Below are 144,179 nucleotides of genomic sequence, written 5' to 3'. Positions count from 1 at the left end.
TGAGTAAGCTTTCATATTCATTATCCAAAAGCACAGATAGAAAAGCTGTGAATGTTTGTGCATATTTAGAGTAATTCAATCCAACATTGCCTACATAAGCAAAACATATTTTTGAAATAAAAGAAAATATGAAATCATATTTTAATGTTTCTTTAATGAACAGATATTTTTAATAAGCAGTAGAATCCTTTTATTTTTTATCCTTACTTAGTTTCCTAAAACTGCTGATATTGGCTGTATGTATTATATCATAGAATCTCTTCGTAAAGACAAGTATATGGTTTCAGACACAGGGCAAACATATCCACCTAAAATATCTTACTGCTACTAAAACTACTTTTGATATACCTGCTTCAAACTTTGGACGATTAAACATAAATGAATCACTACAGATACACTAATTTTTAAGGAGTTATGAATTTTGATATCTATAAAAAAGTGAAGTGAACATAAATAAGTTAGGAAAAGTACAAGAATAGGTTCAATGCAAATCAAAGTGAATTATAAAAAAAAAAATTCGAATCGATTAACACTGTGCGAACTGAATAATTAGATGAAAGACAAGCTCTGTTGAAAGATTCTAAACCACGTGTGATGGTAGATGCAACAAGAGACTTTCAAAGAGAATTTCACTCTTGTTGATCCTAAAGAAGTATTTAGTATTTTATTAATGAGTTGGCATTTCTGGAAAAAGGCATTTTTCTGGATCCAAAACTATAACATCTATAGGTACAATCAACTGTAATATTTCATTTATGAAAATTTAGTGACACAATTGGAAAGAACTCAATATCACATGTCAAATACTATGGTAAACACTATTACTTTTTAATAATTTGGTAAAAAATATTGTAGTACTTTATTTAAAATAAAATATAATAGCATATGACATATATAACATTAAAATTATATTTATGATATAATATAATGTAATTATATATACATTTGTATATTGCAATTAAAGGCAATGTGCTATCTTTGATTTCATTTTTTTTTAACTCCTACTTCCAATCTATCAGCAAGTACTCTTAAGCCTGGTCTTTACCAAGCCATTACGTGCAATCCAATTTTGCTATTTTGTTATTCCTACTCATAAGCAATTCCTACTCTACAGTTTTCCTTTGCACTCTCCAACAGTTTTACAATTGTTTACTTCAATCACACTTCTTTTGCATTATAAATCAGATCCTTTCTCTTTCATAAATAATAATTTGCATTTGTTCTCCCATTGTACTTAATATTTATCCCTTATTCTAACTTACAAAACCGCATATAATTTTTAATATAAATAATCTTTTAATGTCTCCTCTAATATATTTTTAAGTTTTTTTCCAACATATTTTGAATATATGATTATCAGAAGTGAAATAATATTTTCTGCATTCAGTAAAGAAACCAATACGGAGTCAGAATAATCTAAATGGTTCCAAAGGGAATGATGGGAGACATAAAATGTAGCAGCATAGAATTTCAGATTAGACATCAAACACGTTTCCAATAAACTCTGACACTTGGTTGCTGTTTTTTATATTATTATTTATCCTATTTTAATCTAAATTTCTTTATCCTTCAAAATATCAATAGCAATCGATCTCACCTGAAAGTTTAGCTATGATAATAAATTAAACATACAGGTAAGTCTAAAAAGACTATACCTCAAATATTTAGTGATCTATAAATGTTAGCCATTATTATGTGGGATCTAATTTTCTTCTACTTTCAGTTAAAAGTTTTAAAACTTTTTCTATCATAGATGGAAATATAGGTGCAATAAATCCCAAAGATCCATGTAATTTATAACAATATTTATTTCCTCATTTGATCATTTGTCTCTTTAAGATGAATACTCATTCACAACTAAATGCATCCCTTCTTTTTGCATCCTTTGGAAAAGTTATCAGTTTGGTGATGGTACATAATGCATGAAGTCGTGCTGCTGTCTCTCTCATCTACACATGCCATTCCATGCCCATTGGCAAGCCGTTAGTTTTGTACCTCATCCCCAGTCCCAATTTTGTAGCTCTTTACTCTATCCAGACTAGACCATAACATATCATATCAAGGCTGCTGTTTTCTTACTCTTAGCACACTAACACAATTGGATCATTCTTGCTTAAAACTTTGTATTACTTGTCATTACAAACTGATTATATTGGGTAAAAGAGCTTATTTTATTATCAAAGACTCACAAATATAATTGTATCTATCTTTCTAGTATTATCTTACTTTTTCCCTGTTTGGAATCTATGTTTTGATTAGATTAATAATGTATTAGTCCATCTGGAACCTACATAATTTTCTGGGGCTCCACGTCTTCTTCTATCTCATTTTCTACACAGAATTTTTTACTCCATAATAATTGATAAGTTTTTTATGGATCCCATTTTATCTACTTATGAAATTGCACGCTTTTTTATGGCTCAAATTATTCCATAATGTCCCTGCTTGTATGACCTGAAAACTGATTTATCTATATTTTTATGATGACAAAACCTATGCTTTTGTATTCTCATAATACTATGTTTGTATCGTGCTTGATGACATTTTTCACATTGAAAATTACCTTAAGTTGTACACATGTATTTGTATATACCTAATTGTTACCATATTACTTCAAATGTTTTAAGACACAAACTAATATCTTGAATTATTTTATATTTTATATATTTTTATTTTATAAATAAAATTTATAACTAATATTTTATAACTATTTTATATAGTTTTATAATTTATTTTATAATTTATAATTTATATAAATATGTTATAACTAATGCTCAGCTTGTAACACATAGCTTATAATAACCAAACATTTGATATAAAATCGAGAACATATTTGGTATATCAAATGTACTTCAAATAAAATATTTCCAATGGTTGAAGGCTGGAAAAATACAATTCTTTGGGCTATCTCTTAGGAATAATTAGGTAACTCTCTAGAACATTGCTGTCTAATAGAAGTGCACAATGATAGTGGCAATTTTCTGTGTCTGTGCTGTCCAATATGTTAGGCTGTAATGTACTTTGCCTATTAAAAACTTGAAAATAGCTAGTGTAACATTTCATTAAAATTTTGATTTATTTAAGTTTAATGAATTTTTTAATGTTTACTTTTGAGAGAGAGAGAGAGAGGGGGACAGAGTGTGAGCAGGGGAAGGGCAGGGAGAGAGGGACACACAGAATTGGAAGCAGGCTCCAGGCTCTTAGCTGTCAGGACAGAGCCAGATGTGGGGCTCAAACTCACCAATCGCCAGATCATGACCTGAGTCGAAGTCTGCCACTTAATCCACTGAGCCACCCAGGCGTCCCTTAATTTTAATGAATTTAAATTTACACAGCCACATGTTGATTGAACAGTGATACAAGGCAAAGCAGATTCAGAAAGTCAAGACAATTGTCTTAGGGGACATCCAATGAGTCAGCCAGGACAACATACGTCTTTCAACACATATTCCTTAAAAAATAAATAAATACAGGGGCGCCTGGGTGGCTCAGTCGGTTAAGCATCTGACTTCAGCTCAGGTCATGATCTCATGGTTCATGAGTTCAAGCCCCTTGTCGGGCTCTGTGCTGTCAGCTCAGAGCCTGGAGCCTGTTTCAGATTCAGTGTCTCCCTCTCTCTTTCCCTCCCCTGCTTGTGCTCTGTCTACCCCTCTCAAAAATAAATAAAAACTTCAATAAATAAATAAATACAATATGAAAAAGAAAAAAAAAAGAATAAAACATATTCCTTGACCTTTGCTATGAGTTAACTGTGAGGACAGCTCATAGCATGGGTTCTAATCAATGCTTATATTTTCTCAAGAAGAGCATTCCATAGGCTTCTTTTTTCCCTCCAAATTATATTTTGATTCACTTTTTAAAATTTATATACAATAAAATTCAGCTTTTTGTTGTAAAGTTTTATGAGTTTTGACAAACACACAGTTGTGTGAACATCAACAAAGATGTTGAGTAAGTTTTATTACTGTAAAACTTCCTCAGGCCCCTTGATACTCAGTCCCATTTAGGCTTCTTTATTGAATGCAGAAAATGTTATTTCACTTCTGAGAATCACATGTTCAAAAATCTGTTGGAAAAAAATTCAAGGGTTCCCAAAAGAACAAGAAAGACATCTTTGTTAATTGATCATGAGGAAATATAAGGCCATTGGCTGATGATATCTAAGAGAGGCAGATAACTGTTTCAAAAGTGTTACTGGCATAGTATAAACCTCAAAGGAAGGGATGAATGATTTATTTTGCACAAGGGACTGTGTTGAGACAGTGTAATAGAAAAGAAAAGTTTTCCTTTCAGAGCAGATAGTAGATAATTGATACATGCACTCATTTAAGATGAATCTCCAGTGCTTAGAGCAATTAAATAATGAAATAATAGTGTATCTATATATTTCACTTTCATTAATGGTAGGCTAATTACTTGCCCAGAAACTCTTACTTACAACAGCAAAAAATCAGGTAAAATATTTTAAAACCTCTGTCTAAAATTATTTTTTTTTAATTTTTTTTTCAACGTTTATTTATTTTTGGGACAGAGAGAGACAGAGCATGAACAGGGGAGGGGCAGAGAGAGAGGGAGACACAGAATCGGAAACAGGCTCCAGGCTCTGAGCCATCAGCCCAGAGCCCGACGCGGGGCTCGAACTCACGGACCGCGAGATCGTGACCTGGCTGAAGTCGGACGCTTAACCGACTGCGCCACCCAGGCGCCCTAAAATTATTTTTTAATTAATAAGAAAGTGAAAATTTACTTGGCCGGGATCTGGGGGAGGTTGGAAACCTAGTGGATTATCCAGGTCATAGGAGCTATTGTTTTCCTGGGGGCTTTTGCCAGTTCAGTAGGAATCAGCTGAAATGACAACTGTCTAATAGAATCTAAGAAGCTGATTAACACTTTGGGCAGCTTTGTAAGGCCATATCATCAGAAATTGAAATCTAGAGACTTATTATAGTTGAGCTCTATTAAAAACCTCTATCTTGGATTAGGATCTGTCAAAGGTGTACCTAAGGAGTAAATATGAATTTTCCTATACCACAGACCCTCACAGATGTTGTCTCAGTTTGGTGGTTCCTCAACAAGCTAAATATATAACTTCCATATAACCCAGAAATTCCACTCTTGGATATAGGCTCACAAGAATTAAGAACAGGTATTCAAACAAATACTTGTGTACAAATATTAAGAGTAGCACTAATCACAAGAGCCAAAAGACGCATCATCTTGTTTATACATTGTATAAACAATGTATAGTATATATCCATAAAATGAAATTATTCAGTCCTAAAAGGATGAAGTACTGATATATATTATGGTATGGATGGTCAAAAATTTTATGCTGGGGTATCTGGGGGGCTCAGTTGTTTAAGCATCCAACTCTTGATTTTGGCTCAGGTCATGATCTCACTGTTTGTGAGTTTGAGCCCTGCATCAGGCTCTCTACGCTGATGGTAAAGAGCCTGCTTGATATCTTTCTCTCTCTCCCTCTGTCTCTGCCCCTTCCCTATGCACACCCATATGTTCTCTCTCTCAAAATAAATAAACTTATTATATATATACGTGTGTGTGTGTGTGTAAAATAAATATATATATTATGCTAAGTGAAACAAGCCCAACACATAAAGTCACATATTATATGTTTACATTTATATAAAACACCCAAAATAGTTAAATCCCTGGAGACAGAAAGTAGATTAGTGGTTGTCAGTGTTTGTAGTAAAGAGGGGTAAAGAGTGATTGTTTAATAGGTATGTGGTCTCCTTTGGGGGTGATGAAATGTTTTGGACCTAGATAGAGTAATGTTTGCATAATATTGTGGATGCACTAATATCATTGAACTGTACATTTAAAAATTTTTTTAATGCTTATTTATTTTTGAGACAAAGAGAGACAGAGCATGAGCAGAGGAGGGTAGAGAGAGAAGGAGACACAGAATCTGAAGCAAGCTCCAGGCTCTGACCTGTCAGCACAGAGCCCGATGCGGGGCTCAAACTCACTCGCTGTGAGATCATGACCTGAGCTGAAGTCGGACACCCAGCCAACTGAGCCACCCAGGCGCCCCTGAACTGTAGATTTTAACATGGTTAATTTTATGTTATGTAAATTCCATCTCAATAAAAACAAAAACAAGAGTAGGCAAAATTAAACATGTGACTACCGTATGACACAGAAATTGTCCTCCTAGACATTGAACCCCAGAGAAAGGAAAATACTGTGTTCACACAAAATCCTATACACAAATCTTCACATTGGCTTTATTCATAACAGCTCCAAACTAAAAACTATCCAATGTCCTTCAGAGGGTGATTGGTTAATCAAACTGCAGTATATGTACACCACAGGGTATTACCTAGTAATAAAAAGAAATAACTAATGACAGACGTAATTCTGTGGTTGAATCTGCACAGAATTATGCTGACTGAAAAAGCCAATTACATATTTCGTGATACCAGTTATATAACATTTTTAAAAGAAATTTATAGAAATAAAGAACCAATTAGTAGTATCTAGAAGTCAAGAATGGAGGTAGGGGTTAGGAAGGATATGGTGTGGGTTAAAAAGAACTATCGTTTTTTTGATGGATATCACTTATTGATGGAATTGTTCTGTATCTTTATTATATCAATACCAATATCCTGATTGTGATATTACATCATAGTTTTACAAGATGTATCATGGTGGAAAATTCACAAAGGATACATGGGATCTCTGTGTATTATCTCTTATAACTCCCTGTAATTTTACAATTCTCTCAAAACAAGTTTAATTTTAAAAAAACTTACACAAATTCTTGCCATAAATATGAAAAGGAGCACTTCTCAATCTGTTTTTATGAGCCAAAATAACTTGAAAAATAAATTTTGACAAGGATATCATAAGATAGGATAGTTGTAGGTCATCACTCATAATCATACTTGAAAAATACTTGGGGCACCTGGGTGGCTCAGTCAGTTGAGCCAGGTCATGATCTCATGGTTCATGGGTTTGGGCCCCATGTCTGGCTCTATGCTGACAGCTCAGAGCCTGGATCCTGTTTCAGATTCTGTGTCTCCCTCTCTCTCTGCCCTTCTTCCCCCTCATGTTCCCTCTCTCTCTCTCTCTCAAAAAAAAAAAAAAAAAAAAAAAAAAACCATAAAAATATAAAAAAAAGAAAAATACATAACAAAGTAAACTCAAAAATATATTTAAAATAGTAATATGTTATGACTAAATTGGGTTAATTCCAGAAAAGCAAATTGGTTTAATATTTTAAAAAAATCAGTTACACAATCCACCACAGTGGAATGAATAAAAGAATAAAGGAGATAATCTACATAATCATTTAAATTTGTGGGAAAATTATTTAATAAAGTTCAACATTTATTCATAGTTAAAAAAGGTCTTACATTACATATATGGGTTCCTTAATATAATAAGAGTTCTTTAATTAAAAAATTCAGCAAACTTCATACTGTGAGTGAAATGTAAAAGCTGCTGTTTGGGAGATCTAGAATAAAAACAAGAATAACTGCATTTATCTCTTATCAATACTATATCATATTTTCTAGCCGATGAAATAATATGTAAATAAAGTATAAGCAGCTGAAAGGAAGAAATAATATTATAGTCATTATGTTTATTTCATAAATTTCTGTATAAAAAATTTCTAGGTACATAATTAGAATTAATAGCTTCTTGTTTGTGAGAGGCTCAGCTTTATTCCAAGGCTGGTTTAAGGTGGCTGTCAATGGCAATGTGGGTTCTCTGCTTTCACAGTCATTTCCCTTAAGAGAGGGAGACTCATGATAATAAGAAAGTCTCCCCCAAAAGACTCTGAAAGACTTTCATTCATTCTTCCTTTTATTGTGTAATATGGCTTACAGATACTAGAGGGGATAAAGCAAAATATGTATAGTTCATTTATTAATCTCAAACTTCTGTGTAATACTTAGGTTAAGAGATAAAAAAAACCTGTTTCTCTCAATAAATATTTGCCTTCTCACAAAAATTATTGAACTTCTCAAGAGATTTTTCTTATTATTTATTGTGTTTTACTATTAAAATGATAATAGTATGATAATCTCTACATACTAGTATGTATGTATGTACTAGTATGTATGTATAGATAATAATCTATAAATACTAGTACGATAATAGTATGATAATAATACTATACATAATATAAGTATCATAGTATTTATGATAATAAATATGTAATTATTAATTCATTTAATAATGATATTAAACCCTTTACATTTTTATAAAAAATATTTTTTTTTAAATATTTTTTTCAACGTTTATTTATTTTTTGGGACAGAGAGAGACAGAGCATGAACGGGGGAGGGTCAGAGAGAGAGGGAGACACAGAATCGGAAACAGGCTCCAGGCTCTGAGCCATCAGCCCAGAGCCCGACGCGGGGCTCGAACTCACGGACTGCGAGATCGTGACCTGGCTGAAGTCGGACGCTTAACCGACTGCGCCACCCAGGCGCCCCTTTATAAAAAATATTTTATAAAAATGAAAAATAAATGTATTTCCAAGACAATAAAATGTTAGACATAAGTAGCACAGATTTACATTTATGTAAATAATCTTTAACTGCTGGCTTAGTAGAAGAGAACAATTTTCAAGATTCTTTTGGTTGAAATAATAAGGAAAAGCAGGTTTCCCACAAATGCGTACTTAGAAAAAAGAAAGTATTTTAATAGTTTTTTTAGATAATAGTGGATATTCTTTTGTGATACTATGCCAAACAACATGTAATTTCTTAAAAATAGGTTGCAATGTGGATCCAATCTGAAAGCTCATCATTAAACTTTAGTACTCTCATATTAAAATCCATTGGTATAGTTTGCATCTTGAAGGAATATTTTAGCCATAACTGATTTGGAACATCATGGACTTATCATTTAGAAAATACTGGTTTACTGAATCACATAGTTCCAAATGTTGTCACTTTTCATTTAAAAATATGTCATATATATATATATATATATATACACACACACACACATATATATACATTTACATATATATGTTTACATATATATACATATGTAAACATATGTATGTTTAAAAATTACATCTGTTAATGTCACTAATAACATCTGTTAATGTCACTACTAACCTAACTGGAAAACTCTCTAAGAATTGGGAAGCTGCCAAGCTCCTAGTGCCAGATACAAATTTCCAAAATTTTATTTTTCTGTTAAAAGCTTAAATTGTATCAATTAATATAAATACTGTAATTTCTTTTCCTTGAAGTGGCATGCTCACTTTGTTTGTTTGTTTATTTGAGAGAGCACATGAGTGGGGAGGAGGCAGAAGGATAGAGAATCACAAGCAGGGTCCACGCTCAGCACAGAGCCCCAGGTGGGCTCATGACCTGAGCTGAAATCAAGAGTGGGATGCTTAACAGACCGAGCCACCCAGTGCCCCTCATTTTGTTTATGTTTAAGAAGATGTCTGCCAAATGCTGAAATCTGAATAACCACAGTTTGCCTCTCATTTTGCTGCAAAAAATCTTTTCTTAAAAATCTGTACTTTTTTAAAAAAAAAAGTATATTTGATTTTATGTATCAAATGAATAAATATTACTGGATTGTCTTAAGTGAAGTTAGCATTTTATTTTTCTATAAGTGGCCGTTATTAGAGTTTAGTGCCATTGCTCTGATTTATTACATCATTTTTACCTACTATTGCTTTTGCACATCAGTGCAAGTGTCAAAGAAGTGAAAAAAGACAAGTAACACCTAAGCGCTATTATGAAAATAGTTTTGATATTCAGGACCCGTGGACCAGATGTTGTGAGATACATTTCATGGCACAGATGGAAATAAAGAAAGAAAGAGTTTTGTAGTGAGAAACTCCTTATTAGCCTCCTGTACACTTCAACTAGGATATATAACATGTCTCTTAGTGTTCATTCCATTGATACTGTGTAGTTGGAAAGAAAAAGGTATATAAATCCTATAATTTCTTTTAGGCAAATTGAATCTAATTTTTATTATTTGGAGAATTGGTGTCTAGGAGCTTCAATCGTTTTATGGGTAAATATTTAACATTTCCAGAGTATAAGAGAACAGCAGTGAAGAAATAAAACAAGGGAGAAATAAATGCTAAAAGTGATATTCAACAATTATGCAGTTTACACTACTTATAAAAAACCATTAATGCTAAATAACACATTTTTACAGCTTTGAATGCTTATTTTTCATGCGTAAGTATATAGTTCTACAGGAAATAAAAGTAATGTAATTCATTATGAGAAGTGACTATTATACACATGTTTAGAACCTTTATTTCCCTATCCTCGATCAAGAAGTTCTCCCCCTTTGAACACATATCTTTGTCACTCAAGTATTTACTCTGGAACCAGTATTAAACATAGGTAACTCTGTTAAATGGAAGGCATAAAAAATTAACGTTTACATGCCAGTGTCCATTATAACAGCTTGTTTTTATTCACAGAGATATAATGGAATAACTGACTCTACAGATAGGAATTTCTCAGTTATTAAAAGACCTTGAGGATTAGTGATATGAAATAGTCATTTGTTAATGCAACCGAGTCTTAAAATGCCCTTGGGTCTATCTGAATTAATTAAACTAATAAAAGTCTAGTACCTCTTAAAGCAATTTCCATTCAAAATACCAGAGAAGAAAGACAACAAAAACTCAAAAGAGTTACTTTTAGTTCATGAAACATTTGCTACTAATAAAGGAAAAACCATAGTGGACTGAGGATGGATCCATGATTGGTTAAGCTATAAGATTTAATGTTTATAGAATTTTATATTGTTACATATAGTCATTAGGTAGATTATGTTTAAGTGATTAAATTATGTACCTGGTTACCTAAGTTTATCATTAAAGTAAAATAATTATGAATAGATTTTATTATTTCCAATCTAAAAAAATACTCTTTAAGCCATCATTATTTTATATTTTATCGTTAAGCCTTTTATTTATTTATTTATTTTTTTTTAATTTTTTTTTTCAACGTTTATTTATTTTTGGGACAGAGAGAGACAGAGCATGAACGGGGGAGGGGCAGAGAGAGAGGGAGACCCAGAATCGGAAACAGGCTCCAGGCTCTGAGCCATCAGCCCAGAGCCCGACGCGGGGCTCGAACTCCCGGACCGCGAGATCGTGACCTGGCTGAAGTCGGACGCTTAACCGACTGCGCCACCCAGGCGCCCCGTTAAGCCTTTTAAAAATAAAATTGAAATACATATATATACTTTTTAGAAGACATTTGTTATGCTATGGTGGACATAATATGTATATATCTGAAATTCTACTTATTTCAATAAAATATTTTTATCTACACATTACATCTTCATGTTATATGTTTTTTTATCTACACATTACATCTTCATGTTATATGTTAATCTAATTCATGATCAATTAAGGTATTAATATCTAAGAACTTTTTGGTAATTTCTGATAACTCTAATGAAAATGGTAATTGATGGGAATGCAAGCTGGTGCAGCCACTCTGGAAAACAGTATGGAGGTTCCTCAAAAAATTAAAATAGAACTACCCTATGACCCAGCAATTGTACTACTACTAGGTATTTATCCAAGGGTTCAGGTGTGCTGTTTTGAAGTGACATATGCACCCCAATGTTTATAGCAGCATTATCAACAATAGCCAAGGTATGGAAAGAGCCAAAATGTCCATTGATGGGTGAATGGATAAAGATGTGGTATATATATATACAATGGAGTATTACTTGGCAATCAAAAAGAATGAAATCTTGCCATTTGCAACTATGTGAATGGAACTGGAGGGTATTACGCTAAGTGAATTTAGTCAGTCAGAGAAAGACAAATATCATATGACCTCACTCATATGAGGACTTTAAGAGACAAAACAGATGAACATAAGGGAAGGGAAACAAAAAGAATATAAAAACAGGGAGGGGGACAAAACATAAGAAACTGTTAAATATGGAGAACAAACAGAGGGTTACTGTAGGGGTGTGGGAGGGGAGATGGGCTAAATGGGTAAGGGGCATTAAGGAATCTACTCCTGAAATCATTGTTGCACTATATGCTAATTTTGATGTAAATTAAAAAAAATAAAATTAAAAAAATAATAATGAAAAAATAAAAATAAAAATGCACTACAGTAAAAAAAATAAAATGGTAATTGAAAAACAATTGAAGTAACATTATCTTATGTATTGTCATTTTCTCTAATTTGCAAAAATAATATATTCATCATTGACATGTCACTTTCATTTATTTTGTCCCCAGTGTTTTTTTTTTCACCTGAAAATGTATATTTTTCTCCTTATATCCTATTGAAGTCCATTTCCACACCATTAACAAAATATGTCTTGCTTTATTTGAGTATTGATTCTTACATTTGTGATGGTAACTAGCCAAGCTTTCAAGCTTTCAGGTAATTTGTCTAGAACAAGTCAACAGAAACATAATGGTATAAAGCAATACAAATTTATTATCTTACATGACTGTAGGTTAGAAGAATGACACAGATCTTAATCAGCCAAACCAAAGGTCCCATCAGAGCTTCATTACTTTCTTGGAGTTCTAGGAGCTCTCAGGGATTAATCTCCTTCCTTACCATCTCCAGCTTCTAGAGGCTGCCAGTGTCCCTTCACTGTTGGCCTCACCTCCATTTTCAAAGCCAGCAAATGAAGTTGAGTCCTTCTCACATCCCACCACTCTGATCTCCCTTCTGCAGTTACATCTTCATCTTGGATTCTCTGACTCTTGGCTTCCTTTGTTGACTTTTTGGGACCTTTGTTATTACACTAGGCTCTCCTACATAATCCAAGATAATTTCTCTATTTTAAGGTCAAATAATTAGCATTCCTTAATTTCATCTACAATCTTATTTCTCCTTTGCCATACAACCTAATATACTCACACGTTCTAGGGATTTAGGACATGGACGTTTTGGGGGAACACTATCCTACTCACACAGAGCTATTCCATTTCATACAGTTCAGAACTTCTTTTTGCTCCCTCCTGCCCTCCTCTTTACACACTCTACTTTGTGCTTTTATTCATGTTCTTTTCAATTAAGTAAAAATGACCCATTCTCTCCTCCTTCTCTAATTGTACTAGGACTTCTGCCTAAAATCAAACCATTCCCCCTCTTACAAAGCCTCACCCTACTACTCAAGCTAGTCATCTCTTCCTTTGCTAAAAGTTTAGAATATTTATTAGCTCTATGAAATGGTAAAGTTTACATATGTTGTTCTCCAGTTTTGTTTTGTTTTCCCTTCCAGTTGTTTCATCTCCTTAAAAGTACTAGTCTCCATGGAGTAGAAACTAAATTATATTACTTTTTGTGTATTTGCTGTCCTTAGGTATGTGTTGTTCACAGACTTAACTCCTTTTCCATAACAGGATTCCATTTTGTGATTGAATAGAATAAACTAATGTAAGAGGAACCCAGCCATGTCACTTTATTATGTAAATATTTTAGGTTACATAGAAACTTCTAAAAGTAAAGAATAAAATGATAGAATTTTAATCCAATAAAAGTGAAGCTAACGCCAACATTAATTTTCACACTTTTGATTCTGAAAAAAAAATGCTTCTTGGTTGGAATTCATATATAAAACTAAAACTGAGGCTACACTAAGTTTGAATATCAATTAAATATTTAATACTTTTATTTCACTTGTATTTATATGGTCTTTTCATGGTGACTACCCTCTGAGGCATATCCTTTCTGATCTTTACAAGTAAAAAGAAAATACAATTTTTTTCAAGTAAAAACTCAATATATATAGTATTCATAACACATCTCATTAGTTTGGAGTTCCTTTAATGAGAGTGATCCTAGATATTATTTTGCCTCTTCAAAATAAGGCTGGCTAGAGTAGCTTAGGGAAACACTCCTAATTGCTTCTGTGCAATGCAAATGCTGTTTCATTTGCTGCATTGGTAAACAGTACAGGCTTATCATAACTATTTGGCAGGCTGCCATACCATAGCTACCTTACGTGTTCTTTGTCTTTCTTCCTAATGTAATTTTCTACCTTCTATGTAACAGAAAGTTTGGGAGCTGTATGAACTAAGTCAAATATATTTTTTATGCTTGATGTCTGGGAGTTTCAAAAATACTGAGTTTCTTCTGTTGTTCTTTACTCATTAAGTATGAATAAGCCTAAAAAGCTTACAAACACAAGTAACTGCCTTGGTATGTTTCAAGATAATGATGTATCAGTGATATAAGCTCTCCATAATGGACATCAGATATTTGTTATGAACAGAAGCATTAAATAACAATAAAACATATTTTATATATACATATCTACAGTACTGGTATGTTAGAGTACTATATGCAAAAATGTACTGCTGGCTAATTTTAAACTATGTGGAAGGCTCTGCAGGTGTCTCTCCCAAATATTAAATGTGACAGAAAATCTTGACTCTATGCCAATAGAAAGATTAATTCTGATTGATGATTCGATATGCTTTTTTGGGGGAATAAACAATCCAACTAGTCCTAAGATATAACACCAAGCAATACTGAAATAGGGTCTCTGCTTTCTAAGTGTAAACAATACCCTGATCTTCAAGTTTCTTACAGCAAATATTCAGCGACTAAAATTTAAAGTTTTATTTGACAAAAAAAACCTAATTATTAAAATTTTTTATTTACATAATGGATTTGTGTGTGTTCAAGCAGGGAGTGTTCATGGGAGAATAACTGCATTAATTTAGAGAAAAGGATAAATGAGGGTTTCTTCACATATTTGTTTTCTTTATGACTCATGAGAGCACCTACCAACACAGCAACAGCAATGATGTAACAGCAAAGTAGAAACTCAAGCTATTGGTCAGGCAGGCAGACAATAGTTTAGAAAAGAAAAGTAAGTTTGGAAAAAGAGAAAGAGAGACAGAGATACAGAGGGAGGGAGGGAGATTGGATTGCTATTGAAAGAATGGGTTGGGGCACCTGGGGGGTGGATTGGTTAAGCGTTGGGCTCTTCACTTTGGCTTGATCATGATCTTAGGATCATGAGATTGAGTCCCTCCTCAGGCTGCATGCTCAGCACAGAACCTGCTTAGTATTCTCTCTCTCCTTCTGCCCCTCCCTGCCCCCTCAAATTAAAAAAAAAAAAAAGAAGAAAAGAAAAGAAAAGAAAAGAAAAGAAAAGAATGGGTAGGGGTGCCTGTGTGGCTCAGTCAGAAAGCTTCGGATTCTTGATTTGGGCTAGAGTCATGATCTCATGGTCTGTTGGATCTAGCCCTGCACTGGGCTCTGCCTGAACCCCCTCTGTCTCTGAATATAAATAAATAAATAAATATTAGCAACAACAACAATAAGAATGGATAAATTAAAAATAAGAGGAAGAAAAATACTCTAGAAACTGGAGCTCCAGATCAGGAATACTAAAGGAAGTGCAAAGAAGAAACAAAACAAAACAAAACAAAACAAAACAAAACAAAACCAGTCATAGCATTCCTGTGGGTCTAGCTACAAGAGTGGACTTGAAGCTGAAATAAGAAAAAAAGAAGCAAAAAGAGTAAATCCTATTTAATATTTCTTAATTTTTAGGTGTCATGCAAGAAATTTTATTGTTTATTTATTTATATTTTAATCTGAAGAAATACGCTATGTGGTGTGTGTTATTATCATTTTAATGATAATTAAATTGTGGCTTAGAGACTTCAAACAATTGCAATAAATTTTTTTTTAAAAATCAGGAGAGTTTATATTCAAAAGCTTATACTTTCAAAATCCAAGAAGTGAAGGTGGAAACCCTGGAGTAAAGCTACAATAAAGTAACATAGATGCTAAACATTGTTGCACAGAGTGAAATGAACAGTCGTATCCTTTCCACATGCAAGTAATGCAGCCTACTGCATTATAATAGTGAGGCTATGATAATAGTGAGGCTACAGAGGTTATTTTCCTAAATACTTCAGCTAAAGAAGGTTGTGATTTATAAAAGACAGTGACTAACAATTTGTTCTGAGTTTCATCCTTTAGCAGGCTTTTAGAGAAGACACATGGACTTAAACTGACTTTAAAATAGGTTTCTTTTGTTTGCTCTGGAAGTTGTTTTAAGGAAAAAAATGATATTTATCACAAATAGAAAAGAACTTGGTTAACGAATAATAATGAAAACAAACATCTATAGAAGACTTAAAAATATTATCACTGTACTTCCCACCTACCTCCCTATTCCCAGGTTAAAATTTTCCCATTCTTCTCCAGATGTAACTGCTATTCTGAATTCTTGCTTACCATTTCCTTCCTTTTCTTGTTATTTTTAACATATTTATGCATTCCTGAACAACATATTGTTTAGTTTTTTCATGTTTCTGAAGCTTGTATACATTGGGTTATAGTGTATGTATTCTGCAGTTGGTTTATGCCCTTTAATATTATGTGGCAACAATAACATAATACATGTATGTGTGTGTGTGTGTGTGTGTGTGTGTGTGTGTGTGTGTATGCATGTTGTGGTAGAGATCTATCCATATTGACGTGTATGGTTGTATTTCATGTTTGTTTTTTCCTTTGCTCTCTGGTATTCAATGGTATGTAAATACCAAATTTAACCATTCTCTTTTTGATGGAAATTTTGGCTGTGTCCATTCTTATTGTAGTTATTATTTGCCTTAGAGTGAGCTTTTACTAGCAAAATGAGTTTATTTGAGAATAGCAGAGAATTGCACTTCAGGACAAGCAAACTATGAACCATTGGCAAGTCGAGAGAACACAAAGGGCCTGATTTTAAAGGGGAAAGAAAAAAGCTGTGAGGGGCTGTCATAGCTTCTCATTGGCTGGATGTGAAAATTTCTCATTGGCTGGGCTGTTGTTGGGCAAGGAAAAATTCTTCCTTCCTCCTTTGAGGTATGTAAAGTAAGATTTTTCCTGTTGGGGAATGCTAGGTTTGCTTCTAAGGGTAGGTGCATAAGAGCTCCCCCCTTCAGGGCTTCCTGACTCCATTTTTAATGAGGTTCCTTTTGTTTGTTTTCACAGTACTACACTTAGACAAAAAATGTTCTGCAGGTAATAGGGTTCAAACATCAGAGAACGGAGGTCTAGTGTTTCAGTCAGTTTTCTCATTTATTTGTGAACTACAAGTAATATATCTTTACGAGAAATTAAATATATAAGTTCACCAGATTGAAATCTCTTTTTTTAAGATAGAAACTAACATACCTGAAGGCATTTAAAATGTATTATAATTATTTTTAATTAGATGGATTTCTTTTCATTTGAATCATTTCTGTGGTTTCCTTTATCCATTGTTGGATTTCTATGATTCACATACTTGTGATTATGAAATAAAATGGCTTCAAATTTTTAAAAATACATATACAATTTACTATTAGATTTAGTTAATAGATTATACTGTCTCACATTTCCAGATCAAAGCCTAGGAAATGTAGAAACTGAATATATTCCAGTAACATTTTCCAATACAAAACTCAATTTTCTTCTGAGACAAATGAACGACTCATCGTGGAGGCTTAGAAAAAAATGCTTCCAAAGTTATGTATTGGATTTTCTTCTCTTCACAACAGTAAAAAGGCTTTCTGGTGAGAAAATGTGAAGTTAATAAACCCTGTTTCAATACATCCTGTGCATCTGCAATTCTCTGTTCCTTTAGCCAACCTGCTTTCTAAATGAGAAGTAAATTGATTTTCCAGGCAAAAAAAGCAAGCACACAGTAGACAGATACTAAGCTCAGCCATAGACTGAGCTAACTAGTTTATTTTTTTTAATATGTAAATATACTACATGTGATATCCTTTCAAAATGCATTTAGGAATCTTGGGTTTCTGCTGCATCTAGTCTTCCCCATTAATATCCTACCTTCTCACATATGGGCAAAGCCTACCAACTGCCCACTCATCACAACTTATCTTAGGGACTTCCAGGTATGTTTTAATTCTTATGTTTAGGCATCTATAGATTCACATGTCAATTATTCGTTAATGCCCTGAAGACTTGATTACAAGTTTACTCATTACTACATGTTTCCAAAAGGAAAAAAAAAAAATAGCAGACACTGTACTTTTCTACTTTGTTTTCCAAGTAAAATTATTTGCTCCCAAAATAGCAGTCTTTGTGGGGCATACACCTTCTCCCCTCCAGGTTTGCACAATTTTTGATCTACCAATAGTTTACTGCAAAAATATGAGGGGGCATCCTTTTATAGTCTGTGAGTACAGTGATTTTGACTCTACTCTTAAGCTCTGCTCTACTGTTCATTCCTGCTTATTGAAACAGTAGATCTATCTGGGACTATGCGTGATAATCCATGTAACTGCCAATGGCATAGTTTACTAAATATCCACAGTGAGTCAGTTACTGCTGCAGTTAAAAAGAAAATGAAGTATCATTTTTTACTTTAAAAATCTTAGCATTGATAGGAAAAGTGAGTTAAAATATATTCTGGAGTATATAAGATATATACTACATAAGATACAAGTACACAAGAAAGAAAATAAAAAGTGCCATATAGAACATCTCCCAATAGAGAAGATGAGAACATTTACTCTTACCTCATGAAATTAGGAGAAATGTTATTATTTACTCTCTCTCTTCTTCTGTCACTATATATCTCTCTCTGTTTCCCTCTCTGCTGTGAATTTCTTGTAGCATGCAGAAATATGTGAAAATAACATCCAGTATTTCAAAATTTCTCTAAGACTTGGAACCTTTTTTTTTTCTACTCCTAACTTCAGTGGCAAATCACTCAGATTTCCATAAAGGATTCACCAGAGAAAGCTGAAGCACTTATGTTATTTTAAATGTGAAGCAGAAATTTCATAGGTTAGGCAATTATTGGAATGGAATTTCACATGTTTCCACTCAAAAAACACAATATCTGTAATGTATTCATTATATAGTGACCTCCAACTCATCACATGTTATCTTAAAAAAAGAATTAGTTAGGCATTCAAAACCAGCAATGCTTTCAGACACAGCTATAAAGAAATTTGCTTGTCTGACGTTAAGGAACTCCTGCTAAATGATTATTTAGCCATTTTTCTATAGCGTGGATTAGTAAGCACTTTAGTCTCATCCTGAACCCATGCCGTACACAAGGGGCAGCAGAGCCTCATGAGTATGTGGCTTTGTGTGAGCATAATGTTTGCACTTCTCTTCTTGGAGGTACACATATTGTTTCCCATAGCACTCACATAAGGAACTCTGATATCTATAGCTATTTTACTATTTCAATTGCACTTGTACCAATGGACATAAATGCATTTAGGAAAGGTCGACAAATGTTCATTGCAATTGCTATTTAAGGACATTAAATCCACCATTGTCCTGGATTTCTTATATGAGTGCGTACCTTTGCATAGAGTTTAATTCAAAAGGAGAAAAAAAATTGAATAGGCTATTCAGGAGTTACAGATTTCAGTTACATACAACACCCATGAGGCTTGTGATTGCTTTTAGATTAATCCTAGTTGTATGCTGGGATGAGTACTACACTATGACTCACAAAACTATAGTCTAAGTCCAAATTGAAGTATTTAATAACCGAGATCATGGAAATAATCATGTGAGGTCATAGTCTATCCAGTCCTGAGGTTTGGGATCTCCACCCTTGAGACTACTGGGGCAGCTCTGTATCCTTATTATGCATTCCCTGCAGTTCCTGCTAGTTCAAGTACATTTCTCTTATTTGCAGTTTTCATAGTTGAATTGTTCCAATTAGATAAATTATTTAAAGCCAATAGTCATCATATAGTTATAGACATACGCACTACTGATAATATACGTAACAAATAAATGCAATTCTTTTACTAATGACCAGATGAGAAGATACAGGGGCACGTTTCCAACACTACAATTCAAGACAAAACTATACAAATATGAAGAAAAATGCATGGATTTTTAGTAATGAATAAAAAGAAAGTGACATTGTACATAGATAAATTATTTAATAATCAGTTCCTCAACTATTGTCAATCAATATAGAGAATTTCCTAATGAATAATCATAATAAATGGCTAAAAAGAGTCCATTTCAAAGTGTAGGAGGAAAATATAATGGCAAACTCTTGACCTTTTTGAGTCATGCTATCAAAGAAGAAATAATCTGAAACAGAGCCATACTACATAGCTACATAATAGCCCCATTATGAGAATGAACTATCCTTGTCTTATAACTGGTTATGAGTCTCTGAATAGTGTCAGGACCTTTTAAATGTCAGAATTTTCTGGCTCTGGTTCTCTTCTGTCTGTTCTGCATGGAACATTGTGACTGGTTTGCAGTAAATGGATAGTTTCTACTTAAAAATTTCCTGAATTCTCCCTTATAATCATAGATGGTAATAGCTGTATGAAGAAAGATGAAGGGAAGTTAGAAAGTACCGAAGAAAAGTTTGGTTGAAATTTTAAACTTGCATTAACCTCACAGTGGGAATGTAATAAGCCAAAACTCTATACCAAACTTCAAAGTAAACACGTGAATTTTACTAAATGCCTTATAGAACATAGGTACTTTGAAAGACACACTTCCTATTTAAAATATTTATTTGATCAATATATTGATTTCCATTGTTTAAACATGGTAATATCTCAAACTTAACAAATTTGATTCCTTAAAAAAAGTCTTTGAATTCGTAACTGGATCTGTTCTTCACCCTCCTTCATCTTCTTCTAAACAAATATAATTAATATATATCGATGTAGCCCTTATGGGATGCTGACCTTGTGATTCAGGTAATGTGTTTATATATATATATATTATATCTAAGATTTGTAAGTAAGAGAGAGACTCTCCAAGTACTCTTGAAACATGCATTTGTTTTTAAGGTAGAAATACGCCTGTTTTCCTTTCAAAACTGTTTTGATCTACTTAAAAATTTCTTCAAGAATCAGTAACTTCTGTATCAGAATCTCTCCTTTAGAAGTTATCTCAGAGTTTTGTTAGAGCTTAGTGTCCAGAACCAAACACAAATAAGCCTATTTTTCAAATCATTTTAAGTCTTTATTTTTAAGAGAGAGAGAGAGAGAGAGAGAGACAGAGTATGTGCAGGGGAGGAACAGAGAGAGAGGGAGACACAGAATCTGAAGCAGGTCCCAGGCTCTGAGCTGTCAGCACAGAGCCTGATGTAGGGCTTGAACTCGCGAACCACAAGATCATGATGTAAGCCAAAGTCAGATGTTCAACTGACTGAGCCACCCAGGTGCCCCTAAATAAAGCTATTTTGAGAAATTGATGAAAATATTTATTTTACAATGGATACAATTTTAAAAGATACTTTTAAGTAGAAGACTCAGTATAAGAATTCTGATTAATAACTGAGTTTAAATCATATGGTGATTCACTGGCATTCAGCATTATTTTATTATCCATTACCAGATTCTCTCACTTAACAAGTGAATGTAAACATAAATTTCATTTAAATAAATATACCCAGAGTGGAATAAGATTTTTAAAAATTAAAAAAAAGTGAAAAGAAAAACAACCCCAATGCAATATTTATGTGAATGTATTTCTAACAAATTCTATGCCCTAAAAATATTTTAGAATAGTAATGGATTTACTCTAATCCTATTATTATTTTTACTTTGTCTAAAAAATTTTTTAACTGTGAGGGATTTTTTTTTTTACATATAAGAAAATACCGAGAGGGAAATAAGTTTAAAGATTTATTTATTTATTTTTTTTATTTTTTTTTTAACGTTTATTTATTTTTGAGACAGAGAGAGACACAGCATGAACAGGGGAGGGGCAGAGAGAGAGGGAGACACAGAATCGGAAGCAAGCTCCAAGCTCTGACCCATCAGCCCAGAGCCCGATGCGGGGCTCCAACCCACGGACCACGAGACTGTGACCCGAGCCGAAGTCGGACACTTAACCGACTCAGCCACCCAGGCGCCCCAAAGATTTATTTTAAAAATATTCTAAATAAGGGGTGCCTGGGTGGCCTAGTCAGTTAAGCTTCCGACTTCAGCTGAGGTCATGATCTAATGGTTTGTGGGTTTGAGCCTTGCATTGGGCACTCTGCTGACAGCTCAGAGACTGGAGGCTGCTAAGGATTCTGTGTCTCCCTCTCTCTCTGCTCCTCCCTCACTCATGCTCTGTCTCTGTCTCTCTTAAAAATAAATATTTTTTTTATTTATTTATTTATTTTTTTTTTTTTTCCAACGTTTATTTATTTTTGGGACAGAGAGAGACAGAGCATGAACGGGGGAGGGGCAGAGAGAGAGGGAGACACAGAATCGGAAACAGGCTCCAGGCTCTGAGCCATCAGCCCAGAGCCTGACGCGGGGCTCGAACTCACGGACCGCGAGATCGTGACCTGGCTGAAGTCGGACGCTTAACCGACTGCGCCACCCAGGCGCCCCAAAAATAAATATTTAAAAAATTGAAAAAAATTGAAAAAATATTCAAAATAATTTAAGACAAAAAATCAATATTTTTCCAAATTTTATCTAAAAACAGAAAATATCTCTTGGTTAGTGTTAATATTAAATATGACTTCACTTGGGGCTTAGGTAGAATATATTAGAGAAAAAGGAAGGATTAAAAATTTGTTTCATGAAGTTTTGGTTAAGGATCTGAAACAATTTCTCTGAATTGAATACTCTCTTTTTTTTTGTACATTTGCAGAAAAAAAAAACTTTATATTAGCCAAGAAAATAAGAACAAATTGAGGAAAATCTAAGCTAGAACTATTACTAATTTATTTCAAAATATATAATTTAGTTTCAAATTACTTATCCTTAAATATATGGTAATATCTCTGTTTCTTTTCTTCTGAAAACTAAAATTAAATATGAAATAGCATATAACATGCATATAAACATTGAGTTTTAAAGTGACTAGGCTTCCAAAAAACAAACAAATAAATAAATAATATAACTAGGTTACAAAATGGTATTATGCTAAACTTTCTGAATTTAAAGCAAAAAAAAAAGTTTATTTCTTGTTTGATAGGAGAATATTAGTAGGAATTATTGAGACTAAAACAGATTTTTAGATTACTATGTGAGAATCTTTTTCATGGTTATCATAGTTTTATGCATAACCGATAACAATGACAATCAAATTGAGACACCTAGATTGTTGTTATAAGGACTTACAGTCTCTAAATATGCTTCTAAAAATTATCGTAAGACTGGAATAAGTAAGGTTTATATATCCTTTCAGTGTTTGCAAAGCACCAAATACATAATACCTTTCACAGTTTTTGTTACTATGGTATTTGTTTTTTCCTATATTTTGTACTATCAGAAAAGTTGAGTTAATCATACATTTCCATTCATAACACAAAAATACAAAAATAAGCTTACTTCACTCATGAGACCAATTACATATACAGTAAAATGTAGAAATCCAGCTTCATTTTTTTTTCGCATACTATGAAATTCCCCAATAACATCTACTAAAGTTAACCATGTATTTCCAATTTTTATCATAGTCACTTATATAGATTTTTTCCTGTCTTTTCTATTCTATATCATCGGTCAATTTGCTATCCTTATTCCTCTTTGCTATTTGCTATCTAGTATTTTTGATACTAGAAATTCATTGCATGTAACACAGTATATGCTGTTATCTTATTATCTGTTCAGGCAAGCTGTCATTTTCCTTTCCATTTGCTTTTATAAAACCTAATGTACATATTTTTGCACATTTTGAGAAGTTTAGTTCTGTAATTTAAAATATGTCATTTTTATTTTGTACTGGATATCTTGGAAAATAAACCATATATTTATTTGCTGTTACTACTCATATGTTGATGCTTTCTCTTGGATTTATTTCTCTTCTAATTAAAATATTTTCTCCAAGAATATTTCAAAAATAATTCTTTGCAAAATTAAATTTTAGTAATTACATAAATCTCAGAATATTTTTACTGTGCCCTCATATTTAATGCTTATTTATATCAAAATCAAAATTGTTTTAAATTCTTTGTCTTTACTATTTTGAAAATATTAGTCCATTGTTTTATTTACTGCAATTTTGATTTTTCAATATGATGGCAATATATTTCCTGTTCTTTTGTAGACAATTCTTAGCTTTTTGGAATATTTTACATTAATTTTTAATTATCCCTTGGTTTTACTGATTTTTATTTATTTATTTTTTTTTATTTTTATTTATTTTTTTTTTTTTAATTTTTTTTTTTTTTTCAACGTTTATTCATTTTTGGGACAGAGAGAGACAGAGCATGAACAGGGGAGGGGCAGAGAGAGAGGGAGACACAGAATCGGAAACAGGCTCCAGGCTCCGAGCCATCAGCCCAGAGCCTGACGCGGGGCTCGAACTCCCGGACTGCGAGATCGTGACCTGGCTGAAGTCGGACGCTCAACCGACTGCGCCACCCAGGCGCCCCCTGATTTTTATTTTAAAGTGTCTAGGCATAAGCTTTCCTCATATGTCTGGTTAGTTTCCTATATAGCTTTTCAATCTAAGATCCATCATTAATAATTTTTGGAAATTTGCAGTTATTTTCTTCAACTATTCTTCCTCCTACATTTACTTTTTCCTTATATATGTTAACATATCGATTTCTATGTTTATTGTCTCTTATTTATTGGTTATTTTTTATCATACTTTACCTTTCTGGTGTATTTTATATTTTATTTATTTTTGTATTTGCATTGGAAAATTTCTCAACTTGATATTATAGTTCACTCAATTATTCCTTATCTGTATCTATCCTTTATTCATCTCATGGCTATTTATTAATGCTTGATGTTACCTATATTTTCTATCTTTCTCAGATATCTATTATATTTATGTTAAATACTTTACCTTTTTCTCTATGTTTTTTTTCCCTTATTTCTAGTTGACCAGCTATTTATTTGATTATTTCATAACCATTGTGGTACTTTTCTGTCAGTCAACTCCTATTTCCCTGGGCAAGTACTTTAGCTGGGAATTTATATACTGAAGGGAGATTTCAAAATTTGTGCCTAATTTTTGCTCCTCTAGTTGAGTTGAAATGTATGTGTGTGTGTACATGTGTTTATTAGGAGTATGTGTTGGGGATATTTGTATGGGGTTTACATTGATCAGAGTTGCCTCTAGGGGTTGTTCCACACTCCCTGACAGCAATCTTCTCACTTCCCCGAGGTAACTCTTTGAACTTTTACTCTAGATATTTCTCTTTTCCAAGAGCTTTGTCTTTTCTTATGATCCTTTAGCCTTAGTGTGTAAGTTTGGGTGTGTGGGGAATGGGGTGGTGGCTAGCATCATTCATTATTATCTACTCATCTCTCCTGGGAGTGACTGGTTTCCTGGTGTTGTCCTTCTAAGCATGGCTTAGCATGGTAGCCAACTATGGCCATTAGTAAACCACTTCCCTAATTGTGCTTTCCGTACCCTGTCATGGTCTGCGGTTTTCTTCCCTCAAGTCACAAATAAATTTTCTCTCCTTGGGAGTTTTTCATAATTTTTAATATGGGTTTTCATTTCCCTCAATCCATTATCTCTAATTTTACTGACTTCTTCAGGATTGCAATGTGAGAAGGAAACAGTAGCCCATTCTAGCAAGTAATCTTTTCTTTAATGTTTCTCTAATTCCTTTTAATATATGTGTCTTTACATTAAATGTAATCTCTGAAAGGGCAGCACCCATATTTGACTGCATCATTCAGTATCACTTCCACTTAGTATATTGCATGTCCTTGGTCACACTTTTCTGGAATTAATTAATATATAAATACCCAGTGTAATGAACAAATACAAATGTATAAACAAACAGAAAAAGTGCCATATCTGAAGATTGAGTCCAAATTCCATGTTTCACCAATGAAATACTGTACATATATATTTACTTTGTGATTAGATGCTATATGTATAAATGAGAATTACATGGGGCTTCTTAATTTCTGTGGAAGAACCTGGTCTTTATATGACCAGGATCAGTTTGTCTGATTCCTAGTCAGTCCCATGTTTCTGGATAAATTCTCTCCTTCTCCCTGTTCCTCATCTTCTTTTTGTCTCTCTGTCTCTTCTTTTTTCTTATAGTAAAATGAACACTGCTCGTGATCATAGCTGGCTTTTGTCCCAAACACATACATAGCTCTTTCTGTTGGTGAAATTGGCTGGCTATTTATTTGTGAAGAGCAATGCCTTCTTTAATCTATGCTAGAGTGCAATTTAAGCCACTTCTTTTCTTTTGCCTTCCATTATTCTTCATCTATTGTCTACTTGACGTTTGAGTACATCTTCTTCAGGCCTGGGATTGGGTGGTGACTATGTGAGAATGAGAATGGCAGCCTATGATAACCAGGAGCTGGCCTGATAGTATCAGCTAGTATTAGTATTGCAGTGAGCTAGCCTGGCCTTCACAACTTGGCCTTAGTGTTCTTCTGTTGGACATCAACAGTTTCAAAAACATCACCAGGAGATAAGTCTGCACTGTGACAATGGTACATCAAGACAAACAGAAAAAAAACCCTTAATAATAATGCACGTTCTCAGGAAAAACATCAACATTACATAAATCAGAAATAACTAACTATTCACCTAATCTGGCTAATATGAGCTGTCTGTCACTTCTCTACCAATCACAGTGTTACACTTGCTCTCATCTATCCTTCCAGATAAAATTTATGAAGAGACCCAGTCATAGAATTGTCCCTACTTCATGAAAGCACCCATTCAAAATAAGCCCATTTCCTTGAATTCTCCCTAGTGCCACTTAAACAAAACTCAAATAGGCCCTTTTATAATACTACGTGAGCCAGCTCCACATTTCCCCATGGTGTGCATTCTCCTTTGCTAAAATGAGAAATATACTCAACTTGTTGAAATGCAGGTATGTTCCAGTGATCTTTGATTAAAGGACTTGGAAAAAACAGAGAGAGAAAAGAAGCACAAAACAACTTAGAACCAGTCAAAATGAGTCACAAGAGGGATACTCAAAATATTTTAAATTTTTGTTGTGCTGCATCAAAAGCTCTAAGTAAGTCTCTGCAATTCAAATCTATCATGTCAGAATTTCTTGGAGTACATGCATGGTCAATGCAGCTTTGGTAGAAAGAAGGTTCTTTTTAAGCACACAACCAGCTCTATGTCCCATTAAAAAAAGAAATAAACATCAACTGATGAATGGATACAAAAATTGTGGTTTATATACACAAAGGAATACTATGTGGCAATGAGAAAGAATGAAATATGGCCTTTTGTAGCAACGTGAATGGAACTGGAGAGTGTTATGCTAAGTGAAATAAGCCATACAGAGAAAGACAGATACCATATGTTTTCACTCTTATGTGGATCCTGAGAAACTTAACAGAAAACCATGAGGGAGGGGAAGGAAAAAAAAAGTTAGAGAGGGAGGGAGCCAAAATATAAGAGACTCTTAAAAACTGAGAACAGAGGGTTGATGGGGGGTGGGAGGGAGGAGTGTGTGGTAATGGGTACTGAGGAGGGCACCTGTTGGGATGAGCACTAGGTGTTGTATGGAAACCAATTTGACAATAAATTTCATATTTAAAAAAAATTTTTAAATAAATAAATAAATAATAAAAGGGAGATTGAGAAAAAAAGAAATAAACACAAATCAATTCAGAAAATACTGACCCCTGAAAAAATTTCTTGTGCCTCTTACAGATATTTACGTCTAAGCATTAGAGTTAGTATTATACAATCTTCCTGACTTTTTGTTACTTATGCATATATCTGTTAAAAAGTAAGCTCTCTACTTAGCTGAGATAGTCTACCTAGAAAAAAAAAATCATACAGGCAGCTACCAATATAAAACTATGGTTTATTGTTGAGAAACTGAGTTCTGTTTTCATTTTGGTTCTTAATAAGTTTGACAATCCTTGGCATATCATTTTGCCTCCTAGTCAAATTTCCTTGCTGTGAAATAGAGAGAGCTGATCTGATGGGGGAAGTGTGAAAATGATTAAGTTCAAGAAAGGTTGTGAGGAAAAAAGTCCCACCCAAGTTCAATGTATAATTATTTCACTAAATCGCAATTTTCTTGACGTTCAGATCAGTAGCCTACTCTTTTATGCAGCAGTAACTGATTTAGACTTCATTTATACAGAGGAAAAAAAAGTAAGAACAAAAAGGAAGAGAATTCACAACACAAAACAAAGAGAAATTACAGCAATATGAACTCTAACACTGTAGAATTCTTTCACGGTCTGGTACTTTTTAATCTTGAGTCATAGATGGAAAAATAAAGGGGGAAGAAAAGCACAACCCATTGTACAGTAGGCGAAGCAAGTGAGATTGCTTGGATTGATTACACTGAACTCCAGAAAACAGCTACAGAATGTCTAGAATTCCCCAGACACGACTACTGTGGTCCTGAGTAGTGGCTCAATAGCTTTCATTTTCAGATAGATTACCTGGGTGCGCCAATTTTCTGTCTCAAACCCTTTATTCCAGTGTTGATTTGGAAATAACCCATGGCCATAGTATTTCTTTTGCTGCCTAAGACCCCATAGATAATTTTGTTTCTGATAGCATAACAGCTTTTACTTGGCAAATAAGAATATGAGAAAAACATGGAGTTATAGTAGCTGTTTCATATCACAATAATTCTACTGAGCTCATAAAGTTCAGTCTGATATTATTATTATTATTGTTGTTGTTGTTTAGTGTCTCTGAAGTCAGGTAGGCCTAGTCAATTTGGAAGAGTCTTAGGAAAAATAGATAAAAAATAATAAAAATTAGGTAAGTATTAAATTGAGTTTCATATTTCTTAAACCATAATTAATTAATATGATCTTTCTATGAAAGAAATGCCTCTTTTTAGAGTATGTGATTTGTAAATACACACACATACTTACACACTAACACACATTAAATTATACCTTGAGGAAATGTTTCTGTGTATATTCAGAAAGTTAATATAAATTCTAATAGTCTCTTATGGGTGCATGCAATTTTTATAAATATTTTGGAGGACAGAAATTCTGGCATTGTTTTACAACAACAAGAAAAAGAAGCAGTTTAAAATCATCTGTGTAGAGAAGGATTTCAGGCCAACATTCATGGTATAGTTTAATTAACCACTCCATTTTGTGATATATATATATATATATATAGATATATATATAGATATATATATATATAGTTATTAAACATTGTTTCCATTACAAATATTTAAATATGTTGAAAAATGATCATTTATGAAGTGATTTCTTTGAAAGGAAGCAAAAGCGAATGCTGCATATGCAGTATGACCTTAACTATAAATTGGTTGAAAGGTAAAAAGCTAGATTGATGATAGATTGGTTGGGACATGAAAAAGACTGAAGATGAAAGAGACAAAAAGAGACAGAGAAAAGAATAAGGAAGGAAGGAAGGAAGGAAGGAAGGAAGGAAGGAAGGAAGGAAGGAAAGGCAGGAGGGAGGGAGAGGTTAGCTAGAAGCAAAGTAAAGAAATATTAAGTGTTATACTTCTATGAGGAATTTGATCCCAAGTGAGTCTTACTATACTGTTAGATATCTCAAATTTTCTATATTGGGTATGTATTTCCCATAACCAGAATTTTTTAAAATTAATTTTAAAAATAAAAACTTTATTATTCTTACCTTCTAAATCCATGCCCCAATAATCATACTCTAATACTAATATTACTCAAACACAAAACTTTTTGAAATCAAGAACTATTATATATATACACACACACACACACACACATATATATATATATATATATATACATATATATATATGATCAGAAACATTATATTTATATTAGCACCTCACATCAGAATTTGTATGGTTTTCCATAAACTTGTTTAAATTCCATATTGCTCACTAAATGAAAATCTTTTATGACCCAATTCTATGTAATTTTTTTCTTCTTATAAATCTTATGTTTTAATTTATTATTTTAAATTTTTATTTAAATTCCAGTTAGTTAACATACAATGTAATATTAGTTTCAGGTGTACAATATACTTCCATACAACACCCAGGGCTCATCACAATAAGTGCACCCCTTAATCCCCATCACCTATTAACAAATCTCATTTTTAATAAAGTTTATTTATCACTGAAACTTATGAGGTCCTATATCTGTAAAAGAAGGTATTGTGATTACTGCTGCCTACTGTTGAATATTAACCTCTAACCTGAAGAATGCCCACACATCATGGAGAAGTTAATTCTAGTCAGAAGGGTAATACTCACTGCACAGAGGGAGGGGATTGCATTATTGTTATGCTAACTTCTAACTTTCACATTGATGATAGCAGTGGTCATGTCATTTCCATGAGTGTCAATCCATTATTTGCCTTCACTTTAGAACCTAAGCAAGCCCACATCAACAACTATTTTAGTTGGGGCACAGGGTGGATCATAAAGACAATTGTGAAATCAGCACCTGTGTTTTCAAAAGTGTTTAATTACACCTTTCAATATTCTTCTTTGACATAGTTTTCCTCTTCCAGAAATCAAGTTCACAGCTACTGAATTCACAGAGATAGTCTCTTCCCCAGTCTCAGGCTGCCGTCATCCCTTCTGAGGCAGAAATCCACATTCTTGGTCTTGGCAACATCTATCTATCTATCTATCTATCTACCCACCCATCCACCCATCCATCCACATATATTATGGAAAGAATATAAGGCTAAGACAGAATAAGTGGATTTAAGTCCCAGCTATTTGATGTAGCATTATAATATAAAGTATCTGTAAAGGTTATTTTTCACAAGTCACACAAGACTCTGTGCAGGCATTGTACTTCAATAGTTGTACTCCTTAGCCAGCATGCTTGCATGAAAAAAAAAAATTCACTTAAAAATATAAAATTAGGGGCACCTGGGTGGCCCAGTCAGTGAAGCGTCTGACTTTGGCTCAGGTCATGATCTTATGGTTCATGAATCTGAGCCTTGCCCCAGGCTCTGTGCTGACAGCTCAGAGCCTGGAGCCTACTTCAGATTCTGTGTCTCCCTCTCTCTGCTCCTCCCCGATTTGCGTGAGCGCTCTCTCTTTCAAAAATAAATAAACATTTAAAAAATTTTAAATATATATAAAATTAATCTTACTTTAAACAACATAGAAAATACATAATAAAAATAAGAATATAGATCTCCATCACGCCAGAGATAACTGTTACTCTACCAGCCAGTAACTACTATTATATTTTCAAATTTGTTTGTATATATATATTTGTACACTTTTACAAAGTCTTCTATAACTAACTTGTATATAAATTTATGTTACAAAAGTTTAGATTTTTAATATTTTCTGCACATGTATCATGTTATAAATTTTCATCGTAAAATACATGCTATTTCAGTTAAATTTGTAATGTTAACCTTAGATGTAAAAAAACTGTATTTAAGCCTATCCCTTCTATTTTAAATTCAGCTTACTCTTAGATTTCCTTTGTCATTAAAAAATATATTCAATTTTAATATTGAAATAGTGAGATATGTTTCCATAAATATATTAGTTTTTATAATTTAACTTGTTATAATATATACTTAGTGGATTATAAAATTGTGGAACTTATTTTTTCTTGCTTTTTGCAGCAGTATTTTTATATATTTATGATATTAATCCCATGTTTATTTTATTTGTTGCAAACTGTTTTCCTAATATCTGTCTCTCTTTCAATAATTATGGTCTTTCATCGTATGAATGCTTTTGCTTTTTTATAGCCAAATGATTTCTTTATTTTACATGCTATTTTGCATCCAACGACCATTGAGTTATTTACCTATATGGACTTCTTATGAACACATATATATCATTTTACATATTAAATATTTAACATAACTGAGCTCTTTTCTGGCATTAAGTTTGAGATAAATATCTGTCCTCTACATACTGAAAAGAAATGACATCTTTATATTTTATGCTTGAATATATTCCTGATTTTAAATTTAATATATTTATTATATACTACAGAACTTCATAATTATTGCACTCATTGATTCAATTGTTATAAAATTATAGCCTAATTTATTATATGAAATATCAAGGCTTCTCATAATTCTTTTTTTCCATGAATCTTTATATTATATTTCTAGATGAACTTAAGAATCATTATTTTCTAGTTATAAAACCTAATGGAAATGTTCATTGAAAATCTACTAAATAGAGTAATAGGCTAATTTGAGAAGTAACGTATCTTTTTTTTTCAAGAGAAGTAATGTATCTTTGACAATATTGAACATTTTCATCAAGGAACTTGTTATCCTGTTACATTTATTTAAATTATTCTGTTCATCACTTAAATTCTTATTCTCTAGTGCCCTTACAGTTGTCATTAGGTTTATTATTTATTTTGGACAACTTTTGCTAATGATATAATTTATTATCATCTTATATAGCTGATTATTTCTTTTATTTAGAAAAGTTGCATTTAAAATATTTTAAAACAGACCAATATATTTTAATTCCCTTTTTTTGAGCTGTTCAGATAGGCAATCGAACACACAACATTAAAATGTTTCCTCTTGTTTTTCAATATTTATTTTATTAGTTTACTTTCTTATGTTATTGATTTAGGGTAAGAGTGAGCATCATAAGTTTTGTTCTTTATTTTTTAGGGATGCCTTTTTGTCAGTGGAATATTTAAACATATTTAAACATTAACCATGACTACTGCCTTTGGTTTGATATACTTCTTATTTTATTATGCTGGAGAAATAGCCTGTTCTGGTTTTGTTGTTTTACTAGGAATGGATGCTGAATTTGATCAAATCTATGTTTAGCTTATTTTAATCTAATTTGCAGCTAATGACTTTCCTAATTAGATCATCCTTGAATTTTAGGGATAAACACAAGTTGATCCTGGTATATTTTACTTTGAACATGGTACTTAATTTAATTCACTAGTATATTACACAGAGTTTTGTCTGTGCTTTTAAATATGCTTCCTTCTAAAAGCTTATAAGGTATATGAAGAGTTCATAAATACAGTGAGAAATCTTTTTAACTGTATTGTATGCTCAAGCAATTTCAATAATGTTGGCTTAATCTATTGCCTAAAAATGTTATGAAAATCTCACATAAAATAGTTTGGAATCAGTATGAGAGTACTGAAAGATAACTTGCTGTTGTGATGCTTGTTATTTCATCTAGATAGTAATATATTCAAATTTTATCTCTTTAATTGATTCAACTGTGATAAATTCTATTTCCTTAGAATATTCTACAGTTTATTATGATTTTTAAATTATAGTCAACTGATTGACCTAATCCTCTTTTGTTTTTTGAAGTATATTTAATCTATATAGTTACATTACATTACCCATTGATAACTGCATGTCTTTGTGATTTCCTTTATCCATTATTTTGTTCCCAAGAATATGTCTAAAATTTTCAGTTTTTAAACTTTTTTTTTTTAACGTTTATTTATTTTTTTGAGATAGAGCATGAACGGGGGAGGGTCAGAGAGAGGGAGACACAGAATCTGAAGCAGGCTCCAGGCTCTGAGCTGTCAGCACAGAGCCTGAGGCGGGGCTCGAACTCACGGACCATGAGATCATGACCTGAGCTGAAGTCGGCCGCTTAACCGACTGAGCCACCCAGGCGCCCCTAAAATTTTCAGTTTTTAGAAGACCTATTTTCTAGGTTTGTTTTCTGTACTATTTTTTTGTAAATCACCCATGTCTTCTTTGTAACTCTTCTACTTTTTTTGTTATTTTTTCTTTAATATTCATTGTCTTGGTTATTTAGTTGGTTGTAGGACTTGAAAATTTTATCCTTTCCATTTTATATTTAAAATATTAGGGGGCACTGGGTGGCTCAGTCACTTAAGTAACCAACTCTTGATTGTGGCTCAGGTCAGGATCTCACCATTCATGAGATGAAGCCCTGTGCCGGAGGGCTTAAATGAACTTAAAAAAATTTTTTTTAATATTTATAATTGTAAATTTTATTTAATTATATATATAAATGTTTATATATATGTATATATATGTTTACATAAACATAGCATAATATGTTTATGTAAACATATATATATATATGCCACATCTCATTTTGTTTGTTATAATCTTTTTTTGAGTTTCATTCATAACTCACGATTTATTTTCTTTATCCTTCATCATTTTTTTAAGTTAAACCATTTTCATTGCTTTCCTTTTTTGTGCTTAATTGTTCTTTTTTATTTCTTAATATTTTGTTGTCTTTTAAACTCTTTTTTAAATGTTTATTATTTATTATGAGAAATACAGAATGTGAGCAGAGGAGGGGCAGAGAGAGAGAGAGGGTCTCAAGCTGGCCTGGCACTGTCAGTGTAGAGCCTGATGCAGGGCTTGAATTCACCAACTGTGAGATCATGACTTGAGCTGAAATCTAGAGTCAGACACCTAACCAACTGAGCCACCCAGGTGCCCCAATATTTTGTTGTCTTAATATTATGAAAATTATGAACTTTTTGTTTTCTTCTTTGCATTTTACAATACTCACACATATAAAATATAGTTATTAATTTTGTTATCATTTATATGATTTATCCTTATATTTTGTGAAGCAAATTCTATTGTTGATTCTTATTTTTAGGGCATTTTTTTCATGATATTTTTATGAAGTATTGCTTTCTAAATTGCAGTTTATTTATTTGCCCAAAATGTTCACAGATGCAATAAATTCATAACACTTTATTCTCTTCTTCAAAATGAAGTGATTCTTTGGGGGGTTTAATGAAACTCAATCAATTTTAATATCTTTAACATCTTAAACGGGTTTAACAACTTTCCTTTATTAATTAATTAATCAATCAATTAATTAATTAATTTTAGAGAGAGAGAGAGGGAGGGGCAGAAGGAGGGGGAAAGACAGAATCTCAAGCAGGCACAATGCCCAGTACAGAGCCTGATGTGAGGCTCAACCCCATGACTGTGAGATCATGACCTGAGCTGAAATCATGAGTTGAACATTTAACCAAGGGAGCCACCAGGCACCATAATATCCTTCCTTTAAATTCTATCTTTCTAATATCAATTTTTTATCTTCTCTCATTTTTATTTATAAGTGTCTGACATATCTTTCACATAATCCTGGTATTTTACTTTCCAAATCATATTTTTATGTCTGTTTCTTATATACTTTATGTATTCTAATATTTTTATACAATTCACAGTTCTTTATCTTTTAATAAGAGAATTTAACCCATTTATAATTATCATTGTCAGTGAGATTTATATTTGATTTCTGCAATAATTCATTTTTGAGAATAAGTTTATATATACCATGAATGTTCTTTTAAAACACATATTATCTGAATAAAAGGGAAAAGGCAAACAAAATGTACTAGAAGCATAAATCTTCAAAATAAAGGAAATCATGATATTTTGGTCACTATTCTTTGAAATCACTTCCTCACAAAAGATAGATAAATAGAAATAGATGTAGTTATTGATATATAGATACAGATGTATGTGTATGTCTAGACTCTGGGGATAAAGCAGTAAAACAAAACAAGGTGCTCCTTTCATGAATTTCATGTAAGGCAGTAATGAAATTAATTAACAAATAATTAAATCATACCAAGTAGTGGTAAGTGCTCAATAAGAATAATAAAATTTGTTCCTATCATTTATTTATTACTGCATAATAAATTTTTTCCAAACTTACTTTAAGTAAGCATTTATTAAAACTCATTAAGTCTGTGATTCATTTGGACTGCTCTGATGATGTGAGCCAGGCTCATTGATCTCATTTGGGCTTGCCAGTATGACTGGGTAAGGTGATTAGAGCTGATTGATCTAGCATAGCTACAGTGAATATTTGATATCTGGCCTACTATCAGTTTTCATGACAGGTGTGATAAAGCCATGTTTCTCTTATAATCTAGTAGGCTATCCTGGGCTTATTCACACGGTTTTAAAAGAGCAAGGTTTCATGGTGACTGTGCTCAAAACTAACACCCTGTCATTTCTTTCCCATTCTACTGGTCAAAGCAAGGTGAATTCAGACTACAAGTCTTTTTTATTTTTTTAATGTTTTTTTTTTTTATTTTTGAGAGAGACAGGGCGAGTGGGGGAGGGGGCAGAGAGAGAGGGGGAGACACAGAATCCCAAGCAGGCTCCAGGCTCTGAGCTGTCAGCACAGAGCCTAATGCAGGGCTTTAACCCACGAGCTGTGAGATCATGACCTGAGCCGAAGTCAGACGCCTAACCTACTGAGCCACCCAGGTGCCCCCAGACTACAACTCTTAATGGAAGAAAGATCAAGTGATATTGCAAAGTGTGTGGTTACAAACAGGCTTGGAGTGTTAGGGCAATTTGCAGGGAAATGATCCATCACAATGAGAAAATGGAGACCTACTCTAAAATATTTGGCGTTAATGTCTCTCTAATTAGGTGGTATTTCACAAGAAACCTGGATGACAAAAGGAGAAGCCTATTCCAATATCTTAGGCAATAGTGCTTTAAATAGAATAGATACCTTGTTCAGAAAATTTAAAGAAGGAAAGAGTTTAACAGCTTTGAGGAAGAGAGAGAAGACCATTATGAAGGCTAGTACAAGCTGGGTAAAAGCAGATGTGGGAGTGGATTTGGTCACAGAGGGGCAGGATCCAATCAAGGAGAGTCTTACAGGCCTTGGATTTCAACCTAAGTACCATCAGTTCTCCTATAACATAATAAATGGTTCCTGAAAATCACTGCACTCGGCAATTTGTGAAACAAAAATCACCTGGGTGGTACAGTTGGTTAAGCAGCTAGCTCTTGATCTCAGCTCTGGTCATGATCTCACAGTTTGTGAGTTTGAGTCTCACATCCAGCTCTGCGCTGATGGTGTGGAGTCTGTTTGGGATTCTGTCTCTCCTTCTCTCTGCCCCTCCCCAGCTTGTGCTCTCTCTCTCTCTCTCTCAAAATAAATAAATAAACATAATAAAAACAATCAGTAGGAGGTCTGGGAGATGCATTCTGCTGGTCTCTACAATTACATAGAAAACATCTCTGTAATTTCAACAATTTCTTTGGAATGCAATACCTGATCTATCTCTTGGTAGCAATCTCACAGTCTGGGAAATTAACCTATTGTTTACATTAATCCATATCACTTTACTTGTTCTTCTGATGAGCATGGTGACTACGGAGGCTAATGATTGGCAAAAAGTAAAGCCCATTTTTCTGGTATATTTTACAAATTGGTTTAGGATATTACACCTTTAGCCACTTTTTGCCTTAATTAATTTTATCTTTCTTCAACTGTTACAATGAAGGACAGAGTCCATTATAGGACTAAGGATAGATACAGGGGATCAACAAACACACTGAAATCTCCCTGTCTGTTATCTGGCATCCAGTAAGCAACAAGACTTATCAATCCTAGTTCTAACATGCCCACCACAATTACCCTTAATTATTCTCCTCACGTACATTCCTTTGTTTTAAATAATGTTACTGTGATATGAAGAAAAAAGTCAATTTTAAGTATAGCTTGTATGAGTTTCTACCTTAGAAACCTTAGATACCTGAGAAAACACCACACTAATCAATACAAAGAATATTAGTGATGCCCCAAGAAGACTTTTAAGCCTTCTTCCAGTCATCAACTCCATCAAAGATAACATTATCCTGACTTCTACCTTATTAATTGTAGCTTGTTTTTTTACCTTTATACAAAGACAACCATAAATAATGCATTCTTTTGAACTGGTTTCTTTCACTCTGAAATTTTTAGACATCCATCTTTATTGTTGCATGTAGTAGTAGTTTATTCTCTTTTACTACTTCACATTTCATTAGGAAAGTCTCATAATTTACTTATCTATGTCACTGATGGTAGAGATTTAATACATTTTAAGTTTTGGACTCTTATGGTTTAATGCCTATATGACCATGCTTGTACATTTCTACCAGTGAACATAAGCATGAATTTCTTTTGGGTGCATACTTAGAAGAATAATTGCTAATCATGGGATATGCACATATTCATCCTTAATAGACACTTACATAGAGTTGAAAATAGCTGTACCAGCTTACATTCCAAATAACATTATGTGAGGGTTCTAGTTACCCCACATCTTTTCCCATACTTGTCACTTTGGTTCTTTGCTTTAACAAATCTGTTAAGTGTAGAGTTATTACAAAGTAGTTTCAATTCTCATATCTCTAATAATTAATGATTCTTTGCAATTTTCATATGTTTATTTGCCATTTAAATATCATTTTTGCAAAGAAACTGTTCAACTCTTTTGCCATTTTTATATTGAGTTGTCTTTTTCTTAGTGATTTATAACAGTTCTTATATATTCTGGTTCAGAGCTATTTGTCAGATGAATGATCTGTCATTTGTATGTATCTGTATATGTACAAATACATAATTTCAAATACTATATTTCACTCTTTAGGTTACTTTTGTCTTGTTTTAAAGCTATATGTGATGGATAGATGTTCAAGTCACAGACCTACTGGTTGTTATACAATCTCATCAAACAGTTCTTTCCTTTTCTTTGTTTTAATTTCAGGTTTTATAGTTGTTTTCCATGACAATGTTAGTTGATAGTAGTTACTTTACTTTTGCCAGAAGCAGAATATCTAATTCATTCCCTGTATCTCTCTCATTTCTCTTTCTCTCTCTCGTTATAGATAGGTAGATAGATAGAGATATAGTCACTTCCTATCCTCTTCCATCATGTTTGTATTTATAATGGCTTTATTCATATTAGCCAAAACTTGAAAGCAATCAGCATGTCCTTAGTAGATGAATGGGTAAATAAACTATGGTACATCCAGACACTGGAATATTATTTAGCACTAAAAAGAAATGATGTATCAAACCATAAAAAGATACAGCATCACCTTAAATGTTTATTACTAAGTGAAAGAAATCCATCTAAAAAGTCTATATACCATATAATCCCAACTAGATGACATTCTCGAAAAGGCAAAACTATGGAGACAGCAAAAAAGATCAGCGGTTGCCAGAGGCTTGAGGGGAGGGAGGGATGAATAAGTGAAGCACAGAGATTTTTAAGGTCAGTGAAACTATTCTGTATGTTACTATAATGGTGCGTACAGGTCATTATACATTTGTCAAAACTCCTAGATTGTACATCAGAAAGAGTGAAGCCTAATGCAAATATGGACTTTGGTTGATAATGATGTGGCAATGTTGGTTTATCAATTATAGCAAATGTACCACACTGGCATATTGATAGCAATAGGGGCTGTGTGTATAGGAAGAGAGGAAATATGCAGGGATTATTTATTTTTGACTCAATTTTGCTCTGACCTTAAATTGTGATATAAAAAAGAAAACTGAAAAAAAAATTTTATAAAATAAAATTTTCATTTTTATTTTCATTTTCATTTTCATTTTTTCATTTTTCTTTGATTTTCTTGTCCTATTGTATTATTTTCAGAACATCTTTGTGAAGAATGGGTTGACTCCCTGGCCCACCTTCTATGAAACAAGTATGCATAAATCTGTAATATATACATGAAGTTTGCAAGAAACTCTTAATGATTTGACTCATAAACAATTTGACGTCATCGTCTGATAGCCCAACTATAGATTGTCTGACTGTTATTCTCTAGTAGATATGATAGATTTCAATATTGTTGAAAATATCCACTGCCTTTCCTTATCCAACAATTATAATTTCCTGCTCTACTGATGTCAAATTTGTCCACATGACTTGCTTTGGCCTATAAAATAAGAACAAATTGTGACTCACTATATTGTATACCTGAAACTAATATGAAACTGTATGTTAACTATACCAGAATTTAAATTTTTTTAAGTAAATAAAATAAGAACAAAAGTAACTTGTTCCACTTCCTGGACAAAGTTTTAAGAGTAATGTTTTATTTTCTCTACTATATTAACAGGACATCCCAGATATGAGCTCAACCTTTATCCTGGGTACTAGTTAGAGAATATTTATAGTAGAACTGTATGTGACTTAAAAGGGGCATATAATATGAGCAAGAAATATAACATTTTATTGTAAGTCACTAAAATTTGGAAGCTGTTTGTTACTGCAGCAAATCCTAAGTTGACTGACATCATAGGCTTCTCTGTATACAAAATTATTTTGATATTTATTAATCCTGAATTTGGAACCATCAGAATTATTTCAACACCCTTTTATTTTCAAGACATAAAAGTATTGCAAAAATCAATTATCAGAGTTAAATTGATTCTAACAGACTAGTAGTTCTAAAAAATTAGACTAATAATTCATGAGGTCAAGTGTTACTCTTGCTAGAGGAGGGTTTAGAATGTTACAGCCCCTTATTAAAAAAAACTAATAAACTTATTGCCTCAGTTTGTCTCCTTACAATCTTGGTAAATGGCTTGTCCCGTTAATTTCTTTTTTTTTCTTTTTCTGACTTGACTCGTCACTATTATATATAGAGAGAACATATATATATATGAGAGAGAACAAATAAATGTATCTATACACTGAAATTAATGTAGTCTACCTACTCAAATGTTTTAACCCAAGATACATCTGATGTTCCTAAAACCCTGTTTATAATGTTATACATAACTCTTAATATCTTTTTTATGTGTAAATATGTTCCAAAGACTGGCTAAGAACCTCAAATGCACTGTCTCATTTTATCCTCACAACAACTCCATAAGATCATTTGCTTTCTTTGTTTTTTTTTTTTTTTTTTTTTTTTTTACTGCCTGTTGATTCTTCAACCTTTCTCTCCTGTGTGATCTTGAGTCTTGAGGCAAGAACTTTGCAAACTGCATACCCAGGTTGCTTTGCTAGCAGGTTCCTAGTAGGGTCTGAAATAGGAGATACTAAAGAAATATTGGAAGGCAGTAAGAAAGGACAAGAGAATTCCTTCAGTCTGTTGGTTTACTCTTTCTTTTCATGTTGCCTCAGTATTGCCAGTTGATTGCACCCTCCAAAATCCTTCAATACCCACAGAACAGTCTCTTGCATCAACTAAGTCATTTTATCAGAATCTGGGGAATGTCTCCTACTGAGCAGTATGTATCCTGTTCACCCATCCTGTGAACTCTCACAATCCCAAACTCTTTTTTTCCCCATTTTTTTACTGAAGTCTAACAAACAGAAAAGTGGCATAGTGTACATAGTCACTAAATTTGGATCTCATTGCATTTTAACAAGGTGAATACCCATCTAACCAGCATTGAGTTCAAGAGACAGGAAATTATTGTCTACCTGAAGGTAACTTTTTTCCCTTCCTGTTTACTACATTCCACTAAGGGTAAACATTATCCTGATTTTTAACAGCATATATTAGTTTTTCCTTTTTTTGTACTTTATATAAATAAAATATTTGCATCAGTCAAGGTTCAAGAAGAGAAACAAAACCAGTAGGATGTACATAAAGAGATTTATTGCAATGAATTGTCTCACATGACTGAGGAGTCTGGCTAGGGAAGTCTAAAATCTGTAAGCAAGGACTTTAGGAAAAGCAAAAGCTGGAGCACTCAAGCAAAGGCTAAAGCTTTAGACCATAGGCAAAATTTCTTTTTCTTTTCTTTTTCTTTTCTTTTCTTTCTTTCTTTCTTCTTTTTTTTTTTTTTTTTTGTTTTTTTGTTTTTTTGTTTGTTTGTTTTTTAGGGAAACCTCAGTTTTGTTCTGAAGGACTTGTACTGAGTGACTCCAGACTATTCAAGTCAATTTCTTACTTACAGTCAAGTCAACTGATTATGAGCTTTAATCACATCTAAAAAATACCTTTGCAGCAATACCCAGATTAGATTTTGACTGAATACTGGGGACTAAAGCCTAGCTAAATTCTAACATAAAATTGGCTACCAAACTTTTGTTTCTGGCTTCTTTTGCTTAACATTACATTTGTGAAATTCATATCCCTTATTGTGTTTACTTGTACTATATTCATTCTCATGACTGTAAAATATTTTATTGTATAAATGTAGCACAATTTATTTTTCTACCTTCTTGACAATAGACATTTGAGTAGATTTCAGGTTAGAAATATAACAGATTCTACTGCTAGGAACAATTTATTGAATGCCTTTTGTTGAACAAATGTATGCCTTTTTGATGGAATGCACCTAGGAGTATACTTGTTGAGACGTAGATTCTGTGTATATTCAACTGCTTCGCAAAATACCTGTACCAATTTATATTCACACTAACAGTCTACTAATGTTCTGATTGTTTCAAATTCTCACTAACATTTTGCATTTTACATATATTAATAAATATCTGGAATGTGTATGTATGTGTTTGTATATCTCACATTGGTTAAAATTTGCATTGAATTTCCCTGATGACTAATGAAGCTAGTGATATTTTTGGCAATGTACATACCATATTTTTTGAGTCTTTGTGAAAGTTCTTTACCTATTTTTCTATTGGGCTTTCTGGTATATTTTTTTTCCTTCTTACTCAACAGTAGTAGTTTTTTATTCATCTGAGATATGAATTTTTTGCCAAATATATATCTATAGATATGCAAGTATATACATCTGAAATGCCTTCTTTCTATGGGTTACATTTTTACTTTCCACTGAAGAAGCAGAAGTCCCAATTTCAACATAAATCAACTAATCATTTTCTCTTTTACGGTTAGCGTTTTTTTTTCCATGTTTAATTTGGTTTTTTTTTAATTTTGTTTTGTTTTGTTTTTTGCTTACTTCAATGTCATAAAAATGATCTTTTCTAAAATACTTCATTGTTTACATTTCAGATTTAGGTGCATATTTCAGAGATTGATTTTCATAAATGGCATAGGTCTATTTCTGATAAGACCAGAAATATTGCTTTCTATATGGATATTTCATTGTCCAAACATAATTATTTAAAAAAAACAAGCAAACATTTGTTCCCTGATGCACTGTGCATCCCCAAAAATGCTTCTGAACTTCTCTACTTGCAATCTTCCCATCAGATGCAAATACTACAATTTTTAATTATAATGGTTTCTTATTGGTCGCATTACTACCATAGAATATTACAGGTCTATTCTTTCTCATGTTTGCCTCATTAATTTTTTATTTATTGCCTTTACATAGAATCACCTTTGTACTTTTAAAAATATCCATATGGGATATAATTATTATAATGAATGTACATATTTTGTGGTTATAATATAATTTCATTGTTAAATACTGTTAGATTTATTTTGCTAATTTCTTGTAAAATATTTTTGGCACTATGTCTATGACACAGATTACTCTAATTTTTTTAGTATTAATATCCCCAAATAAAAGTGATTCTGACCACATAAACTGGTGGGAATATGAATTGTTACAACCACAACGCAAAAGAGTGTGGAGATTGCTCACAAATAAAAATTTAAAAAAAATTAAAAATAAAAAAAGTAAAATAGAATTACTGTATGATCCAGAAATTCCATTTTGGGCATATATGCAAAGAAAATGGAATTACTTTCTCTAGGAGATATATGCACTCCCACATTCATTATAGCATGATTTACATAAACAAGACAAGGAGACAACCTAAGTGTCCATCAGAGGATAAATGGATTTTTAAAAAGTGCTATAGAGAGAGAATGGAATATTATTCATTCATAAAAAGGAAGAAAATCCTACCATTTGTGCCAACATAAATGAATCCTGAAGGCATTATGCTAAGTAAAATAAGTCAGACAGAGAAAGCAAATACTATATGATCTCAGCTATATATGGAATAGAAAAACTGAGATATCAAAACATGCAGTAGATTCATGGTTTCCAGAAGTGGAAATTGGAGTTAATAGGTGAAGGTGTTCAAAGGTACAAACTTCCAATTAGAAGGTAAGTTCTGAGGATTTAATGTACAAGGCAACTATAATTAATGATGCTGTATTGCATAGTTGAAACTTACTAAAAGAGTAAATCTTAATAGTTCTCACCACACATACACAGAGATAACTATGTGAGGTAATACTGTTTTAATATAACCTAATTATGTTAATCATTTTGCATTATAAATGTATTTCAAATCACCACAGTGTACATCTTAAACTTATGCAATGTTATGGTCAATTATATCTCAATAGAGTTGGAAAAAAAGCATTAAATATTTACTTTTGGTGCATATTCCATGTGCATTTTAAAGATTATGAATTCCATTAAATGTGTGTTATATATATGTGTATTATATATATGCCATCAATATCACGATTAGATCTGTTATTTGAAATTCTTTATATTATTATTGACTTATGGTCTGATTGTTTTACCAGTTTACAGACTTGGAATTTGGGCATTTTCCTCTTATTTTTAATCTTTTGTCATTTAAACATATTCTGTTTTACCATAATTAAAAATAAAATTAAAAATAATGTATAAAAATTACTGTACTTCCATTTTCAATTGGTCTCTCAAATAGGAAACTCTAGAAAAATTGCATCATATATTTCAAGCAAAAAAAATGACCAATGTAAAACTTTTGTAGAATCATTTAAAAGTCTTGTTTTAGATCTAGCAATGCTTCTTGCTTAATTTCTATTTTGTCTGGTATTAGTATAACTTTACCTTAGTTAATTTTGCATGATATATTTCTTATGTCCTTTTTTTCCATTTTTATTATGCATATTTAAAATGCATATTGTATAGACAGTCTAGAAATAAACCCATACCTTCCTGGTCAATTAATCTATAAAAAGGCAAAACATATAATAGGAAAAGGAAAGTTTTTCAATAAATGGTGTTAAGAAAACTGGATAGCTACCTACAAAAGAATGAAACTGGACCAATTTCTAACATCATACACAAAAATAAACTCAAAATGGATTAAAGACCTAAATGTGACACCTGAAACTATAAAACTCCTAAAAGAAAACATAGGCAGTAATCTCTTGGACATTGGCCTGGGAAACATATTTATGGATATGTTTCCTCAGACAGGGAAACAGAAACAAAAATGAACTATTGGGATTAAACCAAAAATAAAAGTTTTTTTCACAACAAAGGAAACCATCAACAATAACAAAAAAGGCAATCTATTGAATGGGAGAAAATATTTGCAAGTAATATACTCAATAAAGGGTTAATATCCAAAATGTATAAAGAATTTATACAATTTAACACCAAAAAAATAAGCAATCAATTAAAAATAAAACAAAAACAAAAACAAAAACAAAAAAAAAGGGCAGAAGACATAAACAGACATTTTTCTAAAGAAGACATACAGATGGCCAACAGACACGTGAAAAGATTCAACATCATTAATCATCAGGGAGATGCAAGTCAAAACCACAATGAGATATCACCTCTCATCAGTCAGAATGGATCAAAAAGACAAAAAATAACAAGTGCTGATAAAGAAGTGGAGAAAAGGGAACCTCATGCACTGTTGGTGGGAATATAAATTGGTAAAACAAATTTAGTAAACAGTATGGAGATGCCTCAAAACATTAAAATAGAAATACCATATGATCCAGTGATTGCTATACTGGTATTTACCCAAAGAAAACAAACCAAAACAAAACAAAATTCAAAAAGACATATGTGCCCCTACATTTATTGCAGCACTATTTACAGTAGCCAAGATATGAAAACAACTTATGTGTCCTTATGTGTCCATCATTAGACGAATGGATAAAGAAGATGTGGTTATATATATATATATATATATATATATATATATATATATATATATACACATGTGCATGCAGTGGAATACTACACAGTCATAAAAAAGAATTAAATCTTGCCATTTATTCTACGGATGGATTTAGAAGGTATTATGTTACCTGAAGTAAGTCAGACAAAGACAAATACTATATGATTTTACTTACATGTGGAATTAAAACAAATAAAAACAGACTTATAAATACAGAGAACAAAATGGTGGTTGCCAGAGCAGAGGTGGGTGGGAAAATGAGTGAGATAGATAACAGGGATTAAGAGGTCCAAATTTCCAGTTATAAGTACAGCATAGGGAATATAGTAAATAATATTGTAATAATGTAGGGTGATAGATGGCAACTACACTTGTTGTGGTGAGCACTGAAGAAGATATAGAATTCTAATCACTAGGCTGTACAGCTGAAACTAACATGACATTTTTTTTTTTTTTAATTTTTTTTTCAACGTTTATTTTATTTTTGGGACAGAGAGAGACAGAGCATGAACGGGGGAGGGGCAGAGAGAGAGGGAGACACAGAATCGGAAACAGGCTCCAGGCTCTGAGCCATCAGCCCAGAGCCCGACGCGGGGCTCGAACTCACGGACCGCGAGATCGCGACCTGGCTGAAGTCGGATGCTTAACCGACTGCGCCACCCAGGCGCCCCCTAACATGACATTTTAAGTTAATTACACTTCAAATTTTCTAAAAACAAATGTCTTTACTATCACACATAAAAATAATTTACAATAAAATTCATATTTTAGATCTTATAATTAAAATAAGGTAAGTTTATTATTTAACCATTCAACTCATATATTTTCCTTGACTTCATGTGGCCATTTATATTAATTATAATTATTTATAAAGTTGGTTTTCTATGTATTATATTACCACTTATTTTCTCATTGGGCCATCCATTTTTGTTTCTTTGTTCTTCATTTTAAGATTTGTCAATTTTTTATTTGCAATAATTTTCATATTTAATGAGTTTTTAAATTTTTAATAGTTTATTTTTTTACTTATAAAATGCTTATTTGATACCTTTTCATAGATTGCAATTCTCTGTTTTCATCTTTTCATCTATTTTGCTCTTCTTTTCTTTCTTTTTCCCAACCCCAGAGATAAGTATTTTTCTGATTTCTATCCTCACAGGCTTGTTTTTCCTTTTATTTAACCTCATCTAAATGGTATCTCATAATAATGTACTCTTAGAGTCTGAATTTTTTATTTTACAAAACAAAATCTTGCTAATATATACCCATATTACAACTTATTTCAGTATCTTGTCACTTTTTAATTCCTGAATAGTATGCAACATTTTATTGCATGAATATATCATAGTTTATTTTTCTGTCCTCTTTTTGATGTATATTTAGAATGTTTTAATTTTTTTGAATAAAACTAGCACTCTTTTTTTATTTTTAAAAATAAAATTAGCACTCTTCAATTAATATTCCTTTATTCTCAAATGTGCAATATTTTATAGAAACATTCCCATTTTTCTTTAGTTAACTCCAAGGAACAATTGTTGGAAAAATTAATTGTGTGCCTAATATTTTATTACAAAATTGTCACTGTTTTACCATCTTATAAGCACATATCAATGTATGAGAGTTCTGAGTGCTTTGTACCCCTCCTACTTTTTGTACTGTTTTTTGATTTTAGTATTTCCAGTGGCTGTGTGATATGCCATTGAACTTTTACTTAATTTTTCTGGATGATTAAACATGTTGAGTATCTTTTCTTTATTGCTTATTATGGAGTAACTTAAATATGCATATGAAAAAATGTGCAAAAATTAGTTGGTAAGCATAGTGTTGAACAAATATCAATTAGGTCGAGTTAATTTCTTTTTTTTTTTTTTTTTAGTTTTTTTTTTAAAGTTTATTTATTTATTTTTGAGAGATAGAGACAGCAAGCGGGGAAGGAACAGAGAGAGAAGGAGAGAGAGAATCCCAAGCAGTCTCTGCACTGTGCACTGTTGGTGTAGAGCCCGATTCAGGGCTCCAACCCAAGAACCATGAGATCAAGACCTGAGCTGAAACCAAGAGTCGGATGCTTAGCTGACTGAGCCACCCAGGTGCCCCAGGTCAAGTTAAGTTCTATCTTATATCTTTACACTTTCATATGTTTATTTCATCTACCTAGAGATATATATCAAAATCTCCAAATTGAATTGAGAATTTTTCTATTTCTTCTTCTCTAAATGTTTGTCAATTCTTAACTTATACATATTGAAATTATCTTATTTATTACATGCATATTAATCATGATTACATATGCCTTAATTGAACGTACTTGTTTTCCTTTAGAAAACATCTCTATTTCTATTAACATCTGATGCCTTAATGTCCTATTTTGCCTCATCATAATATATCAATAACATTTTTCTTTTTGTTAGTATTTGTGGGAAGGAAAGGATTAAACTGTAGCTCTGTAATACATGTTGTATTGATAAAGGGGAGTAATAAAGAAGTCAGATGACCCTAGCTAATCCTACAAACATTCTAATGTTTAGACCTCCTGGCAAACAAAGAAATATATTTGTTAGTGACAGTATCTTCATCTAGATAATACTTTTAGGAGGATAGCTAGTTGCCTAGAATTGATTACAGTAAACCACCGCTGGAATCCATGCATTTCTATGCATCACTCACTGTAAACTTAATGAAATTTGCCTAACTATTTCAGTTTAAAAATGAAGATGTTTTATTACTAGGATTGTTTTCTTTTGTATAAGTGCTATGAACCACACACATCTGTTAGAGACCTATGTATTAAATTGAGCCAGAGTCATCTGATGTGGTAAGAAAGAACCAAGAGAATTGTGTTTTGGGTTCTGCTTCACCTGGTTCTGCTTCACCTCACCTTGATCATTTGCATTCTTTTTTCTTTTAATGTTTATTTATTTATTTTGAGAGAGAAAGGGAGAGAGAGAGAAACAGTGCAGGGGGGAGGGGCAAAGAGAGGTGAGAGATCCAAGCAGGCTCAGCACTGTTGTCCCAGCCAACATGGGACTTGATCCCATAAATATCATTACTTGAGCTGAAATCAAGAGTTGGATGCTTATCTGACTGAGCCACCCAGGCGCCCCTCGGTCATTTGCATTCTTAAAATATATTATTAAAGGTTGACATTGACTAGTAAGGTAATTCTGTTTCATGTGTATCTGTTCAACAATAAAATCCTTTATGTTATTTCAGTATGTATGGTATATCTTTTTCAATCCTGGCATTTTTTCCATACTTTTAATACAAATCTGTTTGTTTTTATTTAAAATAGTTTCTAATAAACAAACCTTCATCTTGCTATATATATTCTTTCTCCTATATATTGTCTCTTTATTATTTTTTCTTTGACTTCTCTGCAGGAATTACTTTTTGTTATTCTCTTTTACTCCTCTATTAACTTTTGTTATACCTTTAGTGGTTATAGAGATTTACAGTGTACCATTCTGGACTTATTATAACCTCCTTTATATTTTTGTCACATTATAGAAAACACAATAACCTATAGTACTTTTAACTCACTTCTGCTTTTTGAGCTATTGTTTTCACAGTTTACCTCTACAGATTTTATAAACCTCATATGACATATTATTATTGCTCTGCACAGTATTCTTTTATATTTGTACATGTATTACTTTGCCCCACCACGAGTATTTTTAATGGTTTTCTATACTTCAATTCTTTTATCTGTTATAAAATCTCTTCATCCTTGGAAAAATCCAATTCATTCTTAAACCACTCATGTTTTCTGTGGTTTTTCCTAAGTATTCATCATTTAAGTGGTGATGATAAATGGGGAATCAAAATACTCTTTAGTTTTATTCAGATTTGCACAATCTCAAAACAGCGCTTTCAATCCCACTGGGTTGAGGAATGTAACTAGGAACATGGCCCAAGTTAAGTTGTTCCCTCTTTCCTAAACTCTTTCACTAGATAATCACCAGAAGGCAAATATCTTGTGTATTCAAGGCAAGAAAATTGAGTAAAAGCAAAACAGAACTCAATATGAAGAAACAGACATGATTCAAATAAGTTGACTCTCATTCTTTCTGTTCATAGAAATTTGAATTTTAAATGAAGTCACTCAAGAATGCAAGAAGATAAATCATTCTGATGGCAATGCCCTAAGTCTAGTGATATATTAATGAGTTCCTGCTGCTAAGATCACCATTGTTGCCTTGTTTCTTATCCTTTCTGTATCTGCCTGTTGGGCTCTTCCTTTTATTATTTCAGCCACCTTCATCCTTTCAAAAAATTGATTCTTTTGTTCTAAATTAAATGGTGTCCGTTTATTTTAGTTATAAGAACAATCCTATTTGATAAAGTAGGGCAGGATCCAAGCATTCTTAATTTATTGGGCTAACTGCAATGTTGAACAATTCTATATCACACTTAATTCCATAAATATTGATGTAGCTACTCAAATTATTCCTGATTCCTAACATTTTGAAGATAGAGCCTTCAATTCTTTTTCCCTGGAGAAACTAGGAATGCTTCAGATCTGCCTTTCCTCATATCACAATGAAGGAATTTTGTTCTCAGGTAGAAATTCCTGCAATACATTATACCCTGAAAGGTATGTTAGGTCTGTAAATTATCTGTTCCTTGAAATTTTAATATAAATTGTTAATGTACTGACTAAGCATGGAGCTTCTTGAGAAGCTAGTGTGTGTGTGTGTGTGTGTGTGTGTGTGTGTGTGTGTGTGTAGGAGACAGAGAGAATGAGAGAATTATCTCATCTGAGAGAGTGATTAAATTATTAAGATGTTTTATCTTCTATAATTTCCACTTTTGTTATAGATAAATTTTCAGAAAATCATCCTAATATCTGAGAAAAAATATCATCCATTTAAATGAGAGACAGAGTTAATTTTTTGCAAATTTTCTATACACAGGCTTTCTTATACCAGCTGGTACAAAAATGAACAAGCCAGAAAGATACACTATAAGTTATACCATTTGAGTTAAAATATAAAAATTTCCAGAAAGTAACTAAAATTTTTGAAAATATAGCATGTAAACAACCTCAGTAGAAATATACCCACTTGAAAGTATTCCTAATCCAATTTCTCATATATAATGTCATTTCATGAATACCTGCACCTGCCTATTAAGAATTAAAATATCAGCAGAAATTTTGGACATTTTTTTAAAGAAAATGATAAAAATCTTATGAAATCATCATGAGATTTTTCTGAGTTTCTGAATGAATGCTATATATTTAAAATATTAACTTAAAATAAATTTTAAGTTTATATTATATTTAATATTTACAATAGCATGTATAATATTTACATTATATTTATAATTTATTCCTGCTCTCAAAACTTACTGCGTGCTTACTATATTTAAGGCACATTGCCAAACAATCCAGGGGCTTTAATAGGGGGACAAAAAGATGGTAAAAAATAGGTGGATGTCAGCTATACATCATTTCCTACATGTCCTTGTATTTCAATGCAGTGTATAGTACCTCTCTTTTATAGATGAAGAAACTACTATTCAAAAGATAAAGTACCTTTAAGTTTTTAAACTTGAATGTAATAGGGAAGATATTTGGATTTAGATCTATTTGATTTCAAAGCCTGTGTTGTCTCTATTACACTATATTGATTCAAAACATAATTAACATCATATCCTCAAGTAACTTGGGCTCTAGTTAAGAAGTAAGCACACAAAAAGTTAATGATAACTGTCTTCAAATAGCTGGGAGAAAGGGGGGAATGTTGTTTTATATATGGAAACAATCACATCTTTGTGCTTATTACATAGAGAGGTATTCTGAAGATTGACGGGAGGACAGAAATCTAAAGTGACTGCAGCAACAATGTCAGAAAAAAACAAGTCAAGTTTTTAGGGCTATGGGGAAAAGGAAAAGGTATTTGATAATGCTGGAAGAATAAATTTATGGTTTGTGTTTGTTTGCTTGTTTGTTTGGTAATATCAGGAGTAATTTGACCCTTTACAATTTTGAATCATCTGAAATCAGACTAGTAATCTGAAAGCACTGTATGGGATAAAGAGGAACACAGATCATTGGGAAGATTTTGTAGAAAATATAACATAAAACAAAATATTATAAAAATCAAAATCTTGCATACTATTACTATAAGGTATTTAGGAGATTAACATGGCCTAAAAAAGTATAACAGCAGAGAAACTCTGGATGTTAGAATCTCTATAGAGGTTCTAGATTGATGGTCTAGATTATGGAATCATCTGCCAAGTATTAGATTCTGATGTCATCAGTGGTAAAATCACATGAAGAATATTAGAGAATTATTTGTGGTCTTCACATGGAGTCTTAAAGAAAAGTTTAACATCACAGTTAAAGGGCTAGAAGGGTGGGGCACCTGGCTGGTTCAGTCAGTGGAGCACACAACTCTTGATCTAGAGGTCCTAAATTCAAGCCTCATGTTAGTCATGGAGTCTAGTTAAAAGAAAAAAAAATGAAGCAGGGAAGAAATGTCCTTGATTTCCTTAGTAAATCAAGGTCTATGCTATAGAAGGAAAGATACCAAAATTTTAAGGATAATATAAAGAGCTATTCAAATTTTGGAATGATGCCATAGTTGGTAAAGATTTCAAAGAAGACTCACTGAAGCCTTTGTTTGGTTTTATGGGGAAATTTCAGCTAGAAAGAAAATTGTTTACTGAGCACCTAATATGTATCGGTTACTGTCCCAGGTATGTTTTCTCACTTGATCCAAATGAAATGCATCTTATAGATGTGGATACAGACACTAATAGTAGTTAAGCAATTCCACAGGACCACAGTGTTGCTAACTTCCAAAGCTGAATTTGAAACTTCAGCCGGTCTGATTTCAAAGTGCTTTCTCTTCCTATTACACTATACTACCTTTTAAACTCTTGCAGTAAAACTGGAACAGAGAGTCAGTATGCTAGTGGTAGTGACAGGCAGCTTTCACAGAATGAGTAGGCATTAACAGAGTCAGCAGTCTTAAAAATTGGAAGGCAAAGGGAAAGAAAGGGAGGATCTTGGGCCAGTATCAGGACTTAATGTAATGACATTTGTTGCGTTGATTTTAGGATTACAGAAAATTGAGACATATAATCTTCTAATTTGGTTGGCTTCAAGGTGCAAACAATTCAAAACAAATGAGACTAGGTTTTTGTTTCTGTTTTGCTGGAAATAATAATAGTTAACATGTATTGAATATATACTTGGTACCAGGCACTGATCAAAGTACTTTATATGTATTATTTGTTAGTCTTCCAAATATTTCTATAAAATGGGTTCTATTATTTCCTCAATTTAACAGTTGAGGAAATCCGCACAGAAAAATGAAGTGATATTCTGTAAATCATAGAGGGCTAGACAGCATTCAAATACAAGCAGCCTGACTCCAGAACCAATCAAACCACTACCCCCACTACCTGACATTCTGTGTCACAGAGACCCGGAACTCAGATTATATGACAAAGGCATATTTTGGTAGAGGTAATCTCTAAATTAAAAGTGTCCCTAGAAAACTCTGATCTTTGTCCTTACAGGAAATGTTAATCAATTTGCCCCAAGCTTCTGAGGCCTTGAACTACAGTGAGAGGACAGTGGACAGTTCCATTATGTTGCTTTGTGCCCTCACATTTTCCCCTGGCTGCCAGGGCCCTTTTCAATTAAGTGCTTTATTGAGTAACCCAACAAATTGGAAATTTAGAATTTGGCATCCTACATACATATAGTTCATCAACACCTTCTATAAATCATATTCTGAGTGGTAATAAATGCCAAGGTTTCTACTGTGCTATCAGGAAGTAATAAATAATACAAAGCTGGATGAATTGTGATTCTGTCAACTACACCATATGAAATAAACATTTTCAGATTTGCTCTGTCCTCTTGTAATTATACCTCTGGGTAGATAAACTTGCTCTTCACTGTATCCAGCTTCCTTACATGTGTAGGACTTACAAGCAGGTAGTTTTCTATCAGAAAACAAATGGCCTTTTAGAAACATGGAAATATACTTACAACTACGGTGGAAAAGCAGGTAGGATAATTAATTAAATGACAATCAGAAGTGTCACAGTTTCAAGGACGCAGAAGTGATCATGAGAATTGTCAGAACAACAATCTGCACTATTACTCAGATTTTTCTTCTTTTGTGTAATAACAGGACTTCATTTTTCTTTAGAGTAATGAAACATGTAAATGCATATCTAAGCACTAATCACAATTCCTTTTAAGATTTAAAATTTGCCCCCAAGTAGGTTAAGAGTTTGAAACTGTTCTTTGAAAATTGTATCCTCAAGAAAGCAAACTTCCATTGTGTGGATGTTGCTATCATTCAATGTTCCCTAAGTTCATGTCTACGGTTAGTCTTATACTACATCGTAAGAACTTTGTTGATACCATTTGAACTTTCAATGGTACATCTCTTAATATATCTATCTATTTTTTGTGTGTGTGTGAGATATTGTCATGGACTTTATGACAAAAAAATGCCATGATTTAATATGAAAGATATTGAACCTACATGTAGGTGTCTTTAGTATTGACATAAGAAAAGTTTGGACTATGCAATAGCAATATAATCATACAGGACTGGAAAAATAGCAAGACCGAAATCATTAATGTGTCTAATAACTTAAAGAAAATCAATAATAATCTATGTATGTAACTATGTGCAACTGGAAGCAAATAATGAGTAGATAACATACTGAGAAATTTTTTTAACGTTTTTTCATTTTTGAGAGACAGAGAGTGAGTGGGGGAGGGGCAGAGAGAATAGGAGACGCAGAAACTGAAGCAGGCTCCAGGCTCTGAGCTGTCAGCACAAGCCCAACGCAAGGCTCAAACTCTCATAAGAGATCATGACCTGAGCTGAAGTCAGATGCTTAACTGACTGAGCCACCCAGGTGCCCTGAGTAGAAAATGTATTGAATGTGAGAATAAAACACTCCTATCTTCAAGCAAATAATGTTATGTAAGAATGTGTTAAGGGAAAGTTAGATGAAGTTATGTGTGAATGAATGTATATATAGAACAATCCTCAAAATCATGAATTATCTCTACATAGGATAAGTATGTAGTCCCTGGCCTGTGAAGGACATAAACCCCAATGAAAAATCTCCTCCCTCCCAGAGTCTGTTCTAATAAAACAAAGGATTATTGTCTGAAAGGTAGAGAAGGCTTTAAGTCATGCTCAGAGGTTGACTAGAGAAGGTCACTTCTGTAGTTATTTATCTTTCTAGCTAATGTATCCCTAGACTTCAACAATAAGGAAGGTGGGAAGAGGAACACAACAGATTCATAATAACAATATTTTCTCTTAGGCTGAGTTTCGTATAAATACAGGACCAGCAACCTGACTGTCCCAGTTTTCTCCCAGTGTTTCTTAAAAGTCATTAGATATGGAATTCCCTTGATCAGCCTTTTCTCCAGCTTCAGAAGTTGGTTCTATAACTTGCAATACCTCCATTTTCTCTAATTTGGCTGCTCTGACCCTTGACTTCTCTCTAAATACTATTCCTTTTCTTGTGTGATCCTTTGTGACTCAGCTATTTCCATTGTTTAATTCTCCTTTTGAAAATCATTTCACTACTTAGTGGGTGATAAAGAAAATTGCATTGACCACAAAATGATGCTGTCCCCCGTTCTTTGTGTCTTACAGAGATTTTAATAACACTGATTCTTCTTGTTCATTCAAATGATACCTATTTTCTCTGAACCAGTAGTGGATAAGAGGAAGTGGGAAGGAGGCAGATCTAATAAAACTATGGGTGATGTGCTCTTGTGCAAGTCCTCCAATGTTAAATTCTTTTAACAAGCAAGCCTTGCTTTGGTCCTAAGTTTATAGCCACGACTTTTTTCTCTTAGGGTAAGCTTATTCAACAACCTCCTCAATTATTTATCGATCCAATAACTTTCTATTGAGTACTTACTATATCTGAGGCACTGTTCAGGTACAACACACCAGGACCCATCTACCATACTTATGTGTATAGGCAGTGAAAAGCTGGGATCCACATCCAGCAACACAATTTTGAATTTTTATGTACACATTTTATCTGAGTGGACTCAAAAATGAAGTGAGTATATGCCAGGGTATAGATGTCATAGTCCATTGTATAGGAGAACAAAATATTAGAGCTTCTGTTTTATTGTTTTTATTTAAATAATAAGAAAAATTAAGTTTCACCTGTAACTCACAAGGACTGATGCTAGCATCTTTACTCAGTCACAGGTCACATATCGTTCCTGAGATTTCTTAAGGGAAGAATACAGTTCCAGTACCATGAGGAGGCAACTGTGCTGACCATCTTTTAGTTATCTTTTGGCATCTTGGTAGGCAGAAGTCTAAAACTGACTCCTAGATTGCTGTCTTCTACTATATATGCCTTGCATCATTCCTTCCTATGGAATATGAAGGGGAGCAGGAATTCATTGTGAACGGGTGAGACTAGAGATAAACAGAGATTTATATTTTGTATTGAACTGGAGATATCAAGTAGACATCTGTGTATATACACAAATATAGTTGTACTTATATACATATTATAATTGTACATATACAATATATTATACTATATATTTATATTATCTATTATTTAATTTATATCATATATTGTTTAATTTGATTACTTATGATATATTATATATAATATATATTATTTATACATATATTTATTTATGTATGAATACATAAACGTATATTTTGATTTCATGAGGAAGTTCTGAGCTGAAGTTATACACAGAACAGTCATAAACTTAAGTGGTATTTAAATCTATGATCCTGGGGGTGCCTGGATGGGACCTGGATTCTGTCTCTCCTTCTCTCTGCTCCTTTCCTGCTTGTGCTTGCTCACTTGGTCTCTCTCTCTCTCTCTCTCTCCCTCTCTCAAAGTAAATAAATAAACTTAAAAAAAAAATCCATGGTCCTGGAGAGGCTCACCAAGACAGGGAATGTAAACAGAAGAAAGGAGAGGTATGTGGCCATAGCACCAGGCCATTCAAATATTTAGAGATTTGAGAAATAAAAAAAAGTACCAGTAAAAGAAACTGAGAAGGTGTGGAATGTGTGGTCTCCTAGAAACAAAATGAAAAACATATTTCAAGGAGGAAAGTTTAACCAACTGTGTATAATGCTGTGGACAGGTCAAGTAAAATGGGTACTAAGAAATTACCATAGGGTTTAACCATTTCAAGGTTATTGGTTATCTTGAAAAAAGCAGTGTCAGTGGTTTGATGGGATCAAAAACCTATATGGACTTAAGAAAATTCAAAGGAAGGGGCACCTGTGTGGCTCAGTCAGTCAAACGTCCAACTCTTGGTTTTGGCTCAGTTCATGATCTCATGGTTCATGAGTTCGAACCCTGCATCAGGCTCTGTACTAACAGCATGGAGCCTGCCTGGGATTCTCTCTCTCCCTCTCTCTGCCCCTTGTCCACTCTCTCTGTCTCTTAAAATAAATAAACTTAAAAATAAATGAAAAAAATTTTCAAAGGAAGAAAGCTTAGAAACAACAAATGTATACAATTCTTTCAAGAAGCTTTTCTATGAAAAGAAGGAAAAAATAAATAGGGAGGTACTTGGAAGAAAGAGTAGTATCAAGACTCATACATTCCAAAAGTGGTATATGAGTTCAATGCATGGTTAATTTTATAATATAAGACCTAAAAACATAATATGCTCATCATAACATTTTGGAAGAAAAGAAAGGCTCTACTGGTGAACAATGTTTGTACAACACAGTGGTTGATGATCTTGTGACAAAGTTTTTTAAAGAATTACTGAATATGTAATGAATTATGCATTTCCAAATATGCCAACATTTTCTGTGGTGACGATAACTGTCAATGATTTGCTATATGGCAGTACTTAAATAAATGAAACCTCTTCCAGGGTAAAGATAACATTTTAACCATAAATGAGAAAGTAACTAATTTTTGAATTTGCTCCCACTAAATAATTTCCCTCCAAGGGTAAGTACAGGCATTCTCTAATTCTCATGACACACATGAGTAGCAGTTGTTCACAATTAACAGGGCTTTACTAAAGATGTGTGGATAACAAAAGGGAAGTAGAAAACAGTAAACAGGTGTAACTGTTACATGTGTCACATATTCACCTGCTATAGATGACTTATATTCAATCTAAAGGCCTACTCATTTATATACTGCCTCCCAGAAACCCTAAAACTCATCTTACCCCATCCTATACACTCTCACTGAAAATGTTTCAGGACTTTTCACCTCCTGGAGTCCCAGTGAAATGAACATCACAAGCTCAAGTATGGAAAAAAGTTTCTCTCTTATCTGAGTTTGAGGATCTCTTCTCTAAAACTACCTAAAGAAGAATGAACCAAAACCAAAATAAAAGAACATTTGGTTCATTCCCAGAATAAAACAAGGGAAATGTCTTTTTCCTTCATCACAAAGCTATGGTCTGATTTTGTAACATAGACATAAACATCACAAAAGTTCAACACTTATATACTTTTTCAAAGTACAAAGTTCATTCAATCTCTAGATCTATAAAATAAATATTAACTTGTTGAATGACTACACCTTATCCAAGAGAAAAATAAAGTATTATTTAAAACAAAATTTAGGGTGCCTGGGTGTCTCAGTCAATTAAGCATCTGACTTCAACTATGTCACGATCTCACAGTTCATGAGTTCAAGTCTCCCATTGGGTGAGCTTGAGCCCCGCTTCAGGTGAGCTCAAGCCCCACATGGGTAAGCTTAAGCCCCACTTCTGGTAAGCCCCACTTCTCTCTCTCTCTCTCTCTCTCTCTGCCCCTCGTGGGATTCTCTCTACCTCTCCCTCTCTCTCTCCACCCTCCCTCACTTGCACCCTCCCTTTCTCAATAAAAACAAATTAATTAATTAATTAATGATAAATAAACAAACAAAATAGAACAAAATTTTACTGGCAGTAAATTTCAATTATCTGGCATATCTGCTGACATTTGGCACATCATCTTCTAAATCAATGTGAAACTAGAATATTAAGTTATAAAATGAAGTTCACAAGTATCTTTGTAATATAATATACCGATTAAGAGAAGAACCTTGAAGTCAGTCTTATTTTGGGGATCCAATCCTTGTTCCTTCATAGAGAGCCTTTACTCCTGTAATCATCAACTTCCTCACCTTTTACATCAATCATAATAATACTTATTTCATGAGCTCTTGGTAAAAATAAATTAGAAATATTACCCAAGTACTCAGAATAGGATCCACCACATAGTAAGTGATCAAAAATTAGTATCTATAATTGTTTATGTTGTCAGTATCATCGATTGCCTTCTGATCTGCCCATGCCCCTTAATGTTTTTTCCTAAAGAGTTTCTGCTAATGGGAGAGGAGAGTGAATTTTTTCTATGTGGATTTGGAGCCTAACTCCAATCTTGTCTCCTTAGTTCTATTAAATCACAATCATGCCACTTATGATGTCTAATGTTTTGTCTTTTGCAAATTATGTTAACTACATCTTCTACATCATTATATATCTTTTTGTAATGATAAATGTCTTCCAACACACTTACCAAATACATTATTTCATTTCCTCCAAATGCTTAAGCAAACACGATATTCCAGGACAAACTATGCTTATCATGTGTCCTATAGTTTTATTCCCAAGAGTTTCCACATGTCTTGTCTCAGAAGCAGGAACCTCCATCATAGAGTGCATTCATTTCCACACAGCATTAAGGTCCCACATTTGTCACATGGCTACCTTACTGTCCTCACTTCCTGATACTTCTCATCTCCCATTTTACTTTTCAGTAGTGTCAAATTGCCAGCACATACCCAATTCTTCTTTTTCTTGTCTCCATATTTGCTCCATCTGTTCCTGATGAAAGCATCTCTCAGTCTGAATTTGATCCTGTTCCCTAAGATGAGGTAACTGTTCTTTAATTCAAGAAGCCTCCTCCCCATTCCCATATGACTTTATTAATATACAACTATTGAATTGGCTGTATTGAATTATCAAGACATGCAAGTGTATAATAGTTTCCTAGGGCTGCCATAACAAATTACCATAAACTTGATACTTAAAACCACAGAAATGCATTCTCTCACAGAACTAGGGGCCAGAAGTCTGAATTCTAGGTTTCAGCAGGACCATGCTTCTGCTGGAGCCCTCGGGGAGAATCCTTCCTCACCTTTTCTAGTCACTAGTGGCTTCCAGTGTTCTTTGGCTGTGGCTACATAACTCTAATCTCTGCCTCCATCTTTATAAGTCTTTGTCCTTCCCATAAGTCTCTTCTCTGTATGCCTCATAAGAACACTTATCATTGGATTTAGGGGCTCACTTGTATAATCCAGAGCAATCTCACCTTGATATTCTTAACTATATCTGCAGAGACCCTCTTTCCAAATAAGGTGACATTCACAGATTCTGAGGGTTAGGATATGGCCACCATTCAAACTACTATAAAGGAGATAATGAATAGGCCTGTTCTAGTTAAACTGGTTCTTGAAAGATTATAGGATATTTTTAATACATTGCAGACAATAATCATGAAAAGACATAGATATTACTAAGAGTACTTTGGCTTGGCTGATGACCAATTATAATAAAAATAAATTTTAATGTAAAATATTAAAACATTTAAATGTCAGAATAATGGAAATTCACACTGCAAAGAAGGTCTAGAAATAAATACTTTATGTGAATTTTAAAGTCCCTGAAAAATGTTAACAAGAAATAATAAAATTTGACTTCAGAGGAAGGGATGGTTCCCAAATATGTATTATCTCTTCCAGAACTGACCCTTAGGATTCATACATTGTACCATAATTTATCTTCTTCTCATTCTAAGATGGTATAAAGAAGTCACAAATCTTAATCAGAGGTTGCTCCATTCCATCTATAGCCACTTTTAGGATCCATAAAAGAATTAGCATTCGAAGAACCTGGTAAAGTAAAGCAGGGGACTGACTCCTATGTTCTAAAACTGTCTTAGAACAGTCCTCAGCATTCCCTCGATTAGATTTTCAAATGGAATATGCAGAGTAGGGAGTAGAAGGGAAGGCCTTAAATGAGTGGTTTTGTGTTTTGTTTTTCAGTTAAGAAAAAAGAGAACTCTCCAAAGAGATCCAATGATTAGCCTTTGTCCCTGTAATTGGAAGTACTTGGGAGGCTTTCTACGTTGAGCAAGAAAGCCATGTCTGTTTTTACTTGACTTACAGTGAGGCAATAGCTTTCTTTCAGAAGTCTAAGGGGTGCCTGGATGGCTCAGTCGGTTAAGTATCCAACTTCAGCTCAGGTCTCAATCTCATGGTTCATGAGTTCAAGCCCCATGTCAGGCTCAGTACGGACAGCTCAAAGCCTGGAGCCTGCTTTGGATTCTGTGTCTCACTCTCTCTCTGCCCTCCCCTGCTAATTCTCTCTCTCTCTCAAAACCAAACATTAAAAAGAAAAGAGATCTTTTTAAAAAAAAAGTCTTGGAAAGCATAACAGATAGAACTGGGCTGGGAGGTGGGAAGGGGATGAAGTAGGAGGAATGAACACAATTAGAAAAACAAGTTGTATAGAGCATATATGATGACCAAAGGGCAGTATCAGAAGGGAAACTGGAAATGAAATTATATGTCAATATAGTTTATTTAAAAGTCAGAGCTTTAACTTTCAGAGTCTATATGTATCAGATAAAATTAATTGGCTATACATAAAATAGGGACATAGAGAACCAATGAAGACAGACTGATAGTGAGAATTAAAAAAAAAAAAAAAAAGTGATTCTGTTAGGAATAACTGCTCTAATTCCCTCCCAGTCACTGCAGTGGTAAAGAGAAAACTGACTTTCTTACCAGCATCTGAATCTGCTAATTAGCAACATAATTTGGGCCTGATGTTCACTGTCCCAGTAATGACTTTCCTACATTAAGTCTCAGTTAGGCAAGCAAGCATGAGGTATGGAGACATCTTAAGCAATTTCTACGGTTTTAGGATATTTGAACTGAACGAGTGCAGCTATTGATGAATTAAAAAGAAAATCAAGCATAAGAAAAGATCTCTAGTCAACAGACAGAATTATACACAAAGGTAAAAGAGGTAATAAGAGAGTGAGTGATTTTGTGTATAGACTTGACTGGTTGACCAGCATGCAATTATGGAACCTACTTCCAGTTTGTCGTTTGTAAAAATAATTGGTATGTGCCACATAAGAATCTGTTTTAATAAATGGATCTCCTCGAGATGCAGAAGAATGATAGTGTGGAATGGCAGCATAATTTAGCATGGTGAGTGCTAGATGTGGACACCATTAGATGCAGCATTTCTCAAGACACATTATACATAGAATGACTGCTCAGCCTGGAAAGGCAGTGCAAAAGGTAAATGGGGTGGCAACTTGCAGGGATGTGGGTACAAATGAGCTAATTAATTAGTCTGCACTTCTGCATTAGCAATGTCTCACAGAGTGCTATGGAGATGGGAAGACAGAAAGAGCTAGCTCTTGAAGGAAGCATACATCCAGACAATGGGAAATTTACTGAGTGCAGCTCAATGGGCAAAAAGATAATTGGAGTTTTCTTAAGAAAAGAGCATGTATAAAGGTATCTGTCTATATCATACTTAAAACTATTTTGCTAAAATGTCTATTTATTATATATCAAATGATATAATTTATTATGAAATTCTCAAATAGTGTTAAATAATTAAAGCAAAGAGGACAATCTCTATTGCATTGTTTCTCAAACTTAGAAGTACATTGGATTCACTGGAAACATTAAAATGACAGATGCATAGGTGAAACCCCAAGGATTTTTTAAAAAAAATGTTTATTTATTTATTTTGAGGGGGGAGGAGCAGAGAGAGAGGGAGGGAGAGAATTCCAAGCAGTATCTGCACCGTCAGCAACAGAGCCCCATGTGGGGCTCGAACTCACAAACTGTTAGATCACGACCTAAGCCAAAATCAAGAGTAGGATGCTTAACTGAGTGAGCCACCCAGGCAGCCCCAAAACCCAAAGGATTTTTATCCAATTGTTCTGGGTTAGAGTCTGTCCATGAGGATTTCTAACACCTGTTTTTAAGTTCCTAAAGTAATTTTAATGTGTAACCAAGGTTCTCTACTGTATTCTGTCCTCTCTACCAAATATACAACCCTACTACATGTTAAAATCATTTGGGAGATTTTAAAAACAAATCTCATTTTGGTCAAATTAATGGCTGAGTTTTGGAAGTATTCAAAATTATTAAGTTATTAAAAAGACATATATCAGTTAGCAATATGCTTCAAATACCACACTTAGCACTGTGGTAGAGGTAGAGCCCCTTCCTAAGGAATGTGATAGAGGCCTTCTCAGGACAAAGGAAGGTAACTTGGCCCAATCAACTCCTATCCACATATGCATAGCTCTGACATGATTCAGGAACTTGGACTGTGTCTAATCAGACTGCATGTCTGTATGTGACATTTCTCATGACTCTGTAACATAGACTGCCAAATCAGACTATATTTCTGTATGGTACCATGTATGAGAGACAAAGAAGTAGAAATTGTATAAAAGGTTATACCTTCCTGTGCTCAGGGATCAGCTTTTTGGTTCTTGGCCCACTGAGCCCATGCTAGCACGAATAAAGCTCCTTTGTGGAAAGAAAGACCTCGGTGTCTTGTCCCTCTATGTGAGAATACTGCTACAGCACTAGGGAAACAAATGCAATGTTTCTTATTGTTATAGAGAAATGTATATTGAAAGGAGTTTATGACTTAAATGTGATTTAAAATTACCTAATGAATTGAATATTATTGTAGGCTGAAATTTTCCCAAGGACTATTCCCATGGAAGTATTTAAAAAATGAGGAAAACTTATTGAGAAACTATATTAAGATCAAATGCTATTTTGCCAAATTAGAAATCAGAGAAAGGCAGAATGATAAAGTACAGAGAGCACAGAGTGGGAGATAAACAGATCTGATTTCGCCCACTAGTCTGTTCTGCAACTTTGGGAAAGTTATTTGATTTTAGATTTATATACTGGGAAAATAATGTTTGCACAAACTGTCACACAATCTTGTGGGTATCAAACCAACTCAATCAAATAAGATAATGGATATCCACATGCTTTAAACTAGATCAAGATTTACAAAAATATTTTCATGATTAATGTGGAAATGGTGATAAATCAGACCAAAGTAGTGTGCTTACTATAGAGAAAAATCTGTCAAACTGATAAAATATCTGTTGTTTAATCATGACACCCTGTCATTTCAAAATACTCTCTTTACTTATTACATGTACTAAGATGAACATATATTTAACATTAACTACATAATATCTCTAAATGATTTCCTGATATGATGGTACCTAAATATCAGCATAATCAAATTTCTTTTAATTTAATTAAATTTGACAATTATTTTTTTTTTTTTTATTTATTTTTGAGACAGAGAGAGACAGAGCATGAATGGGGGAGGGTCAGAGAGAGAGGGAGACACAGAATCTGAGGCAGGCTCCAGGTTCTGAGCTGTCAGCACAGAGCCTGACACGGGGCTCGAACTCACAGACCGTGAGATCATGACCTGAGCCGAAGTCGGACGCTTAACTGACTGAGCCACCCGGGCACCCCAATTTGACAATTATTAAACTTGATATGTGAATTTTTTTGTGCCAAGAACTAGGAATATGTAAATGAATAAGGCGTAATTTCTGCCTTTCAGGCAGCATAGTCTAGTTGATGAGGTTTTGGGGAGTGATAGTGGGGTTCATGGGGTCCAGAGCCAGTGGCCAAGAAAGAACTCTTGAAGACATCTTTGCTGCAAAAAATGTGATTTTATTAAAGCACGGGGACAATACCTGTGTGCACGAAGAGCTTCCCGGGTACCACAAGGAGAGACTGGTTATATACTATGGAGTTGGCAGTGGTAAAGTCCAGGGGAAGTTTCCAATGAGATTTACATATGCTAAAGAAGACTCACAGGATATTGGAGGCCTAGCTATTGTCAAGCTAAGGTTGTATTTCCCTCTAGGAAAGCATTAACATTAAGGCAGTAAGGAGTTCCTGGAGAAACGTTTTGCTCTGCCTGACTCAAGTATTTGTCAATGGGCTGCAGGTTATAAGAAAATTTAATTTTATCTGCCATTTCCTTCTGTCTTTGTTTCCCACATCATAGTTAAGTTGATACACATATACACACATGTCGATTTCTATGTACTTATCATCAATCTACCCTATACTAGAATGTGAAAATTCAGAAGGTGATATGAATCAAAGGGCTAAAGAACCAGAGGACATAAAACTCATTCTGTCAGAGGTAGGCTTCACATATAAAATGACATTCAAACTGTTTTGAAGAAATGAGTGAGAGCTTGCCAGAGAGGAAGAAGAGTCTCCTACAGAGAGGAAACAGCAAGAGAAAATATAGAAAACAGTGAAAATACATCTGATTATTCATCTGTGATACTACAATCCCTATAATATAATCTGTACTGTGTAGATTTGTCCAAATGGACTGCTCCTTCTAAGTCATGAATGTTCTATCTTCTTCAAGAAATTCATTTTACAAATGTCAAAGATGATATAGGAAACAAAGGCAGAAGGAAATGGCAGATAAAATTAAATTTCCGTATGACTACAGCTCATTGACAAATACTTTAGGCAGGCAGAGTAAAAGGTTTCTCCAGGAACTCACTACTGTCTAAATGTTAATGCTTTGCTAAAGGGAAAAATAACCTTAGCTTGACCATAGCTGGGCCTCCAGTATCCTGTGAGTGTTCTTTAGCATATGAAAATCCCATTGGAAACTTCTCCTTGACTTTACCTCCCCCAACTCCCAAATATATAACCAGTCTCTCCACAGGGTCCAGGGCAGCTCTTCCTGCCCACGGGTCCCGTCCCTGTGCTTTAATAAAATCACTTTTTGGTACCAAAGACATCTTCAAGATGTCTTGGCCATCAGTTTTGGACCCCACGAACCCCCATCACACCAAAAACCTCATCAAAGTCAATTTTATATTTTAGCCAAATGTCTTTTTGACTGCTGACTAAATATATAAGTATACTTTGTAAGTCAACTGTTTTGGTAACAACTATCTATCTAATTTGACCTTAAACTCAACTCTGCCCATCTGGAAAACATATTTTTAGCACTCATATGGGATGATGGGAGTCTGAATGACAGAACCTGAATGTAATGCCTTCTCAAATGATAATTTATTAACATAAACATAGAGGGAAGTATGTGAGTTTATTGATTTTGTAAAGATATAACTACACTTTTATTACAGATGTGAATATATGATTTACTGACTTTTAAAGAGTTTTCCAGAATTTAGTCAAGAGGCTGTGATACATACACAAATCATATGATCACTCCAATCCAATGGCAAAAGGTGTTTTTCCCTTGAGTGGAATTTCTGTTTGAGGATGAGATACAACAAGTTGCCCCTTGGACTCCTATGAGACTGCAGTTTCATACCATGTGGGTTGTGTATGTAAAACAAATCTTTAGAAAGCCATAAGACAGTGTGTAAGTGATGTATACACAATTTATTGACAAGAAAACTGAAATACTGTTGGGAATTGCCTTCTCTTATATTATCAGGGAATAAGGAGATCAATAAGGTGCCATTTTCAGTTCTAAGCAAAAGTACAAATAGCAACTAGAGAAAGTAGGTGTGTTTAGTAGAAAAAGAAAAAGAAAGAAAAGTTAACAATGGAGACAGTTATAGGTGTTAAAAAGAAACAACAGGCCCTATATGGAGTCACTTTTGTTAAGTCTCACCAAGACTTACTAGCTAACCTAACTGCAGTTAGAGCATCTCAGAGCAGTGGAATTTTAAACCAATCAGTCTGGAATTTCCTGATCAGCATCAGTGAGGCAATCTGCATAAGACCTCTTACCCTTTCCTTTAAGGGAAGGTAACCTTGCCTGAAACAATCCTTTCTTTTGTTTTGCTAATAACTTCCTTGTCCTACCACATTTCTGACTATAAAAGTCTTCCATTTTGTAGAACTCTTCTGAGCACCCTTTTGTTTGTTAGATGGGATACTGTCTAATTTTTGAATAAATAAATAAAGCCATTAAGATCTTTAAATTTACTTGGTTGAATTTTTGTTCCCTAACATGGGTTACAGTTTATTTGTTTGAATTTGCTTGTTTTAATTTAGGAAATTCTTGTATTTATCTAAAAAGTTGTATAATAAAAATTAACATTTCCTCGCTGTAACCTCCTCGTGCCCATTTTCAATTTCCAGTTATAACCTTTTAAAAAATGTTTTTCACTTTTTCTAGAATTCCTTCAATTTCCTAGATACTTTGCTTATGCTGTTATTTTATGATTTATCCAGCATAGAAATAATATAATTTTTATATGAGAATGAAATCATTTCATAGCTCTTTTACACTACCCCTCATTTCCATTTGCCACTCTCCAGGATTATATTTTTAAAGATTTTTATTTCCCTTGTTCTTTGATCACCATTACATGATTATGATATACCGATGATATCCTACTGCCAGAGCAGTGGTGGATGACAGATCCCTTACTGCCCTGCTTCTCTGATTAACTAGGCTGTTTTTCTGGATACCTAGCATCCCCTTGTGCCCACATTCCAAGTCAGGTTCCTTATTTCAATAATTCTCTAAGCTACTTAATACTCTTTCAAAAAATCATGTTTTTCTTTGCTAAATTATCCATTTACTAAATGATTTGCATTTGGAATATATGTCACCATTGATGTGGGACACAAAGGTAAAAGAAAAAATTAAATTTCCTTACTACCTACAACCCTTTGACAAGTCCTTGAAATAGGCAGAGTGACCTTCCTTTGGGAGCTCAGCTGCCTCAGTGTTGACACTTTGCTAAGGGCAAAAGGTGATGTTAGCTTAATATTATCCCAACCTCCAGGATCCTATAAGTCTTCTTTAACATATAAAAATTCCTTTTGAAACTTCCTTTATCCTACCCCCTCAAGATATGTTGACAATCACCTCCCAAGCATGTGGCCCACTGATAAACATCTGAATGGTCTCAAGACTAAGGTCTTGTTAGACAGTAAAGAATGACCTTTTCCTAACAGTGGTTAGCCCCCTCAAGGTCCTAGAAACCTTGTTTCCAAAATTCCTTACAGACTTCTGCTATTCTTTACCCCCCTCCCAACTTGAAAGTATATAATTGCCAGTCTCAACCCCGGTGCATCTCTTTCTGCCAAAGAGCCCCGTCCCTGTGCTTTAATTAAAAAACAACAACAACAACAACAACAACAACAACTACCTTTTTGCACTGAAGACATCTCAAGAATTCTTTCTAGACCATTTGTTTTAAAACTCAACATGTCCACATCAACCTTGTGTGAGTTTTTAATTTGTTTTTTCTGTTTTGTTGTTTTTTTTTAAGATCTAAATAATAGTAGTCATAGCTCCAAAAAATGTTTTCCTAAACTAGGTTTCTTTCATCTTCAGTCTCTCATTTCTAGCTGAATACATAGACCATATTCTACAGAGAGGCTCAGTCTTGGCTTTTCAAAAAATGAAAAGAGAGAAAATTATCAGTAGTTCAGTCCTTATAATAGCTCAGTTGGGATATCATAATATGAGGCCAGGTGAGAGATTATAGAATAGAGAAGCAAATGACAGAACTTTGAAGAATGGGGGTGGGGGGAGGAGGTATGTAGAAAGGAAGGCAAAGGAAGAGGAAAAGGTCAGTCATAAAGAGTGAAATAAACTAGGAGAATATAGTTCGTGAATGCTAAGAATACAGATAATTTTAAGAATGAGGAAGAGGTCATAAGTAATAATTTCCAGAATTTTTAAAGACTATAAGATGCTGAAAGAAATTCTAGCATTTAGTTACAAACATATCCTTTGTCACCTTCAAGAAAGAAATTTGATAAGAAATGTAGGAGCAGAAGTCAGAATGCAAAAACCGTGAGGCATATATATACATATATATATATATATATATATATATATATATATATATATATATACACATACACACACACACATACATACATATATATGTGTGTGTGTGTATAAAGGTAGTATAGGGAACATTCTTGCTATTACAATAATAATAAAAGTAACAGTGCAGTATGGAGTCAGGAAGAATCATATCTAATTCCAATTCTACCATTTACATTTGACATTGGGCAAATCTGTTAACCTTAACCCTCTAGACCTTAATTAACTCATCAATAAATCTTGAAGAATTATATCTGCTACAAACTATAGTTGTTATGCTTTCAATAAATATTAATCTCTCCCTCCTTAAATGGAATTTCTGATAGGACTTGTGACCAGGACCAATTTTTTTATAAGAGCATTTTATGGTCAGATTTGGGGGTAGCTGTGGGAGGACAGATTCAGTGAAGAGGAAATTAATACAACAGAAGAGAAAAAGGAATGCAGTAATTGATGAAGCAAGGTGGGTGTTGATGTGGAAAATGTTGGGGTTCGGAGCCAATGGCCAAGAAAGAATTCTTGAAATGTTTTCAGTGCAAAAAGATGGTTTTATTAAAGCATGGGAACAGGACCCTTGGGCAGGAAGAGCTGCCCCGAGATTGTAAGGAGTGACTGATTATATACTTGGAAATTTGGGGGAGGTAAGGGCAAGGGGAAGTTTCCAAAAAGATTTTCATATGCTAAAGAAGTCTCATAAGATTCTGGAGGCCTAGCTATTGCCAAGCTCAGTCTGTTCTTTCCTCTAGCAAAGCATTAACATTAAAACAGTTAGGAGTTCCCAGAGGAATGTCTTACTCTGCCTGTCTCAAGTATTTGTCAATGGGCTACAGGTTATAAGGAAATTTAACTTTGTCTATCATTTTCTTCTGCCTTTGTTTCCCACATTAAGTGTGTAAGAAATTATTGAATCAAAGCTAAACTATCTGCTCTGTAAAGAACTGAGCTATTTCCTTATGATGCAAGGAAGAAGAAAGACAAATTGGTAAAGACACAGAATATATTTCCAAAGAAAATAATATAATGTAGTAGTGCAATCAATTATATTTTAAATAATTTTAAGTATCTTTTAGTAGTATAGACTCATCTATATCATGGTACAATATTGTAGAAATAGAAAACTGGAAGCTGTAATAAATGTTTATTGGTTCCAAAACACACTTTGGACATTGATTTTTTAGCTAAGTTCTTAGCTGCAACTTTTTCCCTGAAATTTAACTGTTTTGCTAAAAGTTAAATATGCAAGATTGAAGAGGCTCTGAAAGTGGAGGGTTGTTCTTAAAGTTTCTTAGATGATAATAAACAAATATATTTTTTGAGGTAGACTAACTTTATCAAAAAATATGTGTAAAAGGGATGCCTGGGTAGCTCAGTCAGTTAAGCATCCAACTTCAGGTCAGGTTATGATCTCGCAATTCGTGAGTTCGAGCCCCATGTTGGACTCTGTGCTGACAGCTCAGAGTCTGAAGCTTGCTTTGGATTCTGTGTCTCCCTCTCTCTCTGTCCCACCCCTGCTTGTACTCTCTGTCTTTCAAAAATGAATAAGTGTGAAAAAAATTTTTTAATATATGTAAGAAAGAATATTAGGAAGTATAAAATTCAAATGTTATATTTCATTGCCTTACTTCCAGTTACAATATGCATTTTCAATTGGTATATCTCTGGAGAAGATGAATATGGAAAGAGAAATTCCAATTTCTCTGTAATTAACACATTAAAAACAGCATTATCACAATAAATAACACAATACATTGATTTGCTGACAGATTGTCTCTCAGATATTGTTGATAATCAGTGTGCTTACAAATGGAAAGAACAAGGGAGTCTTTGGAGCTCAGTGTCATATGCATTGAATGAAAAAACATAGAATGGATTAAATAGCCTTCAAAATCATCCCTTTATCTCTTTCTCTGCTTGTCTTTTCTTTGTTTTCTTCCCTTAACTTTTACCTTTTCAGATAAATATATTCATACTATTCATATTTTGTTATTATTGAAGAGAGCTGCTCCTGACTGGAAAAGTACCAGTGATTAATGGAAATAAAGACCAGTAGAATTTTTGATATGAATGATGCTTGCCTTTACTGTAATTTTTTAATTATTGTGTATGTTTTCAAATTTTCTGGATTTTTTTGTTCCTTAGTGATGACCTTGTAATAAGAGTTAAAAAAAAGTTTTTTTTCAGTTATTGTCATTAAATCACTTAAATGTGAAAGCATATTTTCAGCTACTTAGCTTTGTAATGTTCATTTTACCACATGTTCTCAACCAGGCATATAAATAAAGGAAACAGGTGGTGGAATACTTGGTTCCATTTTACATCCTAGCTTCTGATTCTTGAACCCTGAATCATGGAGTAATTTGGCTTGATTAGGGGGGAAGATAAAAGGCAGGTGAATATACCCCTTATTACATTGGTATCTTTTAAATTAGTAGTCTTGAAGAAGGCATTCATTATCTGTTGTTCTGGCATGTTTCTGCTCTGTAGATGTTCAGATTTGACTGCCAATGCAGTCAGATTCTGCAATACTCTAGAAGCCTTTGAATTCACACCTCTTTAGTTATTTAGAATATGTGATTTAATGAAATAACAAGGCTCTGGGATCTCGTTGGTAAAGAAAATCTTTGGAAAAGAGGATGCTAAATAAATTTGGAGCTCAAGGTAAAGTTGTGTTGGTTTTGTCTCTGCTCATTTTCAACGGAAGGGTTAGAGTTAGTGATAATTGCAGGTGTTTTGTATCACTTTATGCCTCTTTCATTGTGTTTGTGTCAACAGCAATTATTCTCATTAAACAAATGGCAATTTGATGGACTAAATCCTACATCGATTTTGTTTTAATTCTCATTTATTTGCCTATAAATGGCAATGATTGTTAAACCATATTTCTTACTAGACCAATATATTTCTTCTTTTGTTAATTAACTGCTTACTTACTTTGTCTGATTATTGTTTTATACTTTAGCAATTTTCTTATCAAAGTGTATAAACTTTTTTTGGTTTTAGGGTGGTGGTGGGGTCCGGTGCCAAGAAAGAATTCTTGACACATCTTTGGTGCAAAAATGGTGACTTTAATTAAGCATGGGGACAGAACCCATGGGCAGGAAGAGCTGCCCTAGGGCCATGAGGAGAGACTAGTTATATGCCATGGAGCTGGGAGAGGTAAAGTCAAGGGGAAGTTTCCCAAAGGATTTTCATATGCTAAAGAAGACTCACAGGATACTGGAGGCCCAGCTATGGTCAAGCTAAAGTTATTATTCCCTCTAGCAAAGCATTAGCATTAAGACAGTAGGTGTTTCTTGAGTATTCTGCCTGCCTCCAGTATTTGTCAATGGGCTGCAGGTTATAAGGAAGTTTAATTTTATCTGACATTTCCTTCTGCCTTTGTCTCCCACATCACTTTTTATACACACTGAAGTTGTCAATCCTGTCTACTTTTTTCCTTGTATGATTTCTCAAATGGGTACCTTCCAATGATATAAATTTCAAAGTTATGTTCTAGAAATTATCAAAACTTTTGTTGTGAATTTTTCTATTGTTTTATTGGAATATTTCCCTACAGTACAGAAATCTCAAAAACATTATTTAGACATTTAGACTTTACTCTTTTAACCCTTTAAAATTCAGTTTTGTTTTCATGACTCTCTTTAAATTGCTCTAGCTTAATTTACTAAATAGTTCTGATGCTTCAATGCCTTCTCACAAGTCACATGCTTATATATAGCAAAATCCTCTATCTGTTGAGTCTCCTAACTTTTCTTCTGAATATGGTAGCAAATAATTTTTACATAGTAGCAAAGTTATTTATAGTGACACAACACATTTATATATAGTAAGGGAACTTTTACATTCCCAATTAACATCAGCTTTTGAAATATCATTTTGTTCTCTGATTACTTGTATTTCTCAGTTTTCAAGACACGCTTCTGTCTTCCTGTTAATGTGCATTGTGAACAGAGCTATTTGTTCTCTTCCTTACTCCCACCTAACCCCAGGAAGAACTAAATCCTGGGGGTTTCATAAGTCGCTGAGAGTGCTGAAATTTCCTCTAAGTCTGCAGTTCTTTACATTACATCTTGTAGGCTTACTGCAGGAGCTGAAGGAAACAGACATATTTCTTACTGGGCCCAAGTCCTTTCACCACACAGGAGAAGCAGAGTGGCATGGTGGCAAGTACATGGGGCCAAAAGGATACCTGGAATCTACTATCTAAAATGAGTGTGTTAATTTGCCACTAAATAAGTTTTCATAATTCTTTTTCCAAATTCTACATGAAACACAATGATTGGATAATAATATATTATACTTTTTCCATTTTTCTTTTCCTTTCCTTGTAACTGATTCATTTATTTTTTTCCTAGCTTAATTTTATTCTTATGGGAAGATGATTGTACAGTATCAGATAGAATTTGTCATTGAAGCTACTTCCCCAACCAATGCAAGAGTTTAAACAATAACCTCCCTCATAGCTTGTCGTCCATCTGCTGGTGGCTGTTTCTTTCCATGAAAGGCTCATATCCTCACAACTTTGAATAATGTAACTGTGAAGAAAGCCCTTCTCCATAAATGCCCTGTTAAATTAAATAGCCTGAAGATGGGACAGGTCAAATCTGGTGTAGCTGACTTTAATCATTTTAATATGCATTAGTGAATTTAAAAGAAGCTAGGAAAATATGCTGGATCTACATGGTTCTTGGATAAGAAAGTTGTTCAAATTATATTTTAGTGCCAGAGAGCAAAAGAAAGGTGATTACTGTAAAAAAAAAAAAAATCAATTAAAATATGTACATCTGCAGGTGAAACTGTATTGAATGATTTATGTAATACATTAAAATATATAAATGCATGAAGTTAATTTATTTTCTAATTAAACATCTACTTTTGTTTTAAATTCCAGGGCCTCAAGAGTCACTTTTACCTCCAGGCTGTCAGATCATGCAGAAATGAATACAAATCATTACTGTAACTTTAATCTTATATCTTAGGTCTCTGAGACATTTGTTGCATTTAAATATGTCTAAAATAATTTAAAGTACATGTCACAGGATAGCAGATAAAACACGATGTAAAGTTCTATATAATGCCTTTCAATCTGTTAAATAAAATCTGTTTCATTTTCTGGTTGAGGCCATTAATTCTGAGGAAGAAGGGGATGGTTTTAAAAACCAGACTGTGGGTAAGGAAATGTGCACAAGTTGGGGCATGTGCGTGTTTATTTATGGTAACTGAAAATAGCTAAGTCATCTGGAATGTTTTGCAGCTGTACAAGAAGCTGTGACCCTCAGGACAGTTTTTTGCTCTGAAATCGGGAGTAAATTTCTAACCAGTAACGTGTACTCATACACATTCCAAGAGGTAGAGTTGTTTGTATCTCATCCTGTCAGGTTAGATTTCTTGGTCAACACAAAGGCACCTAAATGTGCCCTGAGGCAATAAGACAGTTGAAACTTCTAACCTGTGATTGAACTTCACAGGGCAAAGAGAAAAAGATACTGTAGTGTCAGAAGGAGAAAGCAGGGCAAATGAGCTACAGAGATTCAGGCTTCAGCTGTGGAGTACAGCACACGGGAAAACTGTCACCACACTTTAAAGGCCAAGTAGTATCACTGTTCAGCACAAACTGCTTATGCTAAGAAGGAAACAAACATATTTCTTACTGGGCCCAAGTCATTTCACCTTCCTGCATAGTTGTAACTGTTTTTATCTGAATGAATGAAATTGGAAGGAAGCAGAGCTACGTATTTTAGCAAATCTCTGCTCAATGTCCCCTTTATACCTTGTGCAATGCAAGGTTTCCCAAGGCCCTAATCTGAGCTGAGAAAATGTAATCCTCACAAAACCTTATAATGGGGAGCACATTAGTTTTCTATTGCTGCTGTAACAAATCACCATAAATCTTGTGGTTTATAAATTTATTGTCTTGGTGTTCTGGAGGACACAAGTATAAAATAGGTTTTACTGACTAAAATCAAGATGTTGGCAGAGCAGTATTCCTTCTCCAGAAGTCTCTAAGGAAGAATCAGTTTCTTCCTTTTTTTGGCTTTTCAAGGCCACACACATTCTTTGGCACATGGTCTTTTCCCATTTTTAAAGCCTGCAAAGGAGGATCAAATCACCCTAACCTTTGCTTCTGTTGTCAAATCTCTTTCTCTGCCTCTGCCTTTCCTGCCTCCCTCTAAGGACTCTTGTGATTACATTGTGCCCATCAAATAATCCAGGATAGTCCCTCCAATTCAAAAATTTTAGCAATCATATCTTAAAAGTTCCTTTTGTCATGTAAGGTATTTTGCCTTTCACATGGTGGTCTTTATTCTTTGTGTAGGCAACTGAGCCCCGGAGAATTGAAGTGGCTTGTCACTCAGTATTTTATTTTATTTTATTTACGTTTATTTATTTATTTTGAGAGAGAGCACATGAGAGCAGGGGAGGGGCAGAGGGAGGGAGAGAGAGAATCCCAAGCTGGCTCTGTGCTGTCAGCCTAGAGCCCCATGTGGGGCTTGAACCCATGAACCATGAGATTATAAGCTGAGGCAAAATCAAGAGTCAGACACTTAACTGACTGAGCCACCCAGGCACCCCTCAGTCTTTCATTCTTGAAGCCAGAAGTCTGTGTGATTACCTTACCCATGTTCTTTCTATTATGAAATGCTTGACTCATGGGGTACTCTGGTCCAATCGTCTGTCAACTCTCTGTCTCTAGATTTTCTACATAATCCTTGGACAAGTATTAGAAACTCTAGTGTACCTGAAAGTTTACAGTATAAGGAACAGCCAGGAAATTTGGAGTCTAGGCATAAAGCTACCTATGATGAGCCATATTTTCTTTTAATTTTGCTGACCACAGCTATATAAAAGAGTGTTCATAAAGTCTGATAGAATTATGTTAACTTTCAACTATACTCACCCTTTTCCTATGGAATACAATTCTCATGGGCAAGAGAAAGATGATATAAATACAAAGATAATATGCGTTGAGGTTTGGCTTTAATCTATTGGGACAGTAATGATTAATTTTTATCCCTATAGATAAATAATAAAAATCAAATGTGAAAGACATTAGATTAGATAAACACAAAATAATAATTATATCTCTCATTTCTTTGTTTTCCACATGAGGTTAACATTAACACTGAATTTATAATGAAGAAGCTGTTCTGACTCGGCCAAATTAGGGAATCATAAAATTCCTCTGTTTATGTCAAGAACATAAAATACAATTATGGTGCTACATAATACTTATCTTGAACTATAAGAATTACCAAGAGTAAAATATGATCAAGAAAAGAAAAGATGTATTTCTCATAGCTAAACTGCGGGTTTCCATGATACTTAATAAATTTTCAAAAATATCACAATAAATCCTAAACTTGACCTGCCATTTGTTGAGACTGTTAAAATAAAGCACAGTTACAAAATGTAAGGGCTCTTTATTTTTCATGGAAGTACATGCTTTATATATGTCCTTTGCTCAAGCTATTACCAGGGATGAATGAATCTGAAGAAATAAAAGAAGTACTTAGAAAAATATTTTGCTCTAACTGAAATATATATATATATATATTTTTTAATTTTTAAGGCATTAAAACGGTGTTTAAAGAATGCATTATAGTTTTTATACATCATTTTGCACATCTTTGTGACTAGAAGCAACATTTTCAAATTCAAGAGGAATAAGACACCAATAATGGTTAAAATGAATAATGTGCCCACATTAAGTAATATGATGGTTAGAGTTTTAAAAGGTGATGATGTTTTAGACTATATTCAGAGAAGCTAATTAAATTAAGGTCTACTTGTACCTAATCAATATGAACTGCTTTGGTTTCATTCATCCTTAGTTTTAACTTACGGTGATGAATCATTTCAGGAGAAAAAAATGGCATGGTACAAGAATCCTCATCTTACATTAGGATGTATGATAGTTCCTCAGAGGATTAATAAGTAGATATTTTCCTCCTGTCAACTGATTCTAAGCTCCAAACTCCTACTTTGTCCAGGATGTAGTCTTGAGAATGAACTATTCAGGGAAGTAGGCAGTCCACACAAAAGATTTAGAAATTGATGACCAATAGTAAGTAAGAAAAGGAAGAAAATAGAACAATATGTGATTATTTATTTCTGTTACTAAAGTCTGAAATTTCTCCTTTCCCAACAGTACTGTCAAACTTCCAATAAATATGTTGATTATGTTTACCTGAAAATAATATCTATAATAATAGTAAAACCCTTTTCTCATGATAGTATCATCAAACATAAAGCCCAAATTATTACTGTGTTTCTCTTCCTCCTTGATTATTCTAGTGAATACCTATTGCACACATAAAAAAATAACCTCCTTTTTATACCAAATTATCATACATATGCTAGACATACCAGCTTGCTTTCTCATACTCAACAATAGCAAACTCACAGCACACTCAGTGCCTTTGTATTTCTTGTTTTCTGTCTGAAATGCTCTGCTCATATGGGTATATTTTCCTTGTTGAGGCATGAATTCAAATATCATCCTTTCAAAGAGATTTTACCCAACTTTGCTATCTAAAATGGCCCCTTTGTACCCCAGAATATCACTCTTTGCTACTCTAGTTTTCTTCATAGCACCATGTCTGTTTACCTAATTTGCAGTAACCAGTAAAATAGTCCAGTAAAAAAAAAATAAAAACATGAAACCCCTTCTTCAAAAACTATTAAGAATCTTAAGACAGTGACAGCAGAGCATTAAACCAAGTGCATGGCCCTTCTAAGGGCAGGTTCCTGTATGACTGCACAGGTTGCAAGGCCATCATGCTGGCCCTCTATAACAGTTACTACCATGTAAAATCAACCTCTTAATCATTGTGCTTGCTTAATCTAGCACCCCTTTTAGAACATACACTCTGTACAGTTCAGATCAGAGCCTTCACATTGATAGTTACATTTCACATGTTTAGAATAGCACCTGAGACATAAAAAACAAAAATTAAATATTTCTTGAACAAAAAAACAAAAACAAAAACAAAAACAAAAAAAACAAAAACAAAAATAAAAAAAGAAGAGTCAGGCAGAGAAAGAGAATTCTATATCATTCAGTTTTTGTTCTATTCACGCCTTCAACAGCTTGGATGAGTCTTGCCCACATTTGGGAAAGCGATCGGCTTTACTCAGTCTACTGATTCAAATGTTAATATCATTCAGAAACACCCTCACAGACATATCCAGAATAGTGTTTAACTAAATACCTGGGCCCCCTGTTATCCACTAAGTGGACACATAACATTTACCATCACAAATCCACTCTTGTCAATTTGGCACCCATACACATCTCCTTAAGGTACACTTAATCTTCAAATAAAGAGAATAACAAGGTCAGAGAGTGGCTACAGCAAGGCCAACCATGGTAAGCAGAAAAGTCAGTGCTGCTAAATTCATGCATAACCTCTATCCCTGCCTCCACAGCCACTTTGTTCATGAGCCCATTGAGCAATAACAGAGGGGACTGGGAAAAAATATTGGCTTATATCCATAGAACTGGTGATACTATCTTCTTGATTATTAAAATACTCCTTCGCTGAGTTCATCTTCTGGTTAGCATTCACATGTGACACATATATCCTCATATTACTTGACTATTCAGAAAGGTCTACCCACACACCTCTTCCCAAAATTTCCTTGCCATCAATTTTCCAATCTCTGAAGAGGGCTTTTATCAGAATTCAATCATGCAGACATGGTCTTGGATTTCCAGCTAAAAGAACTGGAGAACTAAATTTTGGTTGTTTATAAGCTACCCAGTCTATGGTATTTTGTTATAGCTACCCAAATGAATTAAGACATCTAGTTTCATGGTGTCAATGCTGGAGGAGAATTCTGCCTCAAGATGAATCATACCTAAAGACTTCGTCATATTTTATTTAAATGATGCTTAGATAAGATTTTGGACTTTAGAGTTGATGCTGTATTTTACATGTGTGTGAGAGATAAATTTTCAAGAACCATGAACAGAATGCTATGGATTGAATTGTGTCCCCTCAAAGTTTACATATTGAAGTCCAAACACTCAATGTGATAGTATTTGGAAAAGGGGTCTTTGGGAAAATAATTAGGTTTAGAGAGGGTGGGGCTCTCATGAGGATTAGTGCCCTCACAAAAAAGAAAAATTAGAGCTTTCTCTCTGAGTCATGTGAAAACACAGGTAGAAGTTAGCGGTCTGCAAGTCAGGAAAAGATCTCTCACCAGAATCCTACTATGCTGGTGTCCTGATCTCTACCAACCTCCAGAACTGTGAGAAAATACATTTCTATTGTTTAAGCCACAAAGCCAACTAAAGTAGTCATCAGTATGCTACTAAATGACTATGGCAAAATTGTAAGTATAAGCTGTTTCTTATCAAATGAAATAGATTATAGTTAGTAAAGAACTGTGATTATTATTTAAATCAGTCAGAGTGTTCATTTATAGAATGATTAGGAATGTTATATTTTGTAATCCAATCTTAAGATAAGTGACTCAAGGAAAACAAAGCATCATTTTTGTATATTAAATAAATCATAGACGTGAAGTGCCTGGGTGGCTCAGTCTGTTAGGCATCTGACTCTTGATTTGGGCTCAGGTCATGATCCCTGGGTCATGAGATCAAGCCCCGAGTCAGGCTCCATAAATGAATATGAATTAAGATTTCCTCTCTCTCTGTCTCTGTCTCTCTCTGTCTCTGTCTCTCTCTCTATGCCCCTCTCCCCCGTGTGTGTGTGTGTGTGTGTGTGTGTGTATAATATATATATTATATATATAAAATTTCTAAATAAATCATAGACCTAATTACAGGAGAGATTCTTGGAAGGCATAGAAACAAGTATCAGGAAGCCCTAGAAATTCACTTCAAACTAACTTACCCTCCCTGCTCATGTCAAGGCATGGTCATTGTAAGGCTTTCATTTCAATGGGCATCTGGTTTAGTCCTACATTTTTTTTTTTTTTTTGGTTTAATCCTCAATTTTAATTACCCATCCTTCACAAAGGGATTTCAACCAAATCTTTACAACTGAATAAATGTTATTAGAGTTGGGAAAATCAAAATTTCTTAGGGAAGTTCTTATTTTCAGATATTGCAAATTACTAAAAAAAATTTTATCTCTTCCCTTTTCCCAAACTATAGTCCTCATGTGTAATAGCAGTACTCTATTCTCATTATGACAAAGGAAGCATTCTGTGTGAAACACATTGAAAGTAATCTGATAATAAGACACTTGCTCTGAAAGTTGACATCAATTACATAAATAAACAGTTCAAATTTACTAAAAGGATGTTGATAATGTGCAATGTAACTTAATGAGCTGAAAACAGGATGACTTGAAGGAAAAAAAGAGCTAAGGTTTAAACATTATAAGAGAAAAGTTAACCTGAATGTTTTTAACTGGTATTACCTTTTTATTTGTTTTAGGAGGTGTCAGGTTAAGAATGAAAAAAAAAAGTCATCAAAATTTGATTTATTAGACATATATGATAAATCTGTGCTTTGGACTTTTAGTGCTTTGAAACCAAAACCTCTAAAAAAAGAATTAGAAATCTAACAACCTCTATCAAATGGACAAATGTGTTTATTCACTCATTGAGATTTTTGGAAACACTTCGATTTTAGTCTTGACTCTCCTCATTTCTAGTATCTGCAGAATCTCTTTAGTCAGTCTCTTGGACCAAATCTGCTTCTTTTCCTTGTTGCTCCCTCCTTTATACATAGGTCAGAACAGTCTGCAGAAATGCAACCAGTATCACAGCACTAACCTTAGTAACATACAGTAACATCCTATTACTTCCTGAGGCAGGTTCTTAAATTTAAAAATATGAAAATCAGAAAATCTTTTTTTAATTAAAAAAATGTTTTTTAATGTTTTTATTTATTTTTGAGACAGAGAGAGACAGAGCGTGAGCAGGGGAGGGGCAGAGAGACAGGAAGACACAGAATCCAAATCAGGCTCCAGGCTCTGAGCTGCCAGCACAGAGCCTGTCGCGGGGCTGGAACTCACAGACTGCGAGATCATGACCGGAGCGGAAGTCAGACGCTCAACCGACTGAGGCACCCGGGCACCCCATTTTTTAATTTTAATCTTTCTTTCTTTCTTTATTTGAGAGAGGGAAAAAGTCTGAGTGGGGGAGGGGCAGAGGGAGAGGAGAAGAGAATCTTAAGCGGGCTCTGTGCTCAGCGCATTGCCTGATGCAGGGCTTGATCTCATGACCCTGATATCATGACCTGAGCTGAGATCAAGAGGCTTAATGGACTGAACCACCCAGGAGCCCCAAAACTAACCTTTCTTTACCTATTCAGACCCTACCTTCTCTTTTTATGGCAATTACATCTCTAAATACACTACACATATTCTCCTCATGACTTACTCTGTGTTCTTCTGTCATACAGAACTTTGATTTTTTTATTCTTTTTACAAAATGTTTATTTTTGAGACAGAGAGAGAGAGAGAGAGAGAGAGAGAGAGAGAGAAAGTTGAAAGTGTGTGTGAGCAGGGGAGGGGCAAAGAGAGAGAATCTTGAATAGGCTCCAAGCTCAGCAAGGAGCCTAAGGGCTCAGTCTCAGGGCCATGAGATCATGACCTGAGCCAAAATCAAGAGTTGGGCACTAACTGACTGAGCTGCTCAGGCACCCCTGAAAGTTTATTAATGAAAAGCATATTTTTTATCTTAGGACCACAACTGTTAGCTGTTAGCTGTTCAACCTCTGCTTTAACTTCGTGTGCTCATTTCTTCATGTGAAAAAAAAATCATTCTAGTATCTACCTGTGAAGTTGTTGTCAGAATCAAAAGTACTAAAATATATGAATCACTTAGGCTGATGCAAAGCAGATATCATATGGGTTGAGTTTTACTATTCTTTTAATGTTTACCTATTTATTTTGCGAGAGAGAGAGAGAGAGAATGCATGTGCATGAGAGTGAGTACACATGCAAACGTGGGGGAGAGGGGGAGAGGGGGAGAGAGAGAGAATCCCAAGCAGGCTCCAAGCTGACTTGGGGCTTGACCCAGGAACCATGAGACCATGATCTGAGCCGAAATCAAGAGTCAGATATTGAACCGACTGAGCTACTCAGGTGCCCCAGATTTTTGATTCTTAAACACATTGTCATTTCCTTTCAAAATCTGACCTTCATCTTTAAACATGCTTTAGGATTTTCTTTTTATATGCTTCTATTTTACTTATTACCTATGTCATGTTATTTAGAACTTATTATTTTCTAATTAAAAAATATTGTTCACTTTTAAATAATTCACCAGTTATTTGAGAGCAGTTGTATTTTTTAATAAATAATTCCTTCATCCTACAGAGGTCTTCATGCACAAAATTTGGCACACTTTTGCTTCATATAGTCTAGGAACTAAGTAGGATACAAAGACATGTAAGAAAGGAAGTTTCCTCACTGGGATGATAACTTAAGTGGAAGAAAGAATATGTATATAATAAGATATGTGAATGTACTTGTGATAATTCTTACACCAAATCCTTTTTTTTTTTTTTAATGTTTATTTATTTTTGAGAGAGAGAAAGAGACAGAGTGCAAACAGGGAAGGGGCAGAGAGAGAAGGAGACACAAAATCTGAAGCAGGTTCCAGAGCCTGATGCAGGGTGGAACTCTGAAATCATGAGATCATGACCTGAGCTGAAGTCAGACTTACCCACTGAACCACCTAGGTGCCCCTTACACCAAATTTTTAAAGAATAGTTATGGGTAGTAACAAAAACAAATATGCATAATGAAAAAAATTAAGTGAAAGAGCACTTTCTGTTTTCTCTGTTTTTGTAAAATTACTGGGTAAATATAATAATAATAATAATAATAATAATAGTAATATAACACTAATAAAAACGATCATGCCAGTTTCCAGTGGAAAAGAAAGTTCTACTCCCTTTGAAATAAAAGTTATATAAAACACACAATATCTGGGCAATTAATCATTAGTAGGAATATTTAAGTAAGAAAATTCTGTTTCTTATATTAAATTATACCTATTGCATTTGTCTTAATATTTAAAGATTAAGCTTATTTTAGTATATTTACTAGGAGCAAACATGGCACTTTTTGAAACTACATAAATTTTTCTATACCTACTGGTCATTATTTGTTCTGTGACCCCAACCACATTGATTAAAGCATAAGGGTGTTTAACACAAGAAGGAAAAAAAAAGAGGGTAATAACTTGCAGGAATGTTTTATAAAAGATGAATCATAATTGGGTTTTTTTTTAAATTTTTTTTAATGTTTATTTATTTATTTTTTATTTTTTTTTTCAACATTTATTTATTTTTGGGACAGAGAGAGACAGAGCATGAACGGGGGAGGGGCAGAGAGAGAGGGAGACACAGAATCGGAAACAGGTTCCAGGCTCTGAGCCATCAGCCCAGAGCCCGATGTGGGGCTCGAACTAACGGACCACGAGATCGTGACCTGGCTGAAGTCGGACGCTTAACCGACTGCGCCACCCAGGCGCCCCAATGTTTATTTATTTTTGAGACAGAGAGACAGAGCATAAGCAGGGAAGGGGCAGAGAGAGGGAGACACGGAATTGGAAGCAGGCTCCAGGCTCTGAGCTGTCAACACAGAGCCCGACGCGGGGCTCGAACTCACCGACTGTGAGATCATGACCTGAGCCGAAGTCAGACCTTAACCGATGGAGCTACCCAGGCGCCCCAGAATTGTTAAATTTAGTTCCAAAATATACAAAGATCAAATTCAAATAAAAACTCATTTGTTTTCATTGCCAAAAATGAATTTTAACCATCAGAAGTATCTAAAAATAGAATAGTCTACACATCGGGGAACCCAGGTGGCTCAGTTGGGTAAGCAGCCAACTTCAGCTCAGGTCATGATCTTATATCTCGTGGGTTTGAGCCCTGAGTAGGACTCTATGCTGACAGCTCAGAGCCTGGAGCCTGCTTCGGATTCTGTGTGTCTCTCTCTGCCTGTTCTCTGCTCATGTTCTCTCTCTCTCTCTCTCTCTCAAAAATAATAAACATTTAAAAAAAGTAGTCTATTCATCTATGATGAGTTTACTGACTCTGAAAACAATAAGCAATGACACGTCTAGTTATTATAAATTAAAATCTCAGACAATCTATAGTTGTGTGCTCAATGATTGGTGCAGATAATAAGTGGCCACTTTCACTGAGGTCACAGTTGAGCTGGGCCTGCCTTGCAAAAACAAGTTACAAGTTCTATAAACACAAGACTTATAGAAAACAAGACGTATAGAGAATTTATCACATACCATATTTATTGAAACTCACAGTAATCTTTAGAAATAGAAGAAAGGTGAAAGAGAGAAAAGAGAGGAGAGGAGAGAGAAGAAAGATGAGAAACTAAGAAAGAAAGAAAGAAAGAAAGAAAGAAAGAAAGAAAGAAAGAAAGAAAGAAAGAAATTTAACAGCATTCCCAAGTGTATATAATTAGGTAGATGGAATTGAGATTTGGACAGTGGTGGTCCAATGCCTGAGGGCAAATTCCTAACCTCTATTCTATAGTAGGCTATACCTGTAAGATATGAAAGGTAGAAAGGACAAAAACCAAAGGTAATGAAGAAAAAGGTAATGAAAAGTTCAGTACAACAAATGCAGACCCCTCCTATTGGAAAGAGTTGAGAAAAAAAATGATTGTAAAGGAGGCAGATTACCAGTGTAGAGCAAAATGTCCTAGCACTGCAAATGTCAAAGTTGTTTATTATGCCTAGGAGTTAAGCTGCTGTATTTTGCCCAGTGTGAAACATGGAGATTTTTCAAGGAAAGTGTCATTTACTAGTTATTCAACTGAGAGTTAACAAAGACCAACATACCATTGGGAAAACTGTATCTTAAAGCAAAACTGCATACCAGTGAGCTTTAAATGAAAGAAGGTACAAGTCCTGCCAACCCCTCAGGTATAAGAACAATAAGAAATCAGTGTGAACCAAAAGTAAAAGAAAAATGGGAATTTTGACTTCCTGAATACTAAACAGCCCTTGTCCACTGACATTTTGCCACTTTTACTTTTGTTAGAATCGATTGTCAACTAGTTTCTCTCTCAAGAATTAGTAATGCCCTTGGATAATCCTTGGGTTCCACATTAAAAGAGACTGAAAAATTAGACTGTAGATTCAAGTCATAGTTCTAAGACTTACTGGCTATGTGACTTCGGACAGGTTGAGGAACCTCTCTTGCCAAGTTCTTATCTCCTAGATGAGGAAATTCATATAAATTATTTATATGAAGTGCTCAGCATACATTTAACACAGAAACAATAGTTATTATTTTTCTTTTGATTTGTTCATTTTTATTTAAATTCTTCAAAATTAATAAATACTATCTGATCTATGGATAAATTTGGTACTTAGGGACAAATATTGCCAAAAATAAATTCTAAAATTAGGATTTTAGCTTCACGAGTTAAACATACTGGTCAAAATACTAGTTTTCTCAAGGGACTAGCATCTCTACTTTAATCATACTGTTCGAAAGACCAATGAATTAGTCTGATGATGTCTTTCTCAAACCTTACCATAAATAATTTTGTTTTGCAACCTCTCTGTGAAGTGGAGAGGAAATAGAAGATATTATCTTCATTTCATAATTTAGCATGTAGAAAGATTTATATCCAAGGCTCTAGAAAAGTTAATGAAAGGAAAGAACCAGAATTCAAACCTTCAAATTTTTAACATAGTATCTTTCTACCTGTTTGGAACTTCATGAGTTTTGTCATGCCTGGTATAGAAATAAGACCAATGGGAGAACCAGAGAATCTCTGGAATATTTACATAATTGGAATAATTCCAGCAAAAATTGCTCCATAAATTTCTCCCCAAAAGATAATTTGGGTCTGTATGTAATAATTATTACATTAATATTATTTTAAAATGTACTAACTCAGAAATATCAGTTGTAAGTAGGGAGATAGCATTGTTTTAAATTTAACAGTCTAGACTCAGGAGTCAGACTGCCTATAGTTAAATACTGAACTCTGCTGCATTAGGCAAGTTACTTAATATGTCTAAATCTTAGTGGTTATGTTCAACCTTATAGGGTTGTGTTGAGTATTTAATTAAATACTGAACATAAAACACTGAATGAATACATTTTTAATACGTATTAACTATTACTTTTAATTATTAACATATTTATTATTGAACACACTTTCTTCTAAAAATAGCTAAATTACTATTTTAAGACATTTGGTAGTCTTTAAAAATCAAGTAATCAAGTTTTAAATTTTTTTTTTTTTTCAACGTTTATTTATTTTTGGGACAGAGAGAGACAGAGCATGAACAGGGGAGGGGCAGAGAGAGAGGGAGACACAGAATCGGAAACAGGCTCCAGGCTCTGAGCCATCAGCCCAGAGCCCGACGCGGGGCTTGAACTCCCGGACCGAGAGATCGTGACCTGGCTGAAGTCGGACGCTTAACCGACTGCGCCACCCAGGCGCCCCAAAGTAATCAAGTTTTAAAAATGATATTTGCTATTCAAAAAATGAAATCTAACACCACGGCTCATATTTCTTTTATTGTACATTTATTTCAGTGATGATGATATACTTTTAAGACAAAGAATTAACACTGGCAGACAGTTTAGAAAATACATTCAAAAGCTTCTTGTGTCTCTGTGGAGACATAGGTGTATGCTAGGTATATGAAGGCCAGTGTTCTCCCGATCATATCCTTTGTATATGGTATATTGTAATACCTTTGTAACACCTGGTATATTGCTTTAGTAAGTACGTAGAATCAAACTCAACACAGTAATTAATAGAAGGGGTTCTGAACCTTCATAGGTAGGACACTCAAAAGGAAAATTTTCTAGAAAAAAATGATTTGTTAAATACGAAAGGAGGAGGAAAGTACAGGTTTCTCATGGAATTGAGGAAAACTATTAAGATATAATAGCAATGAATTCTTCAATAGTTGCTTCAGTAGAAACTTTACTTTACTTACTTAATGAGTCAAAAAAATACAACTCAACCAATGGAGAGAGTTGTATCTCTAATCTCTCAGACAAAACTGTCTTTAAAACTTACAGAACAAAGCAAATACTATGCAAATGATCTTATGGTTTCATCCTAGAGAAGAAATAACTGGAGCTCATTTTGTCTCATGAAGAGGTCCAATAAGAAGCCAGTAATCTTTTAGATGTGTCATTCAGAGGCCTTGGAAGAGACTAACCAGACTAAAATGATTTCGAGATAATGTGATAACGTTTTAACAATTCTCCAGGTGATTCCTAAGTCAAAGAAACATGGGTAGTGTTTCCCTAGTCCCATTAACAGAGGAACTTCTTGAATGTGAACAATCATGGAAGAATGAAGAACCCTTAGTTGTATATGTAAAGAGATACCTAGAAAAAAAAGACTGGGGAGAGATAAACCAGAAAATTACCAATGGCTGTACCATGTTGATAAAAATTTCATGTAATTCATGTGCATAATTTAGTAAATCTACACTCTAAATAGAATTAGCAAACTCATATACTTGTTCATAATAATGAGTCAAATGTGTGGGGTGTTATTTTTTCTTAGAAATCTGATAATTGCTTTATTTAAATCATTTAATTTAAACCTCACTTATAACCTAACATTCATGCTTTATAAATCACTGACATAAAAAAGAGAAACTGGAGCCAGGAGACTGTTTTCATATATTAAATAAGCTTGGCAGCCAAGATTCAAATCTAGCTCTTTCTGAATCAAGGCCCAGGCTATTCCAATCTAATTTTTCCCCGCCCCCCGCCAAATGTCCTTAAAGTTTGAAAGTAAAATGAGACTGTTACTGGCCTAAAGAACTCAGATATAAATTTGTTTTTTTAATATTATCAGAACACCTGTTAAAAGGTTACATAAATCTGTTTTCCATATTTCAATCTTAGTAAGTAGCACATGGTAAAGCCATAAATCCCTATGTCCTGAGTGGCAAAAACAAAACAAAACAAAACAGAACAGAACAATTTAATAGGAACTTGGTAAAAATAAGAAAGTAAAGAAGCACTGAATAAGCTCTATATACATCTCACTAATTTGGGAACTTTGCACATGAACAGAAAAAACCCAAGAGGACACAGTGGAAAGTAAAAGCCTCAGGCTGACTTGAAAATTAACTGATCACAGGAACACTCTCTCCAATGCACACAAAAATCTACTGTCAGAAAAGGAAGCCTTTCAATCTCAAGATATTTGAGGGGGGGAATATACTCAGCTATTGGCTGACAACTAATCTATTCAGATACTGGGACAACTTCTAACCATCTAATGTAAATATAATAAGAAAAGTGATCAGTGACATTAATATCTGCATATCATGAGGGAAAAGAGTAAATACATTTAAATTACAAAAAAATTAAATAACATAAAAAATAAGGCTTCAGGTAAGAAAAAAAAAAGAATTTGGAGTTACATTATCTAACATGTCCAATTTTCAACAACAACAACAACAACAACAAAAATTACAAAGCATACAAAGACACAGAAATGTTGACCCATACTCAAGAAAAAAGCAATCAGTGCAAAATGTGTCTAAGTGGCTCTATATGTTGGATTTAGCAGACTTCAAAGATGCTTTTATAAACACATTAAACAAATTAAAGAAAAATATATTTCAGGAGTTAAAGAAAAATATGATTGCAGTGATTTGTCAAAAGGACTTCCAATAGAGAAACATAAACTATATAAAAAAAGAAAATTCTAAAATTTAAGTATTTTAGACTAGGAGTGGGGTTTTGGGTGCCACTGCCTGTGGATTGCTAGATTGCTAGATTGCTAGAACAGTTGTGCTCATTGGTGAGACCTTAGGGTCTTCAGCACCCACAAAGTATGACTGAAAGAAGAGGGGAATTTCATGGAAACAGAATTAAGAGTTGAAGACAGTCAGTTGATTATTAAAGCAGGTGCATTGGGGAGAAGCTATATAGCTTTTGGTTCAAAAGGAAGATTTAGAAAATTATCCTTGAACCTATTAAGGGTTATTTCTTTTTCCTGTATTTCTGGAAAAACAAGCTTTTTTTCTTCTAATCCAAATCCATGTAACATTTTTTTCTAAAACTGAATTAAAACTCATTTTGTCTTTGAAAAACAAAACAAACTACAAACAAACAAAATAGATGAGTAGAAATTATCCAATATAAAGAAATCGCAAAAAAAGATTAAATAAAAATGAATAGAAGTATGTGGGAAAACATCAAGCATACCAATGAATGTGTAATGAACCTCCCAAGGAGAGAGAAAAGACAAAAAAAAAAAAAAAAAATTGAAGAATTCATGGTGAAACATTTTCCAAATTTGATTCCCTTTAAATTCAGGTAGGAGAAACAAAAATATATCAATACCCAGACCAACAATAACAAACTGTTTAAAGATAAAGAGATCATTAAAGTGGTAAGAAAAAGATCATCCATCACCCATAGAGTAAGAGCAATAATATCACTTAGCCACTGGCTTCTCATCAGAAAAAAGAAAGTATAGGCAGCAATGGAATGACAAAATGCTGAAAGGAAAAGAAAAAGTGAATCAAAAATTCTCTATCCTGTAAAACTGTGTTTCAAAATGAAGACAACATATATTCTCTGATAAACAAAAAAGGAGAGCTTTAGTTGCCGGTAATTCTGACCCTTAAGACAAAACTATAGAAAGATTTTGAATATACAAGCAGAGCTGTGTGACTTTTTTATACCTGCCTTACTACAAATTATACAAAAAAGTATATGGTTTGTGTTCATTTATATATAGTCATTATTCATTATCAACAAAATTAAGTACAAAGAGATCATCGGCAATTTGATAAAGGGATTTGTGACAAAGAGAAAATCATCTATATTACTAAGCCCATATGATGTTTTAATTTTTTTATAGCAAGACTTTCTCAATGAAGAGGGCAGTGAATGTTTTTTTCATCCTGGTAGAGTAACAGTCTGTGGTCAGGCAGCTTGTCTATTTACCTCACATTGAGTAGCATTACATACAATTCCATTTATGAAACAAATGTTGCATCTTTTAAAATGTTAGAATTCCTTATTAGAAAAGCAGTATGAAAAATAAGAATATTTATTGCTTTTGTGTTTATTTACATATCATTTGAACAATTATAATCTAATAAAATGGATAAAATCTGAGTTTTACTTCTTCAAAATTCTTCAGATTTTTGTTAGTTTCTGAATTGTATTACAAGATAATAGTTAAGTATTTGCTACTCCATTTTTTACTGAGAGAAGTCTATTTAGTTTCTTATCATTCACATTCTAATTAATTTACAAAATTATACAAGTTATAATAAAAATATTCTCCTTTCATTTCTTTTCCTTACATTATTTTCTTTGCAACTCAACCAGATTTTGAGAGGTTTATTGGTTATAAGTCAGAAGATCTCTGATTATTCATTTCCTTTTGAAAAACAGATGGTAAAGAACTTAACCTCAGGTTAACTTACATTTTGAATAACTGAAGTAAGATCATTCCACCCAGGTTAGTAAAATTTAAGATTGAATATTCAGTTAGAAGTTTGCTTTTCACCCATCATCAATTTATTTTTACATGTGAGTCCTCAATAAATTATAGGTGGTTCTAATCTTTTGGTTCTAATCTTTCATGTTTTATCAACAAAGCTATAGAGGTAAGGACTCTTAAACCATTCTGCGACTAGCTTATGTAGTACCTTCCTATAATTTGACCATAAATTTGTACTGAACCACAGCTATAGTTTCAGCCCTAAACTCCCTCTCGGATTTTAGACAATAGTGTTTGACCTCTAGCCACAAAAGACTAGCATCAGACTATAATTACAGAATTTCATAATGTGGCTGTGGTTTTGAGAAATAAGTATAATAAACAGTATAACTTCAAGAATTCTACAACTGTGTAAGCCTGACCAGGTACACAGATATGAATATATGGTAAGTAGTAAATATGTATGACACAATTACAATATTGAATGGCATATTAAAACTCTAATTATATATTACAAGCAAACTAAAATATTTGGTAAATTCATTAGAGAAGCTTCCAGAAAGAGGTGTGAAATGAAGAAAGAAATTGCATGGAAACAGAATTAAGTGTGGAATGTTGGGCGAATTGTGAGAAAAGAAATTTGTCTGACAGCAATGAGTAAGAGCTCATTTATAAGAGTAAATAAAATAGTTGTTTTCATCTTACACTAAATAAAATTTAGCTGTCATAAATCTACCCAATTCATCAGCCCAATTCTTACCAAACTTTAATACTTTATTAGATTGCTATTATTTATTCATGGTTGATTTCCACTTAAAAATATATGCACTGGTCTAAAAGAGCCATGTGAAAATTGCTATCCTAGTTCCCCAAACTGGACCAGTGAGATTCTATTTTCCAGGAGTTCATAATTTAGGAAAAGAAAACTACACTACTTAACTGAGAAAGTTCGCAGTCGATGTGGAATCAAGGGCTAAGGCTACCATTGGTGTGGGTGGGAGGTTGGGATGGGGGTGGGGCACAAACTATGAGCAAGTAGGACCAAGAGAGTTTATCTGTAGAAGAAAGACAAAAAATGAGACAGACACACAGAGGGCTGAAAGACTGAGATCAGCAGACACATTGTGAAACCACAAAGATAAAGAGGCTGAGTTTTCAATTCTTCAAAATCTTGTATATTTCTATTATATTCCAATTGATCCTTCTCTTCTCCAAACTGAAATAGAACTTATTCAAATCAATTTTTGATACTCAACTATCTATTGCCTTATTCACCTCTTATTTGTGAATTTTACTTGAAACTTAGTATTTTTGTGGTTATTTATATAACTTTCATTTTTGACATTTTTATGTGTCTCAGACTGAAAAAATTGTGGTATTCTTAAAATTTTCTGTAGTTTTTACATTTTAGAAATGCAAAGTTACTCCTCAGTTTAATACTATGAAAACTTCACAGAGACTATGGACCTACTTGGTTATATAGTGTCAATTTTTATTCCCATGGATAATGAATTGAGGATTTAATGTTGCACTGACCTAAAATACAATAAAAGTAGAGGAAGAGTCTCATTGTTTACATTTATAAGGTTCAATGAGTAACATAAAGTATGCATAGATATAATGGTTAATATTCAGAGTTCAGATTCTCCTTTAAATATAAAAGCAGTCAAGCCTAGGTAGGATGTTTCAACAGTTCAATTTTAAATAAGTATGAAGAGATTATATGTTTATCAAATATTACAAATTCCATCCCTTGAACAATTGCTATATTGAGAATCAGTTATCAAAAGACCAACTCCTGTTCTAGGCAAAATACAGGACATATGAGAAGAAATACTTAGAACAAAATTTCTTTAGTCTATCATCATAAAGTTATTGTGAACAGGTGTGTTTATAATCATAAGAAACTAAGAAAATCAATCTTTAATGGCAAACTCCCATTTTCACCCCTGAGGAACACAGGGATAGAATATAAAACATAGGAATTTTGGCAGGAAGAGGTCTTGTTAAAGCATCTTATGCACCTCCTGTGGACATTATCTCCCTGTGATACTCCAGTCCCCTTATTTTGTTATTGTTTTAAGGCAAATTATAAAGACAACAAAGTAGGCATTTACAGAGCTACAGAGTCTCTTGTGTGACAGCAAAGTACATTATCAAGCAGCCACAGGTGTATACCACATGAAGTGGTAAAATGTGATTTGTAGGGATTTAATGACAAATATGTCTCTATAAGGCTCCATTCCAGGTTGTGCCCTCCATCTGTTCCACAGGTTTTCATATGGTTGCATCTAAGGAAGTAAAATATCTTCATCCTGAGATCTAAAGGAGCGATCTAAAAATTAACTAGTTAAACAAAGGGAAGAAAAGGGATTTATCACATTTATTGTGATTAAAATATTAATAAAGTTTTGTTACTTGTCAAATTAATTTAAAAATGCTTCCTACTTATTGTATCATAATATAAAGCCTGACTACCATTCCCTGTCAAAAGGCAGCCTCATTGGTTAAAATCAAAATTAGTAATATCCTCTCCATTTGATAGATCAATGAATTTTTGCTTAATTCATTATCTTACCCCTTCAATGGAAACAACAATGAAAGTAAAATTCCCTTTCAGATATTTAGGAGGTTCTTTCCTATAATGTAGCTTATATTTGTTTTGATCCTTCCATTGTGAAATACCAACATTTTTAGATAGACTAAACTTTCTGGCTGATTGTGGTAATAGAAGTATGAACCAAAACAAAATCATGTATCTCGACAATGAGTGTGAAGTAACTACTTATTACTCAATGACAGTTTTGTCCTTCTGGCTTTAGATTCTGACTGCTTTCATGGTGTTAGGGTTGTTATTTGGATCTCTTCTATGGGCTGAATATGGAGGCAATAAGACTCACATTACCAGGTAATGTCTTCCCTCTTTACCTCCTATTCTAAATTGTATTTATAGCTTACTATTTATTTTTTCTCAGCTTACCCACAAATAATTATCAAACTGAGCTAAACCTTATTTTATAAAAGCATATAAATTAATAATTTCATACTCTGATGCTCATTCATTTACATGTATTGTCTATGGGAGATACCTGATGGAACTCATCTGGAGTTGGAGAGATGGTGCTTAGATATGAAGGGCAGGCCAGTACTTTGAACCTGGACTTGGATACTAGTTTAAGATTTTAATAGCCAAAGGCTTGCCTAGCACATGAAAATGAATGTAGCTAACATTTTTTAAAATGCCGTTTTTTCCTTAGAGAAATAAAAAATGCCATAATTTATCTTGCCTTAAAAGTTAAAAAAAGTTGGTTAAAAACACAATTCTCAATTAATATTATTAATGTTCAAATTTTAAATTTCATCTTGGGGTGCCTGAATGGCTCAATAAGTTAAGTGTATGACCTTGGCTCAGGTCATGATTTCATGGTTTGTGAGTTCAAGCCCCACGTCGGGCTCTGTGCTCACAGCTCAGAGCCTGGAGTCTGCTTCGGATTCTGTGTCTCCTTCTCTCTCTGCCCCTCCCCCACTCATTCTCTGTCTCTCTTTGTCTCTCAAAAATAAATAAATGTAAAAAAAATTTTTTTTAATGTTTTTAAATTTCATCTTAAGGACAATAATTGGAATGGGATAAGAGAAATAAAATGAAGAAAAGCAACGGAAATGCCAGGAGACCTAAAAATAAAAAAATAGACAAATGTCAGGAGAAATAAAAAATAGAGGTACAACAAGAAGTATGATTGTGTTAGTCTGTGTCAAGTCAGAAGACAGAAAATATATCAATAATATGGACATGAGGAATTTAATATTGAGCACAGTTAACTAGTAAATAATAATGATATTGGGAACTGTTAACTAGTTAAAGGTGATTAATAATTAAGATGTGCAGAAGTAAACAATGCAGGAAGAGTGCAGTAATGACAAATGTGTAAAGTTCTTCCTGTGTCTAGGGCTGAGGAAAAGGGAGTAAGACCTTTCTTAGAAACTTAGAAACTTAAGATAGGGGACAGACTCATAGTCTGGGATTAAGACCTCTTTGGAAAAAGTGGGGGAAAGGGACACTCAGACTGTAACAAGTAAATTTGCTGAAACAGGTGGGTCATCCTGCCCAGGTGGTGAAGAAACTTGCACAAGTATGTGAGCTGTAGCTGGTCTAAAGCAGCAACCCACTGGATGGAAAAGAAACCCACTGATGTGTTTGGACTTCATTTGGTTCATGGGGGCTTCTGAGGTTAACACTACTACATTCCACTTTCCACATTCAAGCCACCACTTGTCAAGACAAAAATAGCTCAAATCCCTCATGCTGACCTAGTATTGCATTCTCTTTCTAGTACCTTCTCTTGACAAAGCTTAACATCAATATCAGTTGGCCAAGTACCAATATCTAGGTCTATTATAACAACTCAAGGGAAGAAAGGAATGATCTGCAGCTAACAGTCTCGTTGGTTACTGTCTCATTCTACACTGACAGCTATTCACATTCCATACACACCTTTATAAAACAACAAAAACAATTTAATGTTTTCACTTAATGAGATGTAACTATTTTTTGTAAAATGGATGCAGTTCTTATCCTCTCTCAAAATGAGGAAACAAAAAGTCCTAATTGCCATTGTATCCCATTACTAGCTATATTAGTTACTACTCAAATCTGGTCACCATTTCACTGAATATTTGTTCCTAAAGAAAAAAAATGTAAGGTTAACTTCCAATAACCTTACATATAAAATAAACCTTGAATATAAAATAATAAGAGGATAGGGAGAGATGCAAATAAATAATGTGCATAGAAATAAATAGTAAAACCTTGCATTGCGAGTAACTTGTTCTGTCAGTGTTCCACAAGATGAACAAACATTTCTAATAAATTTTAACTTGATAAATGAGTGATGTATTACAATAAGAATAGTATGTGATACCAAATGTCACATGACCACAATTGAGCCAACGGTTCTTCTTTCTCTCTTGCTGTGGGACTGTGGGTGATCATCAATGCAATGTCACCTTTCCCTGAAATCAAAAGCAAGAGTCATTGGATAGGTTCCTCGTTAAAGCTGCACGAAAAGAAAAAGATTCCATTGAACCGATGGATAGCAGTGATTCTGTTAATGTTGGTGAAAGTCCTCCTACACAATAACCCCCACTCTCTTGTCTCGCTCACACCAGCCACAAAGGTTTTCAAAGGTAAGTGCTGGTTAATTTATGTTTTTCTTTATATTTTGTGTTTTCATTATTATTTTCTATTATATTACAGTATTGTAATCATTTTTATATGAATATATTTGGGTTGTGGAATGAATCACCTGAATTTGCATTATTTCTTATGGGGAAATTCACTTTGGTATACAAGTGCTTTGGATTACAAGCATGTTTCTGGAACAAATTATGCTCGCAAACCAAGGTTATACTGTATATACACATAACATGCAAAAAACAAAAAACTGCCACAGTCCTCACTTCTATAATTGATCATGAGGCTACATTTGATATCTGCAAATTTATTCTTCTGCTACCTATTCCATATTTTATGTTTTCAATCAGAATATAGTTGTAATTATTCAAACTCTTCATTTCTGAATGATTGGAGTCCTCCATAGTTTTCCTTTCTTTGGCTGCTCTAGTTTTTTAATTACCTTTACAATTGTGCATAGAAGTATTGAGAGTCTATTCTCTTAAATGTATTGAGTCCTCTGTGTTCCTGCTGTGTGGAAGCAAAACAGTTATCTATTGATAATCAGTATTAATCACCTCAGCCATTAGACTAAACTTTTTGCCTGTTAGTTCAGTGGGGCCCCAAATTTCCAAGTAGCAAGCTTGTTTTCCAATTCAATAGTACCATTTTGCCTACCCATAGAGGAAGCATTCTCTTCTTGAAGACTAAGTCTGTTCCACAAGTGGAGCTCAAAGTTGCCAGATAAAAAGCAAAAGTTCTTTGTGTAATTTATTAAAAATAATAGTGAGAGAAGCCACTCCCATAACCATTCCTTGATTTCCTATTTCCTGTATTCTGACTATGGGGGTGAAAGTACCATACAATGGTCTCTGGTTCAAAGCATATCACATATCCTAAGGGAGATCCCCATCCTTTTGATATATTGTCTATCAACTAATGCCACACTTGAATCTTCAGGAAGTCATTGCATTAGGCCAGTCACTTCTTTGTAATGAAGTAGTTGGTAAATCCATTAATTCCATGAGCATGTGCTGAAATTCTCTTGATAAATTGGGCTTAGGAGTCAATAACCTAGGTCTGTTGCACATACTCTAAACTTCTGAACATCCTTGAAACCCCTGTTTTCTGCAGAACTCTTCTTGTAGACCAATGGGCTTAACAAGAACAAGATAAAGTCACTCTGGATATGTTTTTACTTAAAAAAAAAAAAAGCATTGCAAGTTTATGATCACCTTCAAAAACCTCTATCTTCTCCTTATTTGTACTCTATATTATAAAATGTTCATAGTTGCTTCCTTTAGCATGAAGAATAGTTTAAGCTGTCTGTACACTTCATTTCATAAGCCCCACTTTTTGGTGCCGACTCTTAAAAAGAAACAAAAATTGATATTTGCATGTGATGGTTGTCATGCTAAATCATTGCTAATTGGCATAAGTATGACTCACTGAGTGTAGTCAATTAGCTTTGGAAGATACTAGGCAGATAAAGTTATTCAATCACATCTGAATAGGGCATTACAACACAATAAATGGAATTTGGTCTCCAGCATTTATAATGTAAATCCTACCGTGAATAATAACTTTAGTTCTTTCACATCCTTTAGGTAGATGGCAAGAAGTTGGCAAGAATGATGTAGGGTTACAAATACATAAAGATTTATTATATTGCACACATACCTTCTTTACTACATTCATTCTCTTTATTTCATTTCTGTTAAAAAATGGAATTTTTCCATTGATTGATGAATTGGATAAAGATTATTCAGCCATAAAAAAGAATGAAATCTTGCCATTTGCAACAACATGGTTGGAGCTAGAGAGTATAATGCTAAGCAAAATAAGTCAGACAGAGACAGACTAATACCATATGATTTCACTCATATGTGGAATTTAAGAAACAAAACAAATTAGCAAAAGGGAAAAATATATAGAGGGAGAGACAAGCCAAGAAACAGAACAAACTGATAGTTACCAGAGGGGAACTGGATAGGGAAATGGGTTAAATAGGTGATGGAGATTAAGGAGTGCACTTGTAATGAGCACTGAATATGTATGGAATTGTTGAACCTCTATATTGCACACCTGAAACTAATATAACATGATATGTTAACTAACCGAAATTACAATAAAAACTTAAAAAATATTTTTTTGCAGAGATTGCTGAAGAGCTAGCTAGTCAGAAGTGATGTTCTTGATTATATCTTTTATAAATTCCTTCTAAAATATAAATGCTATTAAAACTTGATTATTTTAAGCCTATCCCTTCAGCAACTTGTCTAAATCTAGTTATTCCAATCCACTGTAATGAGAGCTGTGCACAGTAGAAGAGCAAGTAATCTTTTTTCTTATGCTGCATCATTAAATAAATTGTTGCCTGGGTTGGTGGAACCAGTTTTACACTGGTTTTATATCCAACCTTGCTTTTGGTATCTTGCCTCACTAGATGTTCAAACAATATATGCAACATTATCTCAATTTCTGTTATTTTTCTGACTTAAGTGGTTTGGTTTCTTTTGCCATTAAGATACAGTCTCTCCCAATCAGGTTACTGCTGGGATCCCAGGCACAGCTGCTACAGTGCTGAGAGAACAGGATTTGATTCTTTATGAGGAATTTGGACCTTGAATACACATTTAACTAGTAACTCCAGTCAGTAGTCTCATAAATGTTTGCCATGTCACAGTAAAGATCAGGAGAAACTTTAGGACAATATCAGTGTAAATTCACTTTCATATATTAAAGTTGACTTAGTAAAATCCTCACTTTTAAGAGGATAAAACATGAGTAGGCAAAAATAAGTGTGTTGAGAGCAGTGAACAGCATTTAGGAAAAATTTTCCAGCTAGAGCAAGTCCAGGAAAAGGAAAGTTACTAAAGTGGTTTAAGTGGATTTTAAAGAAGAATAAAGCTTCAAGGTTTCGACTTAGGTGGCTTCATAGAGCATGCTTTTGAGCTATTGCCAAATATTTATACCTGCATTAAAGAAAAATGAAAAAAAAAATTGTCAATGGCTAAACTAAAAAGAAAGCTAGGTGGCTCTAAAAGACACACACTAAAACTCTCAAAGCATTATCTTGTGAATTCCTGGCATAAACCGAACCTAAATATTCATGTGATCTGTTGGTTAGTTTACTCTTCATCAGATATATACTGTGATTTCCTTACACTACAGCAAATTCATATGGAACACTTAGTAATTTACTCAGTCATTTAATTTCAGTTACCCATTTCAGAAAAAGGGCAGAAGAAACTCATGGGAATAGCCATGAAAAAAAAAAAAAAGTAGCTGCATTAATAATTAATTAGTTATTGCCAGGACAACAAACAAGCAAACAAATATGTCTTCATATCAACTATCTCCGGAACAGGAGGTTTGTTCATGCTGACACTTGAGTGGCTGACCAAGGCAGGGCTCAGCTTGGTAGCTTACCTAAATTTGACTATATTCCCTTATGAACCTGAGCGTCAGCTGGGGATCATCTACTCCAGAATGGGTTGAGATAGGCAGAACTGCAGATCTGCAGGTCCTAGTCTGCTCCCCATGTGTCTCATCCTCCTTGGACCAGCAGACCAGCCAGGGTGTGCTCTCCTCATAGTAATGGCAAAAGCACAAGAGACTGCACAGAACTATGTGATGATGCTTAGGTTCAGAAATGATCACTACGTGCCATTAGTCCAAGCAAGCCACATATGGCCAAAAGTCCTAAATCAAGAGGTAGAGAAGAATGCTAGACCCATGTCAAGACCATTCCAAGGATAAAGCCATAATTCAATCTACCTCAGTAGCCAATGCCAGAAAGGGAGAATTAGTGACAGGTATAGTAATGCCTGTCTTCGGAAAATGAATCAAGATTTTTCTCAATGATTTAAAAAAAATGGCTGAAAGCTTATAAGCCCCCCTTTTTTCAGTTTAACCTAAAAATGTATTATTACATTTTGCTTTCAGGAATGAACAGACTTAATCAAACATCCTAGTATAGGTTCAAATATTTCAATAATTCATAAATTTTACCCTTCCTCTGCTTCAAAAATTACACTTTGAGAAGAGATTTAATGATAAAACAGGGTATTTTAAGTTTAGTACCTGCTGTATTTGGGTCATGACTCTTATAGAACCCAAAACAATAAATTTACCCAATTGGGGCAGAGTGTATCACACACAGTACTGAAATTGGCACTTAATCATTTCACTGTCAGTTTCAATATACAGAATTTCCAGTATTATAGACCCCACTTCTTCCTCTGTGTTCTCTTCTCCTTTTGCATAACCACTAAAATATAAATATTACCTCATACGCTCTTCAGTATGCCTAATATCCATTGAAGTTATAAAAAGTAGCACTTGCCACTCTTTTTCTATTTTTAAATTATTTTTCATATCTAGTTTCAACACTTTCATTTAAAAGACTGTAGATTTGAAGAATGTGTTATTAGATAGGAAAACACATAAAAACTATGATATTTACTGTGAATATATTCTACTGCTACATTTGAAATAAGGATTCATACTTTTTTTTTTTTTTGGAAGCAACCTACAGCATTGATGTAGGGTAAACAACTATCATTTATTCAAACTGGCAGGTTTACCCGCAAGCTAAAATGACATCAGTGTTCCACTTATTTTTCTTAAATTTATAAAACAAAAATAAAAAAAAAAACTATTCCCTAAATGACAGCTCATGATTTGTTGCTAAGTACATAAGTTGTTCGAATACTTTATTAAATAAAGTTAGTGTCACTCTGAAAATTGTAGATCAACTAAGCAGAGTCAGGCAAGAAATATCTCCACAGAAAATATTCATCTCTTTACCCAAATGGACAGACATAGAATCTGGCAATGTGGGCACTGCTAACTTGTGTTTTATTTTACAGAAGTGTCCACAAGACTATATTATCACTAAGTCTGGTAATAGAAATCCAAGTTCAGCTTGAATTGAGAAAAAAAGCATTTAAATGAATTTTCTTCATTCCTTCACTATAAATATGTTGCACTTTGCTAAAGCCAAGGTGATATCAGAAGATGAATGGGAGAAACAAGAGGAAAGGAATGAAAGGAGAGGAAAGAAGTGACAAAGACATGATAGAAAAGCACCTGAGGAAAGAGAGGAAAATTAATATTGAGGCGATGACTGAAGGGCTGTTTCTGTCTTTTTTAAAAATTTTAATGTTTATTCATTTTTGAGAGAGAGAGAAAGAGAAAGAAAGAGAGAGAGAGAGCCAGAGAGAGAGGGAGACACAGAATCTGAAGCAGTCTCCAGGCTCTGAGCTGTCAGCACAGAACCCGATGCAGGGCTTGAACTCTTGAACCACGAGATCACGAGCTGAGCCAAAGTTGGACACTTAACAGACTTGAGCCACCCAGGAGCCCTTTATTCATTTTCTGTGATAATTTATCACATAACCTCTTCTCTATTTTTACAGGCCTTTTAAAAAGGCATACAAATTGATTTTGTTTAGACTTTTTTTTATTCAAGGGTGCTCATTGCCACCCAGAAATCAACAAGCATTATAGTCTCTTCTCTGGCTCATGTTTCAAATTCTTGTGATTTTGATCATCTATGTCACTTTCCTCCTAATTTGTGCTGTGTGCATATTAAACTTACATATCACTTAGGTTGCCTGTGTTGCCTCAAAGTTTGCGGAGGACAGTATAGTTGAATTCAGTCATTTAATCCATTTACATCCATGAATGTTTTACCAAAGGTTCTGAGCTTACATAATAAAACATTTCAATAAAAAATTAACTATACATGTATTTGGTGATTATTTGATGACCATATTAATTGTAACACTGACCCAAATTGTATTAACTGAAATTACAATTAAAAATTAAAGATTATGGGGCTTCTGGAGGCTCAGGCAGTTACACTCATTGTGATCTCATGGTTCCTGCGACAGAACCCCACGTCCAGCTCTTCACTGACAGGTGACAGCGCTGAGCCTGTCTGGGATTCTCTCTCTCTCTCCCTCTTTCTGCCTCTCCCCTGCTCACGCCCTCTCTTTCTCTCTCTCTCAAAATAAATAAACATTTAAAAAAGTTCTTTAAAAAAAAAAGGTCTTAAAAGCTCACGCCTAATGTGTAAATAGTGGAAGCATATGTAATTTTTTACATAAAAAATAACCATCACAGTTATGATCATAGTGAAACGAAAAGCTTAAGAAGCAGCAACATGAAGAAAGGATATTATATGTGAAAAAATAAATGTGATTTACTGTAACTTAACAGAAGTTTCATAACTGTATTTCTTTAAAACTACCGAAAGAAACAGAAGTTCTTCATGAGCTGACCTATCACTCTACAGACAAACTAATTTAAAAAAATGTATTTCATTTTCACTTGCCTCATCATCTTTTTGGACTTTCTGCTAAGGCTAAAATATTATACATTATTTGGTCCTACGCAGATAGTTTATAGTCGTATACCATTGATTGCTTACACCTGATAAGATTTGCCTTAATTCCACATCTTTATCTTCATATCCATCAATAGTGAACTGATTAATGTTTCTAAGATGTTCATTTATTACATTAGAGTCAGTCCATTTCACACTAACAGCAACACCCTCAATTTATCACTGTTGCTTAAGACAATGTTCTATAGATGTGTTGACCTGAAAAGGGGCATGTAGGAAGATGTAGAATAGTGTGGTTGCAAGAAATGTAAGGTCATAAATGATACGGTAACAAACTTTGCCCTGAATTTACTTTTTAATTTACCTTCTACTGCTTCAAGTCCCATACCGGTAAAATATTTAGAAAGAATCATGTGGCAACAAAATTGTTATTACTAGTGGGGAGAGATTTCCCCACATCAACAGTAGTTTGAATAATCTACACAATCTCTCAATGGATGCTTACCATCACTGCAGAATTGTCTTTATAATACCATAATAATTTTATTCTGTCATTAAGTATTTCTTTAGGTTTACCCCTAAATTATCCCATCCTGGGAGCCCAGGTCTTTGAATTCGGTCTGGGCAAACTAGGGGCTAACTACCCAGGTAGAGAATGTTATTGTAAGCCTGTTAGAGTTGGTTATAATGCTTTATAACTGAAATGAACCATAACAAAATATAAGGGCATTATTTTTAATTTAAATTATGCTTAACCTAAGAATCTCTGCCAATAATATTTTCAAATGTGATGATTGAAGAATCATGACTTGTGATGATTCAGTAGTCAAAATACTACTAAGAAATTATTGAAGAAAATTAAGTAAGCAACAACATAAGCAAACAAATGGACAAAAGAAGAATATAGAATATGAAGATTGTTAAACGTTTGAGTAAGAAACTATTATAACTTATAACTTTAAGTTTACAACGATTGATAATATAACTGTAAAGCTTAAAATAAATGGTAAGAAGTATTTCCTAAAAAAACAGAGGAATAAAGTAAAAACAGTTTTATGGATGGGAATAAAAATTGCAGGTCATTTCAACAAATTTTTGCAAGTGATGGGGGAAGGTAACTACCATAACAACATCTTAGGAATATTGATTAGTTTGGGCTAAGGTGGGACAACTTATATATATATGTGTATGTATAGATACACATAATTATAATTACATAATAACATAAAACAACTTTTATGTATTTATAATATATATGTGCATATATACACACAAAATTATATAATAATATAATTATATATAATTACAGATGTAATGTATGTAATTATTTAATTATAAATTACATAATACAATATGTAAAATTATATATATAATTATAAGTGCAATATATATAATTATATAGATAAGTCATATAAAAATATATCTCTCAAAATACATAATATAAATTTAAATATATTATTAAATATTTTAGTGATGTTAGTGATTTAGTGCTAACACTACTAAAGGAGAAATGTATATGTTGTCAACTAAGAAAGGGCTATGACTTTCCCTACATGAAACACCATGCCTAAAATAAAGTTAACAAAAAATCACATCTTATAATAAGTGGAATGATACATATTTGTGTCTAACGAGACACAAATTTTCTCAGTTTATGTTAAAATATCAAGTTGTAAATTTACAGAGGAAGCATCAATAATAGCACAATGTGGTTGAAAATACTGACCTTACAAAGATGTTATAGAATGAATGTCTGACAACATTGATGACATTTGGGCAAATATGAACTTAAAGTAAATTTTTAAAATGAGACAGGAAGAGATGTTTTGCATTCATAAAAGTTATAATCCACTGAGAAAATATAACATTCATAATCTTTAAGTACTGAGAAAATTCAGCAAAACTGGAAGAATTCGACAAACATAATTTTTTTAGGACTCTCAAATACCTCTTAAGAGGTGCTCATCATATCATTTACATAAAAAATTAAATCAGGCTACAAGGTATCTGCAGGGTATAGTCAAAAGTGTTCACTGCACTAAAAAACAGAAGAATCTGATCTTCAAATATGTCTGAAATATTTACTTAAAAAACTGAATTTGTGGGGCGCCTGGGTGGCGCAGTCGGTTAAGCGTCCGACTTCAGCCAGGTCACGATCTCGCGGTCCATGAGTTCAAGCCCCGCGTCAGGCTCTGGGCTGATGGCTCAGAGCCTGGAGCCTGTTTCCGGTTCTGTGTCTCCCTCTCTCTCTGCCCCTCCCCCGTTCATGCTCTGTCTCTCTCTGTCCCAAAAATAAATAAACGTTGAAAAAAAAAATTAAAAAAAAAAAACTGAATTTGTACCAGGATGAAAAATACTAAAAATTTGCAAAATTAGAAATTGTGTACAGGTGATATATTCTGAACATTTTGCAATTAATTTAGAAGTTAAAAATTAGAAATAAGCAGTGTTTTGTTTTTGTTCTTCATTTTTTTAACACTGAATTTTTATTTATTTTTTATTTATTTTTAATTTTTAAAAAATATTTTTAATGTTTATTTTTGAGAGAGTGAGAGAGAGCATGAACGGGGATGCAGAGAGAGACACAGAATCTGAACCAGGCTCCAGGCTCTGAGCTGTCAGCACAGAGCCTGATGTGGGGCTTGAGCTCATGAGCCATGAGATTGTGACCTGAGCCAAAGTTGGATACTTAACTGACTGAGCCACCCAGCCACCCTAACATTGAATTGTTTTAAATCACATATGTAAAAAAGCTTGACTAAAAAAAAAGAAAATGTCATATGATACTTATAGGTAGATTTTTATAACCATAACTATAACTAAGAATATAAAATTAAATTAAAAATTTTATTAAGATTTTATCAAAACCCCCCAATAAATGTAAGGAATAAGAAAGTATAACAATCATAAACCAAAGAATTAATAAAACTGAACAAAAAGCTCCTTAACAAAAAAAATTTTTATAGGAAGACTAATAGAGAATTGATTTTACAAGACTGATGAAGAGAAAAAGAACATAAAAATAAATATTATCAAGAAAACAACAGATTGAAGGGGCTTTAAAAATATTAACATTTTGATAGAAAATAATAAGAATTTTGAAAACGGACAATTACAAAAATATAAATTATGAAAATTATAAAAAAATTTACATATGTAAAAATTGGGCACAAATTTAGTCTTTACTATTTATATTACACAGTTTTTTGACAGCTACTTACATTGCAAATTGAGGAATATTTCTGAGTGATATTTTATATAGTGGATTAGAAAACCTCAACTCAAATAACAAAGCATAACTTTAAAATTGAATTATATGTTGTATTTTTTTCTACCTTCTGCTTTTGAAGAGTTACTATTTTGTTCTTTTAGTGAAGAGGCATGCATACAAAAAAAATGCTAAGGTATAATACAGTAAATGGATTTGTTTGTGCTTTCTTTTCATTTTCATTCAATTCAAGTGTAATGGTTTATGTTTTAAATATTCACTCCTTTGAACTTCACAAAGTAGAGAGAATATCACAGAGTTATTAAGGGTATAAACTTCAAATACATTTTTATTTATTTTTATTTTTTATTTTTAAAGTTTATTTATTTATTTTTAGAGCAAGAGAGACTGAGTGGGAGGAAGAGCGGGGAGGAGGGTGGGGGAGAGAGAGAGAGAGAGAGAGAGAGAGAGAGAGAGAGAGAGAGAGAAAGAGAATGAATCCCAAGCAGGCTCCACACTGTCAGTGCAGAGCCTGATTTGGGGCTTAAACCTACGAATTGTGAGATCATGACCTGAGCCCAAGTCAAACACTCAATCGATTTAGCCACCAAGACACACCTTCAAATCCATTTTTAAAATGTTATCAAAATAAAGTAACATGCAGGAAAAAAACAAGTGGGATATGTGACTATTTGTGTTGTTTTATAGTCCACATACTGCATTATGTGACTGTATACAAATGACCAAGGCATTTTCTTTATCTAGTATCTCCCTTATTTTAATGGATATTTGAGCCTTTGCTTACTTCCAAGTATTAGGGAAATATTTGTATATGTCTAAGAACATAAAATATTGCCATGTAGTGTCAGAGATAATTCCACTACACCAAGTTGAAGTTTACTTTAGAAAGAGTAGAAAGGTTTTGTGGGAGAATATGTAAAATTAATGGAGATCAATATAATACTAAAAAACATCTTTCATCATGCGGCTTCCTTGAATTTTGTAATTTCACCTGGTACTATGAGAAAGGCAAGTAAAAGAGAAAGAAATTACAGATGACTCTGTTGACTGCTCTGCATTTCACTTGGTGCTTTCTATTTGCATGAGAAGGGACGATTGATAGCACAAATGCCTTAACTGAAGAGAAGAAACATATTTAATGCAGAAAGGATACAGGGCTGTGTGTAAAATGATTCGGATCATAAACCAGGCTTTGCAGCTAAATACATTTGTACTCTAAATTATCTATTTAATCCCTTTAGACTTCAGTTCCCCATGCAGAAATTAGGGGATTAGGACAAAATTACTTCTAGGATCCCTGTTAGCTCAAAGTCTTCAAAGTTAATACTTTGGTGAGTGACAATACTAATTTTTCCCATTTTTCTTTGTCATTGTTTCATATACTCACTTTCAATGGTTTTACTTACCTGATATATTGTAAGTTCATCCTTACATATCAGAAAACTTGAGAAAAAAATGTGAGAATAATACAAGAAATGCCTGAATATCATTTACCCAGATCCGCCTATCATTTATTTATATCTTGCATCTTTAATCATTTTCTCTTTTTCTTTCTCCCTCTATTTCTCTATCTCTCTGCTTCCCTCTCGTGTTTGTGTTTGCCTATGTGTGGATATGCACATTTTTTAATCCTGAAACATTTGAGAATAGTTTGGAGACCATTTTAAAAGAATAAGAGTATTTTGTTACATAACTACAATATACTTATCAAAATGAAGAAATTTAGTCTTGATACAACACTATCATCTAATTCACAATCCATATTCATGTTTTATCAGTTGTTAAAATGGTGTACTTTATAGTTATTTGTTTTCCCCAATAAGGTCCAGCATTTAATCCAGGTTCAGACATTAGATTTAGTTGCCACATGTTTTTAGCTTCCTTTTATCTGAAAGAGTTCTTGGTCCTTTGTTTCTTAATATTGAAATTTTTAAGACTACAGGTCAGTTATTTTGAAGACTGTTCTTATTGGTGTTTGTATATTGTTTGCTGAAATGATGTCTGATATTTATAAAGCCTCCCCTGCTTCTTTTGCTTAGAAGTAGCATATTTTCTCCATCCATTTACTTTTAACACATATGTGTCTTTAAATTTAAAGTGGGCTTCTCATACACAACATATAGTTGGGTCTTGTATTTCTAACGTCTATAAATCTTTCTTTTAAATGGTGCATATAGAACACTGACATTCAAAGTGATTACTGATATTATTGAATTAATACCTACCATATTTGCTACTGTTTTCTTTTTGTTCCCCTTGTTCATTTTTCCTATTTATCTGTTCCACATTTTTCCTGCCTTTTGTGGTTTTAATAGAGCATTTTATGATTCAATTTTTTCTTCCATCCTAGCAAATTATTTTCATTTTTTAAAATTTTTAGTGATTAGTGGGGGAGGGATAAAGAGAGGGGGAGAGAGTACGCAAAGCAGGCTTAGAACTGCCAGTGCAGAGCCTGATGCAGTGGTTGAACCCATGAAGCTGTGAGATCCTGACCTGAGTGGAAACCAAGAGTGGGCCGTCCAAACAACTAAGCCACCCAGGTGCCCAAAGAATATGGATAACGAAAGTTTTGATTTTACTTTCACTTATTTCTTTTTGATGCTCTTCCCTCCCCACCCCCGTTTGTTTGTTTATTTATTTAAATCCAAGATAGTTAACATATGGTGTAACAATGATTTCTGGAATAGAATTTAGTGATTCATAACTTATAACACTCGGTGCTCATCCCAACAAGTGTCCTCCTTAATGCCCCTTGCCCATTTAGCCAATCCCCCCCAGTCAACACCCCCGGCAGCAGCCCTCAGTTTGTTCTCTGTATTTAAGAGTCTCTTGGGGCACCTGGATGGCTCAGTCAGTTAAGCATCAGACTTTGGCTTAGGTCATGATTTCATGGTTCCTGGGTTCCAGCCCCGCATCAGCTCTATACTACAGCTCAGAGTCTGGAGCCTGCTTTGGATTCTGACTCCCTCTCTCTCTGCCCCACCCCTGCTCATGCTCTGCCTCTCTCTCTCTCTCTCTCTCTCTCTCTCAAAACCAAATAAACATTAAGAGTCTCTTATGTTTTGTCTCCCTCTCTGTTTTTATATTCCCCCCCCCTTTCAAATATAGACCTGAATTTCTGACCTGTATTATTTTATCTCTAAAGAACTTTTAACACTTATAAAGGCATGTCTACTTACTGGCCACATGCCAGGTGTGCAGAAATCCTGGTTGGTAGCTTTTTTCTCTTGACACTCTAAATATTTCACTCTACTCTCTTCTTGTTGCATAGTTTCTGAGATGTTGAAGGTGATTGTTATCTTTGTTCTTCTACAAGGAAGGTTTATTTGTTGTTGTTGTTTTCCCGTCTGGCTGCTTTCAGGATTTTTTATCATTGATTTTCTGCAATTTGAAAATGATATGCAAAGGTGTATTTTTTTTTGTATTTGTCATGTGTGGTTTCCCTATGCTACCTAGATCTGTGGTTTGGCATCTAAAACTAACATGAAAAAATTATCAGTCATTATCATTTCAAATATTTCTTCTGTTCCCTACTCTTTCTTCTCCTTTTGGTATTCCCGCCATATGTATACCACTTATAGTTGTCCTACAAGCCTTGGATGTACAATTTTTTTTCAACGTTTATTTATTTTTTTGGGGACAGAGAGAGACAGAGCATGAATGGGGGAGGGGCAGAGAGAGAAGGAGACACAGAATCGGAAATAGGCTCCAGGCTCTGAGCCATCAGACCAGAGCCTGACGCAGGGCTCGAACTCACGGACCGCGAGATCGTGACCTGGCTGAAGTCGGACGCTTAACCGACTGCGCCACCCAGGCGCCCCAATGTACAATTTTTTTAAGTATATATATTTTTCTCTTTGCATTTCGGTTCAGCTTTGTACTGAGATACCCTCAAGCTCCAAAATTCTCTCTCAGGCTACGTCTAGTGTACTAATAAGCCCACCCTCATTCCTGTTACAATATTTTTGATGTCTAGCATTTCTTTTTGGTATTTTTTAAGAATTTCCTTCCCTGCTTGCATTGTCCATCTGATCTTGTATGTTGTCTATTTTATCCATTAGAACCCTCAGCATATTAATTGCACTTGTTATAATTCCTAGCCTGCTAATTCCAATATCTCCACCATGTCTGGTCAATATCCCTGATGAATATGGATGCAAAAATTCTCAATAAGATACTAGCAAATCGAATTCAACAGCATATAAAAAGAATTATTCACCATGATCAAGTGGGATTCATTCCTGGGATGCAGGGCTGGTTCAACATTCGCAAATCAATCAACGTGATACATCACATTAATAAAAGAAAAGAAAAGAACCATACGGTTCTGTCAACTGATGCAGAAAAAGCATTTGACAAAATTCATCATGCTTTCTTAATAAAAACCCTCAAGAAAGTCGGGATAGAAGGAACATAACTTAAACAACATAAAAGCCATTTATGAAAAGCCCACAGCTAACATCATTCTCAATGGGGAAAAACTGAGAGCTTTCCCCCTGAGATCAGGAACACAACAGGGATGTCCAATCTCACCACTGTTGTTTAACATAGTGTTGGAAGTTCTAGCATCAGCAATCAGACAACAAAAGGAAATCAAAGGCATCAAAATTGGCAAGATGAAGTCAAGATTTACTTTTTTAAGATGGCATGATATTATACATGGAAAACCCAACAGACTCCACCAAAAGTCTGCTAGAACTGATACATGAATTCAGCAAAGTTGCAGGATACAAAATCAATGTACAGAAATCAGTTTCATTCTTATCCACTAATAATGAAGCAACAGAAAGACAAATAAATAAACTGATCCCATTCATAATTACACCAAGAATCATAAAATACCTAGGAATAAACCTAACCAAAGATGTAAAAGATCTGTATGCTGAAAACTATAGAAAGTTTATGAAGGAATTTGAAGAAGATACAAAGAAATGGAAAAACTTTCTGTGCTCATGGATTGGAAGAATAAATATTGTTAAAATGTCAATACTACCCAAAGCTATCTACACATTCAATGCAATCCCAATCAAAATTGCACTAGCATTCTTCTCGAAGTTAGAACAAACAATCCTAAAATTTTTATGGCACCACAAAAGACCCCGAAGAGCCAAAGTAGTATTAAAGAAGACCAAAGCAGGAGGCATCACAATCCCAGACTTTAGCCTCTACTACAAAGCTGTAATCACCAAGACAGCATGGTATTGGCACAAAAACAGACCAACTGGCACATAGACCAATGAAATAGAATAGAGACTCCAGAATTGGACCCAGAGAAGTGTGGCCAACTAATCTTTGACAAAGCAGGAAAGAATATCCAATGGAAAAAAGACAGTCTCTTTAACAAATGGTGCTGGGAGAACTGGACAGCAACATGCAGAAGAGTGAAACTAGACCACTTTCTTACACCATTCACTCAAAATAGATAAAGGACCTGAGTGTGAGACAGGAAACCATCAAAACCCTAGAGGAGAAAGCAGGAAAAGACCTCTCTGACCTCAGCCATAACAATTTCTTATTTGACACATCTCCAAAGGCAAGGGAATTTTAAGCAAAAATGAACTATTGGGACATCATGAAGATAAAAAGCTTCTGCACTGCAAAGGAAGCAATCAACAAAACGAAAAGGCAACCGATGGAATGGGAAAAGACATGTGCAAATGACATATCAGACAAAGGGCTAGTATCTAAAATCTATAAAGAATTCACCAAATTCCACACATGAAAAACAAATAATCCAGTGAAGAAATGGGCAGAAAACATGAATAGACACTTCTCTAAAGAAGACATCCAAATGGCTAACAGGCACATGAAAAGATGCTCAATGTCACTCCTCATCAGGGAAATACAAATCAAAACCACACTGAGATACCACCTCACATCAGTCAGAGTGGCCAAAATGAACAAATCAGGAGACTATGCCTGCTGGAGAGGATATGGAGAAACGGGAACCCTTCTTGCACTGTTGGTGGGAATGCAAACTGGTGCAGCCACTCTGGAAAAGAGTGTGGAAGTTCCTCAAAAAATTAAAAATAGATCTACCCTGTGACCCAGCAATAGCACTGCTAGGAATTTACCCAAGGGATACAGGAGTGCTGATGCATAGGGGCACTTGTACCCCAATGTTTATAGCAGCACTTACAATAATAGCCAAATTATGGAAAGAGCCTAAATGTCCATCAACTGATGAATGGATAAAGAAATTGTGGTTTATATACACAATGGAATACTACTTGGCAATGAGGAAGAATGAAATATGGCCTTTTGTAGCAATATGGATAGAACTGGAGAGTATTATGCTAAGTGAAAGAAGTCATACAGAGAAAGACAGATGCCATATGTTTTCACTTAAAAAAAATTTTTTTTTAATGTTCATTTATCTTTGAGACAGAGAGAGACAGAGCATGAACAAGGGAGGGTCAGAGAGAGAGGGAGACACAGAATCGGAAGCAGGCTCCAGGTTCCGAGCTGTCAGCACAGAGCCCGATGTGGGGCTTGAACTCACCAGCTGTGAGATCATGACCTGAGCCGAAGTCGGACGCTTAACCGACTGAGCCACCCAGGCGCCCCATATGTTTTCACTTTTATGTGGATCCTGAGAAACTTAACAGAAGACCGTGGGGGAGGGAACGGAAAAAAAAAAAAAAAAAAAAGAGAGAGGGAGGGAGCCAAACCATAAGAGACTCTTAAAAACTGAGAATAAACTGAGGGTTGATGGGGGCTGGGAGGGTGGGGAGGGTGGGTGATGGCCATTGAGGAGGGCACCTGTTGGGATGAGCACTGGGTGTTGTATGGAAACCAATTTGATAATAAATTTCATATGAAAAAAAAAAAGTGTGTTTTTGCTCATGGACATTTCCTTTACTCTGAATGAGTTTCATCTTTACAAAGATTTGTTTTAAAACTATTTTTAGATAGATATAAAGTATACAAAGGGCTAGACTAGACCTCTTACAAAGAATGGCTTTTAGCCTGTAAAGTGATTGTCCTGGATGTGAAATAAGCTTTTTTAACTGTAGCAACTTAGAACTCCTATGTCTCTCATACCTCTACGGCTTTTGGAGTCTCCATGCAACATAGATCACCATGACCTGCAGTACTATGGAGTCTTGGGCAGTGTAGGCACAGCTTAGTATTTGTAAGAGAGAAAGTGACAGTATTCCATTTCTGGAATTCCTTTTTTGTGTAGCTCCTTCTCTCTGATACTCTGTCCTTTGAATTCCTATTGCCACATGAGTCCCAGGACTCTAGTTCCTGTTTCTCTTATTCATGAAATTCCTATGTTCTACTTGGATTCAATGTCTTTACACATCAGTCTGCATCAGTCTGATTGGGCTCCCAGACACAGCCTGGATAATTCCAAATCTTATTTTGCATGTTTACTCTCTAAAAGAGATCACAGTTTTGTGTTGACAGTTGCACAATATCTGAAAACCGAGACCTCATATATTTTACCTGCTTTTCTAACTTAGTGTGGGAATGGTTGTTCCATACTGGTTACCATACCATTGCCAGAAAAATAATTAAGCTACCTTATGGATCCAAAACTTATTTCTAATATTTATTATTATAAATTGCCTAATATAAAATATGATCAAAAGCATAATACAATATAGCTAAGAACCTATTTTGTGATGAAGCATCTACATCAAATCACAGCAAATCTTTTAATGTAGACCAAAATATTACTTCTAAAAAAATTAGTAAACAACCACAAAACAAGTCAATCTGAAAGCCCTTTCTAGTAATACTTGCCTCCAGGCTTTACTAATAATAGTTCTCAAGACATCAATTTCTTTTAAGATAGTTCATTCTTCATTGATTGATTTTTTTGAAACCCCTCTGTCTTGGGTGGGGGGAAGATTTGTAGAGAGAGTTGTTGAAGTTATATTAAATGTAGTCACATCCCAGATGATACAGTATCTTTATTTTACTAGACAAATCTCTTGCTATGATTAAATTATCAATGCCATGACCAGTTTAAAAAGGTATTCCTGAAGTAAATGGATTGGTATGCAATTACCTTCTGAGTTAGATCATTCCAATATTTTAAAACACATGGATGAGATCATAAAAAGTCTACTTATAGAACAATTCATGCTTGAAACAGAATTAATATCTATCCTTCTATTTTTTTGTTTTTTAAATCTTGGTGAGTCAATGCCTACTCCCATACCAAACAGCATAAACACAGTCATATATGTTCATTTTAAAATCTCTACACAAGCAGGGATATATATAAAGAAAAGATTTCCAGCATTGGTAATGTGAAACATTAACGTTAAAATAATGATATAAAAATTATAGAATTAGATCTTAAAGCATTGGCAAAATGTAGAGAGCCGGATAATTTTCCTTCTCATCTTCTGAGTTCTTCATTGAGACCCTTTGTAATAAAAGACGGATTAAGAAGGAAAAATAACAACACACAAGTTTATTAACATGTATACTTCATATTTACATGGGAGAAGCCCAGGGAAAATGAGTAGCTCTCCTGGGTGGCCTAAGCCATTGCCTTAAATACCACTCTTAGCTAAAAACAAAAGAAGGGTATGTGTGTCAGGTGGCAGTGGGGGTACACTTATGAGAGGTTACCAGATAAAGCAAGGTTAATAAGATTTGTTCCATAGATTTAAATCTGTGTTCAGAGTTTCTGGTGATTCAGTCATCCTTTTCTTCCTGGTACAGACATGGAGACACCATTACAAATGGAGATTTAATGTTTGTTTTCAGAGCTTCTGAGCCTGTTGCTTTTCAAAATAATCAGCTCAAAATAACCCTATGCCAAAGAGGCATTATTTGGGATGGCATATTCTACAACCCTTCATTCATAATGTATTATCACTCACATTAATATTATTAAGAAAAAGCAAATTAATTGAGACTATTATTGATGACACAGTACTGAATATTTTAATAGTGATCCCTTTGCCTTTCTACCTATGCTTATTATAGATAAAGGGAAGATATCCTACTTCTCTAAATATCTATTTTCTTCTTATCCCTTTCTCTTCCTCAACCAGGAATTATTTTTTCTGCTTTGTGTTCTTTATTCAGAGGAATTGGAAAGCCTATACAGCAGCACAGACACAAATGAATGTAAGCACATAAAGACCCCTGGGAAAAGGTTCCTTCCATGCCTCACTGGCTTTGTTAAAAGACAAACTGAGTCATATTAAAAATTTTAAGGGCTTGGGAAAAAATTGATTCGAATTGGGCAGCATCCAATCTGGCAGATAGAAAAAAGCTCCAAGGAGCTGAACAAAATGAAAAACTTTTATGGGCAGAAAGCAGTAGGAACAAGGAAGTTACGCTGGTGAAAAAGCAGGTTGGTTATTGCAAATACTTTCCTTTAGGTGATGGCAGGGACTTATCAGTCATGATTACATAGCTAGTGATGATTTGGTGATTACTGATTGACTGGTTTAAGATTCGTTCCTGGGAGAACCAAGCTGTAATTAAGTCTTGGTTTGGTGATGTGAGGAGTTAGTCTAAATAACTCCATATTAGGCCTATTGCCCTGTTTTTAACAACTTATATCTAGTCCATGACTACGTGGTAAAGTATTTATATGATCTGTTTTTATTTGAGTAGTTTTCTTTACCTGGACTTGATGTATAAATATCTTGGATCAAATTCTAGGGTAATGCTGCTCTAGAAGCAAGTAAGCAGGTAATAAATTTGTATATAACCTTGTTACAATAAACTCCTAGCAGCAACTGGCATACCGTGGCCCTGAATTGAGGATAATGTAATGAGGGTGTCATGGTAGTCCAGCTCTCAGTTTTGATTTTATAAATGGCCAAAAGATTCCTTTCAAAGTAGAGTAGTCTCCCCTTATTCACTGGCGATATGTTCCAAGACTTCTGCCTGATGCCTGAAACCATGGATAGTACTAAACCCTATATATACTGTTTTTTTTTCCTATACAAATACACCTCTAATAACCTTTAATTTATAAATTAGGTACAGTAAGAGATTAACAGCATTAATAGAACAATTATAACAATACATGTAATAAAAATTATATGCAAGTGGTCTCTCCCTCTTTATCAAAATATCTTATTGCACTGTATTTACCCTATATTCTTCTTTTGGTGATGTGAGGTGATAAAATGCCTATGTGACTAGAGGAAGTAAGGTGAATGACAGAGACACTGTGACTTGGTGATAGGCTGCTATTCTCCTTCTGATGACAGAGCATCATCTGCTTCTGGACTCAGGGTTGACTGCAGGTAACTGAAACCACAGGTGAGAGGGGATGACTGTGGACGTCTGGCTATCCTTTTAGGATGATTCACCTTGTTCCTAACATGTGTAACACTCAATTCAAGAATTTAAGTTAAAGGGTGATGACAAACACTTTTCACTGTCTTGTCAATTTTCCATAATTTCCTCTTTAAAATGTCTCTCCATTTTAATTTTTTCCAAACCCAGAAATGTTCTTGATCATTAGAACATAGACAGTACATTTGAAACAGGCAAAAGGAATGTGGACACAGAATTGCCTACTAGTTTTTTCCCACTCACAATCATGATCGAAGGCTGTTGATAATAGGGAAGGGTAGTGAAGTCTTCCTAAATCATGTGAAAAACATTCCTGCCACTGCTAAAAAGGGAGATTTTCAAAATTGGACTCCAAATGGAGAAATAAAAATGGATAAAGGATTCCAAAAGAAGATGAAGAAAAGACAGAAATAATACATGATGAAAATCAAAGTTTGCTTCCGCTTCCTACATGAAGCACGAGCCAAGTTACAATAAGCAGTTCTCTCCTAATTACCAGAGCACATTGCTTTTTCTTTCAGGTGTTTCCCCAATTCCAATCTGGTTCATGGTATCGCTATTTTCATGTTCCTCTCCCCATTAGGATTTAATTTAAGTGTTCTATCTATATTACTAATCTTTGAGTCTCCTTTCCTATCACATATGATAGAATTCAATATATTTTCCTAAAATGAAATATGTGCAGGTTCACAGATAGATTGTATACAATAAAGCAACATTAGGAACACTGGTATTTATTTTTATAAAAATACTTTTAAAATATAATAGAAATCCATTGTTAACAAAAAAAGTTGCATGTATGAAAACAAAAAAGTATAAAGATGATGTCTCCACCAGATCTTTTAACACCATTCATATTTTGGTATACTTTTTTCTACATCAGGGTCTAGGAAGGGAGGGAGGGAGGGAGGAAAAGGGGAAGGAAGGAAGGAAGGAAGGAAGGAAGGAAGGAAGGAAGGAAGGAAGGAAGGAAAGAAGGAAGGAAGGAAGGAAAAACATTTACAGACACACATACACCTTTGAGAACTTGGACAGTCCAGTAACAACAAAACAAAAACCTTTGATATTCAACAACCTTTGATAATAGAGCCATGCGATAAATTTTAATAGACACTTATGCTGCTCCTCTAAAAATTATCTGGTTTAGACTTTTCCCTTCATGACAGCAGTCACTAATCTTTTTCTCACATGCACCAATTTCACATCCAATTTTTCAGCTTCCCATTAATACTCTTAATTTTTTTTACCCTTTCCTTTCTGACTTTATTTACCCTAGAGTTACCAGTGAATTAGTGCAAACATGTATTACACATGTTCTATCACAGAAACAAAAGATTTTTCTCCTGTTTATTTACTCTGCTTACTCAAATCAATATAGATACTTTGAAAATATTTTATAGAATCCTGATAATAATAACCTTATACAATAAAGTTTATTATTAACTTTTTATAGATAAGAGATTCAGGAAAATTTCCAGGATCTTGCTATTTTCCTCTAGATTTCTCCATACTGCCTACAAATTTTAAAATTTAATTCTAAATAACTTGGTATTTCAATTCTTATATAGTTCTCAATATGTCTCCATTTTCAAAACCCAAAACCCATGCTGATCCCCTTCACTTTCAAATGTCTCAAAGACCATAAACCTTTCTATTATGAATTTCCTGAATAATTTACTCCTAATTCAGCATGTGATATTACTACCCACTACTTCCTTGCATATAATTTCTATCAAAGCTTGATGCTCTTGCTACTTTTCATTACTAAATTCCCAAGAAGTCCTCTTCTTTTTTTTACTTCCTTTCTACATTGTAGCCATGCTACAGTAGTTAATTTTCAATAAGCAAATCAGCCTTCTCCCTTGTTATATCAATATACATAGTCTCTTCACCATTCAACTTCATTATCCTTTTAGAGTAATTTCCCCTTGTATTTACCACCATACTCTAAGCAAAAAATATATTTACTCCTCTTCCTTATCTCCCACTTTTCCTCCAGCTGATACTAATACTGTGTTCAACAGTAATCACTAAATCAACTCAACAAAGAATTAGCAATTATTTCTTTTACTTGCCAAATACTTTTGTCTTTTTTAAGCTCTTACATTACTGAAATTTTGTGTCTGATACCAGATAGTTGGCCATTGTCTCCTTGGTAAGTTCTGCTGCCTTGTGTGAGTGACACTGATTTGTTTCTTTTCCCCTTTCCAATCAATCTGGTTTTAATCTGACTTCCTGTTTTATTCCCTTTCTCTTCCTGTGTCTTAAGTGTATGATTCCTTAAAGTTATTTCTTTGTCTCTCTTTGATCTCCTCAAAGAACACATTCTTTATAACATTTACCTCCATTTCTTTGATCACAGTTACTTTGATAATGGCATTCAGATTTATCCTTTTGCCCAACCACTCACTGGTGCTTCAGACATGAATTCATTTGTTTGCATTACTTTATGCACTACTCTCTTATGTGTTCCTCAAACATAGCAATACAAAATGAGTTCCTTATTTCCAAATAAGTTCCTGTACTACCCCAATACTGCCTTCTTGGTTTCTGTTTAGTTGATGGTCCACTATTCATAGCTTAAAGTCACACTCATTCACATATTTATTCCCTCAGTAAACATTTTGTTCCAGGTACTAATCAATAGGTCATGAATGCACATGAGGGAAAAGATACTTACTGTTTATCAAGATAAAAACTGCAATAATTAGTTGTAATATACTGTATGCTCTAAAGTAGATGCATGAGTGTAGAGCTACTGCAGTAACGCAAAGTCAAAGTGATTCTGAATATGTTTGTGTGAAGTAGAAACTGATTCTCTTATATTCAGTTCAGCTAGACATGCTGTCTCACCAGCCACACAATCCTTATGTTGCATCTAAGAAACATATTCATCTTATTAATATAAATCCTGATGATTGACACACTCTATTCAGTGTTCACTGAATGGCAGAGGACCCTGATAATTACTCTACAAATAATCTCATTTAATATTCAAAACAACCTGTGGATTAGATGCCATCATTGCTAGTCTACAGGTGAGGATTTGGGAATTAAGATATTAAGTAACATGTTTTAAGAATCTCTCAGGTTTTTATTAGCAAAGTTAAAAAAAATACCAAATTTGTCTGACATCAAACCTATGATCTAGTACACTAATCTGCCTTCTTGAGCATACTGTTTCACAAATTTTTTTAAAAGACCAAATTGCAGATATACGTGAAAGTAAAATTCTTTGTCTTAACTTATAATAAATGAAACAGATTTACATATATAGAAGTTAAATAAAAATAAGGAATATTCAAATAACTTGTACAAAAATTTATTAAAATTTATTTCATCTGAATTCAGTTCAAAATATTTAAATAAATAAATGTCTGGAAATGCACTGTTAAATATTTATGATTTTAAAATGTTTTATATTAAGACAAGAAACAACTATAAGCAATTGCTGAGTATTGAAAAATTATTTGTATCACACAAGCTGTTAAGATACATTGAAGTCAATACAAGTGTTTTTCCACTTCATTCTTTTAATATTCAACAAGAAATGTCAGGAAACACGCAAGTAAATAAGCAAGAAGTGACTTGGAAATTAAAGACTATTTTGAGAGTCACTTTCTAAATATATATGGGGATAAAATAGAATGAATATTTCTACTTTTCACTTAGGGTAAAGGAAAACTTCACTATGACAATAGAAATAGTGAAAGAAATATTACTTAGTGAGAGATACCAATGATCTACATGTTTAGCACGTAACTGTTAACTATAAAAAATATTATTTATTTAGTATAGAACTTTGTGATAGTTTAGGATGGATTATCAAAGTTTAACATAATCAAATGGACAAGACTATACTATATGTACAACTCGAGATTATATAAAAAATCAGCTGCACCAATTAGTTTGGTAAAGGAAATATAATCTTAAGTGAGAAAATTCTAGGTGACTAAACTATCTGCAGTATTGATTTTATATATAATTCTTGGTAGTACCCAAATTGAAAATGTGATATAGGATTAAAAGCAAACAGGGGCACCTGGGTGGCTCAGTTGGTTAAGCATCTGAGTTTTAATTTTGGTTCACATCATGAACCACAGTTCATGGAATCCAGTCCCACTTCAGTCTCCAGATTGACAGCTTGGAGCCTGCTTGGGATTCTCTCTCTCTCCCTCTTTCTCTGCTCCTCCCCTGCTCACACACACACTCACTCTCTCAAAATAAATAAATAAACTTAAAAAAATAAAAATAAAATTAAAGGAAACAAATAAAACCCTGAAAATTATCACACTTCAAAATAAAAGAATACCTTTGAACCATAGCAAGTTTTGTGCAAAGTAAATATAAAAATATAATATGTTAGTACTACAGAGAAACTGCTTTTATTGCTGTCTTCCAAAGAGGCACAATATTTTCAATATATTTACCAAAAAATAGCTCATATAAATAGACATGATTTTTTTCTCTTGTTTTTATTATTTATTTTTGAGAGACAGAGAGAGTGACAGAGTACAAGCAGAGAAGGGGCAGAGAGAGAGGGAGACACAGAATCTGAAGCAGGCTCCAGGCTCTGAGATGTCAGCACAGAGCCCAAGGCCAGGCTCCAACTCACGAACTGCAAGATTATGACCTGAGCCGGAGTCTGATGCTTATCTGACTGAGCCACCCAGGCACCCCTAAATAGACATTTTTTTTCCTATCTTGGATCAATCAGTAACTTAAGATCATATGATCAGAAGTCATATTACCCTGATAAAATTCCAGTTTTAAGTAATAAGACTTGATATTCCCTTAGAAGACATTAAAATATGAAAAATAGCCTAAGATTCTCATTAATACAATGTCTATTTCTAAAAGGACAAGCTTTGCAAATGAGATTAGTTTAAACCAAAGCTCCCAAGTTATAAAAAAACTAAACAAACAAACAAAACAAAGACTTGAAAATTTTAAACAAACTTTCAGGTTATGTGGTGAATTCATTATTGTGTTTGTGTTGGAGCATAAACTTTTGAACTCTTAGTACAGTGATCATTTCATTATACAATACTACTCTTTCTTTTAAAGCCTGAGAATTTGAAGGTTTAGGAAGGCATATTTATACATATCTATGACAAACTCAGGAGGTTTTTCTCTCATAAAAGTCATTTATAATATGTATGGTAAGAATATTAACTTAAATAGAGAAACTTATGAACTTGAATACTAACTCTATTCAAATGCAATGAAATATTCCTGTACTTGATCGCTCCTAGTACCCTCTTTGTTAAACATACATTGCTTCATCCATGCCATACACTTGAATTTTAATAGGTCTTTCTTTCTTCTTTAAAATAAGTACCCTAATGTGTGCTTTGCTGATAATTACTTCCAAGTGTATTAAGAGTAAAAAACTTAGAAAAAAATTACATTGAATATTTAATAAAGATAATATTCCAGTTTTTAATTATTACTTTAAGAAAGGTTATTATGCCTAACTTAATAAAAAATGTATGTGGTGTGGTGGAGAGGATTTTTTTTTTCCTGTATAGTTGTTTGCACATGAGATTATAGATAGCTACCAAGCTCTCTACTGAATTTTTTCTTTTACTGTGTCCTCTTCATCGAGAGTGAACACTGATTGTTCTGTAGATACTGGCATAACTTGCAAAAACAAATTCTATCACGAAGAATTTTCCCTTTGACCTTCAATTTCTTCTTTCACCCCTGCTGTGATATGCAGGTCTTGCTCAAAGAGTTCAAAATTGCATTTTGGTATCAATTTGAAAAATATATTCATCAAAAGTATAATAGTTGATAAAGCAGCCATCTCACCAAAGGAGACAGATTTATTTCCTAATGCAGGTGGTTAAAGAGAAGTCATTTTCCTCATCTCCAAAATGTCATACCACTTAAAATTTTGGCTAAATTTCTTCTTACTTTTTTAATGTTTATTTTCTTTTGTATTATTTTATTTATTTTATATTCTCCTTCCTTCCTGTTCTTTTGTTGGCTGGATTTTTGTTTCTTCATAAGCCCTAGGTATTAATCACCATGGTAACAAAATTTTGAACCATTCTTGCTTTTTTTATTTTTAACAATTAGAAGCAAAGGAAAACCAAAAGAAACTATAAGTAGGTCTTCAACTATAAGTAGGAACAAAAAGAAAATCTTCTTGGTCATCTTTGCTAATTGTATTTTAATGTTCTTATGGCTAAACATGCCCATTTACCTTTTTAGGTCATACATACACCAATTGATTTCAGAACTGAAATTTCACAATGTCAACTACAATCCTGTGGAAACTTCATGATATTCAGAAGAGATCAGGAAATAACTTTAGGTGATGACACTGCTAAGTGAGTTTGCTAGAACTATTTTGGAAAGGTAATTAGTTTATTTTCAAAATTTGAAAAAAAATTTTCCATCAAAAGTAATACCAAACTGAAATCACTGGTCAAAATACAGTGATCTGTAGATAAGAAACATTAACAGGAACTGCACAGATAATGTACAAAGGGTACTTTATTAAAAAAGCATCTTGAATAAATATACACATTATATATTAAATATTAGGAGAGTTGAGTTAAACTTATCTGTAGATTCTATAGATTCTACCTTTTTAAAATTTAGTTTTAGTTTTTATTTATTTAATTTAAATTTTTCTTTTTAATACTTAATAGATTTATGTCTGTGCATGGTGGGGATAGAAGAAAGATTGCTGATTCAACTTGTTAACTCTTACTTGAATCTAAAAGAAATAATAGTTAAATGAATTCTTTTCCTATATTGTCTAAAACTTTCACTTTTTCTTTTGTATTACAACAAAAATCTTGAAAGTCCATAAAGACTTTGTCCTATACTGTCAAGTTTCCATTAGATAGAATTAAAGATAATAAATGTATACACTGAATAATGAAATGTCTGCAATTTTGATTGATGATGGAAGCAAATCAGAATGCAAATCAGAAACAAATCAGAATGCAAATGGAAATATATATGTATGTATGTTTAATTATATAAGTTTAATTATGTTTTTATACATGTATTTATATATGTCTGTACAGGTATATGTATATAAATGTATTTTTGTTTACTTATAAAACATCTACATTAAAGTTGGATATTAAAAGCAGAATTCATTGTCCTCAAACAAAGGAAAGTTTAGTATTATACACAATTTATCTTTTCTCTCTGGCAAAATCCTATGATTCTTAACACCATTCAAATGTCATTATTTGGTGGTAACATTCTAATGATTTCCTCTATTTTTATTCTCATAAATTATGTCCTTCATTTAAATATTTTTCACTTTTGTCTATTAAAATATCAAGCCACATTGTAATTATTTATTTGTGAGTCCATTCCCTCCAAAGCAGTATGGATTATTTCAGTTCCAAGAAAATAATGGTATTCCAGAAAATATAAGTAAATATGCTGTTTACATAGAGAGGAAAAATAAATATTGGCTAATTATTGATAAAGAAAATAAAAAGAGAACTACACAGAAATGAATTTTCTGGTGAGGGAGTTGTACTCAGCCTCCACAATACCTAGTTCCCAATCCAATGAGCTTTTCCTCTGCATCCAGATGATTCAAATGACTGCGGAATAAAAATTCACTGGTATGAAGGAAAACGTATTACTCTTTGGACTATGAAAAATGATATGGCTTTTAAAATCATTATTTCACACTGGTGAAGTTTTGTAAATTAGGAATTTAATTTATATTTACATAGTGAGAACTTAATTTCCACAATTTTTGGTGATTTCTTTTTTTCTTATATATTTTAATAATTCCTAGTATCTCATCTTTTAATCTTGTCTATTTTTCACTATCCTGGCATTCTCATTTCTGTAATTAACACTTCCAAATTCATTTTACATATTATTAACTTCTAAAAAATTATTTGGAAAAAATAATGCATAACATATAAATGTTATAACAATGATTAAACAAGAATAATAGTACAATTTTACCCATGAATGGGATCTAGAAATTCAGTATTACATATCTGATAAATGCCTAGAAAGATTTCTCAGATAGCATCTCTCTCAAACACAAGATAATCATTAATCTAGGATTTGAGGGAAAATTTTGCCTAGTATTTATCCTCCTATGTAAACAAATTGGGTTTAGTGGAGTCCTAAATTTTGTAGATTTAAACCTTGCATGTCTATGTAACTTTAACCTTTTTTTCATAATTTATTGTTTCAATCATTTCCCTGCTTTCTGATTTCTCTTTAATTCCCCATTTATAAACTTTCATACCAATATATATTGACTGATCCTTTGAAATTAAAATTGTGTGGATATTATTTTTTATTAGTTCCCTGGGGCATTTTACTTAAAAATTATAACTTGATGTCAATTGACAGTATTTCTCTCTCATCTTCCTATCATGATGATCCCACATTACCCCAATTCAATTAATTTCCTAAGCAATCCTACATACAACTGTATATTTTCTCATATCTTCATTATCAAAATCATGTATTCATCTCTGTGAAAGTTTTACTATTAGATTTTCTTCTGAGATGATCTCTCTTTTCTACATTTTTCCATATTTCCATACATTTAAATTATACATTATAAGAAATTGCTTTTTCAGAATGAAAAATCCAGATGATAACAAAGAATTTCACATATACAATATATGGATTATGTATCACATATGTTCATGCTCATATATCACACTAGGAAAGCCACTGCCTAGGGAATTCACAAGTATAGATATGTAAAGATGCTGTGAGGATTCAGAAACTTTTCAAATCTCTAAAATTTTACAAAGGAACTCTGACAACTCTTATCAGCACCTAGGGATACCCCAGCTGTGAGCAAATAGAAAATTTAGGATTTGAGTTTCAATAACAGTCCCCTTAATATCACAAGTACAAAATACACATCATCTCCAAAGAAAACCACCCCATATGGTCTTCATTTAATTTGTGCATCAGAACATCCAAGGTCAACATGTTAATACCAGCAGTCATTGAATTTCATTAAAAGGTGTACTTTCAGATGCGATAGAAATTTTTAAAAAAGAGTGCTTTGGCTCTACCCAATAAGAGATAAAGCAAGACTTGATTTAATGTTCCCATTTAATTAAACACCCTCCATTTGATTTCCTGGGATCAAATGAGAAGAATAATTTGCTTAATGCTAGAGATATCTGAAATTAATTGAAGTAAAATAATTTCACCTTATGTTTACGGGATAAAATTAAGTCCAAGTCCAATGCTTCATTCTGGCTTTCAACGTTCTTAATAATATAGCTTAATATAATGGCTTTATCTTTTTTTTCCAAACTTCTCTGACATTATTGTCCACTATTAAACTCCCAATTTAGTTAGGCGGAATTACACTCAGTCATCCTAAATTTGGGATTGGCACACTATGGTTCACAGGCCAAATCCAGTCCTCTAACTATGCACAGTTTTCTAGCAAACAATGTGTGTTTTTTTTTTCCTTTTTTTTCTTTTTACATTTTTTTACAGTTGGGGGAGGGAGAGAAGAAAAATATATGTCAGAGCCTATATATGGTGGCCTACAAACCTAAAATATTTATTTTCTGGCTCTTTACCTAACATGCATATCTCTATACCTTCTTTATTGTTCTTTGGAAAACATGGTTCTCTCCTACATCTGCCAACCTCTAATCACAGTCATCCTTTAAGACCAATCTCCATTTTTATCTTTAATAACTAATAAAGGGTAAACTGTACATATGACTCCTATTTTACTAGTTTCTAGCACTATAAAATAGCATTTTAGTATTATGCCCACCCTTTCAAATATAAAAGTCTTGATTCTCCAAATAAATTGTAAGGTTCTTATGAGTTAGTACTGTGCCTGCCCCTAAGAAAACAGCAAGAATTTCTTGAATGCTTACAGGTGAATACTTACTGCCTTTTAAAATCATGCCTTTGAAATTGTCATATAAGCTTATTTTATATATTTTTAACCTATATCTTGTCTACTCAAAAACAAACATCCTTCTTTCTAGTGTAGGGGCCTAGAACAGGCTATCCCCAAATGTGCTACAATAGTATATTGATTACTTTGAATTGAAATTACTTGGGAAACAGTTGGTACAAGGATACTCACTTCCTCTGCCCCTATGAAAGCAAGAAATAAATCTCCCATGTGAAGAGTACCCTCCCTGAACTATGAAGTACGACACCCTCATCACCAGAGATAATGACTTTAAACCTGAGAAAGTTGTAGAAACAAACCTTGTTACTTTTAACTAATCTAACTCAGCCCAAATTCTGCTTAGAATTCCTGATCAATTAAAGCTCCCAAATATCTGTTTTCTTTATCTTTTCAATTCCTCACAAATTTATTATCTTTTTGTCTAAAATGTATAAAAAATGCCTGCCTTGGGAGTGGATGAGGGGATGGGTTAAATAGGTGATGGGGATAAGGGAGTGCACTTGTTGTGATGAAAATAGGGTGATGTATGGAAAAATTAAATTACTATATTGCATACCTGAAACGAATATAACATTGTGTATTAACTAACTGGAATTAAAATGAAAATGTAGGGGCTCCTGGGTGGCTCAGTCAGTTAAGACTCTGACTCTTGATTTCAGCTTGGATCATGATCTCACGTTTTGTGAAATCAAACCCTGAGTTGGGCTTCCTGCTGACAGTGCAGAGCCTACCTGGGATTCTCTCTCTGCCCCTCCCTTGCTCTCTCTTTCTCTCTCTCAAAATAAATAAACTTTAAAAAAATAAAATGAAAACTTAAAGAAAAAGAAACATGTATCTTTATGAAAAAAAATTTTTATTCTAATGCTGTGTAGTTTTTTGTGAACATGGAACTATGCCTAAATATCTTATTTTAAATGATTAAAGGTATTACATGATTGAAAAAAATACTGCTTGCCTTAATTGTTTCTTAGTCTTAATTTCATTATTAGGCCTGTGTGCCTGTGCAAATAAAAGTTTGCTTTTTTATCCTGTTAACCTGTTTCATGACAATTTAATCGCTAAACTAGCTGGAAGAAACTTGGGGGAAAAAAGGAATGTTTTCATCTCTCCTAGTCTAGAGACACACAAAAATGCTAAATAAATCTCAAGAAAATGTTAAATCTGTTAGGTAGAAGCAAGACATGAGCAGTGGAAGGAATTCCCCCCGGCAGAGTCCCAAGTCCTTGAAGGGGAATGGTAGAGACCTGAGTCGGGCACAAGGAGAGTGATTACAAAAAATTATACCTTTCTCTGCATCCTCACCAACATCAGTTATTTCCTGAGTTGTTCATTTTAGCCATCCTGACAGGGATGAGGTGATATCTCATCGTGGTTTTGATTTGTATTTCCCTGATGGTAAGTCATATGTCGGTTAGCCATCTGGATGTCTTCTTTGGAATAGTGTCTGTTCATGTCTTCTGCCCATGTCTTCACTGGATTATTTGATTTTTGGCTGAGTTTAATAAGTTCTTTATGGATTGTGGATACTAACCCTTTATCTGATAGGTCATTTACAAATATCTTGCCTCATTCCATCGGTTGCCTTTTAGTTTTGTTGATTGTTTCCTTTGCTATGGAGAAGATTTTCTAGATAAGGTCCCAATAGTTCATTTTTGCTTTTGCTTTCCTTGGCTCTGGACACTTGTCTAGTAAGAAGTTGCTGCAGCAGAGGTCAAAGAGGTTGTTGCCTGTTTTCTCTTCTAAGATTTTGATGGTTTCCTATCTCACATTTAGATCTTTCAACCATTTTGAGTTTATTTTTGTATAAGGTGTAAGAAAGTGGTCCAGGTCCATTCTTCTGCATGTTGTTGTCCAGTTTTCCCAACACCATTTGCTGAAGAGACTGTCTTTTTTTCCATTAGATAGTCTTTCCTGCTTTGTCAAAGATTAGTTGGCCATGCATTTGAGAGTTCTGAGTTCTCTCTTCTGTTTCTGGGTTCTCTCTTCTGTTTTATTGATCTACATGTCTCTTTTGTGCCAGTACCATACCATACTGTCTTGAGGATGACACCTTTGTAATACAGCTTGAAGTCTGGAATTATGATGCCTCCAGCTTTGGTTTTCTTTTTCAAGATTACTTTGGCTGTTGGGGTATTTTCTGGTTCCATCCAAATTTTAGAATTATTTGTTCTAGCTCTATGAAGAATGCTGGTGTTATTTTGATAGGGATTGCACTGAATATATAGATTCCTTTGGGTATTATCGACATTTTAACAATATTTGTTCTTTTAATCCATGAACAGAGAATGTTTTTACATTTCTTTATGTGTCTTATTCAATTTCTTTCATAAGCTTTCTATAGTTTTCAGCATACAGATCTTTTGCAATGCTGGTGGGAATGCAAACTGGTTCAGCCACTCTGGAAAACAGTGTGGAGGTTCCTCAAAAAATTAAAACTAGAGCTACCCTATGACCCAGCAAATACACTGCTAGGTATTTATCCAAAAGATACAAAAATGATGATTCAAGGGGCACATGCACCCTAATGTTTATAGAAGCGCTATAAACCATAGCCAAAGTATGTAAAGAGCCAAAATGTCCATAGCTGATGAATGAATAAAGAAGAGGTGGTATATATATATACATATATATATATATGTATATATATATACGTATATATATATACATATATATATATGTATATATATATACGTATATATATGTATATATACACACACAATGGAATACTACTTGGTGATCAAAAAGAATGAAATCTTGCCATTTGCAACAGCGTGGATAGAACTAGAATGCATTGTGCTAAGTGAAATAAGTCAGAGAAAGAAAAATGTCATATGATTTCACTCATGTGTAATTTAAGAAACAAAACAGATGAACATAGGGGAAGGGAAGGAAAAATAAGATAAAGATAGAGGGGGAGGCAAACCGTAAAAGACCCTTAAATACAGAGAACAAGCTGAGGGTTGCTGGAGGGGAGTGGAGTGGGGAGATGGGCTAAATGGGTGATGAGCATTAAGGATGGCACTTGTTGGGATGAATATAAGTGATGAAACACTCAGTTGTACTTCTGAAACCATTATAACACTATATGTTATACTATATATATGTTATATATACTATATATATATAGTATATATATGTTATATATACTATATATATATATATATAGTATATATATGTTATATATACTATATATATGTTATATATACTATATATATATAATATATAACATATGTTAACACTATATGTTAACCAACTTGGATTTAAATAAAATTAAAAAAAAAATAACCAAGTGTTCCGGAACACACACCTTACACACCAGGAGCTCAACATCCTGATCTTGTGGCTTCCAAGACTTGGGCCTGACAGATCAAGAGGTACAAGTGCAGAACATGTACTCTCCTCTTCCACTTCTGACCCAGGGGAACCCCTAGACTCATTATAATACATTTGCATTGTGATACAGCCCACAGAGGGAGAAAAGCTGCCAAGGCAGTTCTAGGACAAACTTTGTAAGGTCAAAAACTCCCTCTCCAAACCTGTGGGAGGAGTCCCCCAAATGACTGGAAGCATCCTCCTCTGGAGACCACCCCACTGTATGTAACTGCTCCCCCCAGCCCACAGAGACCCAATGATATCCATTCCCCAAACAAACTAGGGACAGGTTCCTCCTGGTAGAAGCTGCCTGCTCGCCCACCTTGAGAGTGTACTTTCCTTTTAATAAACTGCTTTGTGCTTGCTACTTTCCTTCTGGCTTTTATTTGAGCGTGGATCCCCATGTAAATCTCGTGGGGAATCCAAGCACCAAGACCTACTTTCACATAATGCAGACTCTCCCACTTGTAACAAATCCATCAACTCTCTGTTCCTCCAGAAAGATGTATTAAGCATAATGTAATGGTTACACAGAAACTGCCAATTCATTGTTTTAACTGAATGGATAGTTGTTTCCTATTCGTATTAATAGAAATAGGACATGGCATTGATGACAGAAACAAAAAAATCCCCATTCAATTCTCAATAGTTTGTACTGCATTGTGCCTTTTTTTTTTAATTTCAAGTTATATCTAATTTATGATCTTGTATAGATTCTCAAGAAGGATTCAAGTGAAAAGATATCAGGAGTTATCAACTAGCAGAATTTTGTCTACACAGGTATGTTGAGGGATCAATATTTGCCAAATTAAAGGGGGCTTTACTCAAGAATGAAGAAGTTTAAAGTATTTTCTTACTTGGAAGGACTGCCTTTTAGTTTTTCTCTACCTCCTTTGAAAATTGCTTTCCATCTGCTCTGCTTCCCACTTAAGATCCAGAAGGACAGGTGCTTACTTTCTATAGTGAATTGTATTAGCCTGAGAACATAAATCATTGCTGATGTTGAATCTCCTTGGAGAGAGAAAGGGAGGCTGTTGACTAACATTTTTTTTAAGTTTATTTGTTTATTTTGAAAGAGAGACAGAAAGATGAGCAGGAAGGGGCAGAGATAGAAGGGGAGAGAGAGAATCACAATCAGGCTCCATGCTGTCAGCTTGGAGCCAACATGGTGCTCCAAGCCACAAACCATGAGATTATGACCTGAGCTGAAATCAAGTCAGTCACTTAACCTACTGAACCACTAGGTGCCCCTGTTGACTAATTTTAAGACTTCTTAGGGTTGACCTAGGAATTGCGACAATTAACACCAGTTCTAATGATGTAGCTTTGCCTGTATCTTCAACTTAAATCTGATAAAAACTTCTTTCTATACTTCAGGAATTCTTCATATTTTATTATAGCTGGGTTTCATTTCCTCAGTCCTTTTATGTTTTCATATGTTTGTCTGACTTTGAGTGGATGGAGAGGTAGTTTAAATTTGTGGTTGGCCATTTTGAACTGAAAATACAAATCTGAAATTTAAACCATATTTATGAAAAGTGTATAAATACGTTAAATGGCTAATATCAGAAACTAATCAGAAGACTATTGTATCAATCTAATTAAGAGACAATAAGGACCCGAGCTAAGGAATACTAGGGATAAAAAAAGAACGGATACATTTGGGAGACATCTGGGAGAAAACCACAGAGGTTAGATGATTATTTTCCAAGTTACTTGTAATAGTTGCCTATGGGTGAAATACTCTAGGCATAGAATACAGGCTTTGGATAGAGCATGAGTGAGATAATTTCTTAGTGAAGAAATGTATGAGTTAATTTCTGGAATTTCTTGGGTTATCTGTTATTAAACTTATTAAACTAAGGAATTTGGCATGGCTTTCATGAGTCTTTTTAAGCTCATCAATATTAGGATTATTAATTATTATTAGCTACTGGATTATTAAGAGTATTATCCTATAAAATGTTTTTTGGATTCTCTTGGACATAAATTGGTAGCACAAAGAAAGGAGGCAGCAAAACATGTGCTGAGATGCAAGCTGAAAGTGATTTTCTTGACTTCAAACTTCATAAAATAATTTTGTCTAAACTTTATGTAAACAACAACATACATTTTGTATTGTGGCTTGTTTCTTTCACTCAAAATATACTTGTAAAATTCATCCATATGGTTGTAGGTAATTATAATATATTCATTTCAGTATTATACAGTGTATGAATACAACAATCTATTCTTTTGTTTGTGCACATTTGCGTAATTTCTAGTTTTCAAATATCAAGAATAGTACTCCCATGAAATTCTCTCTTTTTAAAAACAATTTATTTATTTTGAGAGCGAGAGAGAGAATGAGAGTAGGGGAGAGGCAGAGTGAGGGAAAGAGAGAATACCAAGCAGACTCCACACTGTCAGTGCAGAGCCTGAAGTGGGGCTTGAACTCACGAACCATGAGATCATGATCTGAGATGAAATCAAGAGTCAGATGCTAAGCCAACTGAGCCACCAGGTGCCCCTGCTATGAAATTTTTTTTATATGTTGTGTGGTATATATTTGCACACTTTTCTTTTAGGTATTAACCTAAATGTGGAATTGTTATCATAGGGAAAGCACATATTCAGCTTTAGTTGATAGTTCCAAAGACTTTTCCACTGTGGCTATAATTTACCAACACCAACAGTATATGAAATATCCAGTTGCTTCACATCATGACCAAGCCAGAGCACTACTTTATCAAGGATGATTATTCTCCATTACAAAGGCAAGACACTTTTGAATAGTCTACTCAATGTCTTGGACATTATAAAGCCTCATTAGTAAACAGGCATTATCCCTGAGCTCTTGAAACTTCAAATAGTGGTCACACTAATTGTTGGGAGGTGGTAGTTTTATTCATTTCAGAAAGTTTTCTCAGATATATGTACAGTATGCTACTGAATATGCCAGGAGCATACTCTGTGTATCTCCATATTTCTCTCTGTATGCAGTTCTCTATTCTCTGATAACCTGTCCTGTGAATTCTAGCCATCTAGCTGTCTTGATATCCCTGGACACTCAGGACACCCTTTATTTAAGGGGTTGGCCAAGCTCAGCCTGGATTCCTCCTCCATTCCCTACAATCTGGAAACCTCTTCAAGACAGTGAGCTGGAAGCATTTTAGAACACAGCTGATTTGCTTTCCATCTTGCAGAGATCTGTCTGCTTTGTTTCCTGATATTTTGTGTGGTCTCAGCCTATTGATAACAATGCTATTGGCTATGAATGCCTGAAAGCACTCACCTGGACTAAGTTCCTGGGTTCCTAATTTGGGACCATTGTTGGGTCTGCACTGGCCCTTGTGGTTTTTATTATAATTGTAAGACTCACTCACCTATAACCATCAGGAAACTGAAAGACACAAGGTTTATTACTCACATGTCCTATAGTGTACATGATACATATGGGACCCCAAAACAAGGTTGTTGGTTGGTGGAGGAGAGAGAGAGCAAGTGAGAAGGACTGGGATTCTGCTTTTACAGGGGTTCAGATTGGAAGGCCTATGGTTTCACGGGTTCAACTCTTTATCGGTGAATTTAAAACACATGAGTGAGAACTGAAGCCCAGGAACAAAAGAAAAAAAAAAGGAGTCAAGTGGTCAGTTATTTAAATCAACCAAAAATTGTTAAACAGAGGAATTAAAAATTTTTTTTTTAGTGATTGATTGATTGATTGATTGATGAGAGAGACAGAACATGAGCAGGAGAGGGGCAGACAGAGAGGAAGACACAGAATCTGAAGCAGGTTCTAGGCTCTGAGCTGTCAGCACAGAGCCTGACATGGGGCTCAAACCCACAAACCATGAGATCATGACCTGGGCCGAAGTTGGATGCTTAACCGACTGAGCCACCCAGGTGCCCCAAACAAAGGAATTTTAAAGGGGACAGCCTACCTGTCTCTTTATCTAGTTGTTTGGAGGGCAATGTGTTTACTTGAGATAGCTGTCTTTACATTGGAAATCAAAGCCTAAGTGAGACACTTGCAATACAAAAAAGAAAAAACTATCAGGGCTTATACTACATCTGATGTTCAGAAGCTTCAAAACTATTAAAAAAAAAGAAAGAGAGAGAGAGAGAGAGAGACAGACCAAGAAACAGACTCTTAACTACAGACAACATACTAATGCCTACCAGAGGGGAGGTAGAAAGAGGGGATGGGTGAAATAGGTGAAGAGGATTAAGAGTATACTTAATCATGATGAGAGGATGAACACTGAGTAATATATAGAACTGTGGAATCTCTATATTGTACATCTGAAACTAATGTAATACTATATGTTAACTATACTGGAACTAAAAAAACAAAACAAAACAAAAATTTAAAAAAAAAGCAAAACTATAATTTCACTAGCTTGTCCAGTTTCTTAGTTTTTTTTCCAGCAGAAGGGTAACTCCAGACTGTTGCTCCATGTGGCCAGATGCGAAAATTTGATATATTATAAATTCATTACCAATCATTTCAACATATGTTAAATCTCTGCTGTGACTTTTTTTTTTTTTAATTTTTTTTTTCAACGTTTATTTATTTTGGGGACAGAGAGAGACAGAGCATGAACGGGGGAGGGGCAGAGAGAGAGGGAGACACAGAATCGGAAACAGGCTCCAGGCTCTGAGCCATCAGCCCAGAGCCCGACGCGGGGCTCAAACTCACGGACCGCGAGATCGTGACCTGGCTGAAGTCGGACGCTTAACCGACTGCACCACCCAGGCGCTCCTCTGCTGTGACTTTTTAAATCTATGATTACTTTAAAATAATTGTTTAATTTCAGTGTGGCATTTTCTAATATTTGCAAATGTATTTGTTATTTCCATTTTTTGTTAACTGTGGTGTTCAGAATGTTTGCAGCTTTGTTATTTTTAAATTTACTCTTGTGATCAACTTTTGAGAGAGGTATATTAATGTCCCCAGTATGGTTGTGGATTAGTCTATTTCTCTCTTCTTTGTTTTAAATTTTTGCTTTCTATATTTTTGAAGCTATATTTTTGGGATAAATAACAGACTTAGAATCCTACTGATGGCTTAGTTCACTATCATCATAAAATAACCCTTGTTTTATCCAGGATTCTCTAATATATTTATATTATATACATATTATATATTTATATCATATATATATAATATGTATATAATATTTATATTATATATCTAATATATTTATGTTATAAATATAAATATACATGTGTGTGTATATATATATATATATATATATATATATATATATATATTTTAGGTATTGGCTTACATGAATATGGTGGTTAAGAAGTCCCATGATTTGCTGTCTGCAAGCTTGACATCCAAGAAAGCCAGTAGTATAATTCAGTTTGAGTCCAAAGGCCTGAGAACCAGGGAGCTGATGTAAATCCTAGTTCAGGGACCTGAGAAAATGAGATGAGATGTCTCAATTCAAACACGCAGGCAGGAAACAAAAGGCTCTTCCACCATTTTGCTTTATTCAGGCCCCCAATGGATTAGATGATGCTTACCAATATTGGGGAGAACAAGCTGAGTTCACGAATTCAGATGATAATTTCATCCAGAACTATCCTCACGGAAAAGTCCAGATATAATGTTTAGTCTGATATCTGGATAGCCTATGATGTAGTCAAGTTGACACATGAAATTAAATACCACATCCCTTTTTATTTGTAGTGATGTTTCTTTCCTTATGTTTCACTTTATTCAATGTTCTACTTGGATTAATTTTCTATTTTACCTAGCTTACTATAGCTACTATGGTTGATTCATCAGGTTACTCTTTTTTTCATCTCCTTTGTTGGTCTTTTCTCTCTCATTTTTCTTTCTTGCTTTTTCTTTCTTTCTTTCTTTCTTTCTTTCTTTCTTTCTTTCTTTCTTTCTTTCCTTCTTTCTTGATATAGCTATAATAATATTGGGGGCTTTACCTAGATAATTTTTTTTGCAGTTTATTCAGATTTTCTAATGTTCTCAGATGGAAGTCTGCCCCAAGATACCTCATCTTACTTGTGACTGGAAAACTGAGTACATGGTTTTATCTTCAATTTATATGTTTGATGGAGGAAAAAGGAAGTCTCTTTTTTTTGTAATCTAATTTATCATCACCTTTTTCATAGATCTTTCCCTCTGAAAGCAAAATTATCACTCTTGTTTTCTGAATCCACTATTTAAATGCTTCTATTAAAATTGATATTTTTCAATTATCATTTCTATCTGGTTACTTTTCTATATATTAATGATAGTGATGTTATAGTTTTTATTTTGTATTTGGCAAGCTTTCTAAAGCATTACTAATTTTGTGAATTTTTCAATTTACTACTCTTAATTTTCAATATTATATATACATTAATCTGTGAAGTAATTATACCTCTATAATTATGACTCATATTCTTTCTGTTTATTCAAATGTTATTTAAATCCAACAAAATTCTCACTAAAACTTGATCATTTTCAATTTATAGGTAGATAATTATGCCATTGATAAATATACTTTACATTTGTTTATTTTGATATAACATGATTAAGCACACGATTATTCATATATCTTTATATAATTGCCAGTGATACAAAATTACATTTCAGAGAATCAAATATACAAGAATGACAACTTTTTTTCTTTTAAGTTTTGGAACTCAATTTGTAATATGATCACCACTCCTCTCAGATATCAAAACTTAATACGAATTAATGTTGGGCTCCATCAATATTGGTCTTCTCCACTGTTTTTCAAGAGGACTTATATAATGTGAAGTCTTTATTAGGACACAGAGTAGGGAACACTGGACTTTTCCTTTTTGCTAGACAGTTTTCTACATTGGCATCACTTAGAAGGCCACTGTTTGAATTTGTGTCATTATACCATATAGGCAAGCATACCAGCATATTGCTGCTGAGTTACCTTGGTTCACAGAAGCAGTTTCTATAAATTCACAAAGGATTTTGGTTCTTTAGTGCCATGCTTGGCATATTGACATCACTGGTTCTTACTCAACACTGGGCAGAGAGAAAGTCTGTGGATTTAAGGGTCCTTTACATTTGAAAACTATTTCTCCCATTGAATGTTGGTACAACCACCAATCCACCTGAGAAGTGACAGAGATGTCCCTCATTCTTAGACTCCAGAAAATTGTGAGAGTTCTGCCACCATTCTCACTAGCATGTTCTATTTCTCAGGGACCTCAGATTTTCTCCTCCCCAGAGTAAGGAACTTCTATATATTCTTTTTTTTTTTTTGGTAAATTTAATTACTTTTTGAAATTTACATCCAAGTTAGTTAGTATATAGTGCAATAACTATTTCAGGAGTAGAATTCAGTGATTCATCCCCTACATATTACACCCAGTGCTCATCCAAGCAATTTCTTCCTTAATGCCCCTTGCCCAATTGGCCCATCCCCCCACCCACAACCCCTCCAGCAATGCTGTTTGTTCTCTATATTTAAGAGTCTCTATGTTTTGTCCCCCTCCCTGATTTTATATTATTTTTGCTTCCCTTGCATTATGGAACCTCTATATATTTTTGACTTGGAGAAGCTCTGACTCGTTAGAATTCTTTACAATTTAATGCCTATGCTCTAGAAAACTTTCTGTTCCATTGAGGCCTGAGGGTTTTGAAAGGCAGATTGAATCACTGCTTTTCTATCCACCTGTTTTCCTGCCACATAATCCTTTCTCTAAAGCATCAATTAATATATATATACATAAAAATCATGCCCTGTCACTCATTAGACATCTATGTTTTGCTTTAATTCAAAACTCGTCCATTTTCTTTTCCATATGTATGTGAATGTTATATATTAAGTGTGCCTTTTAAAAATGTTATAGAGCAATTATAATTATCATCATCAGTCATCATTATTATTATCAACTAAGCACTGACTTTGCTCTAGATTTTTGAGTACTATGCAATTATAGATTCTGAAAAGTATTAATGATAAAACTTCACATACTTATAGGTATATTAATGATTACCATGCTAAAGCTTTATGTTTACTACTTATATATTCACAAACTTTTGCTACTGTTTTATTTTTCTAATTTTTTGTGCATTGTTGTTGGTTTGGTTTCTTTACTATTAGGTAAATCTGATATGTATACCATGTGCTTTTAATCCACTTTCTCTATATTCAGAAACTCTGTCTTTACCTATATTTCTGACTAGAGTGTTCTAATTCCTCCTGCACAGGAAGATTTAAGAGAATTTGACTTCAGTTATTTTAATCACTAGACCATCCAATTAGTTTTGTTAATATAATAAGCACTTTGGCTCACCATTACATAGTGTTTTTACTATATATTCATTTTTTGTCAATTAAACTAAATTTTATCCCTTCATGTAAAACTCTTTAGATTTTTTTTAACTCATTCCATTTCATTATCTATAGTATTATTTATAGTAAATTTTGTGACCATACTATTTCATTCTTCAGTTTATAACTTAGTATAAGAGGTCGAATACTACTTAAAAAAAAAAAAGTTTTGTTTTCCAAGACATTACAAGTTTTCATAACATTTTCCATAATTATTTTTAAATTTTGATTTATAAACTTTGAAAATATTACTGACGATGCCCTAACGTCTTTGAGTATTTACTATTACAGGTGGGACACCTTTTGTATCTACAATCTCTTTCATAATTTTGATTACTTCATTTTTTCCTCGTTAGGATTTTCTTACCTTTAGCATGGGCATATTAGTCACAAAATTTGAGTTTTCTTATAGTCCTTTCTTATTTCCCTGAATTTTCTTTATACCTTTTTTATAATGTCTGAAGGGAATTATCTCTTAATTATCCTCTTTCTGAGCGTAAGGTAGACTTCTCATTCCAATATTTCTCCTTATGGGTGTCAGTTCTAATTTTCAAGGAAGTTGTCCTGTCTTTTCGCATTATTTGTATCATCTATAAGGGCACCTAGATCACCTGCCATGGCTTCTATCATTTCACTGCTGTCACAGAGACCATCTCCCTGATGGGGGGTGGGGGTGGGGAGTCTCCTCAGCCAGGTGCAAAAGCTGACTCTCAATGAGGACACCAGCAAGCTATTCAATGAGGAATGGCTGATGGAGAAAACCAAGAACACATCTGAAGTAACTCCCTGAGCCACAGAGCCTGTTCGTGATTTCACGTGCCAGTGGCTACCTGAACCCGTACAATGCCAGAGACCTATGCACCTGGGCCAGCTCCACTGCATAGCCTGCTGACCCAGGGCCCGGGCTTCCCTGTCTGCACCGCCAAGAGCAAGGGCCCTGTCACCACTGGCCAAGGAGGCGGTGGGTGAGGGCCAGTGAACAAGTTCTTCCCCAGCCCGCACCCAGCACCTGCACTGCTGCCAGAGGGCCTTCCACTCTCATTCCCCGCTCTTTTGTGTGCTCAAAAAGAGCTACTTTGGAGGGCCTGCTTTGCGTGTTCTGAAGCCTTGACAGCTGCTGTGTGGTGGCAGTTGGCAAAGGTGACCTGGTCACCATATTGCCCTTCACCAAGGACCAAGTGGTGGTCTGCACCATGGCCACACACCTGAGTCAAAGCTGTGGCCTTGGGCTTCTACTCTTTGAGGAGCTAGTGGGCGGCGGCAGCCACAGGTGCCGGCAACGGAATGGACAGGGAGAGAAAGACCCAGGCTACCCTCCCCTCCGCCCACACTGGCTCCACCACATACCAGTACCAGCCAAGCAGCCAGGACGCTCGGGCAGGTGGGACCTCGCTGCGGACGCGCTTTTTGTGCAGGCGCAGCCGCTTGCGCAGACTCAGGCCACGCCCCCAGCCTGCAGCGCCGGCCGGCTGGAGACTCCAGGCATGGTTCTCGCCCTGCAGGCTGTCCTGCTCCCACAGACCCCGCGCCCAGTGGGCGGCTGACCAGGACGCTCCCCCTCAGTGTGGGCCTGGGCAACACCAGCCTGGGCAGCAGTGGAAGCGTGTACAGGGATGACCTGCGAGGAGGCCCGAGACTCGGCGGCCGGCTGGCCCCAGCCTAGGTGCTGGTACAGCGCTGTGTATCCATGATGTGCCACTGTTGGAGGCCGTGGAGTGCACCAAGATGGCCCAGGGCAGTCGGTTCTCATTTTCCTGGAGGCCTGCATTGTCGCCTCCTGCCCGGAGGGCCTCATCTGCGGTTGGGCCCGGACAAGACTGTCACAGGAGAGGAGGCCCAGACAGGAAAAGGAAGCTGGTCCACGTCACCCGGCAAGTCGGTGGTAGAGGGCATCTCCTCCCAAACCAGGTAACTCCCCAGGCGGCACATGTGAAGCCATGAATATTGGGTCCTCCCACCTCATGCTTCAGCCTCCTAAGCCTGATCCTACCCCTTGGCCTCACTGATGAGTTTATTACCAAGGCTGACCACAACCCATAAACTGCCAGGGCACTCCCCGTCCCTCCTCACAAATACAGGGAGTGAGTGGAAAGAGGATCTCCAGATTGGCCCAGACAGATCCTGGGGGTATGTAGTGGCAATGTGGTCTCAGCTTGTCCTCATTCACTTCCAAGAGCAATGAGCCCAGATCTCTGTGTTTGCACCTCTGTGTCCACTGGGCAGAGCAGGGTGTGGTCTACCGGTTGCTACTCTTGTCTGTACTCTTCAAACAGTATTAAATTATGGAAGCCTCTGTGGGCCCTCCTATCCCCCCCCCCTCCTTATTTATACCAAAACTCTGGTTTTGAAGTTGTATTTTTAAATATAATTTATTGTCAAGTTGGCTAACATACAGTGTGTAAATTGTGCCCCTGGTTTTTGGGGTAGATTCCTGTGGTTCTTCTTTTACATACAACACCCAGTGCTCATTCCAACAAGTTCCCTCCTCAATACCCATCACCCACTTTCTCCTCTCCGCCCCCCGCCCCCATCCACCCTCAGTTCTCTGTATTTAAGAGTGTCTTATGGTTTGGCTCCCTCCCTTTCTGTTTGTAACTATTTTTCCCCCTTCCCTTCCCCCATGGTCTTCTCAAGATCCAAATCTGAGTGAAAACATAAGATATCTGTCCTCTGACTGACTTATTTCACTAAGCATAATAACTTCCAGTTCCATCCACATTGCTGCAAATGGCATGATTTCATTCTTTCTCATTGCCAAGTAGTATTCCATTGTATATATAAACCACATGTTTATCCATTCATCAGTTGATGGACATTTAGAATCTTTCCATTATTTGGCTATTGTTGAAAGCACTACTATAAACATTGGGGTACACATGCCCCTATGAATAAGCACTCCTGTATCCTTGGATATATTCCTAGTAGTGCTATTGCTGGGTCGTAGGGTATTTCTATTTTTAATTTTTTGAGCAACCTCCACACTGTTTTCCAGAGCAGCTGCACCAGTTTGCATTCCCACCAACAATGCAAGAGGGTTCCCATTTCTCCACATCCTTGCCAGCATCTATAGTTTCCTGATTTGTTCATTTTAGCCACTCTGACCCGTGTGAGGTGGTATCTCAGTGTGGCTTTGATTTGCAGTTCCCTGATGATGAGCAGTGTTGAGCATCTTTTCATGGTCTGTAGGCCATCTGGATGTCTTCTTTGGAAAGGTGTCTATTCATGTCTTCTGCCCGTTTTTTCACTGGATTATTTGTTTTTCGAGTGTTGAGTTTCATATGTTCTTTACTGATTTTGGATACTAACCCTTTATCCAATATGTCATTTGCAAATATATTTTCCCATTCCGTCGGTTGCCTTTTAGTTTTGTTTATTGTTTCCTGTATTCTTGATATGAATTTCCTATGGCTCTTCAGGATGATGTGTCCTTTCCTCATGCTTCAGTTTGTCCCACATGCTTGCGTTTTAGGCACTTGCCAAGAGATCAAGAGATTGATACAGCTTTAGAAAAGCTCATGAAAGGGTTTGGTTGCTGATAATATCCACTTTGCAGCTAAAGAGAAGGTTGATGTGAAGAGGTCATACACATACTTATAATATTAGGCATTCACATAGACTAGCTTCACAGGACAGATATCCTAACACCTTCCTTTCATTCTCTAAACCAATGTATTATGTGAAAAAAAAAATAAAAGAAAACAAATTAGAGTATTCCAGGACTCTTCTTATTACTCCTTTTTCTCTTGTTTACATATATTACTTATGGAAGACAAATAACCTTCATCTTGAACCTTCTTACCGTATCCATAATCCTGGCATAGGACAGTTTGCCAATCTGTCATAATATCTGCAATTTGCACTGCTATCCGTATATAAATCCTGTATCAATTTGCCCCTCAGTAAATAGAGTCCTCTACCCCCAACCCTGCCAGCTGTTCTCCTGGCCTCCACTTAAATCCAATTTGTTCTCTACATCAAGGGCAGAATATATTTACCTAAAGCATAAATACATATATGCCATTTGTTTGTTGAATATCCTTTATTGGTTCACCTGGTAACCTAGTAAACTAATAAAAATTGCACAGGAAATGAAGAATGACCATCAATCTAGTTTTATCTTTTCTTCCTAAGTGACTGAGGTATACCTGTTTACACATAAGATTTGCTTATCCTTAGATACGTATACTATTTACAATACAGCGATAGTGCCAAGAGGTGGATGGACTTGAGCATTACGTTCCATAATCTCCATTAATCCTCGAATTACAATACTTCAGAATATACAGTCTGTGTAAATACAGAGTAATTCCTTTGCTCAGGCAGTTTCAAAACAAATCTTATAATCCTCTCCTTCAAACCAGATCGGCCACCTCAGATAACTCACTACCTGGGATTGTTAAATCTCACAAAAATTGGAACTCTTAGCCAATATCAAAGTTTACTAATAATTTCAAAATTTCAAAAGTATCAGTTATTTTCAAATACAACCTCTCTGTAGAGAATGTGAGTGACTAAAGTACATAGAGAAAAAGAAACCTTCACGGAGGTGAAGAAGTGTGGAGAAGTACAAGACTCCTCATAGTGCTCCCTAGATTGATTCTTGCTGTATTAGGATGTTTTCTGGTTTGGTTTTAACATCTGTGATTCCTGCATGTGGGTCATCATTTACACAAAAGGGAGCTATTTTTTTCATGAAACATCAATAAGTTATATGCTGGTAATTATATAGTTTATATTACATTTATCAAGGCGTTACACAATAAATCCTAAAATAACATGTTTATTCTCAACAAACCATACTGAACAGGCTGGGCACATCTTGGAAAAGCATTTCTTTTTTTCAATTTTTATTTATTTTTGAGAGAGAGAGAGAGAGAGAGCGAGCATGAGCAGGGGAGGGGCAGAAAGAGATGGAGACATAGAATCCAAAGCAGGCTCCAGGCTCTGAGCTGTCAGCACACAGCCCGACACAGGGCTTGAACCCACAAACCATGAGATCATGACCTGAGCTGAAGTCGGGCGCTCAACCAACTGAGCCACCCAGGCGCGCCTGGAAAAGCATTTCTAATCTAAGGATTCTCCTGTTACCAAGTATCACACATGTGCGATTATCAGGACTGAAATTAGCATGTTTGCGAAGAGATTGGATCAGGTCACTTTTCCTTTTTCTTTTTTGCAGCATTTCTGCAGATAAGGAGAGACAATGTACTCTTATTTCCAACATTTTGTTTTCCACACTATCTCCTAATATGTAGTAATTTCATAGCATACATGGTTCATTATAAGTAATTGTTTACTTGTCCATCCCACTGCCATTAATTATGATACACATAAAATTTGACAGCATATAGTTTTGTATAGGTGCTTTATAAATCTATAATTGCATGATCATTAGGATCACAAAATTTAACTAGCTGGAGTAACAGGATGAATGTAGACCCTGTATGTCATTTCTGATCTTTATAGCACTATTTGCTCTTATTTCTAGACTACTTTGGGATTTATTTAACATAAAGTGATTATAGAAGTTATTAAGTGCATGGGTCATTTATTTGTCAGTTATATTCAAATATTTTAAAAGAGGAGCTCCCACATTTAGAGAGGGAAACTGCCTTTAAAATGGTATATGTATAGGAAGAAAAAAACCTCTACATTTTCGTATCAAGTCATATTTTCTTTTTTTTTTTTTTTTTTTTTTTAATTTTTTTTTTTCAATGTTTATTTATTTTTGGGACAGAGAGAGACAGAGCATGAACGGGGGAGGGGCAGAGAGAGAGGGAGACACAGAATCGGAAACAGGCTCCAGGCTCTGAGCCATCAGCCCAGAGCCCGACGCGGGGCTCGAACTCGCGGACCGCGAGATCATGACCTGAGCTGAAGTCGGACGCTCAACCGACTGCGCCACCCAGGCGCCCCTCAAGTCATATTTTCTTAATGATACTTGTCTGCCCTGTGTTCCAAGGTTGTGTTTCTGATTTATAATGCAAAATGGGTAGGGATAACCTCTTTGTACTAGCAGTAATATCCATGTAGATCTTTTCCTTTTTCATCTTTTTTTTGTCTTTGATAAAAACAAAACTCATGATATTTGAACTGAAGTATTTTAACTGAGAGAACTTATTGTTTCAAAAAACCCCAAGCTCCAGTAAAACATTACTATAAGAAAGGAAACTTTCATTGATTTGACAACTTCCTTGTTAATATAAAATCATTTAAAATTTCTTTTTCTTAAAAAAAACCTTCAAATTACTGCTTTGGTTTACCACCACATTTTGAATAATGCATTTGCAAAGAACTTGTAATACTTGTCAAAAGTAGAGTATTTTGTTGTTTATTATTTTATCCCAATTTACATAATTACTTGGTAAACTTCTGTTTTTGTTTTTCTTAATGTATACTGGTTCACAACTTTTCACTAAATTCATTTGGGTACCTATATATGTGTATACATATACATATACATACATATATATATGTGTGTGTATGTAATATATAGGCATATATGTTTAATATTAAAATATGGGTTTATACATTGAAACATTTCTAATATGAACTTATTAAACAAAACCATTTTATTGAGCAGGAAACCATCCCTGGATTTTAATATTCAATCAATAATTCTGTCAAATTGAATAGAACATTCTTTAGCAAGTGTTCATAAGAAGCCTTGTTTTCAGTTAGAGACATTATTTTGTTTCCATAGTAGTATAAAATAAACAGTTTTACTTTTGGTTCACATTAATTCTTTGTAATTTTTTTCTTATTCTCATTTTAAAATGAGGGACTTTTGTTAGCTTATAATGAAACTTGTGGTTATTTTGATTCTCAACTATTGGTTTATTTTATTTTTCTGGTCACAATTTGATAGAGTTCAGTCTCTGTGCCTCTTTATAAAGGCCCAAAGAACAACCTCTGGAAAATAAAAAGATTTGTTTTGAAGCTTTATACATAAGTACTGTGGCTTATCAAATCTATTGAGATCCCAGTCTCCTTAATATTATAAATGAATAAGCCAACTATTTAAATAAGTAATCAAGGGCTCTTTGGTTAGATGTCATTAACAGGTAAGAGGGTGGGGAGAGAGGGCAACTGAGAGAGGGAGAGATGGGAGAGGAGACCAGATGAGAAGGGAGGAAAGGAGGGGGAGGGAAGATTAGGCAGGAAGTTAGAAAAGTGAACAGACATGAGAGAAAACAGGAGAAAAATGAAAAATTCCTATATAATTAGTAATTCAAACTAAACTATGATTAAAATCTCAGAAGAAAAAAAATTTAAGGCACAAAACCTCTTTTTTGGCTAATTGTCCTTGCTAAGCTGATGCAGAGAAGAACTGTATTTCTATGCAGAAGGCATACGAGTGAAAAAGTAGGCGATGCATTGAGGTGTTATATCTAAGATTTTCAACATGGAGTATATATATTCTGAAAAGCAGTAATATATCCCTGATGCCTTCACATGGATGATGGATGATATCCCTTGAATCAGCAAAACAGATGCACCCATCCATTTCAAAACTTAATGCAACTTAAAAAATGCAAGATCTAACTCCTGGTAATTTAGCAGCTTAGCACACCTTTGAGACAGGACAAAACGAATGAGAAGGCAAAGTAGATTTTATAATATTTTTTCCCTTTTTTTTCACTTAAAAAATAATTATGTAAGTATAGTTGACGTGCAATGTTATCTTAGTTTCAGGTGCACAACAATGATTCCACAATTCTATACATTAGAAAAAACTCACCACACTTAGGTATAGTTACCATCTGTCACCATACAATATTATTACAATATTATTGACTATATTCCTTATGCTGTACTCTTCATCCCCGTGAGTTATTTG

This window comes from Leopardus geoffroyi, chromosome C2, assembly GCF_018350155.1.
Source record: "Leopardus geoffroyi isolate Oge1 chromosome C2, O.geoffroyi_Oge1_pat1.0, whole genome shotgun sequence".
NCBI lineage: Eukaryota > Metazoa > Chordata > Mammalia > Carnivora > Felidae > Leopardus > Leopardus geoffroyi.
The sequence above is the reverse complement of the archived record's forward strand: the minus strand, read 5'-3'. Positions refer to the sequence as shown.